The following is a 144,179-nucleotide window of genomic DNA, read 5'->3' as shown; positions in this document are numbered from 1 at the left end:
TTGTATAGCATTTTTCAGTTCGTTGTTAAATTTAATTCCGCGCCAAAATTTCTTTAATTCTTGATCAGTAAATAAATATATTTCATCGCTGTCCTGGAATTTGTATTTGGTTAATCTTTGTGGAGCAATATTAGGCTCAAAAACAGAAGGTCCTTTGACTCTAGTTATACCTGGTGTTAGTTCAACCCAGGAGTTATCATCTTCAATATCTAATTGAAATAAATTATCGTGTTTGTCTACACACGATCGTTCTTCGGCGCTAGTATACGTCTTTCTAGTAATTGGATCAACGAAATGTATTTTATTTAGATACATTAATGTAATTCTATTATAACATTTGTCCTTTATTTGTAATGTTGAAAAATATTGTGGGCAATGATTTAGCCATGCAACATTATCGTTTATTTCTAGGAACATTGAGCGATTATTTGTTAGTAAGAATCTAGCCATGCGTGAATTACTATGTGAATAGACTAGATTTGTTCTTTTGATTGCACGTTCTAACTCACAATCACTTTTTATCATTTGTAAATATAAAAGTTGTAGTCTTCTTATATTAGTATATTCGTAATAATCAAATTTCGTTCCCATATGGGCTTCATAATTTATTCCTGATTCCAAATCAACACTTGGTTCTCCATCTCTGTATGAAGTCCGTTTTAAAAGAAATTTGCCTTTTGTGCCATTTATATAAGTATTTTTTACAACACTTGAAATTGGTTTTTTTGCTTTTCCTGTATCCATATCGAATCCTCCTTCGTAATATATGTATAAAGAGCTATAAGGAGTAGGATTGACTATTTTGTTTGAGTCACAAATTGACTGTGGATTGTTATAAATCTGAAAAATGAAGGTATTTTGTGGCTCTTTAAATGGTTGCGCACGTCTAATAACAGCTTCTGTTGTTTCAGGCTCAGCTTCATATTCTCTTACTATATAATATTTTCTATCCATTTGTATCATTTTTACTGGAGCTGTGTGTAATTCTTCTATTATACAATTTTCTCTATGTTCCCATGTAAATGCATATGGATCAGTTGATCCACTATCACAGCCATTTTTGTTTAGGCTGCAAGGCAGGGGAATACTATAGTGGTTATTTACCGTTCCATCTTCTAAATTTACTAGTAATTTAATATCTTGCATATATGTCTCGTAAGTGTCGTGATAGATCCATCCTGTTTCTGTGCACTCATTACTGTATTTATCACTTATATCGCCATTATTTATTACTGTTTGTTTCTTTAAATTTTTTTTAAATGGAACTTTGTGAGTGTTAATAGTTGCAGAGCCTGTTTTCTGAGCTTCGAGACATTGCTCGGCAGTTAATTTAATATCGGAGCTAATAGTTGCTTGTGTAGCGGATAATTCACTATCGTCAAAGGTATCAGAATACCACTTTAGGCGTTGATGTGTAGCTTTACACATAGTGGCTTCTAATTTAGTATTATAATTGCGCTGCATAATAGTAGCGGTTGCCTCACTTATTTTAGTTTTTTCGGTCTCGATATCACACGGAGCTATTTTGTTTAATTAATACATTTTATTAGAATCCATCTTAGAGCAATCGAAGTGTCCTACTTTTGCTTTCTTTAGAGTATTTTTAAATTCGGAGTCTGCATTCGCTCCATTAATTGATAAGGTACTCTTATATTGAAAAGATAGAAATTTGCTAACAGTGAAGAAAGAAGAATTATAAATTTACTTACTTCAATTATTTCGTCCAACACTTCTGGATCGGGCTCGGGGAACTGAAAGCTGGTTAGCTCAACTGTTTGTTGCTCTGAATTCATCTTAATATTCAATTATGTTAGTGAAGGTATGAATGCTTGAAGGGATTTTATATTCGAAGTTGAATTTCAAGACGACGAATAGACTTGACGTGTCTTTCACTAGAAAAGTCTCTGTGGTTAAATCGGAAAAGAGGAAAGTAGCGTAAATAACGCTTAAATCGTTAGCAGGAAAAAAAGTGGATTTCAATTTGGCTAGTTTGCCGTTGATTCTTATAAACATTTAGTCGTTGATAGAGAGAGATGAAGAAGAAAGAATGATTTTTGGTGTTTTTGCTTCCCTATTTATACTGTTGAAAATGGGCTGTTCCATATGTCTCAAATATTCCCATTTTTAGTGACGGTTTCGTTCTTTGTTTTGGCTGGGAAGATTTTTCCATTTTTCATATCAGTTTGTGTAATTTCATTGGTTTTCATTTTTTTGGGAATATTTATCCCATTTTTCTATTCAAGTTTTCGTTTTTTATTGGTTTTCAGAATTGGAATTTTTATTCCTCTTTTATTTATAAATGCTAGGATTTGACTGGCTAATAATAAAATCATTTTGTTCTGTAAGAGTGTTTACGTGTACTAAATGTTTTATTTCTTTTTATCTTTTAAAGCGTCCCATGGAATAGGATCATTAAATAACTTTGTAGCAACTGCTTGTCTGCCTGACCTTCTGGGCTCAGTGGGGCATAACTTTTCATTTACTGATTTATTAGCTAGTGGAGTTGTAGGTTGTGTAGTAATGACTTGTGAACTACTCTGAAAATTAAAGGGACTTAAATCATGTGCTAATGATTGGGGGGAATGAGGTGTTTGTGGATAACTAAGAGGCCCTCTTGGATATGGAGTAGATGTATGCTGGGGCCCAAATGACTTACTAAGCGAAGTAACTTGTTGTTGTGTATTAAATAATGTTCGGAGTCCTAATGTGTCAATGCCGGAATCAATCGCAGGATTATTGCTACTACATCTAGTAGTAGTATTAGTAGAAGCAGTAGTAGTGGTTCTACTATTTGGGGATTGCGGTGGCGTTTCAACATTGTTGAATACTGGCTAAGGCATATAGTTAGTGCATATTAATACTAGGATGAGTAGTATTAAATTTGTCTATGTAATGCCTGTTATTGTTATCATAGAATTGTTCGGGTTCAGCATATACAGTAGTATAATCGGCAATAAGGGGTTGTATTTCTCTTTCTTTCGGAAAGTATTCTACTATATGATTTCTATGCACTACCCTTTTTTGTTGTGTCTCCTCTCCTTGTATTTCATATGTTGTATTAGTTATATGTTTTGTAACAGTGTATGGACCGGACCGAAGTGATCGTAGCTTCTTAGATATAAGTAGGCTTTTAGAATGACTCTCTAGTAGAACTTTGCTTCCAATACTGGTTGGTCGTCCGAGTTTAAATCTACTTCTATATTCGTGGGCATTATTTGTAACTTGACAACAAGGAGTATAAGTGTTACAATATATGTTCTTAAAATCTGTCTCACGTTGTAGTTCAGTATTCGATAATCTGTTTTGTAACAGATTATCTACCTTTCCCTTTTTACACGAATTTTTACAATGTGTATGTGACGGCATGTCTTGACAATATTGAGATATACAATTCTTCTTATTATCCCGCAGTAATCCTAGTTTAAGTGAAATAGGTATTTGTGGTTTTATTCCGAAAAAAATCTTGTACGGCGTATAACCAGTACTATAATTCAGTGCTGTATTATGCACAAATGCAAATCTGTCAACAAATTTTGCCCAATTGTTTCCAGTAGTGTTTAGAAAGTGCCTGAGATAGTTTGTAAGGTACTTATTTTGGATTTCTACTTTCCGGTTAGTCCAAGGGGAATATGCCGTTCGGGGCCTCAGTGTAATTCCAAGCTCAAAAGTCCAGTTTTCAAAATCACTACTCATAAAGGCAAAACCATTATCATGTACTATTTGTTGAGGTATTCCGAGGCTGGTTATAAATTTCTCCATTTGCTTTATAGTCTCGTCAGAATTAGCGGACTAAACAGCATATACTTGTACATATCTAGAGACAGAGTCTACAACTACAAGACAGTAGTGCTTGCTAATACTAGAAGGCCAAAAAGGTCCTTTGTGGTCGATATGTATAGTATGGAAGGGAGTTGTCTCCAATTCGCCCCATTGCTGTAAGGGTGCTTCGTTTAAATCATGTCTTTTACTTTTATTTTTTTGACAATCTAAGCAATCGTGGATTAACATTGTAAGCCATTTATACGTTCCAGGCCAATAAAAGAATCTGGATATATTATTTAAGGTACTAGCATCGCGACGGTGGCCACTCAAAGGGTTACTATGCGCTAGCTCGAAACACTTAAGAAAAAGTGAAATAGGAATACATATCTTTAGTTCGAACGAACCGTTCTCATTAGGTTTATTGTAATACAGTAGTTTATAACTCTCATCTAGTAGTAGTAACTTATATATACTTTTGTAAGCTTTTAGTGCTTTACACTGTCGAGTCAAATAGTAGTGTTCAGGTTCGTTGCCTGATTCTATCCATTTCCGTACTATATGTAATACAGGGTCTTTTCTTTGTTCTTGTAGTATAGTGTCAATGTCTAAATGTGCCTTTTTAGCAAATTCGGTGCCTTTTTAGCAAATTCGGTCGTTAGCAAATCGGAGCAATCTGATTTAACATTCTCGTTATGCAGTGCTGTTGAATCTATAATAGTATAATTCTTTTTACGCTCTTTGTAGATTTCCTTTGCCTTCTCTAGTGCATGTATCAATGTTGGATCAACTAAATTATCTATGACGTCACTAAATCCGTCGTCATTATATCCTGAGTTGTCCAATTCTACTAAATTACTTCTTCTTGTATTTCACTATATATATTATCCGGTTGTTTATTATCTGTGAGCTTAACTATTTGATTTAAATTTTTGCCAAATTTGAAATAGTCGGCTACATTATGTATAGCATTACAAGAATCTGTAAACCCTTCGGGTGCGTCTGATATACTAAAATCATTTTCTGATATATTAATTACTTTTCTTGTTCCACCTTGTACTTGTGCTAGTATAGGATAAGAATCGTTAGACGAGTTTGTTTTATCCTCTTTGTGCAACACAGAGTAAGAGACTGGCTTTAAATCCGAAGTGTAAAAATTGATATCTTTAGTTAATGTTTTATGTTCAATCTGAAATTTCTTTGCTTCCTCTATTGGGACTTGTCTACTCAGTAAATCGGGAAATGCCAAGTTCTTGCCTTCAGTGTATATAATTTTCAAGTTCTGAAATTTAGTTAGGACGACTTGATATTTAAAAAATCTGTGCGAAAATTGTCCGCGCCTAGACCATAAGAATAGTATTGGCCAGTGATCGCAAAAGAGATATATAGGAAATGGAGAGCCTTTTAAATAGAATTCGTACGTTTGTAGTGCGGATATTATTCCGCATAATTCTCTATGCTACGGGAACATTTTCTGTTCAGCTTTGTCGAATACTCTAGAGTTCGCTGATACAACTCTCTTTCTATCAGGGAATTGTTGTATAAGTATAAAACCAGTTCCTAAGTTAGACGAGTCAGCATGTATATGAAAGGGGTAGTTCGCATTTGGAATTGCTAAGGATATATCATGTGCGAATTTTTCTTCTAATATATTGAATACTTTCTCGTGTTCTTCTTCCCATTTGAAATTTACATCGCCTCTTGTTATATCGTACAAGGGCTTAGCATCTATATGGAAATTTACCACATAATTTGAGTAGAATCCCATTGCTCCTAATACGCTAAGGAGATCAGTTTTTGATTCCGGGTTCTTTAAATTTTTAATGTCGTCAATACGCGATATAACTGGAGAAAGTGTATTTTCTGATATAATGTGTCCGAGGAACTTTACTTTGCGTAAAAAGAACATTGTTTTATTCGGTGCGGATTTTTAGTTAGCCCTTTTTAATAGAGCATGATATTCCTTTATTATATTGAACATTTCTTCTTTAGTATTAGATTGTAGTAATGTGTCGTCAATATATGTGATAGCTTTCTTTTCTTTTATAAGAGGTCCGAATGCATAGCGCATTAATTTACTAAAGAAGTTGGGTAGTGGTTTTAATCCGTAGAAGCCGACTTGATAAGTATACTGTCTTCCTCCTATTATAAATCCTGTTAACTTTTGTGTCTCGGGAGTTAGTGGCACTTGATGATATGCACAAGAAAGATCGCTGCTTGTAAAATATGATCCATTTACTCGGGTTATTAGGACTTGTAGTGGTTCTAACGGCCAACTTGAGTTACTAGTGTCAGTAATAGAATTTAGGTAGCGAGCATCTATTACTAGTTTGACGTAATCCTTCTTGGGGAGGATTATGATTGGGTTAACGAACCAGCTATTCATATCGTCATGTTCATCTAGCTCTCTTATAATTCCTGCTTCTATTAATTCGTCCATCAGTAAATCGAGTTTATCCCTTAAATGAAAGGGTATTTTACTAGGCCTTTGCTTTTTGAATTCGGCATTCTTAGTTAGGGGTATATTAAATTGTTGCTTAGTACGGCCAATATCATATTTATGATGTGAATATACATCGTTGTCTTTAAGTAGTATATCTGCAAATCGGAGGAGTTCGTTCTCAGTTAAGTCGGCTTGTGTAAAATCGAATTTTTGTAAGAATTCCGTTTTATTGAAATGAGTATTTTGTCAAGCATGTACATTCGTAGTAAATTTATCTATTAATTCCCTTACTTGATAAACTGAGCGGAATGTTGGAAATTGTTCTTTTGATTTGGGTTGGCATATCCTTTTTGCCTCTTTAGAAAAGTCAGTTGTAATTTCCTCCTCGTTTTTACATTTTTCTACTAGTTGTCCTGCGGATAGCTCCATTATTTCGGCGATATACTCGTCAGTAAGAGGACGATTTTCTATATTATTTAATAATTGTAGTTCTTTGCCACTATTGTATACAAAAATAGTTATTCCTGTGTGCTTGAAATGTTCCTCTAAATCCTTAGCTATTCTTTTCCATAATCTGAGGTCTCCGCCACATGCTATCTTAGGCATAGCAACACATCCTATGCCGTCAAGCATAAGTGTCTTTTGTAGTTCGCAAAATACTGAACAAGTTCTACTTGCTTCGTATGGGGGAGAGTTATAATATTCCTTCATTACAAGGCTATATATCATTTGCTGACTATACTCATCTTGAAAATGTATTATTTCGTGGTCTGCCTCATTCTCCGATCCAACACTTTTAAAATATTGTAGAATATTTCTCTTTAAGTTGGGATATCTTTTAATAAGGGAGGCAGTAAATCCGTTGTCTTATACTAAGTCTCTAGATATAGTATGAATAATAGGCATATTGGCGTCGAATATTGAATGCTCGTCAAAGTTAATATTACTAATGCATTCAGCGGTTAGATCAGTGGATTCGGATATAGTAATTGTAGTTGTATTTAGCATAAAACAACTATCAAGCTCTTCGCATCTATTGATAACAGAATAAGTGAATTCGTTACAGTCGCGAATACTATATTTTTGTGCGTTGTTTGTAATGTCACATATAGTAAATCCAATTATCTCTTTATTTAGTGTAACTTGATGATTTTTGTGGTTTTCAATAAGTAGGGGAATATTTTTTTCTTTCTTAGTACAAATAGTATTTATAAAGCACAACTCGGTTTTTACTGTAGTCATATTAGGTACAAAAGAAGTGCCTTTCGGAAAGATATCTTGCTCACTACACTTATGTTTGTAAAGAAATGTAGACTTAGGTGGGATATATATAGGCTGATGTATTATCACTGCGTTCAATTTAGAGACATGGGGGTAGTTCTTTTCATTATTTAGCGAGCCATAACTAAGAACTCCTTTATCGCTAGTCTTCAGTTCTACTGCCGGAATATCAAAGTATAGTGCTTTAAGAAATGTATGACAAAAATCGACTCCCAATAAATTAGAATTTTTCTCCTCAGTAACCCATACTCTATGATTTGCTTTATATTTTCCGTCTTTATCAAAGTATGAGGTTAGTATAGTGTAGCCTATCATGCATATTTCAGAACCGTTATAAGTTCTTGTTTTATTGCCTGAAGTCTGGATGTTTATTTGTTGCCCCAATTGATTAAGCTCAATAAAGGTTGGGTAATTTATTATAGTGCATGTTGACCCTGGATCTATCATGAATTCTATTTCTAAGCCACTATGTTTTTTATTGTCTCCGTTAGCAAAGTGATATAAGTTCAAGAAAATTCGGGCTTTTGGATTTGATGTGCTATTCTTATTTTTCGGAGACCGTATTAGTTTAAAGGAAATAAATCAGAGATAGCGTCACAATAATCAACATTGTTTTCTTCTTGTTGAATACAACGAACATTGTTCTCACTTTGTGTATTATAAGACTTTGGGTCTTGTTGTAAAGTAGGCCTTATATTACTATGCGCTTGATTTCTATTGAATTGGCTGTTTTCACGCTCATAGAATTGTTTAGCAGCATATTCATTTTGCCGAAACAAATTTTTACGGGGAAATCTTTGGTCATATTGCATATTTTCATTAAATCTATTGCCGTACTTGTAGCTGTTTTGGTTATTATAGAAGGAGTTTGGGTTTTGAGCTCGATTGCTATAAGTATTATTTCTACTATTGTATTGATTATTATTCCAAGGGCCTCGTCTGTAGTTATTACTAAATGTAGGCTTGGTTTCTTTTTGCTCTAATAATTCCTTTCTAATCTTTTGCACCTCGTCGTCTAACTTCTTTTTGTTACATGTAGAAATAGAATGTCCGTGACTTCAAAAATATTCACAGAATCTAGTATTATCGGCTCGCCCCTTTATAATTGGGTCTCTATTAAAGTTGTTTGTACTTTGTATAGCACTAACTTCGTTGCTTTTTATTAAGCTTGTGAGTTCCTTAATTTGAGTCTCTAAGGATGATATTTTGTCTAATGGTTGTTTAGCCGGATTCTCATTAATAACTATACAAGTTAAATCTTGTGTAATTAGATGTTCTTTTAAATCATCCCAACTTTCGTTGGGTTTCTTGATAAGTCGTTCTTGGGCTTTTCGCTTTAGTGATGGGGGTTGTAGTCCCTTATAGCAAAATCAATATATTTTTGTTCTCTCTGTCTAGATTGTATTACAGCTTCTTGCGCTCTATTAGTATTAGCTACATTTGTTAAATCTTCTGGCCAACCTTTATCAACAGCGTTCTTGACTCTAAGAAAATAATTCTTTTTTAATTCACCTTCTTGTCTCGAAGCATTTTCTACTTCTAATCTATGCTTAAATTTATCACGACCGTCAGTAAATCTATCAAGAAAGTCGTCTTTAATATCATTTAAGACTTTAGTTTCGTCGACAGTATTAAACCATTCCAAGGCCGTATCGGTTAAAAGGGACCCAAATTGCGATCTCTGTCTATTTTCATAACTCTTTTTCTTATCAGGATCAGTAGGAACAACTCCTAACGAAAATTTTACGTTTTGATCATCAGAATTCCAAAAGTCAAGAGCACTCTGACTTGGATCGTTACCTGAAAATGTAGTTAAAGATACATTACTCTGAGAAATAGCAGCATCAGCCATTTTTGTTTAAAATGCTTCGACGTTGCCAAGTTTTATTTTATCTAAAATAAGTTAAGTATTTTTGTAAGAACCAGAGACGACTTTAGATAGTCTAAAGATTACGTCCTCATGGTACAATTTATTTTTATTTGAGAACTTAGAAATTTTTCTAAGTCTTTTGTTGAAGTCAGATAACTGAAGAAAGATAGAAAATTTTAGAAATAGCTGATACAATTTTAACATAGAATTTAAAACAGTGTTTAGTTCGACTTATTTAAGTCAGAACATAGAAATGAGACAACCTGGAAATTTTTCCTAAGTTTTTTTGTCTCGCAGCAGATTTCATTTAAGTTAAGGGTTAAAGTTAGAGTCTTTAGAACATAGAATTTACTAACCTTGAGTGAGCCTCACTGGTCGCACCAATTTATACTCGCCGCTTAAATGGGAGTATACAAAGAGGGTTTAGCTTTGATGTTCTAAAGATAAAAGAAATGGAATATAAAATTTTATTATAAGAACAGTTTGGGTGGTATAATACAAATAGAGATTTACGTAAAATTGATATCATATGTTAAAAATATTTAATAACCAACAACAACTGTTGGTAACTTAAACGGAAACTGTTTGACAACTGTTGAACAACTGTTTGATAACAACTATAAGACTGCACGATTGAAGAGCGAATATTAGCTAACTAACTGATTGATATAAAAATGTGCTTCCTATATATAGTCAGTAATATGGGAATTAATTTCCCATTTAAAAAGTGGGATAAAACTCCCCTTTTTTATTTTGGGACAAAAGTTCCCTTTTTATTTTTGGGATAAAAGTTCCCATTTTCAGTACATCACTGGACCTGAAATTTAGGATTTATTTTGCCTGAAGTACCCCGCATTGTGGGTATTAAAATAATTCTACGCATCAAGCGCAAGTTATTTTTATGTCCGTAAAACCAAAACGATATTCGAATAGCTTTTTACGGACATGATCAAACCCCGACTTAAAATTTAAGTATCGTTTTATAAGATCCTATACAGCTATACATGGAAATTAAGTCGGGGTGTAATCATCTTATTTCATTCCTAACACAAAGGTAATATGATTGAATGATTGAAGGGCGAATCAGAATGGTAACATGTTTGTGGTGGTCGCCGGCAGAGTCAAAATATTTAGAGTAAAACGCCAATAAATAAGAATCAAAAACTTAAAAATTTCATTTTCTCTTTTTGGTCGATTTTAAACACAATACTTGAACGGCAATAATTTAAGAAAATGCTTATGAAAAGCGTAACAAAGGTCTATGCGTGCCCCTGCCTCAGCCTCCCTTCCTACGTCGGTAAAAGGTTGCTGCCATTGAGTAGGCAAGTGGAGCGTAGCCCCGCCACACGGAATAGATAATCAGGCGCTAACAAATCATAAATATGCTATCATTTCTTACATTCGTTGTGTTTTAGTTTCAGCTAGTCAGATTATTTGAAGTATCAGGCTTAAGAATTCGGTTGCGATTTTCTTTTTCCTCATTTGACTCCGGGCATCTTTGGCTCTAATTTGTAGTGCCGTTGCCATTTGAATGATTTTCTTAATTTCAACAAATGATTAGATAACACAGGGTAAAAAATAATCAGGCTCTAAAAGGTGAAGCCAGCCTACTTAACACAGGTTTTTTGTCGAGAATTATCGAAAATATCAAAAATATCGAAAATCAACAGTCTGAGATGTGGGGAGTAATAGAAAAAGGACAGCTGAGAACAGTGTATTGCTAATGCACTGCATACTAAAAAGCCTAATTTTACTCCGCTGCGATTACGATAAAACACATATTAAAAAATAGCCGGATCACCTCAGAATTTGTGATATATATTTATATTTATGCATTAATTTATTTACACATATTTTAGTACATCTGACCGAATATACAACAATTGTATAACACACAAAAAACCGTTTTCTTTTTGAAAATAAGCTGGAAGATATATCTAGCAACCCACGGGTCTTATTCCCTGACGTACACCAAGCTTTCAGCTATGTTGCTTGCTATGGCCACATGGAGCACATCGCATAGAGCAATCTGTTTTTGTCAATTATCAACAATTTTTTGATTAAATCAATCTGCTTGCCTCTTGGTTCTGTCTTTCGAATATTTTTGACGCATAGTTTGCTATAATTTTCTTAACAGCGACCAAAGAAAATAACTTAATTTAGAAAATGATATCATACCTTAGAATAGCTTGAAGTGCAAGACGAACCAATGCTTTGTGGTCAGAAATTTAATTCGGAAATCTTACTCCAGAATTTTTCAATTTCATCTCATATTTTTATCATGATTTTTAAAATTGATTTTTTCCAATTTTAACTTTTCTAAGTAATGCTGCTTCTCAAAATAATATTTTCTGAGCAAAAAATTTCCAAAATTTTGTTTTGCGTCATTGCATATTATTGCCGTAAATGATTTCGTCGGCTCAGAGTATTTTTTCCAGCTTGCATCCCGAAAATGCTATCAATTGAATGTGTCCACATATTGTGTAATTTTAATTTTTCGACAAAAAATAGTGCCATGTTTCTTATTCCAGTGTTTCTGTTATTTTCTGGACACAGTGTTTTCAGTTGAACGCTTAACATCCAATACGTTAATTCAGCTATTGATAAAACATAACTCTTTGTCATGAATTTATCCATTGGAAAATTTTCTTAAGCGCAATTTTGACTGCATTCTAAAATAAGTTAAAATAAATTGACCTGAAAAAAACGCCTAATTTTCCTGAACAGTTCAGGAAGATTTGTCTGAATATTAAGGTTTTACTGCCTGAACTTTTACCTGAACTCACCTAAATTTTACCTGAAAAAATACATTAACTGTTCAGGTAAATTGTACAGTTTAAGTAATTATACTTGACTTGTACCTGAATTGTAGATGAGTACAATAAAAACTTTATTTTAGGTAATTGCACCCGAAATTTTTCAGATAAAAATTTACCTGAAATGTAGTTCAGGTATGTCTCAGGTGCCTGTACACCTAAAATTCACCTGAACTTCCAATTACCTGAACATGGTTTAGAGTGCACAGTGCTAGCAAAAATGAGTGATTATTGACAATGATGCCCTATCAAAACAGCAGCTATTGATAATGTTACCCTATCAAAACCAGTACTGCTCAATTTTTTTTCTTTTCTTATTTTTTGTTATTTTTTCGTGTTTCGCTAATGCCAACCACACACATAACCCAAAGCATAATTTCTCTGTTACGATAGGTGATGGTGGCTCTCGACTTTACTCTAAGTTGGACAAGCCCAGCAGCAACCACTGGTACTGTGCCAAAAAGTCAGACTGGTCTCTTTTCTGGGTGGAGTTCGACATCTTTGTGGTTCCATGGCCGCGAAACTGTTTCTTGGAAAACATTGAATTGGTGTTCAACCACACAGATAATACTACCTACAACCAACCAGGTAGTCTGTCTTTAAAAAGATAGAGTTCTATACTTGCCAAATGTGATATGATTACAGTTTACGTGGACCTGGAAACATTGCTGCACACGGCTCAAAATGTACTCTAGGGGGGGGGGGGGGTGTGAACAACAGTTACCATTTTGTGAACTGCGCTTGCAATATTTCGTGAGTGCTTTTCACATTATGAGAAAAGTGCTTACGTTTTCTGCTGTACCGATTTTGTTAAGTAGATTCTGTAGTTTTATATAATTAATGTTCACAATGAACACAATATGCACAAATTCGCTCTCCTCGCGTGTTGTCAAGTAGACTGTAAAGATCAGTTAAATGTATTTCCTACTGAAGATGTTAGAATTAGGAGGACTCGAACCCACTACAGAACCGCTAACAGGTCCGCTACATCAGAACTCCACTGAAGTAGTAACTTTAATCTGAGTTGCACTTTAAAAATGTTTAGGTAAATTTACCTGCAACGTCTGCAGGTAAGCAAAATTGCAGGTAACAACACCTACAAAATTACCTACAAAAATGATACGTGCCATTTACCTAGAATACGTTACCTAGAATTTACCTGCAAACTCAAAAAATATTACATTAGGTATGTAAATTTTGACGTAAAAAATATTCAAAAACTCTGATTGAAGTCTAGATAATATTCCTTAATGGATGACTAGAATGATACAAACTAAAGCGAAAACTAGAAAATTTCAGCAGAAATTATTATGCCCTCTTAGCTATAATACTTGCTGTCGTAAATCGTTTTTGGCATGCACTTCTCGAATTTCTATTTTTGCTTGCGTTGCTAAAATTGACTTAAAACATAGGGTGGGAAAATGATGTAGCAAATTGTTAAAACAGAACAGATATTTTCCTCGGTATTTTCACCCGCAGTTTTAAAAAGATAATTTTGCGATCGTCAAAATTTGTCTTATGCAGGTAAGTTTACCTAGAGTTTCATTTTTGCAGGTAAAATTCTAGGTAAATTTAAATGCAATCTACCTAGATTTCGAGGTCAATTTAAATGCAGTCTAACTAGATTTGAAGGTGAAAACGCCTAGAATTAGGTAAATTTACCTGCAAAAACACGCGCAAAGTGCTGGTAAATTAACCTAGAAATTTTTTTCACAGGTAAAATTATAAACGTTTTTATCTATAAATGCTAGATAGATTGCCTTTAAACTTACCTAGAATTTTACCTGCAAAAACGAAATTCTGGGTAAATTTACCTGCCATTTGTGCATGTTTTTTGTAGGTAAATCTACCTAAAAAAATTTTTGCAGGTATAATTCTAGGAGGGTATAACTACAAATTCTAGGTAGCTTGAAAGAGATTGTACCTAGAATTGCAGGTAATGTAACATGTTTTCAGGTAGATTCTAGGTGAGTTGCATTAAAGAACAATTTATTTGCAAATTCTATGTAAATTTACCTGCAATTTTTAATCAATTAACCTGCAATTTTGTCAGAGTCTATATGCGATCTCAGAAATCAAATTATTACTTCCGAGCTGAGATTATTGAGCTGTAACTGATTCACTTTTTCAGTATCATGAACACTTTTTTTCCGGTTTCGGCCCGAAATCTTACGAAACTGGAAACAAAAACCGGGAGCTAAAAGTTGTCCCACAAATCAAACATTGACAAACAGTAATCAGGAACTGAGTATAACACTCACTCTAACATTTCTGGTGTTGCGTAAAGTGAGAGCAAGCTAAAAATCAAACTCATTTTTTAGTCTCACACAAAAGAAAAAATTAAACCTAGCTTTCCCTTCATTTGGAGCTTTTCGTCAGCGTTAACTTTATGAATATTATTGTTTCGAACGCTTTTTTGGGGGAGAGAATATATGCTCAACTTTTTTCATTCAGCCAACTTTGGCCGATCAATCTGTTCATCAAACAGAGTTGTAAGTGCTATCATTTGAAAGACCTTACAGCGCAGATTATGAAAACGAAAAGAGTTTTTTCAATTTTGTTTTTTTAGGGCAGTTAGCAAAACTTAAAATTTTTTTGAACATTTGAATGATTTCCACTGTTTTTGTTGACGTTTTACGGAAGTTATGCGAATTTTTTTCACGATTTTTGCTATTAGTTGTTACATCTGATAACAGATGTTGTTACATCTGTTGTTACTTGTGTTGTTACATTTGTTGTTACATTTGTTGTTGCATTTGTGTCATTGTTTTTGCGTCCAAATTAGACGAGAAGAGGGTTGATGAAATGTTTGACTCAACCAATTTAGCTCAAATATTTGCGCTTTCAGCTTTTTTTCAAAGAAAATTTACGCCAAATATGCTTCTCTAGCCCCATCTGTTCAACTTTACCGGAAGTGGAGACTTTAAAATTGCTGATACATTTTTGAGTAAATCCAAATTGGATTTTTTTTGATTTCATTGATTTTTTTTCTAACTGAAAACAGTCGTTATGCGAAATGTAGACTATATTTATGATCTATTGAAACTTTTTTTTGCTCAATTTAACTATGTTATTCAAATTTGAAATAAATAATAGTAATTATTGGACACGAAGCAAAATAAATGCTACTTTATCGTGGTTTTTGACACTCAACAACTGTTCTCATTTAATTGGGCCGATGTCTTATTGTTTTTTTAAATTATTTTAGCATTGTTTTGATTAATTTCTTTGTTAATTACAAACCAGAATACTTTCTTACTGAAACGTATTTATTGATAGCACAATTTCACGAAAAATTGACAAAAATTGATCAAATATTATGTTTTCAGAGAAAGTTTCAAGATTTTTATGGCCCTGATTAAGTGCAAACCTTTCCATAAACGTTAACTAAACTCTTGTTTTCTTTTCCCCTTTTTTTGTTCCTTTTACAACCCTACGATTGAGTAGCACCGAGAAAAGATTCTGCAAATTTCTCTAAATGGTATAAGTTACCCTACATAATGCTCTCTGCTGATACTTAATGGCACTTAAGTCTTTGAATGCTATTTTTTGATGAAAATCTAATTTAGTTTTTGAAATTTGACAATTTTTTTGACTATTTCATCTTATAGGTTAATCTTAGTGAATATATTTTGCATCTTTTTTTAAAGAACCTTATTTTAACCTTGCTAGAATTTTCAATTTTTATTTTGTGTTCCTGTATTCGATACTAACAACTTTTATATTCTTTTGGGCTGTTGCCTATGTTTGAAAGTGTTTTTTGTTGCTTTATCAGATTATCGAATGAAAATTTTCATTGAATTTCCAATGAAAGCAATGGAACCTAAATAAATCTTTCAGCTGATAGCGTATGGTTTTAAATGCTTTGAAACATTTTCTGACAGAATGATCAAATTTTCAAATTTTGCAGCATTTGTTGTCCTTGCAGTTGTATCTCATATCCTAGTTTTTTAATTGTTTCAATGGCTTCTCCGGCTCGTTATGTTCTGATATAAATGATATAATTAATGATTTTATTTTACAGCTAATGGAGTTAATGATGAAATAAACAAACTCGTTCATCTTATAGCTTAATCTTAGTCAATGTATTTTGCATCTTTTTTAAAGAATTTTATTTTAATCTAGCTAGAAGTTTCCTTTTTTATTTTGTTTTCGTGTATTCGATACTAACAAATTTTATATGCTTTTGGGCTGTTGCATATGATTGAAAGTGTTTTTGTTGCGCTTTATCAGATCATCAAATGAAAAGTTTCATTGAATTTCCGATGAAATCAATGGAACATAAATAAATTTTTCAGCTAATAGCGTATGGTTTTAAATGCTTTGAAGCCGTTTTCTGGCAAAATATGATCGAATTTTGAATTTTTGCGGCATTTGTTGTCCTTGCTGTCGTATCTCATATCCTTGCTTTTGACATTTGTTAATGGCTTCTCGGCTCGTTATTTTCTCATATATAGGGATATAATTAATGATTTCATTTTATAGCTAATGGAATTAATGATGAAATAAACAGTTTTGAATGCTTTAAACAATTTCGTGGTTTTGCTTTTTGACATTTTGTAACTCAATCTCTTTAGTATCCCATTCATTTTTGGTGGTGCAAACAATAATGACTTAATTGTTTTGTGGTACAGCTGAGGTTGTTATTGCATTGACACTTGATACTTCTGAATGCTTTTGCACATTTTTGCGCAATCCCTTTAAAAGTAGAGCCCATTGATCTTCAGATGTAAACCAGTAAAATTTTCATCATAATCTTTTCAACTGATAGCTAATGGTTCCAATGGCTTCAACAGCTTGTTATAAAAAAGTTGCATTTTGTCTTATTTTCAGTTCAGCTTGTTTTATTGTTAATTTACAGTCTTGGGACTTAATTTTCCACTATGTTTCTATTATTATGATATTTTGTTTTTAATTAAAATCAGTGAATTTCCGAACTTCTATAGTTTATTTTATTGTTAAATTTTCAAATTTGTAGCCTAGTCCCAATATGCACAGGTCGACGGAAAAAACATCAAACTTTGCACTATTTTTTCATTTAAAATTTTTTTAGGCGCTACTGCTTTAACTTTTTGATAAAACTCTGGTGATTTCTAGACATTTGCACTTTTTTGGGTGTTTTTTCTTGACACATTACTACATTTATGATGGTTGCCCTTGAAGATAAAGTAGTTGAAGGAATTTAATGGTTTTAGTTAAAAAAAACAAATTTGCGGAAGTACTGTCGATATTTTATAACTGTACGGCATAATCTGGATAATGACAGGTCCATATGGTTTTCTATGGTGAAATAGATGGATTTTTTTTTGACATCTTCAATTGATAACTAAAACTTTTACTGATTTTGAAGTTAATTGTTATCAAATACATACATTTAAAATCAAAATGTGCCGTTTTGTCTTTTTTTGTCGACTTGTTACCTAGTCTCAGTAAATACCGATCCTTTATCTTTTCTCAAACAATATAAGTCATTGTTTTTCTGATGCAGTGTAGCGTTATATCTGGTGCCTCGTCGAACTCTACTTAGACTTTTCTCAGATTTCATTTGATTTCATTTTGACTTTGTCAATATCAATGGCAGGTCTCGAGGGCTCTCGAGGCGCCTTTATTCAATTCACTGTCTCACTAGAGTATAAATATCTCACTAAATAAGTATCTATCTAGTGTTAATATTTGAAAGCTGATGGCTGTTATGACTCTGCCCCATTTTTTAATTCTTGTGTGTGCCGGATTGTTACCGATTCTCCATAAGGAGAGGTCTCATCTGCTTCGGAGTGAAGTACAAGTTAATATTTTAGATAGGTTTTATCTGATGCGTTATTAACTATTTGAAAGTTTTTTTGTAGATATTGAGTTTGACCGTCATTAATGTTTTTGTTATTTATTTTGTTTTCTTTTTTTTGTTTCGTTAATGGCAAGAATAAATGGCTCTCCAAAACGACTTTTTTAGTTTCATTTTGTGGTGTGTGGTCAGAACTACTTTTTAAACTCACTCACCAATTATTTTTATACACCCATTTGAGCAATTATTAATAATATTAGAAATAGAAAGCAAAAAAATAAGGCTTGCAGCAATTAACTTTTGAATGCCTCAGATTTAAATGTTAAGTCCCGCCAAATTTTTTGATGGTGTTTTCATAGGTTTTTTGATAGTGTTTTCATAGGTGTTTTCATGTTTTTCAAAAGTGTTTTCACAGGCATTTTGGGTGAACCAGGGTTTTTCATCGCTATCATGCTGTTTTCCTTTTTTCATGGGCCGAGCAAAAACCTTTTCATAAACCTGTTCTTTGCCGGATTTTCGTTTTTTTAATTTGATTCCTGCTTATGTACACATGGAAACAAAACCGGTTCAAGACTAAACAGCATTGCACATGAGCAGTCCAACTTAGAAAATATCTATCAGGCCAAAAGTCGCCCAACGAGCACCAGAGTAGTACAACTATCAAGCCAAAAGGCTTTAGCATTTTTGCGATTCTCAAGATAAGGCAGTTATTGCAGCTGGACAATATTGCCAGTTGATTGAATTAAACTGGGTAGTTTAATTGTAGTGGTCTTCACCCATTAGCTATGATAAAACTTTTATTCATTTTCCCGTTTCAAATTTATAAATTATCGTTAAAAAATATATCATTTTTGATAAATTGATGGTTCTCGTGAATTGCAAAAGATGAAGGAGCAAGCATGCTGAATACATTAAAAGCAATAGTTAGCAGTAAAATTGCAAGTAAAATTTTTCTTGTCCAGGGGATGTTTTTTTTGTCTAGCCATGTGTGATTTAGTTCGAGGATGGTTGCTCTAGTTCCAGCCAAAGTCAAGGACATCACGCAAAGTCCAGACAAATTCTTTATCTACTAAAAATCATTCGAGGACAGTCTTTCCATGCCTTTAATCAGTTGAGGACGGTCATTTGATAATTCCAAGTCTGGACTAGGGATGCTTCAGAACAACAAGCCATTTGCAGGCTTTTGTTGTATCTCGCTTAACCTTAGGGATGTCACTTGGTAAAAGTGTCAGAGAGGAAAAATGCGGGGCGGGGGGGGGGGGCTGCAAACTTGCTGGAACTCCGTCCGTTCTCAGTGTCCTGCCTCATTCATAGCTTCAATGAACCGCGCACTTAGAGCCTACTGACTGAGGTAGTAAGAGAGCTGCACACTGAGCATTTTACTCAAAAACCTTCAAGCAAAAGTTTCTATTTGTTCGAGAGCAATTAATAAAAGTTATCTTTAGAAAAAAATAATTCTTCACATAATATAAACATAACATGCATGACTTTTAATTGCTTTAGTTAGGAAGAAAAACCTTAGTCAAATAATGAATTTTCGTTTTATTTTTGCCGTATTCAATCTAAATAGAATTAGTCCGTCCAAATAGAACGCAAACGAAAAGTGTGAAACAGGAAAAAAGGAGAAAAAAAGTTGTTAATATACATCCAGATGTGAGTTTTTAGGGTCAGGTTAGGTAATATGACGTATTATAAAGCACACTTGGCTTGAAAGTAAAGAGACTCTGATCAGCGGTAGTTCGGACTCTTTGCAGTTTTCAAATTCACTTTTTTTTAACAGGGCGCCGTTTTCGTAGCTATTCATGTTTCTTTTTTTTCAATCTATAACTTCAAATTTTCTCCAGGTGTGGAACTCAAGGTCGATGACCCTGGCAACGTAACTGGCATTATGTACCTGGACAATTATGGACTGTATGACTACTATGGAAAAATGATCAATCACTTCACTGACAAAGGATACAAGACTGGGAAGGACTTGATGGGTGAGTGAACAGATGGGTAAAACTGGTATAGTTTGTAATTTGTTCTTGACCACTTTTGTCAAAGAATGCCTGAAAGAAAATTTGAGCTCATTTTGACATTTTGTAAGATCAGATTTTAGAGGTTCAGAGTTTTTGCATGGTTGTGATTTAAGATAATTTCCATTTTAAAAAATATTCTTGTAAAATCTTTCGAGTTAAATTTCTGAACTTCTGTAAAATTTTGCAAACTTATGTTAAAAAACCATGTAAAAACATTATCCGATTTCAAGATGCATGAAGTTCATTAAATTCATTAAATTTCATTCGAAATTTCTTGTGTGACAAATATATAAAACAACGAGGCTAGCAAAATTTAGTCTTAAAAATAGTCTGATCAGAGTTTCTGCGATGGTTATAGTTACAGCATGTAATAACGACAAGGGAATTTAAAGTCTCCAAATTGATTTGACAGGTATCTCGTACGACTTTCGGAAATGTCCGAACGAGAACCAGGACATTCTGGATGCAATGAAGACACTTACAGAGGAGATGTTTTTCAACAACCAGAATAAGAGTGTTTACATTGTGTCTCACAGCATGGGCGGATTGTACACTAAGAGATTCCTAGAACGTTAGTCTGGCCAAAACTAGTTTTGGGTCACTGACCGGAGATTTGGTAGAAAAATCACGTCAGACTTGCGTTGAATAGCGACAAAAAATTGAACCGCAAAGCGCTCGCATCTTATAGCGGTGAATACGGTGAAAAGAGTTGAGTAATTTTTGTAAGTTTTGCTGTCCGTTCAGAGCGGTGATTTTTTCTACGCCGCAATTCCTATTAAAACTCACTGCATTCGTCCAACTTTGAACCCATGTCTCCTTCATCGGAGGACGTTCTGCTTTCATTGCTTTACCTGTTTGCAGTTTAAATGAGCATTACGCTATTGCATATAAACATAGAATTGCAGTCGTTAGCACTGAAGAAAAGATTCACAACTTGAGCAGTGAAATTAAAAATTTTGAAGCTATCATCAGAAGTAAGATTTACAAGCGTTTCACTTCTATACAATTTTCTTGATAAGGTGAATAGCTACTTGATATCCTGTCAAATTCTTAGTTTCAAGCAATCAGCAAATAGAAGCTTTGGCTGCCTAGCAAACTAAAAAGAACTAGGGTCCGTTCCAGTGGTGGGATTGGCTTAAGCTGGAAGAAAATTATGTTGCAGAACTTGCAATTGTGAATCTAGCTCGATTGCGAGGTAAACTTTGAGATCTAAGAAAAGCTAATGAATTTAAGCAGGAGTTAGATAACGTACACTGAATATCAATAGTGATTGTGTTAGCAGCATGCCTCTTGAAGGTCATCAAAATTAGCTGACTTCTACTGCCATAACAGCGCCAATCTTTTGATAAAAGATTTTACTAAGACTTTTTTGAAAAATATTAGAGTGGGTGCTACATCCCCAAGGACTTTTGGAACATGAGGAAACGTGAGAGATTTTACCGAGAGGAAGAGGCAACTTTGAAGAATTTCAGAATTTTTCTTACAAAAAGGCTGGGTAGAAAATGAATATTGCCATATCGACATTAAAAAAACAATAAAGTTTTATGCCTTTTTAATATTCTGGTTTGTTTCTTCAGAGCAACCTCAGTCGTGGAAAGACCAGTTTGTAGCTGGTTGGATCTCGATTGCGACTCCAATGTATGGTGCTTCCTCTTCATATGAAATGATGGCATCCGGATACAATTTCGATGTTCCCACTCTACCAGCAGAGCCATTGAAATACGCACAGAGGTATTTACTTATTGTATTTATTAATTTACAGGGTTTCTTTTTCCCATTATAGCCTCCCTACAGCTTAGTGGTCATATAACATTTAGCCCCCGCCCCTCAAATAATGGTAAACATACCATAATGCGTGAGGCTATAATTTAGTGTGTGTGTGTGTGTGTGTGTGTGTGTGTGCGTGTGTGTGTGTGTGTGTGTGTGTGTGTGTGTGTGTGTGTGCGTGTGTGTGCGTGTGTGTGTGTGTGTGTGTGTGTGTATGTGTGTGTGCGTGCGTGAGTGTGTGTGTGTGTGTGTGCGTGTGTGTGTGTGTGTGTGTGTGTGTGTGTGTGTGTGTGTGTGTGTGTGTGTGTGTGTGGGTGGGTGTGGAGAGGGGCTATAACGGGAAAGACACAATCTATTAATTAGAAATTTACCAACCAAATCTAATTTGAACTTTTTCAGCTCATTGTACCCCCCCCCCCCCGCGAAATTATAGACCACCATTATGGTATAATTACCATGCTTGGGTGGGGGAGTGGGCTATACGTTATCTGACCACTAAGCTAGGGGGGGGGGGCTATAATGGGAAAGACCCGATCAAAAATCTACGAAAGCATATTTGAACCGTTTCTATGTTAAGGCTTAACATCTCCCATTTAATCTAAATTGATTTACGAAGCAAATATATTGTGCATGTTTAGGTTATGTAACTCTGATGAAGTCACTGATAAAATCTCGCTGTAACATAGCACCGGGAAAGGGTTCGACATATAAGCCAGAATTTCGAGGTGACTTTAGCAGTAGTCACCTAACCTTGGTTAAATCAGGCACTGCATAGATTTGACATCTTAAAACTTTCGGGATCTTTCCCAGTAATTATGCAACCCCACTTTACAGAGCACGTGTCACTACATAGTAATTCATTACATAAAAAATGGCACGTGCGTCTGGGGGGCACAAACGGAAAAGACCCAACTTGCGCGTGCCTGCCAAAGTACAGCACCTTTGATGAAGGCTCTATTAGCTTGAGGATTTTCGAAAAACTTAAGTTAAATTTATGGGATCTTTTCCGTTTGTGACCCCAAGCTTAGTGGGTCATATTATTTGCAACCTCAAGAGCACGTGTCATATTTTTGCATAATGATTTACTATAGAATTACACGTGCTATGTAGTGGGTGGTAAAACGTAATGGGCTAACAGTACGTTTTGTACCCCTCAGTTACAGAGCACATGTCATTGCAATGTACGTCATTGTTTAGAAACATGACACGCGCTGCAGGTGCACTCGCTATAATATGCAATCACTAAGCTGGAAAATAATTGGGTCTTTCCCATTATAGCCTTCCAATGAAATTATAGCCCCTCAATATGGTATAAATAATATGATTGGGCGTTGGAGCTATAGATTATCCGACCACTAAGCTGGGGGCTATAATGGGAAAGAGCCAAATGTTTATTATAAAATGTCTGATCCGTTTGCGCCTTCCAGTACGTTATGTTCCCCCAAGATACAGAGAATGTGTTATTACATAGTAATTCATTATGTAAAAATATAGCACGGCATCTGGAGGTGTAAATAATATGCACCTATTAAGCTGGGGGGGCAGAAAAAGGGAAGAGATAAAAAATGTCTAAATAAACAGCGATGTTTTTAAATCCTAGTTATGTCACGAGAAAAGGAGGAACTATTCTGCTTCAGCTCCGTGATTTTTCTCATTGTCTACTTCTCAGAATTCGAGAAAAGCCAAATCGTGTAATTTTGAACTCTTATGTACGACTAATTTAGCTGTGAGAAAACGTAAGCATAATTCACACGAGTAAATTATGAAACTGATTACTTATGTCTGAGTGAACAACATGACGGGAAAAACTTTTTTGTGAGGTATTTATGAATAAATGAAAGTATAGTTCACAGAGTGGTAAGTGTTGGCCTCCGTCCCTGCAGAGCACTTATTGAGACGTGATCAACCATGTTGTCAAATAGACGTTAATATCTTACGCTCCTCAGCACAAGAGTTATTTTTTACATAGTCACGTGCTATATAACAACTCAAATTTATTAGTTGTGGCCATCAAAAACACAGAGACAGGGACCAGAGTAGATCCGAGACATATAATTGGCTTTTTGAGAGCACAGATTGAGGTTCTCGGTAAATATCGAAGCCATCCAGAAAAAAATTAGCAACGATGATACGTTAGCTCATATTAAAAATTCTGGGATCTTTTCCGTTTGTGCCCCCACAGCTTAGTGGGCGCATATTATTTGCACCCCCCCCCCCGGCGCACGTGCCATATTTTAACATAATGATTTACTATGTAATGGCACGTGCTCTGTAACTGGGGGGCACATAACGTACTGGGGGGCACAAACGGAAAAGATCCAAATTCTGATAGTTTATTTCTGCTCGTTTTCCACTTACTAATGATCAGTTAGGTCGTCGTCGTAAAAAACGTACTTTACATCAACCGTGTGTTTTTTATTGTCTGATCATTAACGGCTACTTCAACCCGAGACGCAATGCGACTAAATTTTCAAGTTACAAGATTTCGACTACAACATTTCAATTTACGAGAATTACGCTGCAGCAGACAAGATGGTACCGAAATGGGGCTTCTCGGTAAATTCCAGATCAATTACTTGGACTTTTAAGACTACAAAACACACTACAGTAGAGTAGTTTAGCTAAGACAAAATGGACCATACAATGTACCTTACTAAGCATAGAACGATCAGTTCATGCTCCATCAAATCTATAAAAATGCAGTTGGTTTTTATAATATGGCATAGCTGAAAAAAAGGCCTAGTTTCTGATGGAAACTTGCTTACCGTAAAACGGACCATATATGGCACATTACCAAACATCATAGTAAGAACATAGACAGTATTTTTAATGGCTTTCTTGGACTTTTTACGGGCCATTTTTAATGACTAGTAGGGTACCATATATGGACGGTTGTATGGTTAGCAAGATGGTACCAGATACAGACCGTTCTATGGTTAGCAGGGAACATAAATTGACTGCTAATGAACCGCTCTATGTTAAGTAAGGTGCCATATATGGTCAGATTTATGGTGAGGAATTTCGGTCATCCTTGGTTCTCACCTTAGATCGTACACGTCATCTGCTTGGATGTTGCCCAACCCCAATTTCTGGGACACCTCTGAGACCATGATCCAGACACCAACCAGAAACTACACAGTTCTGGACTATAAACAGTTCTTCAGTGACATCAACTACACTCTGGGCTACACTGTGTACGACCTCACACATAAAATTCTCAACTTCGAACCCCCTGAAGTGAACTTGTTCTGTATCTATGGAATTGGAATAGACACCGCTGATCAGTTCATGTGAGTTTCGGTTCTTTTCCTCATTTGATCTGTTTTTTGAAACATCCAATCTGTCTTCAAAATGGCAAACCATGAGTCGATATTTTATAAGAAATGCAAAAGTTGGCCCAAGTCGTAAAAGACTTAAAGATGTACATCGATGTCATTCAAGCTTTTTCTAGTTGGCAGCAATTTACTGATGGAGTGATGATGCGTGCATTGCTAGAGATGACGCGTGCATTGCAACAAACAAAAAAATGAAAACTCTTTTTCCTGAAGCTGAAGAAATATCATGAAGTAGATAACGCAAAGATTTCTTCAGTTTTCCACCTTTTTGTTTTTTTAAATTTACATTTCAATAGGAAACTCAACGCCAGGGTGAATCAGTAGTTAGGGGTGCAACTACCGTGAATATGGGCTTGTACTGCATCCTAAATTCTTTCTTATGCATATTCTTCAAGGCTTCCTGCATCTCTCTAGTCAAGATTACCCTGTACAATTTGACCTTATATTAGGCTCAATTTAAATACGGTTGTTCTCTCTCAACGCTCTGACAAGTGGCAATAAATTAAACTTAACTCTACGGCTAGTCTAAAAATTATACGATATTTCAGTTACGATGACAGCTTCCCAGACAATGTGCCAGTGTCTGTTGTGAACGCTGACGGTGACGGATCTGTCGTCTTCAAATCAGCCAGTGGCTGTGGAAAATTCATCCAGTCACGACCCATAGTTGAGAAAAGTTTCTCAAAAGTGAACCATAATGGATTGCTAACAGATGACGATGTCATTTCATACGTCGACAAAATTGTGTTTACAATGTGAAAAAAAATTCAAAGTTTAAAAATTTATTACAATAACATTGCGATACTTTTATAATTTTCCCAGCATTATTCAGATGATAAGTACAGATATATTCTGCTCGTAATTGTGATTATAGGGTAAACTTCTCTAAATTTATAAACAAATGTTCCGATTTAAAACCTATTATTGATAATACACAAATGCATATCAGCAAATCACTCCTTTTTTAGATCCGCTCAGATTTGAGAAAAAAATTTTCTCAGAGTTTTTTTTAGCATTTATCGACATACAGTGGAAAAAGAACTGTTCAGTTTCCACAACTTATGCTTTGATTCCCCTAAGGATTCGATACAGTTGTTCACCACAAAGCATAATTTAAAAAGTAAAATGACAGATTAGTTTCTAAAAATTGTAACGGCTGCTCTCCTACCAAAGACAAGGAAAAAGTTACACCACCCAGTTCGTTTCAGCGGTTTCAAATCTGTCCGGATATTACGTCTTTGCAGTTAAATTATGTTAACTGTATTGTCCGATATAAAGTAGATTACCGTTGCATTACTTGATTCTCAATTAGTCCCAATAACCAATCCTTCAGCTTTGCTGTTGTTTCTCGCTCAGATTAACAAAATATTTCAAATTGAAACAACCAAATTTTTTATTAATTTTTGCAACTCAACTTATAAAAATGTAGGAATTCCAGTTCCCACAAAATATAGCCCCATAATTTGGCTGTAACTTTGCAAAATTTCAGCCTGCTAGAGTTACCAGTTGTTAAACGGGAGGTCTCACAGAACAACAGTGTTAATAACCAAAGATTTTGTTCTTAATTGGCTTTGATAGTGCCAATATTGAAACTATCTCTGGCTTCGCTAAAGTAAGTAGACGAAACTGACTTTAAATCGCCTACATAAGAACTTTGCTCAACTTTACCACCCAATTTTACAAACTCATGAGAGTACAAAATAAGAAGTTTCGGAATGGACGGAATAGAACACTAATTACGTTGAACTAGTTTGCAATTTTTTTTGAAGTTTCATTAAGTTAGACAAAAATAATTATCTAATGACAAAATAATTGGATTTGAGTTTGCAGAATGCAGAGCAAACAGAGAGTTTTGAGGACTTTTTCAGCAATTGAAGAGGAAATACAGTTTCACTATCCTCTGCTGGATAATTGGAATTGTATAAAGCACTCTAGAGGAAGCTGTCATATAGACTTTAGCAAGCGCAGCAAAATCATTTCAAACCGTCGTAAGAATGAGAAGATAACAAAGCATTGTTACAGTACAATGTAGAGAATTAAAGAGGGATCTGATTAATAGTTCAAGATGGTGATCGGGATTGAATGATACAAAATGCTTTAAACTAAATATATCCGTTATCAATGAGAATAATTAAGATACGATAGCAGCTTGATTGATAAGCTGACCCTGACATATTTATGGTCGCCAGCTGGCCAGAAATGATCGGCAAAACTGAAACTCTTAAAATAGTTTATATCCAGAGATAACACAACAAAACATGACCAACTGTAATGTCGGGCGAACTGCTCTCAAACGGCCGGCGAGCGGTTGTTTTTGGTAGTCTCCAACTGAGGCTTATGTATGCTAGCATTAGTGGGGAACGGGGGTTCAAACCGACAGGTGGACAAAGGGAGAGTTGAGGGCGATAATGGGGGGGACTGAGAGAGTCAAAGTTTTAAGATTAAGAACCAACCTTCAGACCATGAAGTTGTCTACTCAACAGCTTTGGTAATTTGTAGTAAGGCCGAGCAAAGCTTAGGGCTCTAAGAGCATTTAATGTCCTCCATGAGCTAACTGTTATAGCGTTTATGAGGACAAAAAGTCTATTGAATTAGAGGAAACATCAGTCAAGCGAAAAACCTAATACAAAACCACAGGATTAATATAATTGCTACGAACTTTCTTTGAGAGTGTAAGATTCTGAACTTTATTAGGCAGCCTATCACGGGAAAACAATAGCGCCTAGATCTCACAATTCGAAAGGTTTAAGTTTGGTGGTTCGTCTTCTTCTTAACAACAATAGATTTCCCGTGTTATGCTCTTGGCTGTTCAAAAGTGTCGATGGTAAAAACACTTAAATTAAATAACTGTAACACTAATTACAATAACTCAATAGGCATCAGGTAACATGCGCTGCGACAATCAAAATAACTACTACTATAACTAATTCTAACACAAGCAACCACAAGCTTGGAACAATAACTAACTAAGTTATTTCTCAATCCAACTCTACAGTAATACCGATTGCCGCTTATACTCAAACGCAATCAAAACAGCTGGAATTATCCCTCAGCTAATAACAGACTGATGAACCACAGTCTAACAACAACAATAAGTCCGAGCTTCTCGCTCAATAGGCAAACTCTGCCCAATAACTGTAACTAATCCGAGCCGCTTGCTCAATCAAATACCGCAAGTTCCAGAGCCTCTCGCTCACTTGCAACAACAATCGGTGCTCAATAATGTAACCGAATTGCAAAGACGACTCAGAGCTTCTCGCTCAATCAAATCAGGCAAAACTTAGCCAAATAACTCTAATTCTATAACAGCGACTATTCAGAGCCTCTCGCTCAATCGCTCCGGCAAAGTTAACGCAACGACGCTTAATAACGATTAACAAGAGCCTCTCGCTCAATAATACCGGCAAACTATGCCAAACAATCGAATATTAACTCGTTCACGGTTTGCAACTTCTGCGCTGCGCTTATAGTGTAAGCCGCTTATATACTGAGCCGAGCAAACAGTTTGTTTACTCAAACCAAATAACCGTCATTACTGCACAAGGTTTTCAGCCTTCTATACCACGGTTGGCTACTTCGTTTACATTCCGTAATACCACTGCCGTAATAAGGTGACGTGTTAAATACCAAACTTACTTATTAGATATCAGTCAAGATGGCCGCCAAATTTACATATATGCGAATTCCAGATTTTTCCGTTCTTACGTGCGATTTGTTTACATAGGGGGGTTCCTAGGGTACCGTCCGCACGTCCGCTTGTCCGCTATAGGGTTACGGTCCGGTCGCGTCATACGTCCGTAACAAGCAAAAAGTTCAAAATGGCCGACAAGTCGACTTATACTTAGTTACCTACTAAATATGTGTTTCCGGGTCTTTTGTTTACTTAGGGCGGTTTGTGGGGTATGGTTCGTATTCGGCCTAATCAAGCGTAGGCTCAGGGCCTTATTGCACCCTAGTATGACTAGAGTTCATGAAACTCAAAAATCAGCATTTTCGGATTTTCCCCAAAATTATCACTTTTTCCCCTCATAAGTGTTAATAGCTCCGGACTGGGTAAAGCTGGCACTACCAATCCTGGTTTGTAAATAGCTTAGGGGTGCCCTAAGGTGATGGTGACCCCAGCTTGGTTCAGCCATATCGGCTTCAAAAAATCGGGGGGGGGGTGTACAGATTTTCGGTCCCAACTTGTAAAAATTTTCAGATTTGGCCAAAATTACGAATTTTGTAAAACTCTATTTTCTTTCAGTTATAACGGATGTCAGTGACTACTAACGGTTTTTTGTTGCCACAAGCTACTCGCGGATTACCGCAAGCTAGTATTCAGTATAGAACGCAATTTCATATAAATCCCCGTAAAATGCATTGAGGTCAGTAATACGCTATAATCGGTTTATGAACTTCAGCTACGTAGCAGTGGCTTTTTATATGCTCTTATTGGACCTCATGAGAGCTAGGATACCTACATATAAATTACGCAAGAGATTGAAAGAGATGGTTTAACCTCTTTACAGAGACTTTCATGGTAACAGTTCAATGATGACATTTATTATGATTCCACACTTTGTGATAACAGTACATATGATAGCAGCAAGCGCCAAAGTTCTGCTAACTCTCAATCAGTGCACCACAGATCCCAAATCTTTAATAGAATACCCGAAAATTCTGAGAGTTCAAGGTAACCGCTCTAACAAAATTACTTCACTTTCCGTTTCTCGTTAAAGTCATTACTGAACCTAATCTACTTGGTAGCTTGTTCCCAAGACAGAGCTGAATGTTCTCTTAAGGGTTGTCTGGTGTTCGCAGCTGTTATATTGTCTCTAGTTGCATTACTTAATTGTTCGTTCGACTTAAAGAAATATTTCACACCTAAAATTCTGATAGTTCTGGTTTTAGGCCATTGGTTACGATTTTACAGAGAGCAATTAAAAACTATGAGCCAATGAGCATCAAATACTTACAACTACTTATAATTGTCTACAAAAATCCAATATTTTTATCAATTAAATTAAACTGCGTCTGTTAAGTTTGAATGAAATTCTGAACGCTCATTCAAAATTGAGGTGGTTGAATACACTGTGTTCTGAAAAAAAATCGAACTAAACATTCTTCTCACTAAAAGTGCTTCTGATGTGCACGACTGGGCTATGGCAGATCATAACATAACGTTTGTTTCAATTGATTTCGGGCACTTCTGCTGAATAGGAAAGTCCACAAAAATGATTAAAATGGTGCTTTTTAACTGCTACCATCAAGTTTTTTTTGCTTCTCACAAAACAATTCATGGCCCGCATTTTGACAACAAAATTTGAAGCTAATTGAAGTACGTTCGATTGAAAGTAGCAAACTGTTCTTGATTTTCTGTGGTTTACATTTTCAGGGCAGTTTGTCGTAAGATTTCAAAGAGAATCTAGCTTCCGAAATAGAATTCGCCCCACATCATTCATTGTCTGTTCAGCAGTTGGATTATGGTTCTTTGGTCCGACCTTTCCAGCTCATGGGCTTCATGTGGCACAGAATTAGTGCAATATACAGGTCGGATGTCCCTGTCAACGCCGAAAGGAAGCGCCTCTTCTGTAACGCAGAAGTTCTTGACATCAATGGTGATCATGCCATTGCGTGTCACGATCGAGGAGACGCAATTGCAAAACAAGACTGGGTTCGAGATACAATAGCAATTACCTGCTCATCTGCGAATCTCACGAGTAGTGGAAAAAAGAAAACCTCATTCCAGAAAGCCAATCGCGCCCCGGAGACATCTTTGTCCCGACTTGTAGAGCGGGGAAATCTGCTGCATTTGATGTAACTATTACTCCGTCTCTGCAATCCAAATCTCATTAAAGCAGCTACAAAGGCAGGATACGCAATTGATGCAGGTGAACCAAATACTTACTCCACGACGTTAACTGCGCAAAGATGGGAATCACAATTGTTCCCCTTGCAATCGAATTTTTTGGCGGAAAACCTGCAACTACAAAAAAATAAGCATTTGGCTGTGTTAAGTAACAACTGTTCTTTCCAAACGCTGGGGTTGCTAAGCTTTCTCTAATTTTATGGAATTCTAGTCAATCAACACTCTTCGGGGATCAGCGGCAAAGTTTATGGCACGTGCTCCCTATTTGACTTTTGAAGGGGCTCCCTATTTCGATTTTTGGGTGCTCGCACGATCGGACGCGAGATTGCTTGATCAATTACAGTTACAATCTTTTGTCGACAGTTATGATCAAGCGGTCTGCTTCTGTGATTTTGGCTCTCTCATTTTGACCAGATTTAATTTCTGGTCCAGAAAAAGAAGAGTCCAGTTTTGACGAGCCGCCGAAACGATTGCAGCAAAAGGAAGCCTTATTAACGTGGAGTTCGACCATTTTTATTCTTACATGACTAAAGTGGGGAGAATAAAAACAAAATTTTAGAAGAAAATTGGAAAACGTTGATGAAATTTGATTCATAAACTGTTGATCTGTTGTATTGATAACCACCGCTATGTTAACAAAGTTAATTGTCAATTAAATTTTAGTCACTGAACTATTTAAAAAGTCCTTTTCCGCAAGGCCAGTTGACTAAAATTAACCATAATTTTCCTTTGTATTAGTACTGTTGTCTCCGAATTTGAATTCAGGATTCTGAAAAGGAAAACGAAACGCTTTCGATGCAATGCAGTGACTGACTACTCGAAAGCATATTGCCTCCAAATTACGAATTTCTAGGGATTCGCCCTATACCGCAAAATCAGCCATTTACGGCCAGTATAACAATAAGTGTCTTCGACTTAAAGCTCAAATTGTTCATTTAACTTATCTTTCCAAACAAAAAAAATGTAATTTTGTACTCCAAACCGTTTATAGAAAAACTGCACATGAACGGGTTTAGAATTCAGCTTTTTAAAAAATTGACATAGCTCGATGACATCTCAAATGTGCAATCACTGCACGAACACCTAGATAAACCTCACAACAGGAGCGCTGGACAAAACATTGTTGTAGTTGCAAATCGAAAACGACTGACGCAAAATTAAAAAAAAGCCCAATATTTTATGGATTCTTTTCAAGTACACGCTAATTGAATTAGCAATTTTCTGGAAGAATGAAGTCTGCGAGGAGCTAATAGCCATGTTTAACTTACCACGTGAATTTAGTTTTCTTCATCTGTTGTTGCCAATTGAATTTCCTTCAAGAAACACTTCTAATTTCGTTGATCCCTCGTTTTCCCTTATCAGCTACGTTAATAGGCTTTACTTTTTAGTGGGCGCTCGTTGAAACTCTCAAAACCAGATACAAAGGAGAATAAATTCTTCCAGCATTCATTGAGACACTTGAAAACTGATCTCTGGCGTATCCCATACATATCTCCCTTTTTAACTGCTATTATAGTATAGACAGTTATAATTTTGTATAAACTTGTGTATGTCTACGAAAACAAGTTAATTCTAAAACTGAATTCATAAACGTTAATTCGTGTTAGAGGGAATAAAAGAACGGTCTGTACAAACATACAAAATTTACAACATTATCAATTGGACAGAATTGAGAAATCGACCGAAATTGACAATGATCATTAGAAGCGGTAGAGATTGTTGTTAGTCTAAAACAGTAACACATCTAAGTCTTCTGCACTGGGTATAAAATGAGACTGGGTTCTCTTTCCGGGTAAAAGATTAAAATCCACGGTGAGGGGGATGATTTTACGTTCATAGTTGAAACAAGCGAGCGAGCGAATCATGCTATATTGATCTCGAATTTGTTCAGAGTCTATAATGAGCTCAAATTTGTTCAAAAAATTTGTCTCAAATTTGAACAAATCAAGCTTCAACTTGCAAAAGCGCGTTGTGTTTCAGTGAAATTTTAATGAACGAGGCCATATTACAAAAAAAACGATTTTCCAAACAAAAATTTCTCTCAAAGAGTGAATAAATCAAATCCCTACCCCAGGTTTTGAGAATGTTTCCAAAAATGGCTTTTAATCAATGAACCCAAACAAGAGACCACCAGATCTTAAAATCAATCAATCATTTATTTAGCACATCCTAAAGGCAACTAAAATTTCAATTAACCACAGTCTTAACCAATTCTTTAGATTCATTGGACAACTTTCGCCCACGATCTTTAGCCGGATTTTGGAACATTTTCTGAGCATTTTGAGCAATTTTCAATTTGCTAAGTTCAGCATAAATCATTTCTTCTTTTATATCATGCTTGTTTGGTTGAAGGAACAGACTTAACATAACTAGTAAGAGCAATTTTGGGACAATTTTGGCATATTCACATGTTTAACTTAGCATTCAAATTGGTTAAAACGGTTTATTTATCATCTAGTCAAATATTGACTAACAATAAATGAGCACAGTTCTTTCAAAAGTCAGACAGTTCGTATTGTTCTTCAAATATGTGTAAACAACATTTTGCCCTCCCCCTTTTTGTACAATGAAACTAACTTATAGCATTATAGAATCATTTTGAAACTATGATCGAAGGGTTGGTCGGGTTAATTTTATTAGGGTAGCACTTTAATTTTGCGAGTTTCTCGAATAAATTCTAGTAACTAAATCATGACATTTGAACACGGTCGTAAATCAGTCCTGAGTTTAATGCGGAGAACTGTTAACATAAACCGACAGCATGCAAAGCCAATGTCAAATGATTTCCAATTAGACACAAATTTGGTCAAATTTTTTTCGATCAGACTTGTCCATATTGTACATAATCAATGTATTTTATTGCATGAGTTCGACTTTACAAAACGTCGGTTTAACTGAACATTTACCACCATCAAGGCTAGCAGAGAAAAGCAATTCGGGTGAATTGGAGGCAAATAATCTTAGATCGGAAGACGAGCAAACGTTAAAGGCAAGAATTCTTAACAGAATTGATACCCACAAAGTCATTAAGCTTAATAAGATAGCATCATCTAATTTCTCTCACAATTGTCTAGTAACTATACTAATTTCACATTGAGTTAGAGGGCAAAAATTTGAACAAATTTCAGCTGAGTTCATTTGCGTTTAAATGCGTATAGACTGAATCAGCCATGCTTTGAGATAGACGTTTCAACTGCCTAGCAGCAACATCAGCACTGTTTATACTCTCCAGTAACTTGGACGAGTTTCCTTTATAAACTCGCATCTTAGTCCCTGCATTTGTCTCGTATTTGCGAGAGCTGTTTCGCCTTGGCAAGCTATCGGCGCTTCTGGCTATTTGATGCTCTTCTGTGTCTATAAAGGCTGCAGCGTCTGCCGATTTGTAATAAAACCTGAAATGAAAACTTTCGTTCATTTAGGCATTTTGCATCACAACAGCTACATGATCCAATGTTTCAAAAACTTAAACTCATCTTTTGATATCTATATTCACTATTCGGCTCGAAACTAGCAGTCGGCATTGAAGGCATCTTTTTTTTATCGTAGTGCTGGATAACCATTTGTCGCTTTCTTTGACGCAGAAATTGATATTACATTTGTCTTCACAATCCAAATTCCTTGTACAGTATATTTTTTTCGATTTCAATGTTTTCGATTGTTTAAATGAACTGACAAAAAGGTCGATTGATTTTGATTTCAAATTTGTTTGTCGGATATTAAGCCTCCAAAAATAAAAAACCGACTAACATCTGATATAAAAAAGACGCACGTTCACAATAATTGCTTCAAACATCGTTCTCTAGCCATTAAACACAAAACAGGCTAATGGGAACGCAGAGACAAATCTTGTAATCGAATAGTCAAATTAGAATTAATGGTTGACAACTGTGGCAATTAGCACAAAAATCAGCCCCTATTTATTGCCCCAAATTACCGCACTTTTACATTCATGGTGATCACCTTAATTTATAACTTACTTGACTTCTTATGACATCCGATCTTAACTAGCTATCTACTCTGATAATTTACTTCTCCAAAAGATCAAGGGTCAACATATCACACATAACAATATGAAAAGTTGGGGACAAATCTGATATAAACAGCACGTGTTAGCTCCTTGTTGCATTCACTCATTTCATAAATAACAAAGATGTAAATCAGCACGTGGATTGAGGTACGTATATCTTTTCATACTTTAAACAATTAACATTATACTTTCAATACTCCTCCTATCATGTTAAGTGTTTGTTCCGAGAAGGACATCACGAAAAAGTGATACTTTGGTCCCTCGCAATACTTTTGTGAGTGTGTCTGCCGGCATGCGATCGGTAGGTAAGCAGTATAGCTCTAATAGTCGACTTTCGACTAAATTCAGAACGAAGTGCAATTTAAATGCAAAGTGCTTTGTCTCCGTGATTCATCGAATTTTTACTAAGAGCAATACACGCTTGATTATCTACAAAGATGTTTACTGGCTGCTGGATTTCTAAATCTAATTCTCGTAATATATTTACTAATGTACTGCTTCCTTGCTTGCCTCGACTACGGCGTTAAGCTCAGGTTCGGCTGTTGAAGTAGATACACTCTTTTGCAACTTGCTAGCCCAACTGATTGCACCTGAACTATTGTTAAGTTTAAAACAAAAACCACTAGTACTTCTTCTATTGTCTATATTACCTGCCCAATCTGAGTCTGAAAATCCCGTCAACTCCAGTTTCTCACTTTCTATAAACCATCTTCTCTGACTTCATCCCTTTAAGGTAACGTAAACGCCCTTTTGCAGCGTTCCAATGTCGCCTTCCGGGATTTTGAACAAAAGAACTTAATAAATTAGTTGCGTGCGCAATATCTGGTCTACTTGTTAATGCCAGATAGTTCAAGCATCCCACTATACCCCTATAGTCACATGATTGCATTTCTCTATGCTCAATGCTGCCTATTTCTGGTGAATCTAATTTCGACAGTTTCAGGCTAACATCTAATGGTGTTTCCAGTATCTTCTATTCGCTCATGTTAAACTTCTCTAGCAATTTTTCTACATAGGCTTCTTGACTCAGCTTTATTTCGTTTTCTGTTCGCTCAATTTTTATATTCAAGAAGCAACTAAGATCTCCATAACTGCTAATTTGAAATTGCTCACAAAAGTCTTCCTGCAATCCTAATATCACCATATCATCTACCCAAAGACACGATTCCCTCTATGCCATTTTCACTTTTCTTTATAAAAAGGCACTCATCTTGAACAGCCGGTGTGAAACCTAATTGGCTGAGAAAATTTTTGATTTTTAAGTACCAATTTCTACCGGACTGTTTTAATCCATATAAACTATTCTTCAACTTACAAATCAAAGGATTTCCTTGATTGTCAAATTTTTCGAACCCTTCAGGCTGTTGCATGAAGATTTCTTCTTCGATGTCAGCGTTTAAGTATGCTGTTTTGATATCCATTTGTTTCAACTCGGTGTTTTTATATACTGCGTAACTTATCAGTACTCGAATTGTTGAGAGGCGTGTTGTTGGTGAGTATGTTTCGTTGTAATGCCGACCTGGAACTTGGCTGAATCCTTTTGCTACGAATCCTGCCTTATACCTTGTTACCTCCCCGCTAGGAGCAAACTTAAGAGCAAAGTGCCAGCGGCAACCAATGGGTTTATTTCCTTTGTTCTCCACCAGTTCCCAAACTTTATTTTCCACTAATGAGTTGTATTCCAATTTCATTGCCTCGTACCAGTTTTTATCCCTAATTGCTTCATCAATGGACTTAGGTAGTAATTCGTTGTTCACAATTTCAAGAAAGGCTACCGGATATAAATCTCTATCACCATCTGACTGATGCTTGCTGACTATCTCCTTCATTTCTTTGACTTCAATAAACATTTCGTTTTCGTTGAAAGTTACATTCCGAGATTTTCTAACCTTAAAGACCCGTTTGTCATTTGGAATACCTACCAGATAAGTCTTACTATTGTCTGAAGACCACAAAAATATTCCTTTTTGAGTTCTATCAATCTTACCTCGAAATCTTTTTTCAACATGAACAAAAGCTGAACAACCAAACACTGGTAGATTCTAAGTTAGGTTTCTTCTTGTACATTGCCTCAAAAGGTGTCTTCTGAATATCTGAATGGAAACAAAAGTTTTTGATCTCACTTGCCATATTAAGTGCATATGGCCAATACTCTTTTTCTAAACCTGACTGCTCTAAAAGACATCTACCCATTGGGGTGATTGTCCCCCAATTCCTCTCAAACTTTCCGTTTTCTTGTGGCCTTTACGGTGCCGAGAACTCAAGTATAACACCTTTTTGTCTACATAAATGTTTTATGTCATTTGAGACATATTCCCCTGCACCGTCGCAAACTAAGGTACCTGGTTGTCCTATGTCTGCAAAGAACTGTTCAACTTTATCAATGGCCTCGTCCCTTGACCTCAAAAAAATGTTTCTGATATCTGCCAAAACTATCCACGAACCCTATTGCATACCTGTGGCCATCGACCGCTTCCGATTGGATTGGCCCTAAAATGTCAGTATGGACAATTTCTAAGGCTTCACTGGCTCTTGTTGCTGAGTCTTTTGGTACTGGAAGTTTCTTTGATTTATTTATCTGGCATATTTCACAGTTTGTTAAGTTGTGCTCGCTTAGTTTTAGTCCTACTGCGTGATCCTTTAGTTTATAAATGTCCTCAACATTATTATGGCCCAAGCGCTTATGCCACAAACTAAGGGGATCTCCGTTTGCTAAATTGCACTGCTCTGAGGTTACTTCGTAATCAATGTTCTTCCAGACAAACTGACTATCTCTTTCCTCTAAAGGGAAAATTGTCCCCTTCTTAGTTCGTATTTCTAAAGTCCTACTAAAGAAGACCTCATAGCCTGTTGCTCTAAGTTTTGACACTGATACCATGTTTCGTGTATTGTTGGGAACATTTAACGCATTACTTAATCTTATTTTTCGCTCTGAACCATTGGAATCCAAAACTCCGATTTCAACTGTTCCTTTCCCACTAATTAAACTTTTACTGCTGTTTGCATTAGTGATGGTACCAGAATACTTTGTCTATATCTATGAATAAACTTTCATCTTTAATCATATGACTGGTAGCACCTGAGTCCAAAATTAGCTCATTTGTAAGGTTGTCTTCTGACGTTTGAAAGAAGGAAAATATCTCTTCTTCTTCTAAATTCTGCTCCTCAACTTAATTTTGCGAGCCTCTCTGATTGGTTCTCCTGCTTTGTTTTAAAAACTTTTTCTCTGGTTTCTGTTGCTTTCTACAAAACTTAGCAATATCTCCGTGCTCACCACACTTAAAACATCTCATTGGGGAAGTTTTGGTTTGTTCATGAGTCGTTTTCTTAAGCCTACATTCTTTTGCGATATGTCACATTTTCTGGCAGTTGAAGCATTTCCGTTCCTTATTAAAGAAAACGCTCTGTTTTTGTTTTCACATTTTCATTATCGAAGTTTATCAGGTCTCGCTTAAATTCCTAAAGAGTTTTCTCATCTTTGCTGGAGTGTTGTGAAGTTTTCATAATCCTTCGGAAGCCCTTTTAGAATTATTGAAACAATCATTTTTCACCAATCCCTTCATTCACTACTGTTAAGTTGTACTGCATATCATCTGCTCTGGTGAGATAATCTACTATACACTCACTTGAAGTCTTTTTAAGGCTCGTTAATTGTGCTATCAATTTACGTAGCTGAGTTCTCTCGAAACTTTTGAAGCGTTTACACAATACGTCCCAAGCTCTAGTGCCATCACCCTTGTGTGGTCTAAGAAATAAAACTGATGTTGTCTAAAGCCTGAACTAACTCGTACCACAAAGTCTTCTTTTTTCTAATTCTTCCCTCCCCTTTTCTATAGCTTGCCTGCGTTGCTCCTCCGAAGAATTATTTCTAACAAATTGCATATAATCTAGATAGGTGGCTTCTCCACTAAGAACTTTACCAAGTTTTAAAGAGTGCATACGAGCCTCAAACTGTTCAGCAAAATACAAGAAATCATCCTCACGCCCGCTGAATACCAATCTTTCTGATTTTGAGCTCATTGTTAGGCCTTCCTTACTTTCGTTTAATTTGCGTTCGGCTTAAACTAACTCGTTAACTTTAATTCTTCCCTACTGAACCAAAGACTTATGCTGCCCTAAAAACTCTGTCCTTTGTTTTTACTAAGCTTGTACTGCTCTAGGTAAAAATTCTTTCGTAAAAAGGGTAGGGCTGTGAAAAAAAACTCGTTCGGACTTAGATCAAAACTCCTTTCCTTTCTCCAGCGTTTGTGAATCTGTTGCCTGTTGGTGGCTTTGTTATAGGACGACGAAGCGGTAAGTCGTTATGTTTGTGTATCAAAAACATGCTTTATAGCACCAGGTTAGCACTTGTTGTATTATGGTAGCACTTGTTACATAAACAAAAAAACACTCAGCAAAAAAGTTTGGTCGACTAAATTAATCTAGAAGTTGATGTTCTGTTCGAGTTCTGTAGTATCCTTGACAAAATCGAAAGCAGGAAATTGACATTGAGCCAGGGTTTTTCTGCAGCGATTAAGCACGATGAGGATACCAACACCCTACGAGGATAAAGTACTCGAACCCTAATCGTAGTCCTATTTAAGAAATGTTTTACCACCAACTTTTGTGTCTTTCGACCCAAACTTGTATCTTACAGAAGCACCGCACACACAATTGAAAATGAAACAAATGTTTAAGCTGAGCTGTTCTCAGCTATACTGAGCAATCCTGCTTTCCCCGACAGCTCTGTTATACAATTGAACCTCCGCGCTCCTCACTGATCCCCCACAACAGCTCCACTCACTCTTACTTCACAAGCAGAATCCACTGCTTAGCTACACACACTTATCACACCACGATTGAAGTCCCCCAACCAGGTACACAAGCTCTCGACTTCACAGATGAAGTCCCCCAACCAGCTACACAAGCTGCTCACTTCACAAATGAAGTCCCCCAACCAGTTACACAAGCTTTCAACTCCACAACCGAAGTCCCCCAACCAGCTACACAAGCTTCTCACTCTTGCTCCTTCTGGTCCCACTTGTCCACTTCTTGACTACAAGGCTTGTTTCTCCTTGTCTTCCTCCCCCAGTGATTTCAGCGACCCTCTTTTATAGCAAAGAGGCACAGCAAAACGCTTTTTTACGAGGGGGTTTGATTACTTAACTTAGAAAAGCTCTGGACCCATAACTTGTCGGCTAATGGGAACGCAGAGACAAATCTTGTAATCGAATAGTTAAATTAGAATTAATGGTTGACAACTGTAACAATTAGCACAAAAATCAGCCCCTAATTATTACCCCAAATTACCGCACTTTTACATTCATGGTGATCACCTTTAATTTATAACTTCCTTGACTTCTTATGACATCCGATCTTAACTAGCTATCTACTCTGATAATTTTCTTCTCCAAAAGATCAAGGGTCAACATATCACACATAACAATATGAAAAGTTGGGGACAAATCTGATATAAATAGCACGTGTTAGCTCCTTGTTGCATTTCATCGTGTTAGCTCCTTGTTGCATTTCCTCATTTCATAAATAAATAAGGAGTAAACCAGCACGTGGATTGAGGTACGTATATCTTTTCATACTTTAAACAATTAACATTATACTTTCAATACTCTAGCCATTAAACATAAAACAGGTAGGGCAATTTGTTTCAAGGGCTGTAGCTTAGACAAACTTCTCAAGAGCGCAAAAGCATCAGTCCGGGGTGCGGTTCGAGCCCGCAAACTCTGATGACCTCGCCTTTCAGCCTTCACTACTAGACTATTAGGCCGTCCTCTATCAATCGACAATCGCTTTTACTTTAGCAGCAAACTTTACTTAGGAGTGTGCAATTGAGATCACAAAAATGGAGAAGCGTGAAAAATTCACTTGAGAAGTCAAAGAATGTTCGGGAACAAAAGCTCAAAAACAGAATTCAAGCGTGAGAAAGTCACCCGGGATGTGAAAGCGTTGGACAAAGATCTATCAAGCTAAAATTCGCAAAAAAACCAACGGGACTGATCTAATTGCTATATATTTGGTATGAGTGCAGTTAATAACAATTCTGAAAACTTAACTCTTCGGTGCGGCTCTTTGCTCAAACAAAAATCTAAAATATCTAAAAACTGATCAGCATGCAGAAAGATTAGCAGAAAATAGCTGCCATAGCTTCATAGACTTGAGGTCTCAAAACACGAATACAAGGAATGAGACCTAAAAAAAATGAAAGTTTTTAAGCTGCGCCCAAACACCTTTAATTAAGTTAAGATAAAACCTCAATTGACCTCAACCTCCTCTAATTGAAGTTCGCAAAAATCAATTTGGGAGACGAAAAATCATTTGAGTCACGAAAAAAGTCACGTGTAATAAAAAAAAGTTATTTAAGCGAATGAACAGAAAACTCGCTTCAATGAGTGAGAAAATTAGCTCACGAAAACAATTCATTTAGAAAATTGCATGAATGAACAAACAAAATCCAGTTTTGAAGTGACTGAGACGTCAAGGTGGTAACCACAGTCTTGATGAAATAAAAAAAAACAAGAGAAGGCCAATAACAGCATCCCACAGCTATCGCTATTCCAGCTATTAAAAAGTATTAATCTTTCACTCGGATTCGAAATAAACTTTCTCATAGGAGTTAGAATGCAATTGTCCTAACCAATGCATTTTTAGAATTGCCGTTCTTGTCGCGCCGCATAGGTTGCACCTAGCCCCGTAATAAACATAGCCGGCAAGTTTCCGGAAAGTAGCCGCGCTTGACGCACTTCCGGATTGAAACAGAAATTAAAGATAAAAAACAGAGATAAAATTGAGACTTTTTTTGCCTAAATTTCAAAAAGTGTTCTAATTTGGTGGTGTTCTAAAAGTAGTGCTCTAAAAGTAATTCCAAAACTATACGTAGTTCAGCTTGCAAACTGAAAGCTATTGAGCTTACTACTACTGTCAGCTAGCGATGGCTCTAATAGACTTTGATAACCCAATGCACTATGACCTTATAACCTCGATTTTTCGGTTTATCCCGTTTTTGATTTTGCTCTTTTGACATTTACTGCAATGCGTAACTCAATACGTGAAAGAATTGAAATCCAATCAGTTAAACAGTGAGTGAGGTAAGTCACGAGTCAAACGTGAAAACAAAAAATGTGACCTAGAGGTGAAGCGAATTTTAAAAAGGAACTTGAAAAAATGTCTAAAGGCTATTAAAAAAGTTGCTCGATAGGTTGGAACATTTCCTGCGAAGCCAATACCTTTTGTTTTAACGAGATGTTAAAATGATGGATATATTGAGCATTTTTACCGACGCCTGCAGAATCAAGAAGTGTTGCACATGAGTTGTAAAACCGATTTGCAACCGATATCAAAATTAAATTTTTAGTTGAATCTGTATCTTTTTAAACGTTCTACAGGTATCAACGAAACCAGTTTTGAAGAGGAAGAACCTTTTCGCAATTGCTGTAATACTTTTTGGAAATTTAAATTTTATCGATAAAAGTATAGAAAGTTGCAACTGGTTAGATAAAGTTACATGAAGTAATCATTTTTACTGTAATGACAATCATCATCAATTCAAAATTTGTGGAACCAAACAACTCATGTTTATAGCGAAATTTGAATTTACACTTCATAGACTTTGAAAAATTAAAAATTCAAACAATTTATGACAAATAGTGTAAAAGCCATAAAAACATTATCCGCGCAATGAGGGATTCAAGGAATAGCAGCTAGTCGCGATTAGCATACATGCATTCCATTTTAATCCAACTCAAGAGAAAAACAGTAAAAATACGTCAATTGCCGCACGTGAAAACTGATTTTGAACAACCGAAAATTTGTTATTAAGGACCTCCATCATTCGTGCACTATTGTGCCTACTACGCAACCTGCATGTAAATAAGGTCGTCTCCTATTTATCTACTCCATAACAAAAATGAGTCCACCAATCAAGCTGAAAGGGGCTGCTAATTCCCTGTCCTTTTCGGTCTCTTCGTTTATATTTAATCAAACATAGCCGGCAGATTGCCGAAAAACAGCCGCGATAGACGTTTGTGGCCTTCCATGAATTGAAACAACTTAAGAAACAAGATAGGCAGATTGACCAAAATTCCTTTATTAGACCTCTAGATTTTTTAGGTTAGATACGTACTGTCAATTTTATGACACATACAGTCTATAAGGAAAAGGCCCTAAAAGAGCTTTCTCAAAATTGATATTCGAAATCAAAAACTCAAGACTAATACTCAAGAATTAGGGCATAAAAGTTTGGCACCACTTAGATGCACACTATTGATCTTTAACTAGTTAATGTTCGTAAAAATTAAGTTCCATAAGTGAAATCAGAAATCATTTTTCTTTAGTGAGATAAGTCATGCAATTTACCTAAAAGCAGAAATGACGTCACGGTAAGACGAAACAAGGACCTAAAAGCAGAAATGACGTCACGATAAGACGAACCAAAAATCTGTTAGACGAAGTAAAAAAATTTAGGAGCGCAATAATAGCCGCCTGGAATTGCTGACGCGGCTATTAATAATACATCTTACCGAATTGGGTTCCCTGTAGCCACGTGATCAACAGTTTGCACAAATTGAGGCTGAGCAATATTCGTAGCTAGGAGTGCACCAGGAGCTGTAGCCAACCCAGCTGGCTGTTGATACATCCACAGCCCCGCTGTTGGCGATGGTTGTTGTACCACAGTCGCTGGAGTAACCAACTGATGAACAGCAGCAGGTTGTTGAATTACAGGCACACCTAACAAACAACCCGAAATTGGGTTAATGTTACAGGACGCAGAGAAGAGCAAACTTGAGTAACCTTAGGTAACCAGCAATTAAATCAAGGAGTAAACATTTACAATTTTGGAATTTATATCTGGTACCACAAAACCTATGTTCTGTACATCTGAAATTGTGGCCATTTTTGTAGAACAAGATCGCGAAGAAATGAATTCCATCAAAAGTAAACAATTCAAGTAACTCCCATTGAGCGTTGACAACTGTCCCATTCAGTCGGTTAGTTTTGCAGATAACAGAAAATGTGATAAATCTGCAGAGAACTCAAGCAGATTTAGACAACAGAAAACTTTTCAAACAGGCAAAGAAATGGATTTGAAACTGAAAATGACCAACCTACTCCCACAACGGGTAAAAAGGCAGTAGCAGTTGCAGTGGTTGTTGTTTGTTGTTGATAAAGTTGGTTAGTGGATAGAAGAGTAGCAGCAGTAGTAGCAGGGTGCAAAACAGTAGAGTAACGAGTGCTTCTGCCTTTGACTGAAACACCCAGACACACATGTCAGAAGAGACAAACAAAGTTAAGAAATTAGAAGAAAAAATAGCAAAACAACCTACTAATGTCCAACGAATTGCTGTCAAGCAACCATCGGGGGCTCAGCTCTATTGAAGCCGCCTGTGCCCGGATACAGACGAAGAGGGGGGGGGGGGGGTGGGTGGTTGGAGCCTGCTTTTGGGGTTTAGGGCGGCAATATTGTTAAATTGACAATAAGGTTCTTCAACTGATGCTAAAAGAGCTTATTATTGACCATAAAATTAATTAAGCTTATTATTAATTAATAAAAATTAAAGAAATATTCAACCGTTTGGCCTAGTGTCCACTTTACTTTAGCAGTAAACTGCTTCCAAATCAGTTCTGCTGCTTAAAATTGAGAGAAATTTAGAGCTCCCGAGGGCGGAAAATTCAATCTAAAATTTAAATCGGTCAAGCGAAAATTTTGCATGACACGCAAGACTACAATATTTGCTGTAAAGTTTCTTCGATCGCATTTATTTTGATGAACAAACCGACGGCATTTTCGAAAAAGTTGCAGCAGTAAAAAAATTGTCCATATTTCAACTAAGGTCACTAAAAGCTAGTGACATCTCTTATTTCCTGCTACAATTTTTACTGGCAAGACTAGTTTCAGAAAACTTTGTGAGCTGTTTCGGGTACAAATATGAGAGTAGCAGCTTTCGTTGCATCAAACAAAAATTCTCTGGAGTCAAAAAATTGAAAAACAAAAACGTTTCTTAATCGTTCTATACACAAGTAGTTCTTCTATTCTGTTTTTGAATGACGCTTAATATACCAACTCATTAATTTTAAAGCCCAATGAAACACCCAAAAAACTAAAACGCACGGTAAAAAAGTATACCGTGATATTACAGAAATTAAAAGAAGAAAAATTAACTTTTTTCCCCTAAAAATTTCTTTAATTGAGTTATTCGTTTCACAATGACAGCAAAAAAATCCATTTACTCTTTTTCAGTGTGTGAAATTAGCAGTCAATTGTAACTACTATAGCAGCCTTACTGCATACTTACTGCGATCATAATACGACTTCTGGCGTTCTTGTTCGACATCCATATACTCTCGCATCAACTGGTGCGTTTCCTGTAGTTTCTGTTTCATCGTGAAAACATAGTCACTTGGTGTTGCATATATTGTGGTCTGTGGTGTGCTATAGATGCAGTCTATAGGTAGCGACAGTGGAAAACCCAGTACCACAAACGCTGGGCTGTATCTTGTTACACTATGAATTGATGATCGATATGCCATCATCGCTAAAGGTAGAAAATTAGTCCACTCGTGTTGGTATTGTCCTATATATTTGGAGAGGCATTCTTCTATTGTTCGATTTGTTCGTTTAATCATCGCGTTCCCTTGTGGGTGGTAGGATGTGGTTGATATCCTCTGAATTCCTAGGTCAGTGCAAAGACTACGAAACAATTTAGACAAAGTTTGACCCTTGGTCACTGTGTAGGTTGACTGGACAGCCGAATCTTACTATCCAGTGTTCAACTAACGCTTTTGCCACAGTTTTTGCCTCCTGATTGGGTAACGCTACGGCTTCGTACCACTTACTGAATTGATCACCGATAAGCAAAATGTACTTGTTTCCCTGAGACTCGGGAAGTGGACCCATGATATCGAGAGATACTTGCCAAAATGGATGACTAGGTTTCCATTTTGTGAGTGAATGCCGATGTTTCTGCTTAGTGCCTTTCCTTTTTAGGCAAACGTCACAGCTTTCTATCCAGTTTCTTACGTCCCTTCTCATGCACGGCCAATAAAACCTTTCGCAAGCTCTTTTGTAGGTTTTCTCTATACCAAAGTGTCCTGCGCTAGGCGAATCATGCAACAGCTCAAGAACGTTTGACACTCTACCCCAGGGTACCAGCATTTGGTAAACAGTTTCAAAGTTAGGTTCTGTTTGGTGTTTTCGATACAAAATCCCTTCTATGAAAAAAAGATTTTTATATGAACCCAGTATTTCCATAACTCCTTTGAAGCTCCGTTTCTCATTTGCCGTGGTTCGGGTCTTTTTTTGTTTATGACCCATGAATATACTTCTTTGAGTATATTGTCACTTTGCTGCGAATCTCGCAGTTTTACTCTGTAGTTTGTGTAACTGCCAACCTCGACTACTATATTCGGTAGCGTCTTGCTCTACCTCTAGCGCAATAGCGTTAACGAAAGCTGTTTGTTCCTCATCTTCTGTGTTTATGCGCGAAAGACAGTCAGCGTGTGGGATTCTCTTTCCTGCTCTATGCTTGATGTCAAAATTAAATTGCCCAAGTTTCTCTATCCATCTTGCGACCATACCGTCTGGTTCTTTAAAACTATAGATCCACACGAGAGCCCTGTGGTCCGCTATAATTAAAAAATGCTGACCAAGTAAATAGTTTTTAAAATAATGGGTAAAATGACCTATTGCGAATGATTCCCGCTTAGTTGCTGAGTAGTTTGGTTGACTTTTACTCAAAGTTTTGCTAGCATTAGCAATAACTTTATCTTCAGTTCCTTGTTTTTGTGTAAGAATTGCTCCAATGCCTGTCAACGATGCATCGGTAGTTAATGTATATTGATCCCTATCGTTTGGATATCCTAAAACTGGGGCTTCCAAAAGCTTTTTCTTCAACTCTGCTACCGCACTTGTGCACTCTGCATTCAAATTTATTTGGTTTATTTAGTAACCTGTAAAGAGGTTCGGCTGTTTTTCCGAAACCCGGAATGAAATTTCGATAATAACCCACAAGGCCCAGAAAAGCCCTCACGTCTTTTAGGGATGATGGTTCTTTCATTTTTTCTACCGCTCTTACTTTCTCTGGGTCGACCTTGACACCACTCTCAGATATAATATGTCCTAAAAAGCTGCGCCTTTTGGAAGAAATTGCATTTTGATCCTTTAATCTTTAATCCATTCTCCGATAAACGTTGGAAAACCAGCTCTAACCGTTTAAGATGTTCTTCGAAATTTCTTCCGAAAACGATAACGTCGTCTAGATAAACTAAAGCTACTAAAAGAGACCAGCAAAAATTAATTCTATTAGGTTTTGAAAAGCTCCTGGTACAGAAGCTAGTCCCATAGGGAGCCTTTTCCACTTATATAGGCCCAAAGGTGTTATAAAAACTGTTATATTTTGACTCTCCTCTTCCAGCGCCATTTGAAAGTATCCCGACGGAAGATCAATGTTTGAGAAGTACATGTTTCCCTCCAGTGAATCAATAACCTCATTAATTCGTGGTAAAGGCCAGCATGTTTTCTCTATTTGTTTGTTTAGACCACGGTAGTCTACAACTAAGCGGTAGGTTCCGTCTTTTTTTTTGGTACCAGTAATGATGGTGCTGCCCAATCAGAGTGTGTTGGTTCGACTAAGTCATCTCGTTCCAAGTCTTCAACAATTTTCTTCATGGCTTTTCTTTTCTCAAAGCTCATGCTGCCGTATGTACGTCTGAATGGCACAGCATCCTTTTTTAATTTTATTTTATGATAAATTCGGTCGCAAAATCCCATATCATTTGAGTTTCGCGAAAATATCACTTCATATTTTGTGCAAAGTCACCTCACTTTTGTCATTTCCCCACAAGACAAACTCATTGAACTTGAGTTCACGTGTTTCTCAAAATCAAATTCATCCCCATGCTTTTTATTATTGTCAGGGTTATTTTGTTGTACTCTTGAAACTTTTTCAATGTTTTCCGCACATGCGATTCTCGAATTTCTGTAAACTTTCTTTGGTCCTAATGAAGGGTTCAGAACGCGAACCCATACAACATCATCAACGATGTCATTCAGCGATCTCGCTATTAATAAGTGTGATTTGTCTTCAAACTCTCTCATGGGTTCGACTATAATTTCTGTTTGCTGTGTTATGTTACCTTCTTCATCGATAATTTCGCATTTAATGAAACCCTCGCAGCGACGAGGTAATTCGTGATCCTCAGCAGCAATTAAAAACAGATTCTTATTACTTCGTTGGGATGGGGACAATTGTAATGTTTTCCCAATTGCCCCGCAAAAAACTTCGTTCTTTCTGAGACTTACAATACAGTCAAAATTGTACAAGAATTCCATGCCTAATAAACAAGGCGTTATCTCAATTCTGGTCACTAGAAATTTAACTGTTATTTCACATGTAAATTTCTGAAGTTGAACTTGAATATCTGCTGACCCCATTATAGGCATTTTCCCGTTGTTGGCAGCTATTATATTTTTATTGCACATTCTGGTCTGGCTCGGTTCCCCCAATTGCTTGTAGAGTGTGTCGCTTATAATATTAACACTACTTCCACTATCAATTAAGGCCATTTTCAATTTGTCTTTTATCATTATTTTTGCAAACAACGCCTCCACTGGGCTGTTTCCGCCACGCAAGGTTTTTACGTAGCCGGCTGAAAATGAAGCCCTGCCATTTCCAGCTAGTTCTCGTTTAAATACGGACAATTTCGTTTGAAGTGATTTGGGCTCCCACATTCGAAACAATTTTTGCATTCCCTAGATGCATGGTTTCGCTGACCGCAACGGCGACATTTTTTTTTCTCGAAACTCACCGCTGCCTTCGACTTCTCGGCACGACTCTCGTGCGATTGATCTCGGCTTCTGTTCCCACCTCCCGGTGTTAGCGAACGCGCTCTACTTTCGTAATTGTTTCGTATATGCTCAGCGCTGCTTCTGGTATAGCAATTAGTACTTCTATTTCTATCTCCGTTCTCTCTTGAACTTCGCTCACTACTGCGCAGAAACTCTTTAGGCCGCGCTCCTTGCGATGAAAACTTTTGATTCTCTTGCCTATTAGGTTGATTAGTCTGCAGTGTTCGCACTAAATCGTTAATCGAATTAACTAGTTGTGTGTTTTCATTCGACTGGATGGCAGAAACCCGCGGCTCATTATCCTCCTCCTCAATTCTCGTGACCGCTTCAATGTGTAGTGCTCTAAAGCTTTGTCTAAAGTCATATCCGCGTCACCCAAGTTCTTTCTCAGGTCAAGTCGCACCTGACTATTTTCTATGCCTTCGAGGAATCCCCTCAAAATGAGATGTTCTCTTATCTCATTAGAATCCTGAGGGTATGCTTTCAAGGCTAAAGTTTGCAAATCACCGAGAAAATCTGTTAATTTTTCACCGGGCTGCTGGACTCTTTTAGCTAGCCTCCCCCAGAACACTACTGGTTTCTCATTATAATGTTGTCTGAAAGCCTTTACGGTCTCGTCATAACTCTTTCTAGTGTCCTCCGAAAGTGTACGATAGAAATCAATAGCCGACTTTTGTAACCTTAACGCAAAATAATGCGGCCGTTCCTCAATTTCGGTCTCGGCGCCGTTTACTGTTTCTTTTCTTTGCCACTTTTGAAGTTGTGACAAGAGCTCAAAGTGTGTAACATAACTTTCAAAATCATTTGACCCAGTAGACGGCTCCGGTAACAGCGTTTTTGAGGAGTGCCGCGCCATCCTTATTTTATTTAAAAGCTGTTGTTATTCAAGATATTTCACTAATTCTGTTCGAAACTCGAACTATTTTTCCGACACTCTAATTAACAGCTTTTAAATATGATTGAAACTCTAATTCCCTCTTCAATAAATGCAAAAAAACTCGAGGTTTAATGCTTGAGTTTAAGTCAAACTAAAATACTGATGTTTCTGAACGCTATTTTATTATCAAAAAAACATGTACGCCCTGATTTATGATATTCGAATTTTAGGGAGTACTCACTTGAAAGTTCCAAGATGGCAGTTGTTCTTGTCGAATCCCGACAGCAGTCCAGAATTCCTCTTCCGAGTCGTGATGTTAAGACGTCGAACTCGAGTTTAAAAGTTGGTTTTCAAACAAAAAAAAAGATTTCTCTTGGAAATTAGTACAACGCTCAATATTATTGGGTGGTGATTTTCTATTTACTTTTAATCTCTGTCGCCACTATAGCAGCCGCCCGTGCGCAATATGTATTATCTTTTGTAATTGAGCGTGGTACTTGTCTAAAACACAAGGATTGAAGTTCAATTAATAAGTAGATAAAAGCAGAAGAGAATGGTTTCAAATAAATGAAGATCTAATTGAGTGATTAACTCTGAAGGTAGGTTTATTGTTCAATGAATGAGTTTTATCCTCAGTTTTGTCCGTACCCAATATCGGTTCTATCACCGTGAATTAACCAAGTAAATACTGATATGTCACAATTGTTAGTATTGCTCGAAGCCCGAGCTTTGTCTATTTCAATCTGTCGACACCTATCAAGATTGTGTCAGTCATTATTCAAGTAATAAATTAAAATTTAAACTAAATCTTTGCCCTTGAAACCCAAGGTTTTTAGTACACCTTTTTTTACATACGTGTGACACTCACACTACTTCGTGAGAGTAAATTTAGAAATTCTTTCGATTAAAAATTCAAACTTTTCTGAATTCTTTTGAATAATCATCAGGAATAATCAAGAGAAAAGCATAACCGACTAAAAGTAGGAAGAATTGCTCTCGAACGACTAGAGGGAGCTCTAATCAATTGCAGCCTGCTTCAGTCGGGTTAAAAAGTCAAGGGCTTAAAAGTCACTCGAAAACTCAAAACGGTCAAGCAAAAATTTTGCATAAAAAAGACGCACACGTTTACAATAATTTCTTCTCTAGGAGAGCAATTAAAAAAAGAAAATTGACTTTTTTCTCGCAAGAAGCAATTTTTTGTTGTCGTTCAGCTCTCAATATCCCAAATTCGTGCAACTCGCGATACTGACAATTTTTCCATTTCAGATGAAATCTGGGATGTGAGCTTCACGTACCGGCAAAAACTGACAAAAATTAATTTTCCTATAAATTTGTTTTATCTTTCTAATTAATGGGAGATGCATTAACAATTTTCAAATACTACCTCCGTTGTAAGTCTACAAAAACAGACCATAATTTGTAGACAAAATAGCTTGTAACAGAAGCCAGAGAATTCATCACAAGGTGAACGAACTATTTGAATTCAACCTAAAAGAGTAATTAAGAGCCCGTGAAAAATTTTAAAGAGTTAATTATTATCTTTTGATCACATGGTTTTTTAAAAAGGTACAAAAAATTTCATTTTTTGTTTTCAATCAAAACTGTAACGTAGCCAACAAATTATCACGAAATAGCCGCCGTTGACCCCTTTGACGTACATCGGGACTAAAGCAGGAAAAGAAAGAATAGGAGACAGAGATTGACAGAAGTTTTCAATTGTCAAAAATTTTCCTGGTTGGGTGCGCAGTTTCAATTACCTTCAAGAAATATAATTTATTCAATTTCTAAACTAAAGGCCATTTAGCTTAAAACTAATTTCAGCTAGCAATTGCTCAAATGAAATTTGATTACCTAATGCACTATGACACCGACCAAGATTTATCAGTTATTCCTACGTTTCTTTTGATTTTTCTACTTCAACCTTGCCCGTATTGACTATATTGCGTAATTCAATGAGTGAATCTATAAAAAAGTCTTTTCAGTAGAAAGAGGAGTTAGGTAATTCAGAAATAAAACTGTGAAAATTGTGACTTAGGTAAACCGAAAAACGAAAATAAGGCCAAAAGGATTTAAAAAACATAAGATGAATTCGGGAAACGACTTTAAGATCCTTCTCTGCGCACAAAATTATCTTTTCAATGAACTGGTATTTACTAAAGCGACAAATAAACCATTATAAAATGAGTTAAAAACAGAAAAATCATTTTCAAACCAACTGAACAAAAAATTAGAAACAAAACTGACTAAAGTCGAGCGAATTGCTCTCAAACGATCGGAGCGCTGTTGGCTTTGTCAGTAGCTGGCCACGGTTTAGTGAGGCTATCTTAAGCTTAATTGAAGGGGACTTGAGGTGAGCGCAGCGATGCGGCCTGACGGGGGTGGGCAACACAAGGGTGAGGGAGGGGTCTTTGGCTTCAAGTGGCCCTTACAACCTGAACGATATGTGCAGTGGTGGCGTGAAGTGAAGGGCTGATGAAGGTTTCTGTGAATTCCATACTTAAAGACTAGTGGGCTGAAAGGCTTTAAGAAAATTTAATGCACACTGGGCGCTACCTGTTTATCCCGTTTTTGAGGACGAAAAGTCAAATGGGTCAGACCAAAAATCGGTCAAGCAAAAAATGGCATACAAAAAAACCAACTGTACTAATATAATTACTACAAACTTCGTTTGAGAGCAATTAAAAAGTCAATTACTCTGTTGTACACCTAACAAAATTATTTTCCTATGTATTTGAAACCATCAATTCATTCACACAAAAATAGGCGAGCACTTCCAAGCTCACCAATTTTAAAAGAAAAATCGAAAAACTACAAGAAATGAGTCGCTTCATTTTCCAAAGAAAAAAATTCCAAGACAGTTGCTCTTAAATAACCTTCATTTAGAGTGACACACATCCATTGGACCTTATCTCTTTGAATTAAAGTAAATAAAAGTCAATTTCAAAGTGAGGAAGTCATTGTTGAGAGTGAGGTAAGTCACGTGTGACCAAAAACTCAATCACGCGAATGAACAGAAAAACAAGCTCCAATAAGAGTGAAAAATGACGTCACACGCACTTCAGTTAAAATTGCATGAACAAATGAACAAAGAGCAGAATTGAAGTGGTTGTGGCGTCATATGGACGTAACAAAAATCTTGACGACGAAATAAAAAAAAACAAGAGACGGCCAATAATAATAGCCCCAGCTATCGCTGCGCGGCAATTAAAAACTTAAAACTATCTGAACACAAAATTATTACAGACTTTTGATTAATATATTGAATATGACAAAACACTATAAATCTTTATAATAATTCAGTACCCCCCTCCACCCGTCCATACTCTTTTCGTTCTCCTGTTTTCCTTCCAATTTTAAATAACTCTCCTTTTTCGACATGCGATACAATTTGCAAATGATTTTCTTTTTTCCACTACGATGCGTAAACAAAAAGTGAAAATTTGACTGAAGAAACAAAAAAGCCGGCCTCATATATGTATTCCCCCATTTTTGAAAAAAAGGTTGGAACAAGAAGAAACAATAACTATGAAACCTCAAAGATTTGGTCAACAATTTGTCCCAAGCATAAATTTTGGCATATTAAATGATGATGCCTGACCATGACTATAACACAACCACATTAACTTAAAACAATCAGCCAGCAAAGCATAATTCTAAATTTCTAAATTACCACTGTAGAGTCTCAACTACCAAGTTTTAATTGTGGAATCTCCTATAAGGATTTTTTCTCGAAAAATGCTCAAAAAATTTTTTCGGTCAATTTATCTCAGTTCTCAAAACAAATTAATTTTGGCTGGAAAATACCTAAAGAATCTACTGCTGATTTTTCTCAAGGGTGCTTAACTTGAAATTGCTTAATGAAGGCAAAATTTGTTTGTAATCTGTTTATGATTTATGAAATCAAAACCTGAAAAAAACCCTACCAACTAACGTGGGACAAATTTCACCAGTCGGCAAATAATTGTCGAGGGCAAAGAGTTGGCTTTGGTAGTAGGTAGCTTATCAGTAATAAGGAGGTTAGCCTAACTGGATGGATCCAGAGGCGGGGACATAAACTTCTCAGAATCAAAAAAAATCATACGTAATTAGCAGTTTTGCTGAAAACCATAATTACAGACTGGTAGAGCTCCAAGAGCTTTGAAAAGTCAATCAATGACATCGAGTATTATCAGTTTATTTCGTTTTCAGGGCGAAAAGTCGAAGCGTCACAAGAAAAACAGTCAAACAAAAGAGCATTAAAGTGCATTAAAAAGACCAACAAGAACCAATTAGCGGCTAATACTTCATTTAAGAGCAATTAACGATAATAATATCAGTAAATGTTAAAAATGACCCTTAAAAGCAAACAAGTTACTTCGAGAGAAATAATCAAAAGAAATTAAGAAACTGTTGCCTCAACTGACGGCCTATAATTTCCGCTTATCATTGATTCTAAAAAATCAATAGGAAAAGGTTGGAATATTTGACAAAGACAATAAGCATTGCAGCTTCAAATGTTCTAATGAAGACTGAATAATTGCTATGAACTTCGTTAATCAATTGAGATTTGTTGAGAAGATTTTTCCAGGCCATTTCAAAAACAGGTTATTGATTTCTAAAAATCTTTGGAAAATTGAAACTGTTTTGTCTGCTCCAATCATAGAATAAGCATAAACAACGGTAACTTTAAACAAATTTCTAGCTAGCAAAATCAGATAAACTGATTTTTCTTCAAAATCAACCAAGAACAAATGACAGCATTGTTTAACGGAGACTAGGAGACGATAGATAAAACTTTAAACCAAAAAAAAAGAATTTATTTCTTGGACATGATTGAATATATGCAGCCATTGGATATATTTATCATGACACAAGTGGACTTGCACGGAATCTTGCTGATTCTCTATTGCAGCAATCCCCATATTTAACTCAGAAACATTAACATTTTCAATTTTACTACATTTCAAACATATAATTTACTAGCTCTTGGTTGTTAATAAGGTAAGAATCCTTTAACTTATGGTATATATTTTTTAATTCATCACGCGTACTTTTTTCTACGTTTCCAGGTAGCAGATTTAATTCCCTGAGCTTATTATACAGTTTAGCAGCACGATATTTGATCGAAAATTTCAAGTTTTCTCTTGCAGCAAGGTATATTGAGTAATCTTAGCTCGGATTGCCTCGTATTCCTCCTTTTTTTTTTACTAAATTGAAACATTTCGTTACAATAATTCTCAGAATGAAAATTGCAAATCGATTTAAGAACAAATTTAAGGAGCTCGTAAATATGTAGCTCGTAGACTGAGAGAAATCCATGTTTCAGAAACAAATCACTGCAACTGTCTGATTTTCGTCGAAAGGATATAAACTTTAACACCTTTTTCTGCAACATAAACAATGGTAGTAAAGAAGAGTAGCTGCAGCAGCCATATACAAGAACGCCATATTGAATAATGGGAATCACGTTGCTCGAATAATAGCTTATAAGTTGCAATCTAGGAACAAAATGTCTCATTTTAGATACAATTCCACATTGCTTGCTTAGTTTTTTCTTTACAAGCTCAATATGGCTTATAAAGGAAAGCTTTGCATCAATTCTAACACCAACATACTTGCACATAGAGTGAGTTTGGACAACTTGATCATCAAACAGATATTCACTTGAATCTATTTTGGAACCAGCAACCAGCATTTTCATTAAGATAGTCTTTTCAAGGTTAAGTACCAGTTTATTTGATTTCAACCAGTTATTTATCTTCGCAAGTTCGAGTCTAATTTCAGCACGGCTGTTTCCTATGGATGTAATATTAGTGTCGTCAGCAAACAGCAGGACATTAAGATTACAATTTTGAGGGAGATCGTTAATATATATTAGAAAGAGTAGAGGTCCCAGAATTGAACCTTGTGGTACCCCACAGTTTGAAATTTCCCAATCAGATGACACATTGTTTAAAAAAACTCTTTGTCTCCTATTTGTTAAATACGATTCAAACCACATTAAGCATTTCCCCCTGATACCATATCTTACCAGTTTTTTTAGCAGTAGATTATGATTTATAATATCGAAAGCTTTCTTCAAGTCCAAAAAGAACGAATTAATAGCGTTCTCTTTTCCAGAATGACGAATTTTTTCGGTAAGTTCTACGAGCGCATCAATCGTGCTATGCTTGTCTCGAAAACCGAATTGATACTTTGAGAGAATTCCTAGTTTTTCGAAATAGCCATATACTCTATTAAAAAGTACTTTCTCAAAAATTTTGCTCCAAATTATGAGTAGTGAAATTGGGCGATAGTTATTTTCCTCCAATTTTGAGCCATCTTTAAATAAAGGAACGATCTTGGCTGTTTTCAGGCTGTCTGGAAAAAGGCCTTCGTTGAATGACCGGTTAATCAAATTTGTAATTACATTTAAGGTGGCTGGCATTGAGGCTTTTACAATACTGTTACATATTAGGTCATCTCCCGAGGACGACTTATTTTGTAAGCTTCGGTAAAACGGATTCAACTTCACGCTTTGTTGTTGGGAAAAAGAACATGGAGTGAACGCAATTTGGGATATCAACATCATGTGCGGCAGTAAAATGATTGCTAAGTCCTTCACCAACGTTTGCAAAGAATTTATTAAAGACATCTGCATCGTTTTTTATTGATGGGAGCTTATAATTTTGTCTACAAGTGTTCAAAAGCGGGGGATCATTAAACGTTTTGGATTTTCCGTTGATGTCATTCAGAAGTTTGTACGTTCTCCTCGAGTCTGTTTGGCAAGCTTGAAACTTATTTTGATAGTACTGCTTTTTTGATTTTTTGTATTCTTTTTCAAAAGTCAAACGCCACTTTTTAAATTCTTGAAGCTTGGCTTGGTTATGGCAGTCTTTCTTCCACTTTCTATGTGCTTGGTTCCGTTTTGACCTGATTTTAAGCAAAGATTTATTGAGCCATTTTGGCAGCAGATTTTTCTTGGGTGGGAAATTGCAGATTGGGGCAAATCTATCAGTGACTTTAAGAAAAGTTTCATTAAAAACATTGAAAGCTTCTGAGCAAGTTGTAGCACTCAGCAATTTTCCACTGCACTCCGATATTTCCACCCGGAGAGTTTCTACGTAGTTTTCTACAGTGCTCGGATTTTTCAGAAAAGCTGTGTTTCGAAACGTAGTTTTACCTTCAGGTTCCAAACAAAGTCCGCATGTTAGAATAATTGGATCGTGGTCTGAAAAAGTTTGATTTTTTAGAATTTCACAGTTTAACAGATTAATATTTTGATACACGAAATGATCGAGACAAGTGGAACTGGTATCCGTTTCCCTGGTTGCTGATTTTGCAAAAATTTCAACCATTAGATGATATACAATTCAGATAGTTTTTTGACAAAGCATTCTCTTGTAATGTATCAATGTTAAAATCACCACATATGATTAAAGGAAATGAAGGGGATTGGTTGGCTTCTAGAAAAGTATTAAGATTAACAACAAATTTCATTTTGTTTTCCTAGGTTTGTTATAAATCACAGCAAGATTTAGTTTTGCCCCAGAGAATTCTATTTCAGCAAAGACAGACTCTTCAAAGTTTATTGATTTTTCTTTCAGAATTTTGCATGAACTTGTGGTTTGAATCATTACACCACCTCCCCTGGATGTTCTACTCTTCTGGATATGGGATCTAAAACCCGGTAACAGATATTGTTTTATTTCATCATCGTCACACAACCAGGTTTCAGTTAGGCAGATAATGTGAGGCAGCTTATCTAAGCTAAAAATAAGAGATTCAAGATCTAGTAGGTGTTTTTTTAATGATCTTACATTGAGATGAAAAATTATTAAATCTTTCCTTTGCGTGTTAATTTCAGTTTCGTTAAATACCTCTTCTTTCTTTTTACGTTTCACGAAAGGGCTGATTCGTCCGTTCTGTATCTGGATTTTGAGGTGGCTTGAAGCACTGTTGGATGTTGATTAAAGAATAATTGAGGAACAAACCACCTTCAAATAAGTTGTTGATTCTGTACATCTTTCCGTTCATCCACCTGTAGTGTATGACCCCATCACGTATGAACGATGACGAGATCCGTTCGTCACCTTTCATTAATTTGAGAAAATTAAGCCTGGGTTTACTTGCATCTTCAAGTATTGTAACATTGTAGAAAGAGGGGCTTTCTTCTAAGGCACGTTTGTTTTTGAGAACTTCGATTTTCTTGAAGCGTCTAGTAAATTTTACAATGATTGGTCTGTTCTTGTATCGAGAAGGAAGTCGATGAGCAATTGATATGTCAGTAGCATCAACGTTAACATTTAGGTCAGCTGTTACATCCAAGAACGCTTGCGCTGTTTGAGCATTAGTCTCCGTGTTTCCACTTTCATCGATTGTTTCAGAAAGTCCAAAAACTTTAACATTATCACGACGATTGTACGTTTCTAGAAGCTCTGTTTGAGAGAGCATCTTGAGATCTGTCACAGTGTCCTCCGAGTTGGTGGTTGTTCCAATTTCAGTGATAAACCTCGCAAGCTTTTCGTCAGTTTTACGGTGGATATCAGTGGTCATCTCTGAGATTTTGGAAGCTATCATTCTCTCGCTGGTCTGTGTCAGCATTGTTTCCAGTTCGGCAATCCTTTCATCTATTACTCTTCGCCACACTGTTTTACTTTCTTCAACGAATTTTTGAAACTTCTCTTCAACTATTTCGTTAACTGTCGTCTTTAAGTCAGTTTTTAGTTTGTCTATGAGGCTAGGAAAAATATCGTTGATTGCTTCTTTGATCCCTTCTTGGATTGTATTTTGTAGCTCTTGCTTCTCTTCTGTTTCTCCTGCTGGACTTAGTGCCAAGAGCGGCCTCTTCTGACTTGGAGTGGGTTTACTTTCTTGTTGAATGCTTGCCAATGGTGTGAGTCCAAAAACTTCAATTGTGGAACCTCTTTCTGTAGCTCTTCAGATGCACTGTTACTGACACCATTCAGCGGACTGCTGTCTGGATTGGAATCGGACATGATAAAGGAGGAATAAACGGTTTTATTTTGAGAAAAAAAAATCGGTTGGAGTTTAGAATTCTGCTGCAAAGTTACTACTTAGTTTTTTTTATATATATATAATTTATAGTTTAACAAAGCTGAAGCTCGATTTCAACAATAAGGTAAAATGAGACTTCTAATTAAGCTTAGTCCTATGATTTTAATTAAGCTTAGTCCTATGAAAAAAAAGTCTTTCAACTCAGGTGGCTCCCCGGACTGCCTCAAGCCCGCTGGATTCAGAGACGGCTAGAGATCCTCCCAAGCTGAAAGAAAAGAAAACGTGTACCGTAAGCTTACAAGTATACAACTGGCCTTTGACCAAGAGCTAGTTAACAATAAGACAAAACAATAAATAAAGAGATGTTAATTTAAAAATTCCACGATTAATCTTGGCAAGTTTTTTTGGGCTTCTTTTTCTTGTTCTTTTTCGCTTTGTTTTTCCTTGGTCTGCTCTTGCGTTTTCGAGTTTTCGATCTATTTTCAAGGTCAACTTGTGCAAATTTGCTTTTTCTCGCAGTATGATATTAATAAAATTAAGTTCAATCGAAACGTGAGGATGGACTTCAGCTAGCTGGTTTTCATATCATTTCTGTTTCTGTTTGAATTTCGGTAGCAAATGTCTCCTTCCGTTAATAACTCGCCCAACTTTTAAGTTACACAATTCGTCAAAAATGTCTGGAGTTCCTTTTCTTTGCAAATAAACAATACCTACTACATTGCAATCAAATCTTTTCAGAGCATGAAATAATTCTTCTTTACTCAAAGCAGTGTTGCTATTTGAGTGGTGAGGTGTGATTGAATTACTAATCACGTCATGCCAAATAACCACATCTGACCTGTGCTGGAGAATACCTCTATCTAACAGTAGTTGAACATTTTTTAGTTTGTCTCGGGAGTTATGATTGAAGCTCAGTGATTTCCTTGCGAAAGCTTGATTTTCCCCAATGCAGCCTGGTGACTTCTGTAGAGCTCTCAATAGACAACTGGCTCCGAGCAAGAGAACCATTTATTGTAACATTCACAAGTATCTGAAAGACAGTCTCGTGATAAACTTAAGAGTTAGCAAGGCTATTTAATAAGTTTATCACAACAATTAGGCTAAACCAAAATGTTTCTCGAACAACTGAAATAAATTTTGACAATTATCAACAATATTACGCTGCTCAAAGGTGATTATTTAGCTGCAATTTGCGCAACAAAAAAAGTTTATACTATAATAAAATCTCCCAGCCCTATTTCTCACGGAGAGTTGGAACAAAAACTAAGACGTTATCTTTTTTGAAATTGGTTTCTGTTCTATCTGCGCAGAAACCATACAATGGATAGAAATTTCTATAGAAGTAGAGACTCTTATGACAGGAGGAAATTATAATGTACACACAGTGCGCATGGTTTCTTTAATAATATCTGGCAAGAGCGATTCTAAGTTGTTTGCAATACCTCACACCATGACAAATTTAGAGCATTTAAAATCTCGTTAAGAGAGCTTCACAAAAGGAAATACCGCACATCGGATCATTAATTTTGCATCTCAATTTTTCTTTGCTCGCTTTGAGATATAAAATTTACATATTGTCACACGAACTGTGTTTGATATAGAACACATACGTTCAGAGTGAAGCTCTCTTACATTATAGCAGATAACAGGTGCTGTTAAAAATTCATTAATTGAACCGTCAATCAATAACCTTGTATGGCATAGAGAAAAGTATGAATTGTAACAGTGAGCAGTCAAAATTAAAGTGCGACTCAAATATCAAATTTGTTAATGACAAAAACAAAAATGATGATTTTTGTTTCAATAAATTAATAAGTAAAAGACACGAAAGTTAATCAGAATATATAGGTGACTTACAGCAGTAAGTTAATTTTAGAAACAACTGAAAGTTTGAAAATTATTCTATTATACCTATACAACATGAACAATTTTTTAGTATTTATTTATGATTGGACAGGTAATTAGAAATGTGGTTATTGATTGTCAATTGCGTAGTTTCAATCTTATCTTTTAATTCCACAACGTCGAAACAGTAAATGTCGCGTACAAGTATTCCTAACTTTCATGAAACTTAACAGCTATGAAAAATTACGAATAGTTTAAACAATATGTTGATCATCGGCTCAGTATTGATTCGTTCGAGCGCATTTCTGACACAATGACATTGTTGACATCATGAGTACTAGAGCCGAATTCAGCATTAAGAGTCGTTACGAACAAATGGTTGATGATATTTATTAACTACGGTTGTAAAATATGATTGGAGGATACGACAATATTTAGAACTTTCACTAAATCCCCATCTGGACTCACAAACATTAAAAACATCGATGTTGAGAACAGACCAAGTTTGAAAAGAAATAAATTTTAGGAAACATTCACAAAAAACCACGTCAGCTTAATGAGAGCATAGTGCATACAAATACCTGCGTTCATGTGTCGCAATAAAGGAACCGTATAATAAATGTACTGTTTTTTTCACATAAAAACACGAAATGACGGTGGCATAAACTAATATGTTAAGGCGAATTAAAATTTTCATAGAAAATCATACCGTCAGAAGTATGTACTCCGATTGGTTCAAAGTCAACATTGCTCGGAATTCTGTCACGTCTTATATCACGAGGTATGTCTGTCTCTACAGCCACATTGCGAACACGACCCGAAGATCTTCGATTGGGTCTGTGTCGGTACAGAGAATCATACGCAGAATCCAAATCACTGCTGAACACGTTCGTTCCTGAAATCAAACGATTTTTAACTCACATCAAAGTAACATAACCAACTTTCGTCGTAAGAAATCCTCTGAAACGACTGCAATGGTACGTTTTTAGTTCAGCTAGCTTAGCTAACGATAAGGCAGGCTAGCCTCACTGTGTACAACGATAAGAGGGGTGGGGTATGTAGTAATACCTACCCTTACAAATCCAATGGATTACCCCACTTATATGAAAGATAGAAAAAGATGGCTCTTGCCAGCCTGTGCGTAGCACAGTATGTTCCAACATAACGCTCAGGGTTACCAAAACAGCCATTAATTTCTATCATAAAACTCTTGGGAATAGACGAAAGCAGTTTATGTGCACTGTACTGCTTGAACCAAAGAATGCCGAACATTCTTTCGCACATTCTAGAAAGATAATGTAGTACAATATGAAAGACACAGACACACATAAGCTATACAAGCACACATACACAAACACACACACAAACACGCACGCACACACATTAAACAAACATAGCCCGCAGATTGCCGGAAAATAGCCGCGATAGACGCTTGTGGTCTCCCATGAGTTAAATCAACCAAAGAAATAAGATAGACAGAGCTACCACCAGTCCTTTAATAGACCACTAGAAGTTCTGGGTTAGATTCGGACTGTCAATTTTATGACACATACGGTCTATAAGGAAAAAGCCCTAAAAGAGCTTTTTCCGAAATTGATATTCGAAATCAAAAACTCAAGACCGATACAGAAGAACTAGGGCATAAAGGTTTGGCACTACTTAGATGCGCACTATTAATCTTTAACTAATAAATGTTCTTAAAATTTAAAGTTCCATAATTGAGATAAGAAGTCCGTTCTTTTAGTTAGGTAAGTCACGCAATTGACCTAAAAGCAGAAATGACGTCAAGCACACAAATTTTAACTGCAAAGCAGCTGAAAGTCACTGAACTCATTTGAAAAGTCAATTCCAAGAAGTCAGGTCGAAAGAATCATCGATGGAGACGAATTAAAAAACATAGCCGGTAGAATACCGGAAACGACTCGAATCGTCGTGCATTATAATCTCTAACCTAGCCTTATCGAAATCAGAACACCAAAATAGACAAGAGAAAAAAAGTAGCCCAACAAACCACATTAAAGTGTTTTAAAAATTCCGTCAATTTTTAGGTGCCGGGGAACTAGGTGGGGTTGATGGGTAGATAGGTTGGGGAGGTGGGTAGTGCTGGGGTAGTTGGGGGGGGGGGTTAGGTGGGGGTAGTTTGGGTGGTCGGGGTAGGTGGGGGAGGTAGGTTGGGGCGCGGGGCAGATAGGTGGTGGGGGGGGGGTAGGTAGGTGGGTGGGTATATAGATTGGGGAGGTGGGTAGTGCTGGGGTAGTTGGGGGTGGGGGTAGCTAGAAGGGAGGGGGTAGGTGGGGGGTAAGTTGGGGGGGGGGGGGTGCGGGGTCGTTGGGGGGGGGGGGGAGGGAGGTAGGTGTTGGGGGGTAGGTAGGTGTTGGGGGGGGGGTAGATAGGTTTTTTTTTGGGGGGGGGGTTGTGCGGTGTAGTTTAGATAATTAGGGGTGACTTATATAGGAACAAAAAAACTGAAAATGACCTCTTCACATTGAACATTGCCGGCAGTTCCTAATTACTATACATTACAAACAAAGCTACTGTTAAAGTCCAATGTACGAAAACAGAAGTCAACAATCAAAAACGGAGGTGAATGCTCGAACAGAATGAAGTCAAAATTCAAGTCATGAACAAACTTGCTTTCTGCTAAAAAAAACCTGTAGAATCTCAATACTCCTCTTCGAGTCGTAAAAAACCACGATTCTTTAAAATCGCTTCGCGGCTATTAAAGAAAATCGCCAAACACAAACCCGAACATCATGAACAAACTTGCTTTCTGCTAAAAAAAACCTGTAGAATCTCAATACTCCTCTTCGAGTCGTAAAAAACCACGATCTTTAAAATCGCTTCGCGGCTATTAAAGAAAATCGCCAAACACAAACCCGAACATCAAAAAAAATATTTAAAACGTTTCTTTTTGGCAACTGATCTTTACTCAAGGTTCGTCCCGTTAAATTACGTCTTCGTCGAATTTTTCTAAAGAAAAAATAGGTGTGGACAAGTTGAGGCAATTGGATCGGTAACTGAAATTTTGACATAAAATTTTGAAATGAAACGTTTTGAAGTAAGTCGGAAAAATGGATCATTCTGGATGTCTCAGGAGCATAATGAAAATATCAAAGTTTTCAAACCTAGCAGATGTATTACCAGCCAGATTTGAAAAACAAAATTTTCGTTTTGGAAAAAATTAAAGCCTCAATTTGTAACTAATGAATTGTAATTTTTCTATTTTACACGTTGTCGGAAAATTTTTTGGATCTGTATATATTTGTTTCTAACATTGAAAAGAACTAACGGTATCAGACATAGTCTCTTTTTTAGATATGCATACCACACACATACACCCACTTAAGCACACACAGACAAATAAAACCCCGACACAAATTTTCTTTTCGGCAACTGATCTTCACCAATGGTTGATTTCGTTCATTTAGGTCTTGTCTGTTTTATCGTAAACCTAAGTATGGACTTCTTGGGGGCAATTATACCGTTAATTGTAAAATTTACAAAAAAATTTAAAATGGACTTTCCTGAAATTTTTTCCAAAATTTTGGTCATTTGATGTTTCATGAGCACCAAGGGCCAAATCCATTTTTTTCAATCTCGCAGAGGCGCAACCAACTAGACTAAATAAAGACAGTTGCTGTTTTGAATCTATTTAAAATCATTTTTTGTAGCAAAATTTAAGTAACTTTTCTAATTTTTGAGATTTCTGACATTTTTTTGCATTCTACTTGTGATTATCAAGTACTATCAACTAAGGGAACGTTAAAGGCGTCTCATAAAAGCTCTTATTTAGTAGCGTTGTGGAGAAATGGTTAACGGTAAATTCAATATTTTGGCCTTTTCACTTTTCGTAGAATTTTAAATAAATAGAAAAAGTTAATGGTTTTCATGTGACTGAAAAAATTTCTTCAGTTTTCAAACAAACTCATGCGTTTTCATGTGAAGAATTTGATACCAATAAATTCTTTAGTTTTAACTTCCCTCAGACCTGAAAAAGATCAGTTCAAAGAGCAACTTCATTACACAGAAGTGACAAATAATGTTCTAATTTAAACAATTGCATCGTTTTTCAAACTGTATATCCATAAACTCTGTAACTCTCGAGTCCTTCTGAATTGCATTCTAGTAGAGAAGGTTATTTCGAACGATCGGCTCTGACAACATAAGGATTACAAACGAAGAAAAAATAAGAAAACATTTCCGTTTTTGCTTTTCAATAATGAGTTTGGTTGATTAATGGTGATTCTATGAAGCCGTTTTTTTACGTCTCCGCGGTTTTGGAAGTACTGAAATAGTTAGTTCTGATGAAATTGGAAGATTTTTTAGCAAAACATTTTTAGAATTAAGAAGAAATACATTTTCCAGCTTTTAGTTTTACGTCTTTGAAGTTGATTTTTGGCTATTTTGAGAGCTCCAAATTGCCGAAATCTTATATTTTCCAAAGAATTTGTTCAATATAGAAAAACATTAGTTGATACAGTAGTTTTTAATCAGCACAAAACTACTACCTGAGATGCAGAAAAGCTACTACCTTAGTCCAAAATCAAGCACCGCCCAGACCTCTACAGTGGACATTTTTCAAAAACTTTCAAGAAAGGATAGAGCTCCTAGAATTAGAACTTCTTAAATATTCCGCCACTTTTATTGCAAAAAAAATGTATAGCTAACAAACATGTTATATACTTCATATACAGATGCATTCTTTAATTCTCACAATCTATAGTCATAGCTAAGGTAAAGGTATATGCATTAAAACTCCATAAAGTACTATTGTCCAGTGTTTCATACGAAGGACCTAGTTTGCAGGAAACATTGAGCTTTCCTTACAACAGTACCGGTGATGATACTAGCGTCCGATAATACTAATATATACATCTCTTTATGTATGCTATAACTTAACTACACCAACACAGCCTACAGATTGCCGGAATAGCTGCGAAAGAATAGACCTGCGTGCCATATAATAGAGATAGAAACAGATCGATCTAAATTGAGAAAAACGACGCCGCTCTAGAAACTAGGTAAAAACATTCAGCAATAAATTAAGAAAGCTTGTTAAAATTCATTCCGCAGAAGCCCCAAAATTCATTTTATTGAGTGAGGTAAGTCACGTATGATCAAAATCTAATCACACAAATAACCTAAAAACTTGTGCTAGAACGAGTGACAAATGACGTCACGCAAATGTCGTTAGTGAGAGGAAGAGGTCAATCAAAAAATTTGACTTTTTCAGCTGTGCAGTGTGAACAAATGTAAAACGAAAAAGAGCGTCAGACGACGGAACAAAAAACATAGCAGGACAAGTCCTGACGTACAATTCAAAGAAATTTCATTGATTAAACATAAAATAGACCCAGAACGGACTCTGACTGAATTGGGAAAAACCCTTTCTAAAAAAGTCAGATAAAAAATTTTAAAATTTGATATAAAAAAACAGAAAATCAATTTCCAAATGCCGCATGTTAAAAAAAGACTAACGAGAAATGAAAATTTGGTTCAAACAAAAAATAAGGCCTAAAATAAACTATGAATAGATTGGGAAAACGATTTAGAAAAAAAATCCAATCCAAAAAAATTGAAAAAAACAGTAAAAATCAAAGTGAAATTGCCTGCCGCATATGAACAAAAAACCGCTAGCGAGAAAGGGAATTTTTGTTCAAACACTGTACTCTCACTCTACTTTAAAATTCGAGCAGAAAATTTCAGGCCGCAAAACCACTCGCTTTTAACTCCATTTCCTGCTTCGCCGTGACCAAAATCACTACTCCGAATTGACTTCAAAATCTTGAAAATGTGTGAGCAGATCATAAAAAGAACTTAGCAGGACAATACCTGACTAGACCTAGAACGAACTATGAGTGAATTGGGAAAACGCTTTAGGAAAAAATCCGATCAAAAAAAAATTGAAAAAAAAACAGTAAAAATCAAAGTGAAATTTCCGCATGTGAACAAAAAAACCACTAGCGAGAATGCGTATTTTTGTTCAAACACCGTTTTCTCACTCTACTTTAAAATTAGAGCAAAAAAAGTTCACGCCGCAAAACCACTCGCTTTTTCGCTCCACTTCCTGTTTCGGCGTGACCAAAATCAGTACCCCAATTTGACTTCAAAATTCATGAAAATGTGCGAACAGATCTTTAAAAAAAGACAGCGCCCCAACACAATTCAAATTCTTTGTAAAAATTGTAAAAAAAACCAAGAGCACCGCAATAAAGCTCCGCTCAGCTCACAGCTTCGCAGCTATGAAATTCTTCAATTAATTATACCACTGAATGAATTATTAATTGGAATGAACTTCTTTGTTAAAGATTACCTCTAGATTTTGTCGGGTTTCGATCGCTGCCAGATCTCTTGTTAGCTATCGCCCTTTCTCGTTTTGACTCCAATATTGTTATATTACCAATATCTTCTGAATCTGAACTTGAGGTTACAACTGGTGGCGTTTTTGCTATAGTTTCTGTTTGCATCTTCTTAGACCTTGTCGGTCTCGACGGTAATGGTTCAAATGTTGTATTAACTGATGACGTTTTCCTTTCTGTCGGTTTCACAAACGACAATCTACGGCTACATGAATGATCAACGCTCGAGTTCAGCGCATTTCGCGAATCTGAGCGTCTTAGTGAGTTATTTTCCATATTGGGTTGGACAGTTATGTAACCATTTTGATGGTTAAGGTAACTTGAATCTTTTCTAAGCGATTCATTACCATTTTCATGGGTAGCGAGAAAAGAACCCGGTCTAGAATGCCCATCACTTTTCTCCAAATGTCTGGAATCCCGAACCGATTTATCATTTCTAGGAGTAGACGATACCAATGAATCTCTTTTTGTTCTCTGTTTAGCTTGTTCAATATCAGCTTTGATTTCCAAAATTTCACGTTCAATTTCGTCAATTTTAGACTGATTATGGAGCGAATTTTCTAAAGCAGTTTCTGATTTCGAGAACTTACTACCACTAGCAACTGGGCTTTGCTTCTCGGTCACTGGCTCAACTAATCCCCTCCGGCTAAAAGGCAAGTGTTTTCTGGCACTCGAAATGCGTCTAGGAACACTGGAAGACGGTTTAGAACCTGTTTTTAATGGAAGGTTATCTTCTGTTGAAGAACTAATGTAAGATTTAAAGGCACTTGAACGAGGAGATGCAAATTTTGTAGATAAATTCCTCGGATTCTGATACGGACCTCGAGGCATATCTGAATCACCAACTGCAGCGTCTGCTTTATGTTCGGTAGTTGTTTGGGAGTTTTTATTAGTTGCAGAAACTCTCGCCTGTATTCCTGCTGCGACCATGGCGGGTTTAGGAGTACTTGATGACTTCGGTTTATTTTGAGTGTTCGTTTTCAGAGGTCTTCGCTTGATGCTTCCTACACTGGAATCAGGACTCTCAAGTCCTAAGGATTCTAATTCATCACCGTCATTGTTTTTACCAGATTCAGAACCTGATTCTGCTTTTAGGGTCAAACTTGAATCCTTTATACCAGTTACTTTTGGTTCTAAGATATGTTCTGGTTGCTTTCGGTCAAGAACCGAGGAATTCTTCGAACGTCGTAAACTTCCAGCAGCCGTAGCCGGAGTTTGGCCTCTAGATGAAGAGTAACTAGTTTCGCTGGTCACATTGCCAAAATGCGAAGGACCTGAGCCAACAAACCCACTGTCATTATCTTCAGTTGCCGCTAAAATAGCACCTAGTCTGTCCTTTCTTCTCAAAGATCCGTTAGAATCTCCAAGTCCTCCGTCAATGCTGTATGTTTTCTGAATTGGACGGTCACTAAAATGAGTTCTTCCTTTAATTACTCGTTGCTCAGGAATAATTACCGGTGCGTTGCCACTTCTGATTTGGTCATCGCCCGGTCTTGGATACCCAGAACCCGTTAAATTTTGGGAATAAAAATTGGGATCTAGTTTAGGTATACTGGATCTACGCTTTGGAAGTCCTGACCGTTGTGATACTTGGTTAACATGCTTTCGTTCCAAAGACCCCGAGTTCACATTTCCGTTGGGAAGGTTGCCTTCGGCTCTCAGACTTTCGACCTGAGTACCTGCCAAGAGAGCGGGCGTATTTCGAGTTGACGCCAGGTTTTGCTGGTCAATACTACCAGCGACCATTGACGAATCGTGGGTCGAAATCGGCTTAAAAACTGATCCAAGATTCTCAACATTGCCGTAGTAAGCATTTTCATTGGCATCGAAATCCTCAGTAAAGTTTTGATTTGGCCATTCGGGTGCGTTATGAAGATTCGGTTCATTGTTCATATTCGAAGCTCCTATAAATTCTTCGTCTTCAATCGGCGCCGGAGCCAGCCTTGGCTGAACCTGACCAACTCCAGCGTCTTCTAAGACCCTCTTCAGATCTGCAACGTTCATATTAGCCGACGTTGCAACTTTCGCCCACTGCTCGCCATTTAACTGCAACTGAGCTGGGGCTTGCAATGGTTCAACTGCAAGATTTTGTTGACTATTTCGAAGTTTCTCCATTTCGTACATAACTTTCAATTGTTCCACCTCTTGGGCTAATCTCGTAACCTCTTGAGATTGCTCCATTAGAGGCGCGTTCATTCCCATTTCTATGTTTTGCGGTTGAATTTGATTCAAACTATTTCGACTTCTCGCTAATTCCTGCTCTTCTTTAACAAGTCTTAGCTGTTCCTGTTCAATTTTTTGTAACTGTTGCTCTTTTTGCGCCTCAATTTCGTCAAAAAGATGTTCTGCTTCGCTGGTCAAGAACTCCGTTTGAAATAACTGCTGATCCATCATCTCTTTGACCTCAGGTGCAATTAGTCCGCCCATTTCCGCATTTAAGTTATCGTAATCTGATTTCAGCTGAGCTGCCTCACGTTTTATCCGTTGTAAGAAGCTCTTATGCTGACTTGCATGCATATTACCATCCCTGATCAGTCCGCAGAATGTTTGCAAAGACGAATTTATCCTTTGTGCTTCCCCTGAGAGCTCGTTGTACCTGGAAGAAAAACTGACAATGCTAGTTCATGATGTCATATTAATATATTCAGGTATATTAAGACCAACTTAGGACTTTGGTGTGTCTGCAGTATAATTGAATCTCGAGTTAAATAGTAATTCAACAATATACATGAAAAAACTCTCTGGAGTTACTAAAGGGGCCATTTAGATCACACGACATCCGAAGTCGAAGGCGAAAAGTCGATCGAAAAGCCAAATTGGTCAACCAAAAATTTAGCATAAAAAGACAATAATTGCCACATCATTTGTTTAACAGGAAATAATGATCAAACCGATTGTCAAAGTGTATGTGATATACAAAATACGGCCGAAGATTATTGCCAAAAAAACAGATAGACCGAATAATCTTCTCTCATAAATTCAACATTTTTAAAACATGGCCGACTAACATCGGGCTAGCAAACGACCGACGACCCGGGTCAACCTCTAAGAACCACCCCTTCACACGACAAGTATAAGTCTCCAAAACAGTTTCCGTGAATCGCATATTTGTAGACTAGCGAGCTGAAAGGCTCTAAGAGCACTTAATTCCCGCTGGGAGGTACCTGTTTAGCCCGTTTTTGAGGAAGAAAAGTCAAATAGTTCATACAAAAAATTGCAAAAAAACAGCCAGCAGATAGCCGGAAAATAGCCAAAATAGACGGTTGTGGCCTTCCATGAACTGAAACAACTAAAAAAAATAAGATAGACAGCTTGACCACCAGTCCTTTAATAGACACATAAATTTTTTGGTTAGATTTTGCACTGTCACTTTTATGAGACACATACGCTATACAAGGAAAAATCCCTATTGGAGCTTTTTCAAAATAAATATTCGAGATCAAAAACTCAAGACTAATACTCAAGAATTAGGGCATATACGTTTGGCACTACTTAGATGCACACTATTGACATTCAACTAGTAAATGTTCATAAAATTCCATAAGTGAGTTCAGAAGTCATTCTGTTGAGTGAGGTAAGTCACGCAATTGACCTAAAAGCAGAAACGACGTCACGCATGCAAAATTTAACTGCAAAGCAGTACAAGTCACTGAAGTCATTGAAAAAGTTAATCCGAAGAAGTCAGATCGCAAGAATCATCGATGAGACGACGCATTAAAAGAAAACATACCAGGACAAGACCTGAAAAACAATTCAATAAATTGTATAATTTGTGACCTGACAATCACTTACTACGCTTCAAAAGGCAAATGAGAGATTTTAGTAAACACACTAAGCAATAAAACAACACAAGAACAACAAAAACAAGCAAGACCAAAAAATCAACTGTTATTTTTTGAAAAGACAGGCTCGACATCAAAAACAACTGATACGAACTCATAATGCCAACTATATTCCTCTATTTCTCATTAGCAACCTTTCATTATATGTCGATTAGTCCTCCCACTAATAATTTTAAATGATAAGACAAAAATAAACAAAAAACGCAAAACTCGCTGAAAATTTTTGACTTAGTATAAAAGTCAAAGAACACAACAACTACTGGAGGATACAACTAAATCAATTAATTGAGTCCTCAATCACCACCGCTGAGACCTGTCATCAATGAGATTAAGTGATAAGACAGCAATAAGTACAACAAATACTAGCAAAAGTAAAAAAAAAATCAAATTTTTAAAAACAACCGTATGAGTCACAGAAAGCAATAATTATGAATGGAGATGACGAGCTTTTCAGCAACCAAACAGATCAGCAACCAAAGAGAAAACTTTTCAGCAACCAAAGAGATCTGTCAAGAATGAGGCTGAGTTAAGACGACAAATTTGAAGAGAAAAACTCGCAAAACTGAAAAAATTCAATAATTATTATGGAAAACAATAAGTGTCAAAGTCACAGAAAGCACTAGATTTGAACAACAACGATTAAATCAATAAACACGTCCCCTAATGGCATCATCAGTGATATGTCCCCAATTATAAGATTTCAAAAAGTAAAATAAATACTTGCAGAACTCAAAATTTCACTCAAAACTCTTGAGAAAAAGTAGCGTCGAAGTCATGAAAACCACTAGCTATTAATTCGAGCAATTAATTAAGTTCGTTTGAGCTTCCATAGCAACCAATCAGAGCTCTCACTGATGATACTAAGAGATAGGACATCCGAATTTTTTTTAAAGAAGGGGGCAAAATCTAAAATTCACTAATATTTCATGACAAATAGTGGCAGTCATAAAAAGTTTTAGCTGCCCCTTAATGAATTCAAGCAAAGGCAAATAGGCACAATTAGAACACAAAGGTACCGTCTTAAAGGCACTAAAGAAGAGGAAACTCTGAAAACAGAAGTCAAATTGACACCTGGAAAAAATGCATTTCAAAAACCGCTAAATTGTTCATACACCAATTTCTCACTCCACTTAAAAGGTATTTTGAAAACAGGCACGCCCCAAACTCACTCCAATTTTTCGCTCCCTTTACTATTTCAGTGCGACCAAAATCACCGCTATATTTTGACTTCTCACTGACGTGAAAAAGCCGAAAAACGAATTGATCTTCAAAAAAAAGACAGCGCACCAACAAATTCTTTGAATTGTAAAAAACCACGATGTCCCCTCCCCAATAATAGCACCCCAATACAATTCAAATTTTTTGAATTGTAGAAACTCACGATGTCCCAATAATAGCCGCTCTCGCTTCGCGGCTATTAAAAAGACCGACAGGACTAATATAAGTGCTCAAAGCAAAATAAATACCTGGGATTGACTTCCGGATTTCTGTCTTGTTTCTCGTTGGGATCAATGACTCCAGCCCTGCCAGGTTTTGGCATTTCAAATTTGTTCGGTTGTTTCACAGGATTCACAGTTGTTCCCTTGCCTGGCAATGCGTCCGGATGGTTAACATCCAACCCAACATGAGCCATTACCTTCAACTGGTCGAGGCAGTCTTTGGTAATTGCCAATTCGTAGTTCAAATCATTCACCTGGTAAAAGGCAAATGCAACTAATGCAAAGTAATTTAAATTCAAGTACGTGTGTACATATTTCACACCACGCCGATCATGTCAAATTTATGTTTTAGGTAAGCCATGATGATGATGATGAAAACACATTAAATTGCTTTCCAAAAGAGACGTACGTTGAATACGGTAATTTATTCATATGAAACTTTGGAAACTATATAGGACAAAATCTGATAAAGTGTTAGGGTGTGTTGGTCGCCTGAAAACTATGTTGATATCTCACTAACGTAACTATTTACCGAGATTGAAAATTGAACCAACATGATTTGAATAAAAATGTATTCGGTGATTTTTGTCGTGTTTTGGATCATGACCATCTGTCAAGACGTCCTTCGATTTTGTGAGAAGTTTGCGACATAAAAGAACCAAAGTTATCAAAATCTAAGATACCAATGCAACCTATACGATCTCACAATTTTTGTACAGGATGTCTTTGATTAATCTATTCCGCTTAATCTAATAAATAAATACTTTGGTTTTTTTTGTCTTACCCTAGCTTGATATGCATCGTTCTCCTCCTGCAGTTTATTTGTATGGTGTTTTTCTTTTCTGAGCTGGTCAAACAGTTGTCTCTTCGAGTAATCCTCATTTAAAGACATTTCACCTAAACAATAAAAGCCATAACCGACTAAACGTCGGAAGAATTGCTCTTGAACGACTAGTGGGAGCTCTAATCAATTGCAGCCTGCTTCAGTCGGGGGGGGGGGGGGAGGGGTAGCCTAAATGGGACTAAGAAGTTCTATAGTGGGCTTCAAATAACCATATTAGAGGTTAACATATACCACTATTAAGATTTAAAGTTAAAAAATGACACCAGTTTCGGCGCACTTTTTATTTGACGTTTAGTATTAAATTGCCGCCAATTGAGTTCAGCTGCTTGAAATTGTGATTGAGAGAGAATTTTAGATCACGCGAAATGCAAAAAGTCAAGGGCGTCAAAACCGTCAAGCGAAAATTTTGCATAAAAAAAAGACACACACGTTTACAATAATTGCTATGAACTGCGTTCAAGAGCAATTAACCATAATTCAGTATAACTCACGATTTCACCTATTTTAATCTCAACTAACCTTTTAGCCCATAGCAAAAACTGATTAGAGTGGAAACATAATGACATACCTTGCAGGCTGCCGGAAAATAGCCGTCATTGATTCCCACGACCCCGGTTTGTGCCAAAAATTTGTAGTATTTTGATTGCTTCTGGTTTTTAGAAACTCATGTTTCTAATGAGAGGGTTCAGGGATTAGTATCACTTCCAATAAACATTAGATCTGGTTACTAAGACAAATAAGAACAAAGTTGAAATACAGGGCATCTATAAATGGGCTTTATGGGTTTTCGTTCTATTTTTGATTTAATTTTTCGATATTCACTCTGCTGATATTAGATTGCATAACTGAGCAACCACTGTTCAAAAGCACTTTAGCAGAATGCGCCATGAATGAAACCAGCCAGAAAAGTAGTAAATAGGAGACAGTAGCAGAAAAAGATTATGGCGGCTATTTTTGTGATTGAAACGGGCACAAACACTTACAAAATGAAATTGAGAACTTGCCATTCACATAACAGAATTGTTCTATATGACTGTCTACTTTTAGTTAAATTCGAAAAATATGCCGGATTCAACCAAATTGATGTCAAACAATTTCTCTGCCAACACCAATGAGAAGTTGCTCAAATGAGATGTGACAACATTTCAGATCTTGCATAGCGAAAATCTTAATTGGGTTCATTGAAGAAACGGCAAAAGTTACAGCAAATTTTTATTGGCAGGGGACAGATACGCTTCTTTGTTTAACCGCAGATAAGATTAAAAAACAAGATCACAAATAAACCAAATTTTAAGATTTTTCATTACCGGCTACGACTTAAGTTGAACTAGAACCTATCTAGGAGTGGAAATTATTAGGGTGGAATATCCTCCGCAGACGATACTTTTTGACAGTAAAAAAATAAATTGAGAAAGAGTTTAGTCGTGCGACCAAAAAGTACGCACACAAATGAACGAACTCGGTAGCGATGTTGAACAAAAACTATCAACAAAAACTAAAAGTCAGGCAATCAAAGAAAACGGCCGAAAAATAAACTTAACATCAAAGTCTTAAACTGACCAACAGCAAGATGAGAATAACCAATCATATTAATGATGAACAACATACCTGAAGTGACAGAATACAGAAAAGAGTTGGAAAAAAGTTATTTCGAGATTTGAGAACAATTTTGGTTGCGACAACTTTTGATGACGCAGAGGTTCGAACCCCAACCCCCCGTTAGAACTGGATGCATTAACACTTAGCTACAAGTCCCTTATTCTTCCTTATATATTACAACCAACTTTGCTCTAGCAACAGTCTTAAATTCTGAATGCGAGCAATTTAGTTCACGCAAAAAGGAAGAAATCATGCGTGACAAAATGACTGAGAACGTGAATTGACAAAATGGTCTAGAACAAAATTTAAAACGAAAAAGAGCGTCAGACGACGAAACAAAAAACATAACCGGTAGAATATCGGAAACGACTGGAATCGTCGTGCATTATAGTCTCTAACCTTACCTTACCGAAATTAGAATATCAAAATAGACAAGAGAAAAAAGTACAAAAGTAGCCCAACAAACCACATTAAAGAGTTTTAAAAATGCTTACAATTTTTTAGGTGCGGGGGGAGCTAGGTGGGGTGGGTGGGTAGATAGGTTGGGGAGGTGGGTAGTGCTGGGGTAGTTGAGGGGGGTTAGGTGGGGGGTAGCTAAGTGAAGGGAGGGAGTAGGGGTTTGTGCGGCGTAGTTTAGATAATTAGGGGTGACTTATATAGGAACAAAAAAACTCAAAATGACCTCTTCACATTGAACATTACCGGCAGTTCCTAATTACTATACATTACAAACGAAGCTACTGTTAAAGTCCAATGTTCTAAAACAGAAGTCAACAATCACAAACGGAGGTAAATGCTCAAACAGAAGTCAAAATTCAAGTCAAGAACAAACTTGCTTTCTGCTAAAAAAACATAGCCGGTAGAATACCGGAAACGAATCGAATCGTCGTGCAAAATAACCTCTACTCTAACTTGGACAAAATCAGAATATCGAAAAAACACTAGAAATAACGAAAATAGTAGACTAACATAAAAAGCGTAAAAATTTTCAGTTCAGGGGTGTGGGTAGGTGGGGGCAGGTAGGTGGTGGTGGGGTGTATGTAGGTGGGGTGGGGGTAGGTACGTTGCGGGGGGCAGGTAGGTACGGGGTAGGTAGTTAAATGGGATCAAATTTTCTCAAATTGACCTCTTCAGCTTGAATTACAGACTGTTACCAATTGCTATGCATTACAAACTAAGCTATTGTTAAAGTCCAATGTTCGCAATCAGAAGTCAACAATGAAAAACGGAGGTAAAAGCTCGAATAGAAAGAAGTCAAAATTCAAGTCATGAACAAACTTGCTTTCTGTCAAAAAAAACCTGTAGAATATCAATACTCCTCTTCGAGTGGTAACAACCTGTAGAATCTCAATACTCCTATCCGATTAGTAAAAACCAAGAACACCGCAATATAGCTCCGCTCAGCTAATAGCTTCGCAGCCATAACACTTATTAGCATTAGACCTTATTATTCGGAAAGAATTAAAACAAAGTTTATAACACGTGCATCTAAACCGCGCTGGGATTTAAAGGTTTATCCCATCTGAATTTTGATTTCGTTTTTCGGCATTGACAGCGTTTATTTAATACTTCAAAAGATAGTTGCACGAAAAAATTGTTCAACATACTAAACATCAACAGCTATATGATAATCGGCTGAACAAGAGGAAGCCGGAGAAGGCTCTGAAAACAGCGGAATAAATTCATCTACACCATAAATATACCCCCCAAGATTCGGGACACCGCGTATTTAAGAGACGAGTAAATCTAAGAGAAAACCGACCGTGAAATTAATGGTTTTGGGCTGTACTAGTTTACCCGAAAAAAAATTGCTTCAGGAACTAATAAGATTCAGATAAAGTTACATACAAACTTTGCCTGAGAGCATTAACAACATTACACCTAATTACCCAAAAAGCCCACGCACGATAAACCCATGCAAATGATATGAAAATTTGTTGCATTAATTTTGAACACTAGCAAAATTTACCTTCAGAATCAGACGCCCGAGTGAGAAAATTTGGCGGTGATGCAATCTTGGACGTTATCCCAACACCCCTATTATTTGCTGCTTGCCCAGCACCAGAAGAATATCTTCCTGTATTTTTACTCCTCGGGGGACCTTTCGGTAAGGAGCTTCTATCTGTTGTTGGTGCAACATCACTTTCGTAAACCACGGGCATACTAGTACCATGGGTGTCTGTACTCACAAACGAGCTTTGCCGCAAAAAATCGTCCATTAACTCCGACATAAACGAAGACTGTCGTAGATTCTTAGAATGAAGATTAATTTCCTCTCCAGCATCCGAATCTAAAGTATCACGACGTCCAAAAACCGAGCTCGGTGTTCGGAGCTGTCCCAACTTTGGAATCGATTCGCGTTTTTGGCCAGAGGCCGAATCCCTGTTTGAGAATGGGTGAGAGAAATCAGTAATTCCCTGACTAGTATTATCGTCGAAATTAGTCTCGTCGTAATTATCCATGGATTGCTCAAATCCTGTCAAATTGTTATCGTCAATGAAATTATCACCAGCACCATTATTAACAGTGATATTTGGCCTCACGTTTGGACCCGCAAATTGGTTAGAATATTTCTGTTTTTGGCTCTGATTTAGAGCTCGATCCTTATTTTGAGGAAAGACATTTTGCTGTGTTTGTTTTGGTTGTTGTTGTCGTTGCTGAACCTGTGGTAGATTTGGGGCGGGTTGAAATGTGAACTGCAAAGCATTGTGTTCCTCATTCAAATCTTCCTCTGCAAATAAAGAACGGAAAGATTAAATGAAAATTGATCGACCCCGCTTATAACCAGCTTGTCAAAGGGTTAAAAGTATCAAGTAAAATTGTACCACACAGATGCGCTGAATCAGAACAAAAACATACTGTTTACTACTGTTTTTTTAAAATCAGGTGAAGATCATTTTTTTTTCTGAAAAAATATTCTGATCGGACTATATACTGATATGATCATACTATGAATCTGAGTAAATACAGACTCAAATTTGCTATGATTCAGTACTGAAATACTATAGGTGTAAGCATAACAAAAAACAGGAGTTATGAAATATTGAGGTTATGTTCTCAGTTCAGACAGAAGAGCTCAAGATTTGTAGCTAGAATATAAGATTACAGCTCTTTATTTGAATGAGTTAAGACATGCATACACAGCTTGACAAGACCTTATCTTGAGATCTTTCGGTATTTCGCTGAGCTGCAAAGGTTTATTTATAACAAAGGTCAAAAGGCGAACATTGCAATACTCAACTGAACGCAAGTTCATGTTTTAAAATACCAGCAAAGTTACATAAGGGACCATAATCAGATACAATTTACTGTCTCTTACGAGAGACCAAACACATGATTTTAATTACGATTATAACCATTTTACACAGTGAAAAACTCAAAAATGATTTCAATTAATTGCAAGGATACTTACTGGGGATATGCTACTCTTTTTACATAGCAACGTTTGATATAAAAACACACATAATTTATTAGTGGGGGCATAAACACACATGGGGGGTGCAGAAAAGATCTGCTATTATTTAGGGCATCTAAAAACTAGGTCTTTCCCATTACAGCCCCCCATTATGGTATATTCACCATGATTGGGGTGCTATAGGTTATGTGACCACTAAACTGGGTGGGGGGGGGGGGGGCTATTATGGGGAAAACCCTAAAAATTTAGCGTCAAAATTTGTAAAGAACTAACTGTAGAAGTGGTTGCCACCACACAATCTTACCCATGAAATCTTCGGAAGCAGAGCTGATCTCGTCTAAAGTGTCTTGTCTAAATCTGGCCGATTGTGGCAAAGTGGTAACACTTTCATCTCCAGTAGTCACCTCCCCTCCCAGGTTGTTGTTCGGATCAGCTGCGCCAACCCTAATTCCTAATCACAAGTTATGTAATAAAAACATCATTAACGACCGTTTCTTTGTGCCACCATATCCAAATGAAGTCTGACCAATTGCCCCGAAATGGAAGTGGGTTATCTTCGTTACTAACAAACCCAAAAACCATCAAATAATAGTTCAGAAATACTTTTCCATGTACGAATTGACACGTTTACCCGGCAGAAGGTAGACGAGGCTAAGCCGAATTGAAGCGAAGCTCCAGATTAATCAACGAAGCATTACGCATACACACTAAGAATAAGTGGGGGGTTTCTACCGTTATTGCAGCCCTAGCCCACCCCACCTCCTCCCCCCAGCTTAATGGCCATCCCCCCCCCCCCAATTAACGTAAAATTCTATAATGGAGGATGTGAGTTGGCGAGGTGCAGGTATAAGTTGGAATGGCTCAAAAGCAGTTCTCTTTGTTTTTAGACCTCTTATCCATATCAGCAAAACGGAGTGACTTCGCATTTATCCATATCTCCCAATACGAGAAAAAGCACTGAAGACAACAAGTTCACCAGAGCATTTGAAACACTGCATTGATCCGCAACAAGAGGAGAAATAGATAAACAGTTAGCAGTAAAAATGCAACCCATTGTAGAGCAAATTTTGGTTACACTTTTAGTAGTAAACTGCCGCGCCACACTTTAGCGGCGTAAATTCTGAATACAAGCAATTTAGATCACGCAAGATCCCAAACATGACTCAGAGTCAACAAAAAAGTCAAACGAGGACAAAATGGTTAAGCAAAAGTTTAGCATTAGAAACAAGTTTACGAAAATTTTATTGAACCTAGTACCATCGCAATTAAAACCCTCAAATCATTGCCTCTAGACAAAAATCTTCAATTACATTTGCGCATTACAGTGCACAACATTATTGGAATGCGGATCGAGTCTACTAACCTCGTGGACTCGAAAACCTATGTATTGATTTTTCATTGTACAGCATAGAACAAATTTCTAGACTAAAACAGAAAATTGAATACGACTTTTGTTGCAAGTCAAATGTAAAATTTCGACAGCAACTGATAGGACATCTTCAATTTAAAGGAAAACAGAAATACAGTTATCGCAAAATTTGAAAATACCGAAAAAGTAACATTTGTTAGAAACTAATCATTTTCAGTTGGGAATGTGGGTAGGCGTGGGTGGGGGGTAGGTATGTTGTGGGGATGGGGGTTAATTGGTAGGTGGTTGCTCTGTAGCTTAGATAGGTAGGAGGTACTTATGAGATCAAAAGTTCTCAAAAAGACCTTTTCGCCCTGAATATTACACCAGCAGTTACTAGGTACTTTAGGAGTCAACGCTCAAAAACAGTGGTAAATGATCGAAAAAAGAAGTCAAAATTGAAGTCATAAACAAACTTACTTCAACTAAAAAAAGCCGGTAAAATACCAGAAACGACTCGAAGAGTCGTGCAAAAAAAAACTAACCCAAGCTCAAGCTGTTTCAGAAATATCAAAAAGAAAAAACCAAGCAACATATAGTTAGAATCAACTAATTTTAGTTAAGAATGTGATTAGGTGTGTATGAGTGTGTGGGGGTTAAATAGGGGGTGAAGGGGAGTTAGGCAGGGTTTTTTAATAGGTATTTGCGATCAAAATTTTCAACATTGCCTTTTCACATTGAATATTACCAGCAGTTCCTAATTACTATACATTACAAACTAAGGTATCGTTAAATGTTCGAAAACAGACGTCAATTTTCAAACATAACCGACAGATTACCGGAAAATAGCCACCGTTGATTCCGATAACCAAGATTGCGATTGAAAAAGGAGAACAAAATAATGAAAAAAAAATAAGCATGATTGGGATTGAACGAATAGAAGACATTGAAAAAGATTTTTGTACAAAAACATTTTTTAAGTCCGATTTATTTTGATGGCATTTCGTAGTTGAACATAACGTACTTCTGTTTCTTAGAGAGAGGCTACAGGGGCTACTATTAATACCAATAAGCATTAGAGATGGTAACTAAGACTTATAGGAACGACGTTCAAATAGCGGGCATCTAAAATTGGGCTTTATGGGTTTATCCCGTTTCAACTTCTGACTTCAATTTTTTATACTGACTCTGTTCATTTTGAATTGCTTTGCTGAGCAACTGATGCTCAAAATCACTTTTAGCAGAATGAGAGAAGAGAGAAACTAGCCTAGAGAAGTCAAATAGATATCACGCAAAATGTTGAAAAAGCGGCAAAATGAGGTAAAGCGAAACATTTTTTTATTCAACGAAGTAAAAAAAAAGGAGCGCTATAATAGCCGGCTGAGAAGATGAGGGCGGCTATTAAAAACAGTAAAAAACGTGAAATTGCCACGAGTGAACAAAAAACCACTAGCGAGAAAGCGAATTTTTGTTCAAATACCGTTTTCTCACTCTACACAAAAATTAGAGCAAAAAAATTCATACCGCAAAACCACTCGCTTTTTGGCTCCACTTCCTGTTTCGGCGTGACCAAAATCACTACTCCAATTTGACTTCAAAAATCATGAAAATGTGTGAACAGATCTTAAAAAGACAGCGCTCCAATACAATTCAAATTCTTTGAATTGTAAAAAAATAGGAGCGCTATTATAGCCAGCTGAGAGGCTGAGGCGGCTATTAAAACAGGTAAGCGATTGTAAAGAAAAAAAAATTCAGGTAATGAACAAACTAAAATTGCTTCAACTTAAAAAACATCCTGTAATACCAATACTCCTCTTCGAGTCGTAAAAACCCGCAGAGCATCCATCTTCCTCTTAGAGTCGTGAAAAAGACCTCAGAACTAATATAATTGCTATTAACTTTGTTTGAGAGTTATAAACACATTAACACAGTAAATTAATACCGCTCAGCCTAAAAAAAATAATTTTCTCAACAAAAAATTTTGTAGGTTAGACAAAAAATCTCAAGAAGACCAAGAGGATCCAAATAATTGCTACAAACTTTGACTTTGTTTTTTATCTAGGATGAATCTGAAAAAGATCGACAAACTTTTCGTAAATAAGCGCTCCGATAATCTGAAGCCGAATCAAATTAACATGATCAAACGATCGGGCACTCACTCTCATGATAGATAATCATCTACTAATACACACTGAGGCCCACGCAAATTGAAACAAACTGGCTAGCGTCAGACGACTTGCTGTCACAAGACAGAAAGATTCTAGATCTATTGTAGCCTGCTTCAACCAGGGGGCAGAAACTTCACCAAGGGATTCAAAAGGATGATATTGAACAATTTCAGCGCACATTTAGTTTGACTTTTGGCAATAAACTGTCGCTGATTGAATTAAGCTGCTTAAACTTGAAAATGAGAGAGAAATTTTGATCACTCAAAACTTAGTGGGAAAAGTTAATCGAAAATCATGTGATGCTAAAAAACTTTCGGCCTCAATAATTGCTTCAATCTTCTTTCGAAAACAATTAATCAAAATCAAACCTTTTTGCCCTGGGCTCTCATTGGCGCCCTGTTGCCCTACACCTCCATTGATACTGATATTATCATGCGTTGGAAACGACAACTCTTCGTCTTCCTCGTTGAACTCATCTGTCTCAGTCTGATAGGCCATGTCTTCCATCTCGCCAACTTCGACTCCCCCCTCGTACAGGTTAGTCTCCGCTAAAATAGGACTTAATAAGGAAATGTCCACATTCGAGTATGCAGTAATAGTATTCGAAAAATATTGCAAATAAGGAACAACTAAAATTCAAAAGTTGAAATTCTCCACATCAGTACTCGACACGATGTTAAACTAAAATGGAATGAAGTCAAATTTTATCCAAATTATTGAGAAGTACCATTAAATCCCATCTCGACAGCATTTTGATTGCTTCCCTCGTCAGCAGCATTGCTTTTAGCGGCACCGTACTGCGGAGGAATGAAATCCTGCTCTACACTTGTGAAATCATCCAAGCTGTCAAATTCGCTACCTTGTTTCCCAGTGAATGCAAATGAACGTCCTAAAATCAACGGACTGTGTTAAGCATTCATACGAAAAGAACAAAGATTTCTGTCCTTTACAATTTTTTTACTAACTTATCAAGGGTTTTAATTTGGAACCAAATTGCACTCTTAATGATTGACACTTCCAACTACTACTAACCATTCCATGCTTGTGTAATCAAACAAAATTTGGGACCTGGTCAATAATCCTTTGAATCGATAACAAGGTGGGACTGGGCAGAATTTTTAAAATTTAAAAAAAAATGTCGGAAGAATTGCTCTTGAACGACAGGCGAGGAAATTTAATTCAGGGGCTGTAGCCTAGATCAATTTTTCTTTATGGGTGCAAAAAACCTGTCCCCCGCCGGCATTCGAACCACTGCCCTCCCGAACCCACAGCCACAAGCACTATCCACTGCGCTACAGAACAGTTACCTCTCCAATTCTGCAACTGATTTTATATTAGCTAGCTTTACTTCAGAGCAATAGAGATCACTCAAAAATGAAGAACGAGAGCGTGAAAAAATCATTTGAGAAGTCAAGAAATCTTCTAGAAAAGCGCAAAAATGTCAAGCGAAAAACTTGCATAAAAGACACACATGTTTACAATAATCCTATATATTAAACGCGTGAGCTCTAAAGTGGAACAAAATTTTGCATGTTTAAGGGCCCTCTCGAAGCGCATGCCTTCCTTTTCTAGACATGAGAAGGCTCCACCGCCCCTTTTTTGAGAAAACTTCTTACGACGCTGAGTCGTTTTATGTTCGTGTGGGTTTGTGGGATGAAAAACGCTAATCTATATTAAAGGCGTGAGCTCTAAGTGGGACAAAACTTTTGCATGTTTAAGGGGCCTCTCGAAGCGCACGCTTCGGAGCCGCATTGAGCAGCATCGTTAAGCGAACATTTTGAGAGAGGTCAATGACTTAAAAGGCTCAAAGTACATGGATGAGAACCGAACCTGGGACAAAAGACTGTTAGTCGGGTGCAGTTAGCACGAGGCCAAGAGGGCTTGAAATTATGCTTGCCCAGAGGGAGGTTTTAGTGTCCTGGGTACTGCGTGTTTTTTATTTGCTCACGAATTAAATTGAAGTTCTTATTGTAAACATGTGCTTTTCTGCAAAATTTAGCTTTACAGGTTCTGCGGTATTCTAGAACACTCTTAGCATTCGACTAAGTTCATTACGCTTTACTTTTTCATTTTGTGTGATCTCAAAAGCTCTCAATCTGAAATATGTTTATTGATACGAATAAAGCGATTGTGAGAAACGGTGATATGAAGTCGTTATAGCGCAGTTGGAAAGATGGAGAACTGCTATTCTGAGGGTGGAAGGTTCGAAACCGTGTCGGGAACCCTTCCTTTTCTAGACATGAAAATTTCTAATCAACTCCTTGCCGCCCCTTTTTTCGAGGAAACTTCTTACGACGCTGAGTCGATTTATGTTCCTGTGGGTTTGTGGGATGAAAAACGCTAATCTATATTAAACGCGTGAGCTCTAAGTGGGACAGAATTTTTGAATGTTTAAGGGGCCTCTCGAAGCGCATGCTTAGGAGCCGCATTGAGCAGCATGGTTAAGCGAACATTTTGAGAGAGGTCAATCACCTTAAAGGCGTAAAGTACATGGATGAGAACTAAACCTGGGACAAAAGACTGTTAGTAAGGTGCAGTTAGCACGAGGCTAAGAGGGCTTGAAATTATACTCGCCAAGAGGGAGGTTTTACTGTCCTGGGTACTGCGTGTTTTTTATTTGCTCACGAATTAAGTTTGAAGTTCTTATCGTAAACGTGTGTTTTTCTGCAAAGTTTTAGCTTTACAGTTTCTGCGGTATTCTAGAACACTCTTAGCATTCGACTAACCTCTTTACGCTTTGCCTTTTGATTTTTGTGTGATCTCAAAAGCTCTCAATCTGAAATATGTTTATTGATACGAAAAAAGCGATTGTGAGAAACGAGGGTATGAAGTCGTTATAGCGCAGTTGGAAAGATGGAGAACTGCTATTCTGAGGGTGGAAGGTTCGAACCCGTGTCAAGAACCCTTCCTTTTCTAGACATGAAAATTTCTAATCAACTCCACTGCCCCTTTTTTTTCGAGGAAACTTCTTACGACGCTGAGTCGTTTTATGTTCGTGTGGGTTTGTGGGATGAAAAACGCTAATCTATATTAAAGGCGTGAGCTCTAAGTGGGACAAAACTTTTGCATGTTTAAGGGGCCTCTCGAAGCGCACGCTTCGGAGCCGCATTGAGCAGCATCGTTAAGCGAACATTTTGAGAGAGGTCAATGACTTAAAAGGCTCAAAGTACATGGATGAGAACCGAACCTGGGACAAAAGACTGTTAGTCGGGTGCAGTTAGCACGAGGCCAAGAGGGCTTGAAATTATGCTTGCCCAGAGGGAGGTTTTAGTGTCCTGGGTACTGCGTGTTTTTTATTTGCTCACGAATTAAATTGAAGTTCTTATTGTAAACATGTGCTTTTCTGCAAAATTTAGCTTTACAGGTTCTGCGGTATTCTAGAACACTCTTAGCATTCGACTAAGTTCATTACGCTTTACTTTTTCATTTTGTGTGATCTCAAAAGCTCTCAATCTGAAATATGTTTATTGATACGAATAAAGCGATTGTGAGAAACGGTGATATGAAGTCGTTATAGCGCAGTTGGAAAGATGGAGAACTGCTATTCTGAGGGTGGAAGGTTCGAAACCGTGTCGGGAACCCTTCCTTTTCTAGACATGAAAATTTCTAATCAACTCCTTGCCGCCCCTTTTTTCGAGGAAACTTCTTACGACGCTGAGTCGATTTATGTTCCTGTGGGTTTGTGGGATGAAAAACGCTAATCTATATTAAACGCGTGAGCTCTAAGTGGGACAGAATTTTTGAATGTTTAAGGGGCCTCTCGAAGCGCATGCTTAGGAGCCGCATTGAGCAGCATGGTTAAGCGAACATTTTGAGAGAGGTCAATCACCTTAAAGGCGTAAAGTACATGGATGAGAACTAAACCTGGGACAAAAGACTGTTAGTAAGGTGCAGTTAGCACGAGGCTAAGAGGGCATGAAATTATACTCGCCAAGAGGGAGGTTTTACTGTCCTGGGTACTGCGTGTTTTTTATTTGCTCACGAATTAAGTTTGAAGTTCTTATCGTAAACGTGTGTTTTTCTGCAAAGTTTTAGCTTTACAGTTTCTGCGGTATTCTAGAACACTCTTAGCATTCGACTAACCTCTTTACGCTTTGCCTTTTGATTTTTGTGTGATCTCAAAAGCTCTCAATCTGAAATATGTTTATTGATACGAAAAAAGCGATTGTGAGAAACGAGGGTATGAAGTCGTTATAGCGCAGTTGGAAAGATGGAGAACTGCTATTCTGAGGGTGGAAGGTTCGAACCCGTGTCAAGAACCCTTCCTTTTCTAGACATGAAAATTTCTAATCAACTCCACTGCCCCTTTTTTTTCGAGGAAACTTCTTAAGACGCTGAGTCGTTTTATGTTCGTGTGGGTTTGTGGGATGAAAAACGCTAATCTATATTAAAGGCGTGAGCTCTAAGTGGGACAAAACTTTTGCATGTTTAAGGGGCCTCTCGAAGCGCACGCTTCGGAGCCGCATTGAGCAGCATCGTTAAGCGAACATTTTGAGAGAGGTCAATGACTTAAAAGGCTCAAAGTACATGGATGAGAACCGAACCTGGGACAAAAGACTGTTAGTCGGGTGCAGTTAGCACGAGGCCAAGAGGGCTTGAAATTATGCTTGCCCAGAGGGAGGTTTTAGTGTCCTGGGTACTGCGTGTTTTTTATTTGCTCACGAATTAAATTGAAGTTCTTATTGTAAACATGTGCTTTTCTGCAAAATTTAGCTTTACAGGTTCTGCGGTATTCTAGAACACTCTTAGCATTCGACTAAGTTCATTACGCTTTACTTTTTCATTTTGTGTGAACTCAAAAGCTCTCAATCTGAAATATGTTTATTGATACGAATAAAGCGATTGTGAGAAACGGTGATATGAAGTCGTTATAGCGCAGTTGGAAAGATGGAGAACTGCTATTCTGAGGGTGGAAGGTTCGAAACCGTGTCGGGAACCCTTCCTTTTCTAGACATGAAAATTTCTAATCAACTCCTTGCCGCCCCTTTTTTCGAGGAAACTTCTTACGACGCTGAGTCGATTTATGTTCCTGTGGGTTTGTGGGATGAAAAACGCTAATCTATATTAAACGCGTGAGCTCTAAGTGGGACAGAATTTTTGAATGTTTAAGGGGCCTCTCGAAGCGCATGCTTAGGAGCCGCATTGAGCAGCATGGTTAAGCCAACATTTTGAGAGAGGTCAATCACTTAAAGGCGTAAAGTACATGGATGAGAACTAAACCTGGGACAAAAGACTGTTAGTAAGGTGCAGTTAGCACGAGGCTAAGAGGGCTTGAAATTATACTCGCCAAGAGGGAGGTTTTACTGTCCTGGGTACTGCGTGTTTTTTATTTGCTCACGAATTAAGTTTGAAGTTCTTATCGTAAACGTGTGTTTTTCTGCAAAGTTTTAGCTTTACAGTTTCTGCGGTATTCTAGAACACTCTTAGCATTCGACTAACCTCTTTACGCTTTGCCTTTTGATTTTTGTGTGATCTCAAAAGCTCTCAATCTGAAATATGTTTATTGATACGAAAAAAGCGATTGTGAGAAACGAGGGTATGAAGTCGTTATAGCGCAGTTGGAAAGATGGAGAACTGCTATTCTGAGGGTGGAAGGTTCGAACCCGTGTCAAGAACCCTTCCTTTTCTAGACATGAAAATTTCTAATCAACTCCACTGCCCCTTTTTTTTCGAGGAAACTTCTTACGACGCTGAGTCGTTTTATGTTCCTGTGGGTTTGTGGGATGAAAAACGCTAATCTATATTAAACGCGTGAGCTCTAAGTGCGACAAAAATTTTTGCATGTTTAAGGGGGCTCTCGAAGCGCATGCTTAGGAGCCGTATTGAGCAGCATGGTTATGCGAACATTTTGAGAGAGGTCAATCACCTTAAAGGCTCAAAGTACATGGATGAGAACCGAACATGGGACAAAAGACTGTTAGTCAGGTACAGTTAGCACGAGGCTAAGAGGGCTTGAAATTATGCTCGCCCAAAAGGAGGTTTTAATGTCCTGGGTACTGCGTGTTTTATTTGCCCACGAATTAAATTGAAGTTCTTATTGTAAACGTGTGTTTTTCTGCAAAGTTTTATCTTTACAGGTTTTGCGGTATTCTAGAAACTCTTAGCAGTCGACTAAAATCTTTACGCTTTACTTCTTGATTTTTGTGTGATCTCAAAAGCTCTCAATCTGAAATATGTTTATTGATAAGAAAAAGCGATTGTGAGAAACGGTGGTATGAAGTCGTTATAGAGCAGTTGGAAAGATGGAGAACTGCTATTCTGAGGGTGGAAGGTTCGAACCCGTGTCAAGAACCCTTCCTTTTCTAGACATGAAAATTTCTAATCAACTCTACTGCCCCTTTTTTCGAGGAAACTTCTTACGACGCTGAGTCGTTTTATGTTTCTGTGGGTTTGTGGGATGAAAAACGCTAATCTATATTCAACACGTGAGCTCTAAGTGGGACAAAATTTTTTGCATGTTTAAGGGGGCTCTCGAAGCGCATGCTTAGGAGCCGTATTGAGCAGCATGGTTAAGCGAACATTTTGAGAGAGGTCAATCACATAAAGGCTCAAAGTACATGGATGAGAACCGAACCTGGGACAAAAGACTGTTAGTCAGGTACAGTTAGCACGAGGCTAAGAGGGCTTGAAATTATGCTCGCCCAGAGGGGTTTTAATGTCCTGGGTACTGCGTGTTTTATTTGCTCACGAATAAAATTGAAGTTCTTATTGTAAACGTGTGTTTTTCTGCAAAGTTTTAGCTTTACAGGTTTTGCTGTATTCTAGAACACTCTTAGCAGTCGACTAAGTTCTTTACGCTTTACTTCTTGATTTTTGTGTGATCTCAAAAGCTCTCAATCTGAAATATGTTTATTGATACGAAAAAAAGCGATTGTGAGAAACGGTGGTATGAAGTCGTTATAGAGCAGTTGGAAAGATGGAGAACTGCTATTCTGAGGGTCGAAGGTTCGAACCCGTGTCGGGAACCCTTCCTTTTCTAGACATGAAAATTTCTAATCAACTCCTTGCCGCCCCTTTTTTTCGAGGAAACTTCTTACGACGCTGAGTCGATTTATGTTCCTGTGGGTTTGTGGGATGAAAAACGCTAATCTAAATTAAACGCGTGAGCTCTAAGTGGGACAAAACTTTTGCCTGTTTAAGGAACCTCTCGAAGCGCATGCTTAGGAGCCGCTTTGAGCAGTATGGTTAAGCGAGCCTTTTGCGAGAGGTCAATCACCTTAAAGGCTCAAAGTACATGGATGAGAACCGAACCCGGGACAAGAAACTGTTAGTCAGGTGCAGTAAGCACGAGGCTGAGAGGGCTTGAAATTATGCTCGCCCAGAGGGAGGTTTTGTCCTGGGTACTGCGTGTTTTATTTGCTCACGAATTAAATTGAAGTTCTTATTGTAAACGTGTTTTTTTTCTGCAAAATTTTAGCTTTACAGGTTCTGCGGTATTCTAGAACACTCTTAGCATTCGACTGAGTTCTTTACGCTTTACTTTTTGATTTTTGTGTGATCTCAAAAGCTCTCAATCTGAAATATGTTTATTGATACGAAAAAAAGCGATTGTGAGAAACGGTGGTATGAAGTCGTTATAGAGCAGTTGGAAAGATGGACAACTGCTATTCTGAGGGTGGAAGGTTCGAACCCGTGTCGGGAACCCTTCTTTTTCTAGACATGAAAATTTCTAATCAACTCCACCCCCCCTTTTTTTCGATGAAACTTCTTACGACGCTGAGTCGTTTTATGTTCCTGTAGGTTTGTGGGATGAAAAACAATAATCTATATTAAACGCGTGAGCTCTAAGTTGGACAAAATTTTTTGCATGTTTAAGGGTGCTCTCGAAGCGCATGCTTAGGAGCCGTATTGAGCAGCATGGTTGAGCGAACATTTTGAGAAAGGTCAATCACCTTAAAGGCTCAAAGTACATGGATGAGAACCGAACCTGGGACAAAAGACTGTTAGTCAGGTACAGTTAGCACGAGGCTAAGAGGGCTTGAAATTATGCTCGCCCAGAGGGAGGTTTTAATGTCCTGGGTACTGCGTGTTTTATTTGCTCACGAATTAAATTGAAGTTCTTATTGTAAACGTGTGTTTTTCTGCAAAGCTTTATCTTTACAGATTCTAAGGTATTCTAGAACACTCTTAGCAGTCGACTAAGTTCTTTACGCTTTACTTCTTGATTTTTATGTGATCTCAAAAGCTCTCAATCTGAAATATGTTTATTGATAAGAAAAAAGCGATTGTGAGAAACGGTGATATGAAGTCGTTATAGAGCAGTTGGAAAGATGGAGAACTGCTATTCTGAGGGTGGAAGGTTCGAACCCGTGTCAAGAACCCTTCCTTTTCTAGACATGAAAATTTCTAATCAACTCCACTGCCCCTTTTTTTCGAGGAAACTTCTTACGACGCTGAGTTGTTTTATGTTCCTGTGGGTTTGTGGGATGAAAAACGCTAATCTATATTAAACGCATGAGCTCTAAGTGGGACAAAATTTTTTGCATGTTTAAGGGGGCTCTCGAAGCGCATGCTTAGGAGCTGTATTGAGCAGCATGGTTAAGCGAACATTTTGAGAGAGGTCAATCACATTAAAGGCTCAAAGTACATGGATGAGAACCGAACCTGGGACAAGACTGTTAGTCAGGTACAGTTAGCACGAGGCTAAGAGGGCTTGACATTATGCTCGCCCAGAGGGAGGTTTTAATGTCCTGGGTACTGCGTGTTTTATTTGCTCACGAATTAAATTGAAGTTCTTATTGTAAACGTGTGTTTTTCTGCAAAGTTTTAGCTTTAAAGGTTCTGCGGTATTCTAGAACACTCTTAGCAGTCGACTAAGTTCTTTAGGCTTTACTTCTTGATTTTTGTGTGATCTCAAAAGCTCTCAATCTGAAAAATGTTTATTGATACGAAAAAAAGCGATTGTGAGAAACGGTGGTATGAAGTCGTTATAGAGCATTTGGAAAGATGGAGAACTGCTATTCTGAGGGTGGAAGGTTCGAACCCGTGTCGGGAACCCTTCCTTTTCTAGACATGAAAATTTCTAATCAACTCCTTGCCGCCCCTTTTTTCGAGGAAACTTCTTACGACGCTGAGTCGATTTATGTTCCTGTGGGTGGGATGAAAAACGCTAATCTAAATTAAACGCGTGAGCTCTAAGTGGGACAAAACTTTTGCCTGTTTAAGGGGCCTCTCGAAGCGCATGCTTAGGAGCCGCATTGAGCAGTATGGTTAAGCGAACATTTTGAGAGAGGTCAATCACCTTAAAGGCTCAAAGTACATGGATGAGAACCGAACCTGGGACAAGAAACTGTTAGTCAGGTGCGATTAGCACGAGGCTGAGAGGGCTTGAAATTATGCTCGCCCAGAGGGAGGTTTTAATGTCCTGGGTAATGCGTGTTTTATTTGCTCACGAATTAAATTGAAGTTCTTATTGTAAACGTGGTTTTTTCTGCAAAGTTTTAGCTTTACAGGTTCTGCGTTATTCTAGAACACTCTTAGCTTTCGACTGAGTTCTTTACGCTTTACTTTTTGATTTTTGTGTGATCTCAAAAGCTCTCAATCTGAAATATGTTTATTGATACGAAAAAAAGCGATTGTGAGGAACGGTGGTATGAAGTCGTTATATAGCAGTGGGAAAAATGGAGAACTGCTATTCTGAGGTTGGAAGGTTCGAACCCGTGTCGGGAACCCTCCTTTTTCTAGACATAAAAATTTCTAATCAACTCCACCGCCTCTTTTTCTCGATGAAACTTCTTACGACGCTGAGTCGTTTTATGTTCCTGTGGGTTTGTGGGATGAAAAACGCTTATTTATATTAAACGCGTGAGCTCTAAGTGGGACAAAATTTTTTGCATGTTTAAGGGGGCTCTCGAAGCGCATGCTTAGGAGCCGTATTGAGCAGCATGGTTAAGCGAACATTTTGAGAGAGGTCAATCACCTTAAAGGCTCAAAGTACATGGATGAGAACCGAACCTGGGACAAAAGACTGTTAGTCAGGTACAGTTAAGCACGAGGCTAAGAGGGCTTGAAATTAATCTCGCCCAGAGGGAGGTTTTAATGTCCTGGGTACTGCGTGTTTTATTTGCTCACGAATTAAATTGAAGTTCTTATTGCAAACGTGTTTTTTTTCTGCAAAGTTTTAGCTTTACAGGGTCTAGGGGTATTCTAGAACACTTAGCATTCGACTGAGTTCTTTACGCTTTACTTTTTCATTTTTGTGTGATCTCAAAAGCTCTCAATCTGAAATATGTTTATTGATACGAAAAAAAGCGAATGTGAGGAACGGTGGTATGAAGTCGTTATACAGCAGTGGGAAAAATGGAGAACTGCTATTCTGAGGGTGGAAGGTTCGAAACCGTGTCGGGAGCCCTTCCTTTTCTAGACATAAAAATTTCTAATCAACTCCATGCCGCCGGTTTTTCGAGGAAACTTCTTACGACGCTGAGTCGTTTTATGTTCCTGTGGGTTTGTGGGATGAAAAACGCTAATCTATATTATACGCGTGAGCTCTAAGTGGGACAAAACATTTGCCTGTTTAAGGGGCCTCTCGAAGCGCATGCTTAGGAGCCGCATTGAGCAGTATGGTTAAGCGAACATTTTGAGAGAGGTCAATCACCTTAAAGGCTCAAAGTACATGGATGAGAACCGAACCTGGGACAAGAAACTGTTAGTCAGGTGCAGTTAGCACGAGGCTGAGAGGGCTCGAAATTATGCTCGCCCAGAGGGAGGTTTTAGTGTCCTCGGTACTGCATGTTTTTTATTTGCTCACGAATTAAATTGAAGTTCTTATTTTAAACGTGTGTTTTTCTGCAAAAATTTAGCTTTACAGGTTCTGCGGTATTCTAGAACACTCTTAGCAGTCGACTAATTTCTTTACGCTTTACTTCTTAATTTTTGTGTGATCTCAAAAGCTCTCAATCTGAAACATGTTTATTGATACGAAAAAAAGCGAATGTGAGGAACGGTGGTATGAAGTCGTTATACAGCAGTGGGAAAAATGGAGAACTGCTATTCTGAGGGTGGAAGGTTCGAAACCGTGTCGGGAGCCCTTCCTTTTCTAGACATAAAAATTTCTAATCAACTCCATGCCGCCGGTTTTTCGAGGAAACTTTTTAAGACGCTGAGTCGTTTTATGTTCCTGTGGGTTTGTGGGATGGAAAACGCTAATCTATATTAAACGCGTGAGCTTTAAGTGGGACAAAACTTTTGCCTGTTTAAGGGGCCTCTCGAAGCGCATGCTTAGGAGCCGCATTGAGCAGTATGGTTAAGCGAACATTTTGAGAGAGGTCAATCACCTTAAAGGCTCAAAGTACATGGATGAGAACCGAACCTGGGACAAGAAACTGTTAGTCAGGTGCAGTTAGCACGAGGCTGAGAGGGCTCGAAATTATGCTCGCCCAGAGGGAGGTTTTAGTGTCCTCGGTACTGCATGTTTTTTATTTGCTCACGAATTAAATTGAAGTTCTTATTGTAAACGTGTGTTTTTCTGCAAAAATTTAGCTTTACAGGTTCTGCGGTATTCTAGAACACTCTTAGCAGTCGACTAATTTCTTTACGCTTTACTTCTTGATTTTTGTGTGATCTCAAAAGCTCTCAATCTGAAACATGTTTATTGATACGAAAAAAAGCGATTGTGAGAAACGGTGGTATGAAGTCGTTATAGAGCAGTTGGAAAGATGGAGAACTGCTATTTTGAGGGTGGAAGGTTCGAACCCGTGTCGGGAACCCTTCCTTTTCTAGACATGAAAATTTCTAATCAACTCCACCGCCCCTTTTTTTCGATGAAACTTCTTACGACGCTGAGTCGTTTTATGTTCCTGTGGGTTTGTGGGATGAAAAACGCTAATCTATATTAAACGCGTGAGCTCTAAGTGGGACAAAACTTTTGCATGCTTAAGGGGCCTCTCGAAGCGCACGCTTCGGAGCCGCATTGAGCAGCATCGTTAAGCGAACATTTTGAGAGAGGTCAATGACTTAAAAGGCTCAAAGTACATGGATGAGAACCGAACCTGGGTCAGAAGAATGTTAGTCAGGTGCAGTTAGCACGAGGCTAAGAGGGCTTGAAATTATACTCGCCAAGAGGGAGGTTTTACTGTCCTGGGTACTGCGTGTTTTTTATTTGCTCACGAATTAAATTGAAGTTCTTATCGTAAACGTGTGTTTTTCTGCAAAGTTTTAGCTTTACAGGTTCTGCGGTATTCTAGAACACTCTTAGCAGTCGACTAATTTCTTTACGCTTTACTTCTTGATTGTTGTGTGATCTCAAAAGCTCTCAATCTGAAACATGTTTATTGATACGAAAAAAAGCGATTGTGAGAAACGGTGGTATGAAGTCGTTATAGCGCAGTTGGAAAGATGGAGAACTGCTATTCTGAGGGTGGAAGGTTCGAAACCGTGTCGGGAGCCCTCCTTTTCTAGACATGAAAATTTCTAATCAACTCCAACGCCCCTTTTTTTCGATGAAACTTTTTACGACGCTGAGTCGTTTTATGTTCCTGTGGGTTTGTGGGATGGAAAACGCTAATCTATATTAAACGCGTGAGCTTTAAGTGGGACAAAACTTTTGCATGCTTAAGGGGCCTCTCGAAGCGCATGCTTAGGAGCCGCATTGAGCAGCATGGTTAAGCGAACATTTTGAGAGAGGTAAATCACCTTAAAGGCTCAAAGTACATGGATGAGAACCGAACCTGGGACAAAAGACTGTTAGTCAGGTGCAGTTACCACGAGGCTAAGAGGGCATGAAATTATGCTCGGCCAAAGGGAGGTTTTACTGTCCTGGGTACTACGTGTTTTTTAATTGCACACGAAGTAAGTTTGAAGTTCTTCTTGTAAACGTGTGTTTTTCTGCGAAATTTTAGCTTTACAGGTTATGCGGTATTCTAGAACACTCTTGGCATTCGACTAAATTTTGCACGCTTTGATTTTGATTTTTGTGTGATCTCAAAACATCTCAATCTGAAATGTTTATTGATACGAAAAAAAGCGATTGTGAGAAACGGTGGTATGAAGTCGTTATAGAGCAGTTGGAAAGATGGAAAACTGCTATTCTGAGGGTGGAAGGTTCGAACCCGTGTCGGATAACCTCCTTTTTGTGCAAATGAAGATTTCTAATCAACACCATGCGACACGAGTTGGTTTATTTTTCCTTCCGTGTGTGTGTTTGGGGGATGAAAAATGGCAATTGTTTTCTCTTTGTAGCAATTCTTCTTTCTATTCGCTTGGTCTTTTCCTTGTTTTTTTTTATTTCAAGCCTTTGAACGATCGTTTTTCGTGAACCACTTGGATTTTCCAGTTAGTATTGTTGCCGCTAAACGAATTTTAGAGCAATCATTTTTCTCTCTCTCTCTCTCTCTGTTTCTGTCTCTCGCTCTGTGTGTGTTTCGTCCTCTCTTTCTTCTCTTTCCTCCGTTCTGTTTCTCTCTCATTCTCTCCCTATCTCTATTTTCCGTTTCTGTTTTTCTCTCTCTCCCTTTGTTTACTTCTCTATTTTTTTCTTCTCAAATTTAATGATCAAGAAAACCAGTTGAGCAAATAGTCACTCCACGAAACGGGAGGCAAAAACAGAATACACCAAGAGATTCAAACAGACTGAATTGGAAAAATCACACATTTTTCTCTGTCCTCCATAGGATAACCACAGGTTGAGTTTTATTTCATAGCTGTTGATTTGCGGTTCTATTGCCATTGTCCATAAAATCACTATGAGACTAAGTTTTGAGCAGTTTTAGTCGTAGTGTCTAATCTTCCTTTATTATATTAAACATCAGTCGCAATTGAGCACAATCGTTAACATTGCTCCTATCGTAACATGTTTTAGGGGTCCTTAATCATGCAAACTAGCGCATAATCAATGCGTTTTGAGACGCGCTTTGCCATCCTATTCAAGCTCCTATTATGCACATTTTTTGCGCTCATTAAGCATGTGGTATAGCAAAAACAAGCGGGTCACAAACGCCCTTGTCCAGAAATTTGCTGTAGAAAGAGCAAAGGACAAGTGCAATACGCATAGTTAGCGTAATTGGTGAGACCTATGGCTGTTAAGCGAAGGATATGGGTTCGAGCCCGAGTCGGTGCGAAACAGAAACTTTAATTTTTTTAAACCTCTTATTCGTGTAAATGATTTTCTTGTTATGGTTTTGCGGGCCTGCCAGTTGCTATGAACTTCGTTCAAGAGCAATTAATAATTTCTGGTGGTCATATTCTACCAAGGGAAAAAGAAACAGTTGCACGATAACAAGTTCAAAGACAATACCTCGAGTTTGTTCAAAGCTCTCGTTTGTCCCGTCAACGTCTGAAAATTGCCCATATCCAGCACTGCTCCCTCCAGTCCATTCCTGGTCGTCAACGCCAAAACTCTGATCAGATACGGGCTGAGAATCCTATAACACGCTAGATTATCTTTTTCTTGCCTACAGTGCATTAAGTTCTCCTTTCAGAGACAAAATAGAGTTTTGCCGTTTTTTTCACTATTCATTCCAACATTAAAAACGAAATCAGTTCAGTAATAGAATAGGCGTCTATAGTCTAAATTGAACCCGACTGCCATTCAAATGCTGTACCATAACCGTTTATAGACGGAGAGTTTCCGGGCTCTCAAGTCTACGAAAGAGACAGAATAAAGTGCTTCAAGACCTCTACAGCCCGTTCAACATATTACCTGTTGTTAGCTTTTCGCACAGCTGCAAACAAAACAATACAAAATTTTCTAATTACTGAATATTACTTTACAATACAGAATAAGACTTACGTTTAGATTGATTCTAAGCGTAAGTTTGCTCTTTCCTATTATACTCCCCATTATGGCATATGACCACTAAGCTGGGGGAGGGGATATAATGGGAAAGACCCCTTCTTTGACTTAATATAACACAAGAAACGGTTACACACTTGATTAATACCGCGACCAATTGTCAACGATAACTGTCACAATCAATTTTCGAAGACCACTAGGGGGATGGTATACTTCAAAACTTTTCACAAGATCGGGGGCTATAATGGGAACAATCCAAGAGCTGTTAACCAAAAGTAGTACCTCGAAATTCGAGGACTCCTCTTCTATAACATCTTGTTCGTTGTAGAGCGAGGGAGTGTAGCCAAAATTAGTCGGATAGTCGTTCTTTATTGTATCATGAGAGCTCATCAGTCAGTGTTTTACCAGGTCAATTTTTACCACGACATCAATATTTTTTGGGGTGGGAACACCGAATCTGAAACTAATAAAGGGCTATTAATTTTAAGTTGAGACCAATGAAAATTCTTGATTCTTTATGATACAGACTGAGACTTTTATACAGTTCTTATTCGGTTTTTCGCTATCTTTCTATAATGTCCTAATTGTTGTGATAAACTTATTAAATAGTTTCATATCATGAAATGGGACTGTATTATATGCAAAAAGAATATTCACCACAACTCCTACAGTGTCCCCTGTCAAAAATGCAAGGAATATGCCCATATCAAATGTGCAGACGTCTCGAAAACAGCCAAAAACGTGGAGTGGATCTGTTTATACTGTTTTAGGCCCGCGATTCCCCGAGTGAGCCCAGACTCTGCTTCGCTTGTTGGTCCTGGTGACCTTCAGGAGCAAGCTGGCTGTGAGAGGGGCCGGGAACCGGGCCAAGCCATAGCGGGAGACGTACGCCCAAATTTTCAAAACCCAGTGAACCCCCAAAGCCAACAAACACCAGAACAAAGTTTTTGGGCAGCGCTAGAAAAACCAGAAGACCTGCTTCCTATCTACCAAGAAATCGTTCACTGGAAGCCAAGCTTCATGAGAATCAACAAATGCAAAGCAGGCAACTCTTTTACCAACGCACTAAACGACGCCCTTAAACCTCTTGCAGACCAATCAGCAAATGCCCCCTTCTCATTGCTCGCTGCCATGATCATGCCCCACCTACTGCTCTGCCGGACCAAGAAGGCCGACGACAACTCTGCCAATAAAACGCTAAGCCGACGTCTCGACCTTTGGTTTAGTGGAAAACTGACGGAACTTTTCCATGAGGCAGGAGCATTGCAAAAACGAAAGCCAGCAGCCAAACAAAAAGTAAGTGAGCCCAAACCAATCAAACGTTTCATGATGAAAGAAGGAAAAGTCTCAGGCGCGATGCGAGTGGTGGCCGGCGAAAAAGGAGGAGTCCTTCCGTTGAAACACAAGATTGGAGACAGCGATGTTTTGAGTATTCTTCTTTCAAAGCACCCACCTGCATCCTCGTTGAACGAACAGTGTCTTGTTACAGGACAACAACCCCTTGCTTACCACCCAGCAGTCTTCGAAATAATCGATGCAGCATTGGTTGAAAAAGCTGTCCTGCGCACTAACGGAGCACATGGTCCGTCCGGCTTAGACTCAGCGCAATGGAGAAGGATTTTGACCTGTTTCGAAAAGAACTCTGACAACCTTAAGAACACAGTCGCAGCTATTGCCAAACGAATCGCGACCCAAAAACTCGAATCAGAAACCCTGATGCCATACAACAGCTGCCGACTTATTCCTCTGGACAAAAACCCTGGAGTTAGACCGATAGGAATTGGTGAAGTAATTCGGAGGATAGTCGGAAGATGTATCGCCAAAAGAGTGGATGCAGAACTACGCTCAATAGGCGGAAACGACCAGCTTTGCATGGGTCAGACCGCGGGAATCGAGTACTCTATTCACTCCATGCGAACCGAATTTGAGAAAGACTCCTGTGAAGCTCTGCTACTTATAGATGCAACGAATGCCTTCAACAACCTGAACAGAGCAACAGCGCTTGAAAACATAAGGAGAATCTGCCCTTCTATCTACTGCGCCCTAAACAACTCCTACCAAACCCCCAGCAATCTGTACGTCGACAAGCAGACCCTTCTTTCCCAGGAAGGATGTACACAAGGGGATCCCTTGGCAAGGCTAATGTATGGCATTGCGTCAAGGCCGCTGATAGACAGAATGAACATGGAATCAGTTTCGCAAAAATGGCACGCTGACGATGGCACTGCAGCGGGAACAATTGAAAAACTCCTGTTGTTCTTCAAGCAGCTGAACAAAATTGGTGAAGGATTTGGATACTTTGTCAACGCCCCCAAATGCCAGCTAATTGTCAAGCCTCACACCATTGAAAAAGCGAAACATATTTTCAATAACACAAACGTACAAATCGTTGACGGTGCACGAGTTCTCGGCTCTGTAATAGGGTCTGAAGCAGCCTGCCAGAAGTTTGTTCAAGAGCAATCAGAAACAACAAAAACTTCTGAAGAACCTAAGCGAGTTTGCCAAATCGTCACCGCAAGCAGCCTATCACTGTTTTTCCCGAGGCGCTCAAAGTAAATTGACATTCTTGCTACGTACAACCCCAAAAGCTGATACCATCCTAGCTGACTCAGAGAACATCATACGTAGAAGCCTAATACCGAATATCACCGACCAGGACTCCCCCGATGATGGTATGAGATCCCTGTTAAGTCTACCTGTAAAGAATGGCGGGATGGCAATCAGAGCTCCTGACGATTTAGTCCCCGCGTATGACCAATCGAAACTTCTCAGCAGCCCACTAGATCATTTTGACTTAACAACAGCGACACTACATCAAGAGGGAATCAAAACAGACATACGAAGACAAAAACAAACCCAAAACAAACAGAAGTCAGAAGAAATTCTTGCAAACATGACCGAAGATCTCAAATATTCAGTACAACTAGCCAGTCAGAAAGGCGCGTCTACATGGTTGAATGCACTGCCAGTAGAACGACATGACCTTTGGTTAACCAAAACCGAGTTCAGAGACGCCCTATGCATTCGATATGGCTGGCAATTCAAAAATATTCCCGAGAAGTGTGCGTGTGGCTCGAAGTTTCTTGTATCCCATGCCCTTCACTGCCCTAAGGGAGGATATCTAATAACCAGGCATAATGAAGTAAGAGATCTCTTCGCCGAGCTTATGCGAAAAACTTGTTACGATATCGAAGTTGAACCTCACCTGCAGCCTCTCAGCAATGAGAGCCTAAAACCCGCAACCTGCAAGGACGAGGAAGCACGATTAGATATCTCAGCTAAAGGCCTATGGGGTTCTCGCTTTGAGAAATCATACTATGATCTTAAAGTCTTCAACCCGTTTGCTCCAACAAACAGACGTATTGGAATCAAAGAGCTACAAGTTCCACGAAACGACGGAGAAAACCAAATACCTGGACAGAATTGTTGAAGTTGAGCATAGCTCTTTTATCCCTCTGATCTTCTCGACCACAAGAGGAAGCGGCCCCGGCTCCACAATAGTTATAAAACGACTTGCATCAAGAATTGCTGAAGGGACGAAAGACACGTATCCTAACGTCATAAATTTCATCAGAACATCCCTGAGCTTCTCCCTACTTAGAAGCACAATCCTTTGTATAAGAGGCCACAGAGGACAACGCTCTTACAAGGAGGAGTCTTCACCCTGTGCATTTAATGCCGAAGTCAACCCATAAATCTGTACATATAAACCTAATTTGAAACCTAACGTGAACTTACATGTATACTGTTTCATACCAAACTTTGACCTCCAGAAACTGACTGGTAATTTATTCATTTCATTAGCAGACGTGGTGCTCATTTTTCATTCCAACAGCACACAGTGCACTTTGAATTTTCGTCTTTACGATCAGTTGCTTTGATTTTGCTCTTTTTGTTTGACCTCGAATGATGTTAGCACCGTTCTGTTATTGTTGACCTTTATTGAATTCAAGTTATTTCTCATAATGTCGACACAATGCTGTATATTTATTGTTATGAATATAAGGATAGACTGATGGATCCCAAGCCCGCATCGTTTACTCTCTCCTTGTGCCTCCACCAGGGATTTGGAAAAATTAATTGCAATTAATTGGCTAGACAAGGGGAGCGAGCAATCAATTAATTTAATTGGCAAAACATAAAAATCATTATTGCAATAACTGCAATTATTGATCAATTAATTTTGAAGTTCTATCAATTATTTTTTTTCAGATTTGAAAACAATTTTGCCTTGATTTACTCAAAAATGTACGCAAATGGTTATATTATCTGAATTAATAGATACTCTCGGCACGTGTAGCAGTCACAAGCTATTCTCCTAAAACCATTCAGCAAAATATTTCCAAATGACAGGAAATATCCGGAGAATAGACGGTTTATCTAGAAATTTTTACAAAAACAGTATATTTTCCAGACTTTCTTGCTGGCGATCACTAGCTGGCGATATAACCATTTCAAAATTGATATTCTTTAAAATTTCGACAACCTCTCCACTGTCGAATCAGATCCTACCCGCGTAAACAAAATTCTAAATAGTTATACCGAACAAGCCATATTAATACAAAAAGCTAGTGTTATCAACACCAATACACACTCCAATCATCATGCAGTGCTATGTAAACCTGCGAAGCAAATGATAGACAAAATCAAAAGAGCCCATCGAGTAATATCAAAGCGAAATCGGGACCACTTCGGTTTTGTACTAGACAGAAGACACTTGTTTAGAACTGTAATAGTTGAAGCGGGACGCTATCAATGCTAAATTGTACAATTCAAAGTATAAATCACAACAAAATTACGTTAAAAGTTGTTGCAAAATTACACTGAGGTTTTAAAACATTAAACAAGTCGAAACTCACGCTACCAAAGACATTCAGAATTATTCACGCTATCAGGAATTTGATTTTTGTAGTGCTTTATTAACAATTTTTTGAACACACTGTTGCTAGTTTTGAATTCTGAGTTGAATCGGTAGTGAATTCTGAGTTAACTTGGTAGTTTTTGACTTAGCATGGAAAAAGTTGTCTAGAAAAGAAGTTGATCTGTGTTCATGGAAAATTATTTATCTTTTGAGTACGTTCGTTGATGGCATATTTTGATCATTTTTCGCGACTGATACATTTTCTGAGATAAAAATAGAAAGTTGATCAATTCTCAGTTCAATCCCGCTCACTTTTTTATTCTTAAGCCGTGACAATTTGCAATTTGAGCGGAAGAACACCTTTTAAGATCCAAGTTCAGCTGATTTTCTAGAGAAGTCATCATATGTTTTCTAATGTGGTGATTAAAGAGACGGGAATAAATGAGATGTGGCAAGCCGATTGAATGAAGTAAAGTTTCTAAGCCTGATGTAGGGATCTGAGTTCAAATTGAGTGTATAGTTTTTACCTCCGTAGCCATCTTCTTTAATGTTTGTTTAAGATGATTCATGAAACTGAGACTGCTATCAATTGGTAGTCCTAAAAAGGTACATTCATTAATCTTTCTGATTAGTTTGTCATCTACTAAAAACTAAGCTTTTTTAAGGTTCTGGGTATCCCTATCGAAGTCGTTTTTTAGTTTTCTATTAGGAAATTATTAGATAAATTAAATGCCTTTCAGAGTTCCAGAAGTAGAGTTTGGAAAATATTGTTTGAGTCAAAACTTTTACAAACTGATTCAATGAAAAATAACATAGCATGGGCTGTCGAAAAAATTTTTCGAAAACCAAGTTGAAGTGGATTCGTAAGTTCAAAATTTTGTACGTGATTCTTTTTTATTGACGTAAGATTCGCTCAATTTTTTTTTAAAAAAACTTGTGATTGGCATTGGGCGATAGTTGTTTGCATCCATGGGTCACTTTTTTGATAGAGCTGATTTCTGCTTTTTTAACGAAGTCTGGAAAATATTTCGTTTAATGCATTTCTTAAGAATGCAAGTAAGATTGCGTACAATTAATGTTTACTATCTTTCCTAGCCCAGGCGGGATCCCTACAAGTATCTTATGGCGTGTCGAAACTCAACTCCCCGACAACATCATGAACTTTTTTTCTGTAAAAAACTGAAAACTGAACTGCTGGAAAGTTTGCTTCAGTTCTTTTCGAAGTTATATCGTTTTACATTCTTGTCCCTAAAAAATTAGCTAGGTTAGAAAAAAAGTATAATAAACACTCCGCTACTTCAAATTTGTTAGTTAGAAAGTCTTTAAACGAATTTTGCAGCGCAGTAGCAGTATTGAAATTCTTGTGATTCCCGCTAATTGAAATTTTGAAGTTCCAGTTTTTTCTTCCAGTGTCCAGAGATTCAAAACAATGCTTTAATGTTCTGTAATTTTTTTTACATTTATTAGGTTTGATAAAGATTGCCGTTTCTTGATGTAAAAATCCCAATTGGAAGACGTTTTGTATTTTTGGTATAATTAAGTGCATTTTCTTTTCTTATCAATTCTGTTTCACAATCCTCGTCAAACCATTCATTTTTCAGCATGTTCTTGTGTTTGCAATTTCGAATATTTTTTAACAATTTTTAGGTTGAGTTTCGAGTGCTTTGCTAGTAATTGATTTCAATATATTAAACGTTACGAGAACCCCTTTGCATTGATTAATGAAGTGCCACGGGGAAAAGGACAGGGTTTTTAACGAATTCATTCGCATTGTACTATTTCTTTTCGAAACAGTCTATAATTTTTGCGTTGCATTTTATCAACTTGATATCAGTTACAACAAGAGATGCTATATGATCTGATTTGAATGTCGTATCAAAAGTATATTGCCTGTTTTCTTCTATACTTCCGGTCAAAATCTAATTAATGTGATTCTGAATTTTCTCCTAGTCTTGTGGGTTCATTTACGTCAACAATTTGTAGACAGGTGTTATGATGCTTTCTAAATTGTTTTTCTCACTTTTTTCAACAATTTAGCTTAAAGTCATCCAGTACATGCAGAGTATTGCCTTGTCCAAAAGTGCAGTCTAAGTTTTATGACAGTTCGCCTAGAGTTTTTTTAATGTTATTTTGATTGTTTCTACGTTATGTTAAACAGCTTTTCCTTAGAAAATTTTTTTAAAAAACAACATTCAACCTAAACTGATTCGAAAAGTTTTTCGTCAAACATCCTTAAATCAGGTTTTTCTTTAGCGGCTAGTATCTTTGTACAAATAAAGCGACAAGTTCACTTTTTTAACTTTGTAAAAGCGGTCTTTTTGGAGTAGAGGAAAAGTATAGTTTATTACGTTCCAAAGCTTAGAGCAATCTTTTTTAATTAACCAGATTTCACTCAATCCACTAATTATGTTTTTTTTCAATATTCTGGAGGAGATATTTCAATGATTTTTTTCCAAACAATACTTTGCCGTTTAAAGTACTGAGATAAAAATTCTGACACATTTTCTGAGATAAAAATAGAAAGTTGATCAATTCTCAGTTCAATCCCGCTCACTTTTTTATTCTTAAGCCGTGACAATTTGCAATTTGAGCGGAAGAACACCTTTTAAGATCCAAGTTCAGCTGATTTTCTAGAGAAGTCATCATATGTTTTCTAATGTGGTGATTAAAGAGAGCGGAATAAATGAGATGTGACAAGCCAATTGAATGAAGTAAAGTTTCTAAGCCTGATGTAGGGATCTGAGTTCAAATTGAGTGTATTGTTTTTACCTCCGTAGCCATCTTCTTTAATGTTTGTTCAAGATGATTCATGAAACTGAGACCGCTATCAATTGGTAGTCCTAAAAAGGTACATTCATTAATCTTTCTGATTAGTTTGTCATCTACTAAAAACTAAGCATTTTCAAGGTTCTGGGTATCCCTATCGAAGTCGTTTTTTAGTTTTCTATTAGGAAATTATTAGATAAATTAAATGCCTTTCAGAGTTCCAGAAGTAGAGTTTGGAAAATATTGTTTGAGTCAAAACTTTTACAAACTGATTCAATGAAAAATAACATAGCATGGGCTGTCGAAAAAATTTTTGGGTCACTTTTTTGTAGATAGAGCTGATTTCTGCTTTTTTAACGAAGTCTGGAAAATATTTTGTTTAATATATTTGTTAAGAATGCAAGTAAGATTGCGTACAGTTAATGTTTACTATCTTTCCTAGCCCAGGCGGGATCCCTACAAGTATCTAATGGCGTGTCGAAACTCAACTTCCTGACAACACCATGAACTTTTTTCTGTAACAAACTGAAAACTGAACTGCTGGAATGTTTGCCTCAGTTCTTTTCGAAGTTATATCGTTTTACATTCTTGTCCCTAAAAAAATTAGCAAGGTTAGAAAAAAGTATAATAAACACTCCGCTACTTCAAATTTGTTAGTTAGAAAGTCTTTTAACGAATTTGCAGTATTGAAATTATTATGATTCCCGCTAATTGAAATTTTGAAGTTCCAGGTTTTTCATCCAGTGTCCAGAGATTCAAAACAATGCTTTAATGTTCTGTATTTTTTTCCTTGTTTATTAGGTTTGATAAAGATTGCCGTTTCTTGATGTAAAAATCCCAATTGGAAGACGTTTTGTATTTCTGGTATGTTTTAAGTGCATTTTCTTTTCTTATTAATTCTGTTTTACAATTCTCGTCAAACCATTAATTTTTCAGCATGTTCTTGTGTTTGCAATTTCGAATACTTTTAGAAAATTTTTAGCTTGAGTTTCGAGTGCTTTGCTAGTAATTAATTTCAATATATTAAACGTTACGAGAACCCCTTTGCATTGATAAATGAAGTGCCACGGGGAAAAGGACAGGGTTTTTAACGAATTCATGCGCATTGTACTATTTCTTTTCGAAACAGTCTATAATTTTTGCGTTGCATTTTATCAACTTGATGTCAGTTACAACAAGAGATGCTATATGATCTGATTTGAATGTCGTATCAAAAGTATATTGCCTGTTTTCTTTTATACTTTCGGTCAAAATCTAATTAATGTGAGTCTGAATGTTCTCCAGGTCTTGTGGGTTCATTTACGTCAACAATTTGTAGACAGGTGTAATGATGTAAATTGTTTTTCTCACTTTTTCAACAATTTAGCTTAAAGTCATCCAGTACATGCAGAGTATTGCCTTGTCCAAAAGTGCAGTCTAAGTTTTATGACAGTTCGCCTACAGTTTTTTTAAAGTTATTTTGATTGTTTCTACGTTAAGTTAAACACCTTTTCCTTAGAATCTTTTTTAAAAAACAACATTCAACCTAAACTGACTCGAACAGTTTTTCGTCAAACATCCTTAAATCAGGTTTTTCTTTTGCGGCTTGTATCTTTGTAAAAATAAAGCGACAAGTTCACATTTTTATTTTTGTAAAAGTGGTCTTTTTGGAATAGTGCAAAAGTATAGTTTATTACGTTCCAAAACTTAGAGCAATCTTTTTCAGTTAACCAGGTTTCACTAAATCCACTAATTATGTTTTTCTCAATATTCTGGAGGAGATTTTTCGATGAATTTTTTTCCTAACAATACTTTGCCGTTTAACGTGGAAAATTTTAATGTTTAATGAAAATTTTTTTTTGTTATTGCTAGAATAGATTCATAAGAAATTGTCGTTCCTCGATTTGACTACACGTCACCGCATAGCAAAAAAATTGCACTAAATTCTGTCTGGGTCAATTAGGATTAATTCCAGGTAACCGTGACACTACATTCTTAAACAATTTAATTATGGCATTGCAGTTATGGTAATATATAAGATCATCAAGCATGTTGCTAAGAGAAGGAAGATCTTATCCAAAAAGTACGTTATTAGACATATAATTTTTTAAAAAAATGAAATAATTGATGAGTTTTTGAATTGATCTGCGTATGTTGTCGGTTGTCCGCTGGATGTTGCAGCTGATCCGCTTGATGTTGCAGTTCGGTTCTTAATTGGATATCGGATGATGACTTTTATGAAATTACCTGAAAAAACCTCACCTGAAAAATTCGGAACACTATCAGTTCTTAACATTTCACTCGGGGTTGTCGCGTTTTTCAAATATTATGTCAAATTCGTAACAGTTCTTCATAGATAATTTTTTTTTGTTCAGGTAGCAGGAGACTGTTTTTATTTTCATCAGACAGGATGGTAAAAGCGTCCAAACTTAGCAACATGCTCAAAAGTTTAAAGGCTAAATTAACATCAAAATTAACTGAAGGATCTCTAGAGTGATTGCTCTTGTTGTGTGCAAATACTTACAATGCCAATGTAAATTTTATAAACAAAATTGATGACACGAAGGAAGCCAAGGGATCTCCCATTGAAACACTGCAAAGAATCTTTGACGTCAAACCAGAAGTTAAATAACTACTAAAAATACAAAAAAAGGTGGCAAAAATAGCAACAACTGGCTAAAAAAACAGTTTTACTTCTACCCAAAAAGGAACCAGGATCTGGCTGAGAGAAATATAAGCAGGAATAACACAAAAATAACAAAATTCGCTTGAATAAGAATTACAAGAAGACTCGAAGAATTATTGGCCGCCCATCAATTATGCAAGATCTTATGAACTTCCTGAAATGACTGGACTACAGGTTTGCCATGCACAAGAGGTGCCTCAAGCCTATATGGGACCATGCGACGAAAACAGAAAACAAGTACAGGGTCTGATGAATTACTTTTTTGGATTTGGATAAAAAATGTACACTTTTTTCCCGAGCTGGTGTGGCATAATAGAGAAAAATTCACTTGAAAAGCTGCGTGCCTGCAATAATGAAGATTGCTCGCATTATTCCTGTTCCAAAAATGCGCAATCTAGAGGCCTTGGGTAACTACCGGGTGATATCAGTCACCATTGTTATATCTCTATTTATCGAGAAAGTCGTGCTCGAAAACATTATCTCTGACAATTACAAACTCTGGTTGCCAAAAAGTCAGCACGGGTTTTGAAAAAAACACGACCACAATTGCACTCCTGCATATATTACATCATATTGCTGATTGTTCGGATTTAGGCGTTTCCTATCCAGATTGGTCTTCAACGGCTTTGACCAAGTTATTGATAGAGATTAAAAGAAAGAAATGCCAATTAGTCTAATTTTAAATTTGAAAACGAAAATGTTTGTCTTTTATCTTTCGCAACTTCTCGCTATTTCTTTTTTCATTTTTGAAATTTTGAGGGACTGCTTTCCGACAAAAACGTGATTTTTCATTTTTTGGCAAATGTTGTTCGCTATAATTTTTCCCAAGAGACCCATTCGCTTGTCAGAATAAAACTTAGATACCAGCTTCCGACTGCGGTATTTGTTGCTCCTGTTCAATTTCGGTTTTCGTTGCCTAGTGTGCTATGCCCCCATTGTGATCAATTTTAAGTGTCGCTGTATTGGTCAATGACTCGCCAATTAAAAGCCATTGACGAACAACGGCAGTCGCTAACGTGCTGCCAGACCGGTTCATCAAGTTTCGGGTGCCTGTACATCCTCATGGTAATATGGCGGCAAGTCTGACCCACATAGGTCGATTCACATCTGCTTCAAAAATTTTTTAAATCACGTGAGATTTTAGATTATTATTGAAACTCAAGCGAACCAAGCAAAATTTCATTTTCCTAATGTTAAAATAATAGATAACCAAGATACTTTCTGTATTTTTTCAATTTAACGCTTAAATTGCCTCTGTCTTTCATAAAGAACTGCGGATTTCCTCGACAAGTTTTTCGCCAATTGTATACTTTTTTGGTATTTGAGGCTTTCTGTTTTCCTACCACGAGAGTTTTCAGGGCTTCGTTTACAATTTTTGGAGTCCAATTTACAGGGTTCTGGTTTTTCAACCATATATCCTGACTTGTTTTAAGGGTTTCGTCAAACCTTTTCCAATTGCTCGTGGAACGAAAAAGCATATTTACAGTGCCTAGCACTATAATTTTCTTGTTTCAATTAGGCAAAACTACAAAAGTTAAGAATTGTAGAGGTGGCAAAATGCTTTTGGCACCATTTGCTTGAAGATTTAATTTCCACGAAAATGCATACACATAAATTCGTGTCAAGGAAAATCATTTTGCCGTTAACCTCTATATTCTCTACTGTAAACCGATGGTTTTTTTATAATGCTTTTGCTTGTTCGGGCAGGGCATCGATCGTTGATTTCGCTATACAAAGAATATTGTCATAATATTGCGCAAAAAACGTTTGCTCTAACTTAAGCTCTGTTTAGGGTAATTTGTTGCAGTGACTACAGAACCATAGATTACCCCATTGTTTTGTATTCTTCATTGATAATTATCTGGCACTTCGCATGAAAACAATTTCCGCATAGTTCATATTCAACTCCTTCACTCTCATGGGGATCTGTCTTCAAGACTGCTTCAGAAATACAATTCTTCTCTTCGAACGATCTAATTTATCTTCGTTCGATTTCGTCCAAATCCTTGCCAATATGTCCAAAGATGCGACCATTGCTAAACGGTCTACTTGGAAGTACCATTTATTGTTGCGGTTGCATGGATATTCATCAAATCCAAATTTAAGAAGTTGATCTTTCTATATCTGGAGCGTGGTCACTTGAATGGAGGCAAATTAGAGCTATTCCTATCGCTTCCGAAACAGGCATATTCGTGTGAAAACGTTTTATGTCTAACGAAACTATTGGTTCGTTGTCATCAAGCACAATCAGCTCAAGTTCCTTACGTGCATCATGTGTGGATGTTTCCCTGTTTGATCGGGGTATTTTTTTCAAAGTTGGCGGAAGAAACTTGTTCAAAATGTGGTAACTATTCCCAGGAATCGACAAAACCGGTCTGAGTGGCGTATCTATTTTGTGCACTTTTGATAAACCATACAGAAAAGCAGGTTGTGCTCCTCTTGTTCGGAGTCTGTAGTACATTCTTTCACTTATCAACTCCTGTTTCATCATTTCTAGCGGGGTGCTCTTTTATTTCTTTTTCAAAGTTTTTAGTCCTATCCTTTAAAGTTAGCTTTCCTTCTTCCTTACGCAAAAACTATTCCCTTTTTGCCGCTGAAAGTTTGTTCTCCTTTAGGTGTTTATCTAACTTAAATAGTTAAACAGGCCAAGGTCTGTAGGTGTGTCACTGATTTTTTGGCACAACATTTGGTTGCACACTCGATTTCGCAGTTTTTCACCGGAAGTTCTGTTTTCGCGTAGTGATTGGAGAATCTTATCAACATTCGCCAGAAAAGGAATCTCTTTGAACTGTCCTTGACTGGATAATTTGGGCCTTAAGAGAGTTGATAAAAACGGGCAATTCCATTCCAACGAGTGTTCTATTTTCAAAGTTGTTTTCCACGAAGCGGTCTATCTTTTCTCTGAGAAAGTTTTTCCAGCTTCGAAATCATTTTCAATTTTCGGTCTGCCATAATGGATTGATGTTTTGTGCTTATATTGAAAGCAATTGGTAACAACGATAAAAGATCGATGTTTTCGACTAGTTTTACGTCGCTATTTTCGACCCTCCGCTTAGCCTTTTCAGCGTTTTCAGAACCCAGCAGTCGCTTATCGCAAAATCCTGCAAATAATGATTCCCATAGTCATTCGGTAGATAATCAATTGCGTTACCACGTTCCTGAAATAAAGATAAATTTACACGGGAGGCGATGAAATTAAACAAGAGTCACAGAAATTAAATAAAGGGATCCTCAGGGCTTTGTTTTGTGAGTAGATTGGTTCAATATTGCGACGGCTGACTTGAAAGTAGAGCAAATTGAAAGCACCCAAATGAATAAATTTGCAGACGGTGCGATCTTTTATATTACCGTTCGAAATGGCTTCGATAATCACGGAAAAGTCTTCGAAAGAATTAAACTTAAGTCTGGACATATATCGACTTTCGGTCTGGCACGTCAACCTGGGTTTGATGGAGTGAATTGCAAAGTGTACTGAATGAGGCTAAAACCAAAATAATAATTCAGTTTGACAGCAAGTTCACTTTTGTCTTTAGTCCTAGTGAAGTAGACAGAATTAAGATTTTGGGCGTAATTATGGACAAGAAGATGAACTTCCAGGAGCAAATGGAAGGAGCTCTTGAGACAATCTCTTCCAACGTTTATTTGATAAAAGGAATGAAACATATTGGCATGATGAAAATTGACTGGTCCTATGTTTAAAACTCACACGTGAAAAGTCAAAAGGAATATGTTGTGGCTATTTTGGCAGACAAAAACACTGGAAGTCTTCAGAAAATTGACAAAGCTTAAAATGAAGCTGTTAGAATGGGTATCATTGACGATTTCGAAAGGATTGTAAATGTAACTTGGCGAACGGATAAAGAGCTTTTGAAAAAGCCTCTGAATTATGACATATTCTTTTTGAGTTAACGAAAGACTATACAGTCCATCCTACTCGGCAGAAAAATTGCAACAGCGGCTGCGGCACCGAAAGCTAAAATTTGAAACAACTGAAAATCTTCGCCTACCGAATTTTAAGAAAAAATAAGACATAAATTTATTTCCTGTTGTGTATTTCCTGTTGCGAACGGATAAAGAGGTTTCGAAAAAGCCTCTGAATTATGAAATATTCTTTTTGAGTTAACGAAAGACTACAGTCCATCCTACTCGGCAGAAAAATTGCAACAGCGGCTGCGGCACCGAAGGCTAAAATTTGAAACAACTGTGAAAATCTTCGCCTACCGAATTTTAAGAAAAAATAAGACACAAATTTATTTCCTGTTGCGTTTGTATTTCGAACTAATTTAATTCTTCTTCTTCTTCTACTACTTATTAAAATATTCGTATTTTCAGTTCTAACGCCATTTTGATTACAGTAACGCGTTTTCAAGTTTTCTGGTGTTTCCAAACTTATTTTCTTTTAGATCAAAATAGTTTAGTAGACGAAATATGGACAAAGGTTGCAGATATTGCATCATAAGTTGATTCCGGAAGGTCATTGCCGTGAAAAAGTAGCCACCTGTGCGCAATATATTATACCTTTAATGAATTAAACGTGATACTTGTTGGAACACAAAGAACAATTTGGACTAAATAGTTAGGCAGAAGATGAAAATGCAATTAGAATGTTCATTTGAGCGGTTCGCTGGGATGGAAGGATTGGTGTTCAATGATTGAATGATAGCTTTACGTTGCTCCGTACCAAATATTGATTTTATAACCGTGATAATTTAACCCAGTCAATAGTGATATGTCAAGCTTGTCAATATTTCCCGAAGCCCGAGCTTTGTTTTTATCAAATGTCTATTGCATTATCATGACACCTATCAACTTTGTGTCAGCCATAAAAGAGAGAACAAATTTGGGTCTGAAATATATCTTTGGCCTTGAGATGCACAGTTTCTAATTGTTTTTTGTTTTAAAATTGAAAAATTTTAGTGAGCGCTTTCAATGTTCAAAAAATTGTCGGCTCCTTTTTGTCCAAAAATATACTAGGTTTCTCAAGCTGCACCGTTGAACGAAATCTGTTATGGGTGATTGATGAATAATTCTTCATCTCCACCAGCATCAGGATGCGTCAATAAGCTGATTTTGCAAAAAAAGTTTTTTATTTGGTCCTTGTTGGTGGAACTCTTCACCAACAAGCTCTTGTACAGTGTATCAGGCTGATTTCTTGGTGGCCTTAGTTTTGGCATTGTCAATTGTAAACAAAATTCGTTGTCTATCAATAACGGTGGTTTTTTCCGCCACTTCTTCACCAAGAACTGGCTGAAATTTTTCCGTTGAAGAAGCTCTGATCGCAAGCGTTCTTTCTTATTGTCGAATTTTTGGCTGCTTCGCTCCTTTCAACTGCATTTCATTGAAACTCAGCCTCCTCTTGTTTTAATGAGCCAATAATTTTCTCATATTCCACTGGGTATACTCCCGGTAATATCGGACAAAATTTTCCACATCTCTGGCATATAGTAAACATACTCACCAATCTATGAATTCTTGGTGCCTGCGTTAATGAAAAAAGATAACCAATTTTGCTTTCATATTTTTTTCAAAAATTGCATTTTTTTCCGATCTTGAACTTAAGATGTTCTCTCTTTTCCTCTCTTCTTTTTTTCTTGGGACGTTCTTTTGTTTGGTCTTGAACTCAACCGATTGTTAAATTTTTTGGTCTTGAATTTAACTTTATTGCTTTTGGTTTTTAACTGAAGACATTTCCACTTTATTCTTTCTATTATTTTTTGCCTTTAACAGAACATTTTTTGCTCTTCATTTAGACATTTTTCCAAATTTTGGTTTTGAACTTTGGACTGTTTTTTTTGCGGCTATGCATTCAAACGTATTCTAGTTTTTTCCCTCTAAATGTTTGCTCTTGATCAAAAATAGTTTTGACATTTCCAGACATACTTGTTGGTCTTGAACTTAAGACGTTTGTTTTTTTTATATATCAATTTCGAGACAATTTCAATTCTTCAATTAAAAATTCAATTACTGGACTCTTTGAGTTGAACCATTTTTTTGATTGCATTTTTTTCTGGTCTTGAACTTAAGATGTTTTCTCTTTTCCTCTCTTCTCTTTTTCTTGGGACGTTCTTTTGTTTGGTCTTCAACTCAACCAATTGTTAAATTTTTTGGTCTTGAATTCAACTTTATTGCTTTTGGTTTTGAACTCAAGACAATTCCACTTTTTTCTTTCTTTTATTTTTTTGTCTTTAACAGAACACTTTTTGCTCTTCAATAAGACATTTTTCCAAATTCTGGTTTTGAACTTTGGACTGTTTTTGGCGGCTACGCATTCAAAAGTATTCTTGTTTTTTCCCTCTAAATGTTTGCTTTTGATCAAAATTAATATTGACATTACCAGACATATTTGTTGGTCTTGGACTTCAGACGTTTCTTTTTTTGATATCAATTTCGAGACCATTTCAATTCTTCAATTAAATCTTCAATTACTGAAATTTTTGTGTTGAACAATTTTTTTGATCTCGGGAATCGCTAACTAATTTGAGTATTTGAGTAATTAATTGTTTCTACATACGTGTTACTGCTCTGTTGAAAAGATTAGGAAACAGTTTTTGCCAAGAATTTCCAATGAAGACTAATGCCTAATAGTTGAAAACTTTAGAAAAACTTTGCATAATCAGAAATATTAAGTAGATTATTAAGACTGACAGAGCAATATATTTAGTTTTTACCCAATAGTAAAAGCTTTCGGTCTGTAGGTTACACTAAATTAACAATTCGATCACAAAGAAAACGTTTTTGTTGGAACTGGTCGTTCCTGTATGAAAAATTTTCATGACTGTGTTTCGCATCTGAATTTCAGAATGTTTCTCAACTGAGAATTTTTCCACTGTGATTTTTTCTGAGCAGATTGGATACTTTAAAGTTCGTGGTTGAAAAAAAGAGACTACAATGCAGTTTTCGATCAGAACTTTTCACATCGATACTCGACGGCAGTTAGCGCATTTTTTAATATTCGTCAGTTTCTCTATTTTGTAGGAAACTTCCGTGCTCTAATTTAATGACATTTGGATACAACCAGTTACATGTAATGATTTTACAAAAGGAGTTGTCCAAATATCAGTTAGAAAAAAAACTCTTAACCTGTATTAAGCCAGGAAAACCCTCTGTGCAAAAAGGGAGCTTATTAACAATTATGAACGCACAAAACGGATGCTGCTCTTTCAACATGAGTTCCTGGTTTGAAAAGTGTTACTGAACGGCTCACAACGATGTTGTTTATTTCAAACATTGTTTGAATTTCAAATCGTTGAACCTAACATTGAAGCTTTCAGAGATTCACCACAAAACGTTTGCTCTCTTTGACTAGGGCAAAGCCAAAATTGTCAATGACGCTTGACAAAATGCATTTCTATGGTAAACTTAAAATTGCATAAAAAATTTCTGGAGCTGCATTTATTTTTAGCAGTTTCACCCAAATTGTTACAACGTAATTTTTTGCACTGATCGCCAAACTTCCTGTGAAAATTTTTCCTGGAGGTGAACCGTACTCATCAGGTCCATCAAACAAAACGTTTTCAAGTTTACACTTTTCATGAAGCTTTGGCTATTCTCCCCGACATACTTTGTATCATTTGCTACATAATTTTTTTTTTCAAAAAAACCAAGTAAGCAAGTTTTTCGTTTTGACAAAAAGATATATTGATTTCAATAATTTCTTGAATTTTCTTCGACAAAAAACATGCGCTTTTTGGGGCAGACACGTTGTATACTGCCAAAAACATGCACAGTTTTAATTTTTATCTCTGGCTGGTCCGCAGTATATAATAAACTACTGTCTTCCATTTTTTTGGTATTCGATATCTGTTATCAAAGTTTAAACTTTGCTCCAGATAATATTTTTGTTTTTTAAACATTGTTGTTAAAATCGTTTCCGTATAACTTAGAGCACACAGAAGAGAAAGCAAAAACGGCTAGTATTTCCGAATACAAACGTAGTGATATTCCATAAGACAACGCGTCGAATCCAATATTTCTTTCTTAATTTTCATGCAACAAAACTATTATGTGTTTCATCACTCCTAAAGTACTCTTCACTTCGTTCAGTAAATTAAATTCCGGCCATCTTAGGTACTTACTTTCTTCGACTAGTATAGCTCTGAGCCATTTTTCTTGCCTTCGCTTTAATTTTTTCGTTTTTTTTTAGAAACGTCGGTTTTTCTAAAACGCTTTTTGGTGAATATTCTGTGCTTTTGGAAATTGTAATTGTGCTACTTTTTTTCATTTTTCTCTCCAAGCTTCCAAGAGGTGTCAATTAGTTCCTAATCAAACTTGTTTGCTCTACCTTGCACTTGAGGAGATCTCTGCTCTGATTCTATATTAGCTTCCTTCTCAAAAAATATCATTCGTATCATTTGGTGGATTGAAAGCGTTCTCATTTAACGGCTTCTCATATGGTATAAAAAAAATTAATTATCTGTGAATGAATCTATCTCAATTATATCTTTGATATTTTTGTTGCTATTGATATTTGTGTCGTATTCTTCTCCTTTTTTATTTCGCCTTAAGCTCAGACGTAGGTGAATTTTTTTTTATAACACTCAACATGAAACTTAAAAATTTTCTTCAACTTTTATTTTTCACCTTGAATGTCAAAAGGTTTACAATTACGAGAATGGTGTATGGGACCTAAAAAAATGAAATAGAATTTCGTCTCTCTCCATTTCATACTGTGGGATTGAAGACACTAACTCTTATTCACCTATTTTATAGCTCGGTCAAAACCCTCTTCAATCATCATATGTGTTTTGGCGTTACTTTTCTATATCCATCAAATTTCTCATCAACCGATGCGTCTCTTGTAGTTTTTGTTTCCTTGTGAAAACACAGTCCTTTTGACGTTTCATATATTGTAGTCCGTGGTGTGCCATAAGAGCAGTCTAGAGGCAGTGACAGTGGAAACCCATGACAACATGCGCTGCCATAGCCTTCTGTCCAATTTCTTAAGTCTTTTCTCATAAACAGCCATCATATTTTTTTACGAGCCCTATGTATTTTTTCCTATCCCAATAGTATTTTTGGGTATTTTTGATATCAAATCCCTTCTATCAGGCCAAGGTGGTTCAACTGAACCCAGTTTCTCCGTGATTCTAACTGGCCTTCTAAATAATTGTTCCCTGTTTTGGCACTGTCATACCCCGTTGTTTTTTTCATGGGAGGATTTTCCTCAAAACCTGGACTCTAATATCACATACTTTACATGGTGGTGAATCCGTTGGTTAACGTGAAAAGCTTTGATCTTAGATAATTTCAGTCGTAGTTTCAAGTAGAAACAGTTTGTACTCTAACAAAGCCGTCATTAAGCAAATCATCATTTCTGCCGTCATCTCGCATTTTGGTTTTCCAGGCAAATTTGTGACAAACATAGTTAAAAAATTGATATCAATCATTATTATACCACCTGTTGATGCAATATAAACGTGTAAAATCAATGCCAAATCAGCTTAACAGAGTTTATTTTATAACAGAAATGTTTTAAAAAATGGAAATCAAAACTCGTGCTCAACATTTAAAAAAGATTTTCAAGTTTTTAAGACCCACATTGTGAATCACATCACAGTTTGGGTTTCAAAAAATTTGGTTAACAGATCTCAGAGCTTGAATTCAGGCTATATTGTGATTTTTTTGAATATAGCAACAATGCCTGTAGATTAACTATAAGTTTTGGATGTTGAATTTATTTAAGATCACATCACAGTTAATTTAACAATTTAGCTCTGTAGAATCAACGCTAAAACGTCAAAGGTGGAACCGTTTAGGCTAGACTCAAACATACGTAACATCTACAATGTAAAACTCCAGACTTTTGTACTACTTTTTCTTAGAAACGACTTCAATATAGGCATGATTTCCGCAGAAGAACACCAAAATTCTGTAATATTTATAAAACGCCATTATTGTAAGATCTGCGCTTAGGAACAGTATATAAGTGTCAAAATGAGGTTAATAACTGAAACAGTTCAGCAAAATCTACGCTATGAGACATCAACTTTTAACTAACTCAAAGACTGAATCAAAAGACTGTTTTTAGAAGCTATGCAATCAAAACTATAATTTTTTTCTCTCTAATTAATATCTCTTGATCAAGATTTTTATTGACATTTTAAGACATTATTGTTGGTGTTAAACTCATTTTTTGATGTTGAACTCTCTTTTTGATCTAAAACTCCAATTCCAATATTTCCAATTCCTATACTATTTTTTGAACACTGGACTCTTTGTCCTTAACCGTCTTCTCAACCGTCTTCTAATTAATTTGAGTAATTGTTCTTACATACGTGTTCATGCTCTGTTGAAAAGATTACAAAACAGTTTTTGCCAAGAAATTCCAATGAAGACTAATGCTTAATAGAAGAAAACTTTAGGAAAAATTTGCATAAACAGAAATATCAAGTAGACTATTAAGACTGACAAACAATATTCTTAGCTTTTAACCAAGTGTAAGAGCTTTCGGTCTTTAGGTTACACTCAATTGGTATGATTACAAGGAAAGCTTTTTGGTTGGTTTTGGTTTTGTCAGTTTGAAAAATTTTCATAACTTAAATGTTGCAACAAATTTTTTGAGCAAATTGTTTTTTTAAAGTCAGTCGTTGAAAAAATCTACAATGCAGGCTTTGGTCAGTTGCTGCAGTTTATGATATCCCTAAGTGTTTTTCGATAATATAGAAAAATTTTGTCCGAATCTTGGTTACAACGGGTTACTTTTAGGGATTGTACAATTACATTCTGAAAGTTTTGAGAGATGTCCAATCATCTGATAGAAGAAAAATTCTTACACTGTATGCAGCCAGGAACCAGTTTTGCGCAAAAAGGGAGCTTAGTAAATTTTGCTACAGTTGTTTCACGTTCATAAACGTATAAAACGGATGCTGCTCTTTCAACTTGAGTTACTGGCTGGAAAAGCATTACTGAACGGTTCACAGCGGTGTTGTATATTTCGAACATTTTTTGAGTTTCAGTTAGTTCTTTCAGTTAGTTTTAATTAGAATCTGAAATTGATGCTTTCAAAAATTTACGCCAAAATTTTTGCTCTCATTTATTAAGGCGATGTCAAAGTTGTCAATGACGCTTGAAAAAATCATTTCCATGGTAACCTTAAAATTAACAGGATCCGTTTTTGACCGTTTATAGATTAAAAAACACCCGGCGTCTTATTACAATATCTAGTTGTCAACATTGCTTTAGTTTTTCTTCCAAAATTTTATTCGTTTTTCATTTTTGTTCAGGTGCAAAACTTTTCCGCTGAAAAAGTTTTTTCCTTTTGCTTCCAACACTTTTTGCGCGATCATCTTTTTTAAAGCGTTTAATGTTTTGTCATTTGAGCTGGCCTCAAATTTCCAAAATAAACACACTATATTATCTCCGCAGTTTTTGGTTCTGATTAAATCAGTTTTTGAAAAACCTAAAAGATTTTGAAGCTGTATTTTTTATCAGCAGTTTTCTCCCAAATTGTTCCAACGCAAAATTTTTGCACTGATTGCCAAACTTCCTGTGAATTTTTCCTGAAGATGAAACGTTCTCTTCAGGTCCAGCATAAAATCGTTTTCAAGTTTTTTTTCATGAAGCTCTGGCTATGCTCCTCGAAAAATTTTGTCTCACCTGCTACTTTAGTTTTTTCTCAAAAAACCAAGTAGGCAAACTTTTTGTTTTGACAAAAAGTATAATGATTTCAATAATATCTTGAGTCTTCTTTGACAAAAAGACTTGACCTTTTTAGCGCAGACACGTTATAAACCGCCAAAAACATGCACAGTTTTCTTTAAATCTCTGTCTGATCCTCAGTATATAATAAACTACTATCTTCCATTGTTTTTGACACTCGAAATTTGTTATCAAAGTTTAAACTTTGCTCCAGACAAAAATTTTGTTTATGAAACATTGTTGTTAAAATCGTATCCGTATTAATTAGAGCAAACCGATGAGGCAGCAAAAACGGCTAGTATTGCCAAATACAATCTTAGTGATATTCCATAAGACAACGTGCCGAATCCAATATTTCCATCTGGTTTTTCATGAAAATAAATTATCACGTGTTTCATTATTCCTAAAGTAATTTTCACTTCGCGTAGTAAATTATTTTTCTTATCATCCCAGGTACTTATTTTATTCGGCTAGTAGAACTCGTAGTCATTTTTGTTGCCTTTGCATTAATTTTTTCGTTTTTCTCAGAAACGTTTGCTTTTCTTAAATGCTTCTTGCTGACTTTTCTCTAATTTTGGACAATGTATTTCTGCTGCTTTCTTTTCAATTTGTTACTTCAGGCCTCGAAGAGGCCTCATTTCGTTCCTCATCAAACTTGTTTGCTCTTCCTTGCACTTGAGGAGATCCCTGCTCTGATTCCAGATTAGCTTCTTTCTCAAAAATGTCATTTGCACCATTTGGTGGATTGTTAGCGTTCTCATTTAATGGCTTCTTCTACGGCATAAAAAAATTGTCACTATCTTTGAATGAATCTATCTCAGTTAAATCTTTGATATTTTTGTCGCTATTGATATTTGTGTCATATTTTTCTCGTTTTTTTTGTTTCGCCTTAGGCTCAGGCGTAGGTAAATTTTTCTTAAACTTTTAATAACTTTCTTAAACTTTTATTTTCCACTTTGACTTTCAAAAGGTTTACAATTTCGAGAATGGTGTATGAGAATGAAAAAATGAAAAAATATTTCGTCTCTTCCTTTCATACTGTCGGGCTGAAGACACTAACATTTATTCACCTATTTTATAGCTCGGTCCACACCTTCTTCAATCATCATAAGTCTTCTGGCGTTACTTTTGTACATCCATAAATTCTCTCATCAACCGATACGTCTCTTGTAGTTTTTGTTTCATTGTGAAAACACAGTCCTTTGACGTTTCAAATATTGTAGTCCGTGGTGTGTCATAAAAGCAGTCTATAGGCAGTGACAGGGGAAACCCATGACCACATGCGCTGTCATAGCCTTCTGTCTGTCCAATTTCTAAAGTGTTTTCTCATAAACAGCCATCATAATTTTTCACAAGCCCTATTTATTTTTTCCTGTCCCAATATGACCTGGACAAAAGAATCTAGCGACATTTAACTACATTGGACACTCTCTCCCATGGTACTAATTTTTGAGAAACAGTTTCAAATTTAAGTTCTGTTTCGTGTTTTTGAAACCAATTCCCTTCTATCAGGCAAAGGTTTTTCAACTGAACCCAGTTTTTCCGTGATTCTAACTGACTTTCGAAATGATTGTTCCCTGTTTTGATACTGTCATATCCCGTAGCTTTTTTCAAGGGAGGTTTTCCTCAAGAACTGAACTCTAATATAACGTACTTTACATTGTGGTGAATGCGTTAGTTAACGTGAAAACCGTCGATCTTGGATAATGTCAGTCCTAATTTCAAGTAGAGACAATTTTGACTTCAACAAAGCCGTCACAAAGCAATTCATCAATTCTGCCGTCTTCTCGCATTTTCGTTTTCCAGGCAAACTTGTGACAAACACAAGTAAATAAATTTGATATCAATTAGTAATAATCAGCCTTTTGATGCAATATATCCACAGAGCGATGCATAATACGTAAAATCATTGTCAAGTCAGGTTAACTGCAGTCCAATAGAGTAAATTTCGTAACAGAAATGTTTAAAAAAATTGAAACGAAAACTTTTGCCCATCAATTTTTTTAAAAAGATTTTCAAGTTTTTGAGACCCCAAAGCAAATCACCTCACAGTTTGGCTTTCAAAAACTTTGGTTAACAGATCTCTGAGCTTGAATTCAGGCTATGTTCTGATTTTTTTTAGTATAGGTTCAATGCTTTTCATTACGGTTAATTATAAGATTTGTTTGTTGAAATTAATTATCATCACATCACGGTTAAATTAACAACTAAACTATGTAGGATCAACGCTAGTGGAACCGTTTAGGCTAGACTCAAACATACGTAACATCTACAATGGAAAACTCCAAACTTTTGTACTACTTTTTCTTAGAAACGGCTTCAGTATAGACATGATTTCCGCAGAAGAACACCAAAATTCTGTAATATTTATAAAACGCCATTATTGTAAGATCTGCGCTTAGGAACAGTAATTAAATGTCAAATTGAGGTCCATAACTGAAACATTTCAGCAAAATCTACCCTATGAAACACCAACTTTTAACTAATTTGGTTTTGAACTCAAGACTATTTTTAGGAGCTATGCACTCAAAACCATTCCTATTTTTCTTCTCTCTAATTAATTGGTCTTGATCAAGATTTGTATTGAAATCTTAAGACAATATTGTTGGTGTTGAAATCAAAACGTTTCTCGTTTTGATCTAAAACTCGCAATATTTGCAATTCCTCAATTATTTTTTTTAACACTGGATTTTTTGTCCTTAACCGTCTTCTATTGATCGCGGCGTTCTCTAATTAATTTGAGTAGTTTTGATTATGCAACAGTTGTTGAGATTAATGTTGTTGAGATTAAGCAGCAGGTTTTGCCAAGAGCTTCCAATGAAGACTAAAGCTATATAGATGAAAGCATCAGGAAAAGTTTTGCAACAAGAGAATTTTCAGGTAGACTGTCAAGACTGACAAAGCAATATTCTTAGAATTTAACCAAGTGTAAGAGCTTTCAGTTTTTAGGTTACACTAAATTGATAAGAACGCAAAGAACTTTTTTTGATTGGAATTGGCTGTGTCATTATGAAAAATTTTTTAGACTGTTTTTCGCATCCGAATTACAGAATGTTTCTCGACTTGGAATAATTTCACTTTTGCGACAAATTTTTTGAGCAGATTGATTTTTTTAAAAGCTTTTTAACTTTTGAGACAATAGTTGCACATTCATGAACGCATAAAACGGATGCTGTTCTTTCAAGTGGAGTTCCTGGATTGTAAAGCGTTTTTGAACGGCTCACAAAGGTGTTTTGTATTTCGAACATTGTTTGAACTTCCAATTATTGAACCTGAAATTGAAGCTTTCAAAATTTCAAGAAGAAATTTTTGCTCTCATTGACTAGAGCGATGTCAAAGTTGTCAAGGACGCTTGAAAAAAGCTTTTAGATGGTAACCTTAAAATTAACCGGTTCCGTTTTTGACTTTGTTTTGAGTAAAAAGACACCTGGCGTTTGGTTACTTTTAATTACTGTTCACATTGCTTTAGTTTGTCTTCAGAAATTTCATTCGTTTTTCATATTTGTTCAAGTGCAAAACTTTTCAGCTGAATATGGTTGTTGCTTTGCTTCAAAATCTTTTCGCACGATCAACTTTTTTAGAGTGTTTAAGAATTTGTCTTTTGAGCTGGCCTTGATTTTCAAAAATTAAACTCACTAAGTTATCTCCGAAATTGGTGGTTTTAAGTAAAACAGTTTTTGAGAAGCCTAAAAAAATTTTGAAGCTGTGTATGTTTTCAGCAGTTTCCCCAAAATTGTTCCAACGTACTTTTTTGCACTGATTGTCAAACTTCCGGTGAATTTTTTTCTGGAGGTGAAACGTACTCTCCAGTTCCAGCATACAAAGAGTTTTCAGGTTGATATTTTTTCATGAAGCTTTTGCTATGCTCCTCGACATATTTTGTCTCATTTAATACCTCAAATTTTTCAAAAAAAACAGGTAGGCAAACTCTTTTCTCAAAAGCGTTTTTCCTTTATTTGTCCAATCAGTTTTGGCCGATCGATCTATTCATCGTAGAGAGTTATGAGTGGTATCATCATTAGAAAGCCTGTCCAGCGTAGAATACAGATTTAGAGAGCTTCTTTGTTTTTATTTTTGATATTTAGTTAACATGATTTAAAGTTTTTTGAATATTTGACTGAAATATTTGACTGATTGACTGTTTTTGTTCAAATATTTTTTTAATTAAAAATTTTCGTCAATTTTGCTAGAGTGGTGTTGAAGTTGTAAAAACAGTTGGTGTCAGCTTTAAAGATGTGGAAGGATTGCCGAACAATCTGATTCAAATTTGGCTTGATTTTTTCTATAAACAGTTGGTTTTAGATTTAAAGATGTAGAAGTATTGCCGAACAGTCTGATTCAAATTTGGCGTAATTTCCCTTTTTAAATTCAACCCTTTTTCAACAAAATTGGAACCCAATAAACCGCTTTACCTCACTTTGTATAACATTGCCTTGAATACAGCAAAAAAGCTGGCATAGTCTTTGAACTTGTGGTAACTTCGAAAAATTACTTTTGCGCAAGCCTCCTGTGAGAGTGTTCTGAAGACAAAATTTTGCCGGTTTTGCCAAGTTAAAAATGAACTTTTGAGCTTTTCAAATTCCAAAGTGATTTTAAACATTATATTGCAGCTTAGTCTCAGCAAAAACCGAGCATGTGTTCTCTGTTGAACAAGCAGATTTCTGTTTTTTATAAATTTTCTTGGCTTCGACACTACGGGTTTTAAACAAATTTTGTTGATTTGTGGATATTTTAAATTTTGATAGGTCTTATTTTGTATCTTGTCGCAGTATGACATTAATGAGAGGTGTTATATCACCATTTTTGTGCTCAGATAAAGCCAAATTGCAAAAACCTAGTTTTTTTATTGAACAGATTATGGTTTCAACGGTTTCTACAATGTTTTCTCGAAAAACTTATTTGAATTTCGGCTTTTGTCTTTATTTGACGTTAATTGGTAATGACTGGCCCTAATATCTTGCTCTTGCTCTGGACGCATTAATTGTACTATTTGGATATTTCCGTGGGCAGCTAATGGTTTTCATGGCTTTAAAATAAAATAATTTTTAATTTACAACGTAAATTATATCTTTGCTCTTCTGTTATTTTTTGTCGGTTTTTAGTATCAAAAACTAGTATCATTCCACAAATTATGTTCTCGATTGCATGCGCTTGGAATTAGACCAATTTTTAGTTTTCTTTCTGAAACGATTATCAATTTAAATGTGTCGACACTGTTTTTTCGCAGAACTCAATTAGGTTTTTTTTATTTATGTCCTCTGTAGAGTCATATGGCATTTTCTGAATAATGACAATTCCCAATCGCTTCCTATTAATAAAGGGCAAAATCTTAAAATCTGGATAATGACAGGTCTCAATCGTTTTGTGTGAGAGCATAATTGGCTTAGTTAGAGATTTCGGTTGTTAACTAATGGTTTTGATAACTTCGAAACTGTTTTCAAAAACGTTTTTGTTTCTTATTTTCCATCCACCTATTATCTATTTGCATCAATAAAGTGTCACAAATCACATCATTGGTGTTGAAAAGAGACGCAGTTGAAGGCATCTAATAATGGTTTTAACGACTTTTTATACAACGTTTTTTTGCTACACTATTTAGTTTCGCAACATTAAGTTTTTTTCGGTATCTTTTTTTAAAGTCGTAAATTATATTTTGGAAAATGATGTCACCGGACAGTGACGTCTGGCTTATGAAGTCTTAGTGGCTCCCTATGGAGTTTTAATTGATCCCATATATTGTATTCAGTTGTTAGTAATCGTTTTCATGACTTTGAAAAGTTTCTTTTTTTAAAAAAACTTGTTCCATAACTTGACACTTTTTCTTTTTTCTAGTTGTTACTCAGTATGAATTAGGGACAACTCCAATATCTTTTTTAATGCAGTACAATTTAATTTGGTTAGTTTATGGCTTATCTGATGTTTTTTGGTCTTTGTTAGTAATTATTTTTTGAAATTGTTATAAATGGATGTCAAATTGCTTGTAAATAATGCTTGTGGTTTATATTTGATTTTGCCGTTTGTCTGGATTTGCAGCCTTATTAGTGCAGATCTCAGCGGCACTCTGATGTGGTACTATTTAACTCGTTTAGTGGTTTGAATTTTTAAAATTTTCAATATTACTGCATCAATTTTTTAAATTAAAATGTGAGGTTATTTTTTCCTCATTTGGTAGGCAATTAAGTCAAAAATGTGGTTCAGCTGGATAATTTTTTTAATTGCATTAATTGTATAATTTATATCACAATCTTTTATTTATACTTTTGGGGGCATTAGTTTCTTATAGCTGCACTTTAATGATCAATCCATGTTTGGATGAATGTTTGGACGATACCGATTCTTTCGTACGTTTAATAACGACAAAAACGACGATACCGACGAAAAAATCATAAGGGCTTTCGTTGTTTTTGGCTAAAAAAACGACGATACCGACGATTTCTTACGTTTTCTAACTGAATATTTCTCAACTAGGGTAATATTGTTACGGGGTTTCAAATAAATATGCAATTAGTGCAACTAACGGAAACCTGAGCTACGAACGGAAACCATCACTGAGATCTCTGAGCCAAACTTCCCAAATGCATAAGCTCCAAATCTATCCGGGACTTATGATTATTTGCAAAAAAGATACCACTTGAGGCTGCGGTTCGCATAGATGAAATATATCAATAAGTAGAAAGTCTCGCGCGCTCAGAGTGTCCTTTTACCTTTTACATAAACTAATACTACAAACCGTGAACCTCCAGACAGACAAAAAATATTTAATTTTTTTTAATATTTAAAAAACGAATAGCAGTTTGAAGATTTTGCCCCAATCAAATTAATTTCAAACAACGTGAAACATTGGACAGAATACTTGATGAGAGTTGTAATTGCTAATAGGACAAAGTTGAAAGTGAAAAGAATTTCGCCTTCAACAAACATTATCTAGGAGAGTCTAAAAGAGGCGGACATAAGCGAAAACTACAATAAAACGGATTTGGAATAGATCTGAATGTCGGAATGCATGGAATTAAGGTGACATTTGACAGGAAGGCGCCCAGATGGTCCACTATCCGAAGAGTCGCTCGATAGACTAGCTGGATATGCTCTCAGCGCGGGCATAATCTTTTTTACCTCAAAGATATAACTGGAACAAGAATATAAAATGCTTCTGTCTGTTGAAATTGCACTGGGCAGCCCGGAGTGATTGAAAGAGCTGATATTGTACATCTGATTGCAAGAGCAGAAAACAGAAATATGATGGCAATATTTTATCTCTGAGTTTTTTTCATTCAACGAAAGGGTTTTATGTTTGCTCAAACTCGATTCTCCTATAGTTTCACGGCCGGCATCGGAGCCGTCTAAATGTTCCCGGAAAATCTGATGCAGTAAAATTCGCGGTCACCGATGATGAGTTTATGTGAAACGTAGAGAGCTCTCCGAAGCCAGTTAACGAAGCAGGCAGAACATTCCTCCTTTTGGGCCCCATCTGGGCAGTCATTTGGGCCCCATTTACTATAGCTCTCAAAGCTCTGAAGAAAACGATCTCGGTCATCTTGTTGATTTCGGTGAATTTTTCCAATTACTTGTAGAAAAATGTAAAGCAAAAGAAGTAGGCTATCCCGGGTTGAATTTTTTTTGATTTCATACAAGGATCATACATGATTTCATACTGTCTATAGTTGATTTCTTAGTACGATCTTTGTATTAAACCCATGAAATCATATTTGATCTTTTTATGATTACCAAGAAATCACATATGATCCTATTTTGATTACCTAGCATCATACATCTATTTTCCTATGTTTTTTACTATTTTTGTTTTTTTTCTTTCATTTTTATTCGGTAAGATATCATCTATGTGATTCCCCGGCATCACTCTGTGATCCGGCAATCGACTCTAAAGTACAATATGATTTGCAAAATTGGGCAATAAACAAAAGGGTTAGTGCGAATAGATAATTAACGTTTTTATATTGAGTGAAGTCATTTTATACACATAAATTCTTCTTTTATAAGAAATGTTCAAACAAATTTATTGCATATTACCTCAATCATATATGACCTAGTATGATTACTAGGAAACATATATGACCTAGTATGATTACTAGGAATCATATATGACGTAAGACAAAATCAAAGAAAGTTCTATGATCGGTGACCCGGGATCATGGTCTCATAAATTTTAGCCGACAAAATTTCGTGTGATTTTTAAAAGAGGCACTTAAAGCATTTTTGACGCTCGGAAAAAACAGATGAGATCCTATGCACCATTTGAACTGGCTTCATACTACAAATTGAATGCAAGAATGCATTTAGCTAAAAAAAGAACAGCTTGCCAATATTTTTCATTTTAGGAGAATATTTTTCAACAATGAGCTGAGAGCTCGATTATATCACCTAGGCGAATGTTTGTTTAATTAAGGAATATGCAGGTGGAAGAAACAAGGAAGCTTCGATATCTGATTTTTGAATTGAATTTGCTCGATAGTATTGAGTAGATGTTGGAATGTTGACGCACAATGTGAAGAACAATGACCAGGATTCTTTGAAGATAAAAAGAGAATTTTGGAATAGAATATCTGTAATCTCCAAAATGATAATCATCATTATTCAATTCATCACATCCCCAGTGATTCTGGAATTTTTATCGTGCAAGATCTGATAAGATGTTGATCCAAAATCTTTGTTGTGTAAGGTCTTATCTGGTCTCACACGATAAAAAAATTCTGCCCTACGTGAACTTTCATCGTGTAAGATCTGATTAGATACTTATCAAATTTTATAAGATAATAATTCAATTTAGCTGAATTGTTATGTTACAAAATTTGATAAGTTTCTTATCAGATCTTATACGATAAAAGTTTACGTACGTTTGAATTTTTATCGTTTAAGTACCTATAAGACCATTTTGTAAGAAGTTTGTAAGATCTTACACAATAAAATTTCTCAAATGTCTGGGGATAATAGAACAATAACATTTAAGAAGCGCACTTACTTGTTGTACAACCCTTCAGCCTTTAAAAAGTCTCCACTGAAAGTTAAATATTGATTTTAAATTTTGGTTAAAAAGATCAAACTTTAATAATATTTGGTGGAGGGGATCACAGATAGTGCTTTCAACAGAAAAAACGAGTTACAGTTTTTTTGTGTTATGTTTCGTGAGTCAAGATCTCGACCCTGGTTCAAGCTTTGCGCGAAAAATGGGCAAAAATATGTTTGGTACCGTTTAGTTCTACTACTGTGTGCGATCTTTTTGGACCAGTTACGTAAACTCAAAGTATAAAAAAAACAATTTAATAAACAGTTTTACTTTTTCTGAGTTGTACAACATTTGCGATTTTTATTACGTAAATTTACACAGGAAAATAAATGAAATGTCCCAATTATTTACAATCTTTTCCCCGTTCGGTAGAGTCCTCGGCCTAGGTGCGTATAAGTTTCCAATCAATTATGAAATAATTTGTTCATAAGTTTATTTGTTCAATGTTTTCGTTCCTTGGGTATGCAAGTTTGCATTTTTGCGTAGAATTCACGCACATCAGGTATGATATAATTTTTCTTGTATCCGTCATCTTTCTCTTGTTTTAGTCTCCTGCAAATATCGCAATGAAGTTCATCTTGTGCTTCGTATAAATCATGAACAGTGTAGTATTGTCTCCATTTATGGTACTCCATGAAAGCAGTCCAATTCCCCCTCAGATATTGTAAATAATCGCTCAGTTCTTTTCCGCTTTTGAAGTCGTTCAAGAATATGAAGGAACCTGTATTGATAAGTAAATTAGTACCAGACCAAAGTGTGACGCAAAACTTAATTATGGCATTTTTACGGTAATATCATAGGTAATATTATAGTTAATGAAACAATAAATTAATCACGGCGAAACTGATTGTCCGCTGACTCTTAAAAGGGTGACTTAAAATTCATTCAAACGTTTTTCTCTAAGTACGCCGACAAGTTGAATGTATTATATTGTTCGTAACTATTACATGAGATCAAATTTTTGTCAAAGAGTCTTTCTCCCGTCTCAGATTTAGACAATGCATGACTAAAGTTAAATATTGAATGGTATAGAAATATTTATATCCCCCTTGAATAGATCAATCATTTTTCTTGTGAAAAAAACTATTTGATTGCTTTCGAACTTATGTGTTCAAATTAATGTTTTTAGAGTATTTCTTGAAGACATTATTTCCCTAAAAGCAGAGATTTCCGAAAGTTTAGAAGACAACTTTTCATTCATTTTCACAACCTTCAAAGTTTTCCACGTATTTTTGCTGTCTGTTTTGAAAATATATAGCTGTGAATGACAAAATACAACTACACAAACTCAATAGGACCTGTTTTTTTCCTGTTTTTTTTCATGACCAAACACAATTAACACCAAGTACTTTAGCACTAATTAAAACTGATGTGTTTTATTTGCCTGCTGTGAAGAAAAAGATTTACTAATTTTTCCATGATTATTAGGGAAAAAAACTTTAGAGACGAAATAAAAAATCAACTCAATGAGCTCAAACCGTGATTTGCATATGTCAACCTATTTTTTTCCTAAGTTTTTTGTGCGTCGTAAAAAAATACAAACACAGGATGATGTCAATTTTATAATGAAATGACATGGATTTGGATATTGTATGTGGTTAAAAAGCAATCTCTGTTGTCAAATTTGCACGAGCAGTGTACGTTTTGGAGTTCTGTCAACATAGCTAACTTCCTCCAATCAACAGTTGAGATTTGATATGCAACAGAAAAGTCAGAACATAAAGGAACATGAAAAACTACCAGAAGACAAGCTGATCGAAACTTAAATTTTTCGACTGTTGAATCGAAATGAGTTGTTTATTGTCGCAATATCACCTGAGCATTAAAACACTGTGTATTCTTAACGTGGAAATTTTCTAATTTATCTAATTTTTGCAATCTGAAATTGTGATTGGAAGTTTTGAGGTACATAAAATTGAAGAGCCTGAATTGACGTTTAGTTTTGCTGATATTTTTGATCAAGGTTGAAAGCAAAGGTTTAACAGGAATCCAAATTTAACCCGGCCATTGGAGTCTCAATAGAGGTGAAAGGTAAAGAATTGAAGTCAACTTGAAACTTCAGAATTTCACAAAGCAAGATATATTATGTTTGCTCGAAAAAAACTTAACAATTATTAAACAATGAAACTCTCCATAGACAAAAAATTATAGAGCTTAATTTGTTCAAAAATAATTTTCCAATATCTGTTTCTTTTTAGCTTAATAGTAAGATTTGCATTTTGTTAAAATTTGCAGGATTCGTAATTAGGCGACGCAATTACTTTTTCAACAAAGCAGAACGAATAGTTATTTGTAATAATTGAGCTTTGAGTAATGTTATGCCATTCTTATATTCATCATATATACATCAGATAGTAAAGTTCATAGATCTGTTCACGGATCTGAGTGCCATAATAATTCAGTACTGAAGCATGGAATTTTCATTATGGTTTTTTCCATGACCAGAGTTCTGATCATGGCACTTATTAGCCATTTAATGATAAAATTCAGAGTCCAATTCTGAACTTAGCATGTACATAGCGAACTTCTATTCTGCATTTACCATGAACATTACAGCCAGTAAGGGATGATCCGTTACAGTGAAATATGGACACTCTTAGAACGTAAACTATGCCTTACTTAAAACATTGTGGAGGTCGAGCTGAAGGCGTTGCGCAAAGAAGACCTGGTTCGAATGCAAGATGCAAAACCTTTGGTCAACAACAATAATCTATCTGATTAGTTTTTGAAAGCACTACAAAAATGAGGGCATTTTGCGGTCTGGTGCGTCACAAAAATTAAAAATTACCTCTTCACCTCTACCTTGAACTTGAAAAAGGTTCTCAAAAATAGATGAAGTCCGTTAGAAAAGACCAGTTCTTTGTCCTCTAGTGGTTATCCAAAAGAATTTTATTTCGGAAGCATCTTCACAACTCCACGGGAACAAAATGAAGTTGATGGCAAAAAATGTAAACCGTAAATAATTCTTTAAGCCATTGGATTGTAATGCTACTTCGAGCCAGAAGGAAACACAGCCAATAAACTACAATCACTGCTTGGCAGCTTTTGGTATTTACAATATTTTAAATGCTCAGTTATTGAAAAACATTGTTCTGAATTTATCCTCTTACTCAAATATCTTTTTACTCGCATCCCACATTCTCAGGGGGAAACAGATGTTGAAACATCAGGAAACTGAAGCTAAGTTTCAAACACTTGAGTGTTTGTAACATTGAAAGCTTCAACTTAGTGGAATTTAGCATTATTCTGGGTCAAAATGCTTACTAGCTATAATGACCGTGTCCGGACAAAACAGTCCCAGACAAAACAGTCCCAGACAAAATAGTCCTAAATTGCAAAATAGTCCCAGACAAAACAGTCCCAGACAAAACAGTCCCAAAAAGCAGACAAAACAGTCCCAGACAAAATAGTCCCAAATTTTTACAGATTTTGACTCAACGCATTAATTAACGAAAGTTAATTCAACGATTAAGCTAATCCGAATCAAATTATCGACATATTAAAAGTGGACGCAAAACTAGTTGTTGAGCTCAATGACAGGTTTGGTTTTAATTGTGCAGCATATAAATGAGTTCCTCACGATGTTTGGCGTCATAATTCTGACGCAAATTGTTAATATGGAATTCATTCAGACAAACAAAAAATCGGAATTGCTCGTCTTTGAAGGCTATGGCTATATAAGGCACCGACAACTTACAGATGGCGCATCCTCTTGGCGCTGCTGTATTACAAAATGCAATGGCAGAGTCAGGCTACGCAATGACCAAATCGAAGTTATCACAGCCCATAGCCATTTACCTGATCCAGCAGATATTGAAAAGAGGAAATTCCGCTCAGCGTTGAAAGACAGAGCAGCAATGGCTGACGAGACTCCCCGCCAGACAATATTTGCCGCCCAAAAAGACATCAACAGAGAAACAGCAGCCAACATTCCAGCTTACCACTCAAACCAAAGGACAGTTAACAGAACGCGCCAACAAAATCGTCCACAAATGAGTGAGCCCTCGTCGCTGAGAGGATTTGAGATTCCCGAGTTATTACAAATGGCACATAGTGGTGAGAAATTCATGTATTACGATTCAGGGCCCCAAGATGAAAAAAGGATTATTGTTTTTGCAACTCTGCCAGCCATTGACTTGCTCGAGCAATCGGAGGACTGGTTCTGCGATGGGACATTCTCAACTGCTCCAAACGTCTTTTTTCAGGTCTACACAATTCACGCTTTGGTTGATGGCGTCAACTTGCCTCTCGTGTATGCTCTTCTTCCTGATAAAAAAGAAGAGAGCTATCGAAAACTACTCTGTTCTCTTCCGGAAACATCAACAAAACGAGTAACAATCGATTTTGAAATTGCAGTTCGGAACGCATTCCTTCAGTGGAATGAAAACATTCAAATTCAATTTTGTTTCTTTCACCTTGGCCAGAACGTGTGGAGACTTCACTGCCCAAACTGATTGAGAAATTCAAGGATGAACAAAAAAATGCAGAAATAATGGTAGAGAAGATAACAGCTGGCCAGCAAGTAAAGAGGCCAAAGAAAGCAAATTACGCAAAAATTGATGCAAATTTACAAGAACTTGTTCATAAGTACCAGCATCAGAATATGATTGACTTCTTGAGAGGCTGCAGTTATAATATCAAACTCTAACAGTTGTTGTTTTCTCATTGTGATCCTTTATTTTCTGTGATTCAATTCATTCATTTTCTACCAAAATTTTTTAAGTTTAAAAGTAACGCTAGAAGCGATCTGATTATTGCAAAATGTCGATCATGAACTAGCTTTTCATTTTCCCTTCTCTCACGACAACCCATGCCCGGGCTCTCCCGATTTTAACACTTTTCCCAGTTTTTCCCAATTTTCGATCTTATTTAACCTCAATTTTTGATTTTTGCGAAAATATTTTTCCCCACTCGGGCTCGAACCAGCGACCTCCGAATGTGAGCCCAGAGCACTAACTACTGCGCCACGGTGATTTTGATTTTCCGACTTCAAAGCTTTCTTTGAAGATCAAAGCTGCACTTTCTTTTTGATCTGAATTACGAGCGCTTTGAGCGGGACTGTTTTGTCTGGGACTGTTTTGTCTGTTTTCTTCGGACTATTTTGTCTGGGACTGTTTTGTCTGGGACTATTTTGCAATTTAGGACTCTTTTGTCTGGGACTGTTCTGTCTGGGACTGTTTTGTCTGTTCACCATAATGACAATTAAAATACGAGAAAGGAATTTCGAATGACTCTTTGGCAACCCTTATAGTATTAGGGTGGAAAGTCAGTGAAGCCGAGACCAGTTGCGAATCAAAATTTGGTGTTGCCTTTATATTTACATTGAATAGATTTCTGCATTTTGTTACATGAAACTTTCTGATCTAAAAATTGAAAACACTTAACATTTTAAATTGACTAAGGTCAACACACACTCTTCTGACATTTTCTTGTAATATCATAAATTTGGAGTTTTTTGTTCAATTGCGCAGAAGAGTATTTTGGACTAAAACTCCGTTTTCTAAATCTCTGTTTCTCTGCTTGACTGCCATGTCCGAATTTCTTGTTCTCTCAATAACAACAAGGCGAAATACAAGAACGCTATAAAGTGCCGTGAAACTTAGTTTCTGCGACAAAGTCAGCCCTCATTTTATGCCAATTTGGTGTGTATTTTTCAAGGAACTAACGTTTTTTTTAGCTTATTATCTACACACTGACGGAACTGGGCTTAGGTTTATTTTGATTTTCTGCCTTTCAAGAATTTTTGCTCGATGCTGTTTATTCAGGATCTCTTCAACCACTTGTGCTCTTTTTGGTATATCGCGTCTTTGTTCCTAAATCCTGCCTGCCCAAAAATAAATTAGTACTAGTCAGTCTAGCTGGCAGGAAGTGAATTTCCTTTTTGGAACTTTTTGGAATGGAGGGATTAACACACTAAAAGCAAAGCTTGACGATTGATGATAAAAACTATCGGAACTGTTTCCTGAATTGTGCGCAAAAATGAAACATCTTAGGTTTATTGCATCGTATCAGACTGTAAAATTTTATCAAATAAGCTCATATTTGTGTACTAATAGTTTTTTTGGAACAAAAAGACTTAGTTGCATGAAAACTGAATTTTTCAGCTAATTAGTATTCACTTTTGTAGATTCATTAGATTTGTAAATATTAAAACAACAAATTCTGAAGTTCTTTCGTCGGACAAATATTGTCATGCCATAGTTAATACTCAACAACGCAGATTTAAGAATGAAAATGAATGCAATGAGTAAATTAGAATTAAAATGAATCAAATGGTCATCTAACTTTTTGTCCCATATTTAGCATGAAGTGTTTTTGCACAAGTTTTCGCAAGGCATAAGAGAAATTTAAAACACACTTTTTTTTACTCTAACAAGCTACATAAAACTCCACACATACACACAGAAACAAATATATATATATATATATATATATATATATATATATATATATATATATATATATGCAATATTTGGATGAATTTGTAAGATGATAAACAAATTACTGATATTAATTACCTTTGATCTACTCCAGAAAACTCCAAGCTGACTAAAACTGTAAGAACATGCAGAAAATTGTTAATTATGAAAAAATCAGAAGGAGGGATATAAAACAAGACGAAATTTTTGTACTTCTTCGTCTTCATTACCCGGGTCGGCCTCATAATTGAAAAAGTTACGAAGAGGGCTAAAAAAACAAATAATGTGTTTCAAAAAATTAGTACGCAACAGCGTTAAAATATAGTATTTTTGGTTTTTTGTGGAATTGCTGTTATCATAGAACATCCTTCCATGAAAAAGTTTTAACCCTACCAACTTCGTAGAATTGTTTTCCAATGACATCAATGATCCATAAAAAGAACGTTCTAAGATTACAACTTTTGGTTAACCCGGGTATAGCAGACAAAATTGGCAGACTAATCAGACGTATGTTGAAGACATGGGAGTGATAGTAATCAAACAAATTTTTTCTGTATCTGGGTTTCTCCAATTATTACAATTAGATAAACTTGTTAGATGTTAAAAAAGTATCAATGTGAAAAATCGTTGGCACTCCGGGTTGACCAATCTTACGTAACATAAAAAGTACAATGTATGGAACATCAAAACAACGAAAATCTATTTATGTTCATGCTATGGGTTGGTAGTAAGCATCATATATTGAACTTTCTATGGCACGTAAGTTTCCCTATGAACATCGAATACAAAGGGTTTTTGATTGGCTTTGATGAACCATATTTGTTTCCTCCCGTGGTAAATAAACCCACGTTTAGGTGCGCTAAACTAGACCGCTCTGATCAGACCAGTTTCCAGACTTTGCCCTCTTATCAGATTATTGTGCCACCCAAAGCCCTCTGATCAGATCATAGTGCGACCCAAGAAATTGTGCGACCCAAAAGACCTGTGATCAGACGATCGTGCGACCCAAATATTTCGTGCGAATCTGGTGTGACCCAAAATTTTGTGCGACTTTAGTGCGACTTTAGTGCGACTAACGCTCCCTCTGATCAGAACATTCCTGAATAGATGTTATAATCCGTTGTTAATTGTTTAAATTATTCCATTCAAACCTATACGTTACTCGACTTAAAATTTAATAATTTAGTATATCTTGTTAAGGTTTGGGAATAACTAATTGATAAAAGTATAAACAGAAATTCATTTTGAAGTACCTGCAACTTTTCTTTCGAGAAATCAAAAACAGTGATAAAAAACTGCAGTCCAATAAATATGGTCGGTTTATGCTCTCTGGTTAGATTTAGGGGCAAATTATGTCCAGACTTTGGTCTCTGATCCGATCGTACTGCGACCATTGTCCAGACTTTCGTGCGACCTATGATCAGGCTATAGTGCGACTTTTCCCTCTGATCAGTCCGTAGTGCGACCATTGTCCAGACCATTTCCCAGACTTCGCGCTCTGATCAGAACGTAGTGCGACTCAAGCGTTTCCCAGGCCATGCATTTTGGGTTGCACCTCGCCACTAGTGTGCGAACCAAATGGTCTGATCAGAGCAGTCTAGGGTCGCGCACCTAAACCTGGGAAGTACCATACCTGGTACTTTTCATGTTACCTGAGTACCTTTTTATGGCCTTTTGTGTTAATCAAGATACCATCGAAACGAAATTTACCTATTTGACGTTCCATGACCTATCGATTGACAAAAATGACTATGACTACCGAGTGTGCAGAAATTATCCAGGAAATCTATTAAACAGAAAGATTTGTATAAAAGGAATGAAAAAATAGATCTGATTACCTGGCAAGCGTTTTTCGTAGCTCTTTTTGAATCCATTGACGATTGGAATTGCGTAACTGATGAGAGGGTTGCTGAACTTCTCTGTCACATAATCTGTACAGTTTGCGTTTTCAAATGACAAGTAAAAGAGACAGTTTTCAATGTTCATTCGAGCTCCTGTCATATAAGTGCCTGTAGTTTGGAACTTTCTGAGATAAGTGATGGGCTTTTGATAAATTTAACATAAGTTTAAACATAGGCGACCATTTGTCAATAAATTTTAGGGAAAACGTCGCTGATATATACTCTTTTAACTATAGTTAAACATAATACACCAATGGCAATTTAATCATGTGACGAAACTTTGACAGACGGAATGACCTGAAAAATTGTGAACAAGTCTTTTTCATCCTGAATATTTTGCACGCCTGCTATAGAACGATATAGAACGTCTTCGGCATGTCTTTGTTTCTTCTGTATATTCGGTTTTGAAGCATAGCAAACTGTCCGTATGTTTGTATGTTAGGTTTCTTAGGTGCGTATTTTTGGTTTTAAACGTAATATAAATGTCGGTATAGAAGGTCTCTTAGATTTGCTATGTTCCTTCTCATAGATTAGGTATGTTTGGTTTCACACGTAAGAAACCGTTGGCATGATCGGCTTATAACATACGGTATTCTGTTGAAAGTTTGGCTGTAGTTGAAAAATTCATTCACTTCGATCCAGGCCCCTATTTTTGAAAAAATGATATTCGCTCATCTGCAACTAATGACAAATGAGATTCTGACTTTTTTCTACTGAAGCTAAAACAAAACTTTTTAGTATTTTGGTGTCCCCCTATATAGGGGAACTTGCATACCAAGTTCGGTTTCATTCGATTAATTCCTTGACTCGACTGAAATCCAGTATTTTACCTCTATCTCGTATCTACTTAATCAAAGCAGAGACAGAAAATACCAGCAATTACCTTACGTTTCAAACCAAAAAAACCAAACACACCGAACAAACTGAACACAGCGACTAATTTTTACGCGGAAAACAGAACATGCCGAACAATTCTTACGTCAATGTTTTTGCGCTTCTGGACAAAGTGGATCAATTTTTTTTAAAAAAATCACAGGAGGAACTGGTATGTAGGGTGAAACAATTGATATATTTAGAGGAGATTACAAATGATAAAAATGAGCAAGATTCAGCTCGGATAATTTTATGCAACCAGATGGCCGATGTTTCTTGGAGAGAAATAACTCATAATCTGGGGAATTATTTTAGGAGTGGAGATTAAAAATTGCCCTCATCACCTCAATGATTCTCTTATCTTACCCAAATGTATTTCATTGTCAAAATCATCTAATTGGTTTTCTTAGCGTTTTATTATCTGAGATAATTCTGTGCGCAGTAAAGCAGAATCTACCAAGTTGTAACGCAGAGATAAGTTCGTCGGGCTGTGCTTCTTGTGCCATCGCTTTGCATCTGCGTCTCGTGAGACTTGCTATGAAACTATCAAAAGTGAACGTGGGATTAAATCAAAGTTGGAGATCACAATGTTTGAAAAATGGATACTTTACCCACTGCAAAATTGACCTATGCTAAAATAACCTATTAACCCTATTTGATCTTTTGGTTCAATAATACCATTACAAATTGGTAGTTATAGTTCAATTACTATAGTAATTTTCTTTCGGTTTGTAATCAACAGTTCTTTGATATTCCTACATTGTGAGGCACCTGAAAACGGATCAACTGATGATCTAATGGTGTTCTCTTTTTTCTGTTGAACTTCATTGTACATATTTTTGTGTACAGTAAATAAACTTCTTTTGTGTTGCTCGATAACAGAAAATGAACAAAAAATTATTATTAATATATTATTAGTCAGTATTTGAAGCGTGCTTTATCATAATTAAGCTGTTATTTGATCTCAAGTGCAGTTGTGATAGTTTAGCATAGGTGACATTATACTCAATGCCACAATACCAATGTTCCAAAATAGCTATTGCAATCATATCTTTAGTCTATTTCCATTAATCCTTTATAAAAATCTGATTAAAAATAAGCAGTCGTTATTACAAGCGTGTTTTATCATACTTAAACATAATCCCATGTTAGGTTGTGTAGTTTACGATCAATTCCCACGAGCCAATGAGGCACGGCCATCGACTGCAAAGCAAGGCCAAAAGAACTAATCTTATATTTAAAAACGATAGATATAGTTCACTGCGCTCGAAATTATCTCACTTATATTTTTTATGCTAAAGAGTCCGCCAGGTAATAAATGACCACCTTGCAGAACGTCGCTTTCACAACGTAGCCAATTAGACGCCGAACTCAATTCACTGTTCGCCCTCCAGAGGGCGCAACCCACAGCGAGTGTGAGGAGGTCGCAATCAAGGTCGACAAAACAGAAGCCGAAAATGGCATCCTGGTTAATTGGTGGGGGAGTTCCAGTGGTGGCACCAATGGTGGGGAAAACATCCAGAGAGGGAGTAGGGCCCTTATTCTTAGTGGCAAAAACGTAACTCTAAATTTATAGTTGTACCTATTTGTATAATAGACACAAGATTTTAACCGCAACATGCATTTTATGTAAATATTAACTAGATGAGTTTTCAATCTTCTGATTCTTCCCTTAGTCAAGCTAATAGTGCTTCAATAAGGTATATTTCTCTTGCTATCTGTATTGGAGGTTTTGCAACATTTATTTCAGTCCGAAACTGCGTCTTTTTTTTAAAATCCTACTTCGTCTATTTTTCTGCCCTACAGGTATAATGGCATTGAGTATAATGTTATGTATTTTCTGAAAATTTGGGAAGTCGTTTTTGAGAGTCAAACCATAAAAATTCTCCATCACATCAACATCACCATCGTTACTCCGCCTTCATCTTACCCAATTTAACCCGCTAAAACCAATTGCCATCCACTCTTACCTCTTTTTTTGGGGGGAGGGATTGGAGGGGTGGACAGGGAGAAGTACCTCCTCTAAAAGTCATCCTTCGTATTTTTGGGAATTAAATATCCTTCCCGGTGAACCCTTGTCACAGTTGTCAAATAAAAAACAACTTAAAAGCTGCCCCTTGATTGACAAATCACCCCAGTCGGGTTCGGATATTATTGTAAGATCTTGCAAGAATCTTGCAAGATTGTGGACAATCTAATCTACAAGATTATCATCGTCTTGGAAGATTTTGTAAGATTTAAATCCTTTTGCAAGATTCTCGCAAGATCATGCAAAAATAACATCCAGTCTTGTTCAGGGTGAACCATCTCAGAAAGATCCAACGGCACCCGGAGTTTTGCCGTGATATTCCACATGTTCATCCATCCCCTTCATGCACTTTGATCCCGCATCTCCGAAAAGCTGCAGTTTATCCGGCAAATGTCTGGCTAGATCCTTTGCAGGTGTGACTCTATCTGTATAAGTCGATCCACAGTTACTTACAGACCAGCAGACCAAATTTTTCTTCTGGGCAAAATGCGATTTCACGTCGTTCTCAACTTCAGCTAGTGGCTTTTTCTGCTTCCTCTTCTTAACTAGGAAAAGGTCAAACTGAAATGTGACGTCATCTCCACTGGTGGCTGTCCAGTTGAAGAGATAATACATTTCCTAAAATGGAAGAAATATTGCTGAACTTTAGAGGCTACTGTGACATTGATGGTACACATTCATCTGGTAACATTTGATCAATTTTATCTCTTTAATTCCACAAAACGTATTTCAATGACAGTAAAAAGGGCCTTAGAGTGTGGGATAAAGGCCACAAAAGAATTACAATTATAATAATTTGTAATTATACATTCATTCTATGTCTTCATTCTATGTCGCCCATTCCATAAATCAGCGCAAAAATATTAACTAAAAGTACGGCAAGGACTAAATTTCTAGTTCTCTCAAGGTTACAGGATTATTAGTCGTAGTTATGCTTCATTTCTGTTCAAAACTGGACTGGATTCCAGTTTTCCCTTAGGACAACTTATGCCTAAAATCAGGCAAATACTTCATGCCCGTATATTTTAGAATGCCAATGTAGATTTCGCTTGGGCAAGCATTCAAAATTCGTCACTTCAATTAGTATGAGTGCGGGTACGTTTCGTTTGGCAATTAACTGTTTTAGCTGTACGCAATCTCGTTTCAGATCGAGTGAATCATTTAAAGACTATCGTTATTATTTCGCATTGATTTCACACCCAAATGGTTGCGGATGTTTCAAGAAAGCAAAGTTCTCAATTGTTTCCAAAATATAGTCCATGTTTCGTTTTTTTTTTCACGAGAAAACAGTGACATGATGTTTATATTGTTTTCAATATTAGCTATACAATTAAGACCTAAAGATGAACGAGACAATATTTTGTTCCTCACTTTTGCAATTCAATTGCGAATAATTAGCCAGCTCATTCGATTGGTCAAAAAAGCTAATGTCTGAGGTTCCCTCGAGCGTTCTCTGCAATCTGTATTTTTCATGATAAATTAACACACCTTCGTTATCGTTCATCTGGTTAGCAAAAAACCCCACTTTTATCGATCGCTTTCATGTCTGCGTTTCTTTCATCGGGAGCACTTAGATTGGATTTCAATTACAAAAAAGAATTTTTATTCATCTTGTTGAAATACGCTACATCTCTTAAATTTTTCGGATAAAAAAGACATAATAAGAGGTGTGACAAATTTTATAGCAAATTTTACGAACCAAAAATTTGTTTAAACTCACCTGACTCTCGAGCATAATGAAGCAGTCAAATGGACTCAGTGAGACAAATTTGTTCTCTTGGGTTGTAGATTAAAACAAGAAGCATGCGGGTTCATTGTAGCCCAACTATGTTGTCCAAAACGCAAAAGCTGTTATTTGTTGTTAACAGAAAAGGTTGCTATTAAGGAAGTCTTTCTTTGATAATAGCGGTCGAAAAATTTTGCAATCAATATTGTCATACGGCAATGGATACCCTTCACATATCCATGTCCGTATTTAGTTCAATTGCGTTATTTAGTTCCATTTGAAGGGCAAGTGCTGTTCTTATTTCAGTTGACTTTACTTCCTCCTATTTTATTTTTAGTAAAGTATTGTCTGTTCATACTGTCTATGCAGGAAATTCATTTGTTCATACTATAAACAAATCTTAAAGTTACTTCCTTGTTCGTGATCGAGCAGAACAAACCTTATTTCTTAATTTGTAATCATTTTAAATTTCAGTCTCCCATTTGCAGCGCTAGAATTCAGTTTAATTTAAATCTTGCAAAACGCTTCTCAATTAAGCTCAGTAATTTCGACAAGTGCCATTCGCACCGCGATTGACCATTCTAGATATTAATAACTCAGATATAAAAAATTGGCTCGCCACTTGCGGCGCAATTGGCCACTTCGATCTGTAATAAAGTATTCGCAACTCAATTGGATCCACTCATCGCAATTGAGCATAACATGGCGCAGCCAGCAGCGGACTCTAAGAAGACACCACTTCACATAGAGGCATTTTGGGAAAAGCCGAAAGCAACACCTCCTCTGACGTGGGACAAATGGACACAACAGTGGAAACTGGCTCTACTAGCTAAAGAGGGAATCCAATTAGACAATCTGTTAAACGATCCTCCATCAACAGTAACCTACCCGCCTGAACCAACTTATGAAGAACCAGTAGAAAACCATACACAAGCGACGGAAAGAGATCGGAAAGTCCGTAATCAACAATTGAAGTTGAACTGTCAAAATCGTTGTAAAAAGGTTGAGGAGATTGGGATTTTGTGTGGAGATAAGCCGTGCGGAATTTGCGAGCAAAATACGATATCGTTGTTGTATTTGGGTATTGGAACGGAGGGACGACGAATTTTCAGGAGTGAACACCCCCACTTCCAAATAGAGAAACAACCTTTCAAAGAATTGTGGCAGGCAATGGAGGATTCTTTCACGAAAGTTCGTAACATAACTTACGATCGTTTTGTTTTCTATTCCTGTAAGCAACAAAAAGGAGAGTCTGTTGAAAGTTTCTATGGTCGTCTCATAGAACTAGCGGAAAATTGTACCTTAGGTAGTGAAGAAAATACCTTGATTCGCGATGCATTCATATTGAATATGATTGATCATGAGACTCAAAAAGAACTGTTGAAAGAAACAGTCGAGCCATCCAAAACGTTGGCACAAACTCTGTGAATTCAATCAACAGTCACCAAATACGCAATCGCAACGAGAATGCTCAACAAACCAAGCGAGATTTCACGCGATACGCAACTGTACCTCAGAATTTTCAATACACAAGCACTTGTATGAATTGTGGCCTTCGTTGGAGTCATAACCATAAGCAGATTTGCCCCGCGAATGGTAAGAAATGCAATAATTGTTGCATTATTGGCCATTTCGCAAGAAAATGTCGCAAACCGAAAAAGTCACAGGGACAAATACAGAAAGTCCAACAAACGAACGTCAATCAAATTGACCAGTCTCCCGAAAAGAGTGATGATGAAGAATCTGCTAGTTACATAACAAGCTACCAACAAGTGTAACAACTGTATGATCAGTTGTATGACTCAAACTACGATAGCGATTCGGATGATTACGTGGCGGTGATTTCGTCTGACTTGGTACATCAACTGGAACCACTAAATGTAGAGGTACAACTGGGAGAAATTAGAGCGCTCGCAATGGTTGACTCTGGAAGTGCAGTTAGCATCCTAACAGAAGTTTTGGCAGACCAAATCATCCGAACCACAAAATCTGCTAAGTGGACGGACACGAAAGAAAGAAGGAACTTGAAAACTTTTTCAAACGAACCCATAAAAGTTCTTGGGCATTTGGAAACTACAGTAACCTACAATCAGTGGAAAGATAGGGCAGCAATGTTGACTTTGGTAGAAGATGGGCACAGAAACATAATCGGGAGGGATCTTTTCACAACCATGGGACTTGCGGTGGTACAACAACAACCAGAAAATGTAAAAGCGTTAACAACATTAATACTTCTACATGTAAAATTAAAGAGACAATCGGAACGCAATTTCCTCATTTAGCATCAAGAAATGGTTTGTCCAAAACTCATGTAGCGAAATCAAAGTTTCATCAAAAGTTTAGAGCAAAGCATCAAAAAGATCGACGTGTTCTGATAAATCTACAGCCTAGAGTGTCGGAGGAATTAGAGAGATTACAGACTGAAGGTCTTATCGAAAAATTTTCTAGTTGCTCTGACGAACATTTCATCTCTCCAATCGTTATCACAGTAAAAAAGATCAATCAATAAAACTCGCATTAGATTCCAAAGTACTAAATAAAGCAATACATAAAAATAAATATCAAATGCCCAATATTGATATGCTAATTGATACAATATCACAGCACCGTACCAACACACAAAATGGTCAACAAGCATATTTCACCACATTAGATTTAAATTATGAATATAGCCAATTAAAATTACACCATGACACAAAAAAAACACTGTAAGTTTAACATCATCTGTGGAGAATCTACTGGTACATATAGATTCAAAACTGGGTTTTATGGTCTTACAGATATGCCGGCAGAATTTCAGAGAGCTATGGACTATACATTTATAGGTCTACAAAGCACGTATTGTTTTTTGGACGATATCATAATCGTCAGTACCGGCACTGAAGCAGACCATTTGGCATACGTTTTCAAATGTTTAAAAAAGCTAGATGAGGATAATCTAAGAATTAACCTTCAGAAATGTCATTTCGCAAAAACCGAAATTGAATGGCTAGGCTAAAAATTTACACAAACTGGAATTTTACCCCTAGAAAGTAAAACTGCAGCAATTTTAACAATACCACCACCAACAACACTCAAACGCCTTAGATCATTCTTAGGGTCAGTACACTATATTGGTAAATTCATACCACATCTTGCACAATTATGTCACCCATTTCGACCACTTCTCAAAAAATCATTGAAGTTTATCTGGACAGAAGAAAACACAAAACATTTTAACCTGATCAAAGAAAAAATTGCCAATAGCACAGAAAATAGCCACTATAATCCAAAACTTGATGTTCGAGTCAAATGTGATGCCTCCCGTTCCTGATTGGGAGCACCATTGGAGCAAAATACACAAGACGGTTGGAAACCAATAGCATTCGCGTCACGATTTCTCAATTCAACAGAGGAACGCGTCAGGGGAACGTGTCAATGAATTAGAGTTATTGGGAATAGTTTGGTCAATTGACTATTTTAAATACTATTTGTATGGGAAAAATTTTACAGTAGTAACAGACCATAGAGCTCTACTGTCCATACTCAAGAAGCATAGATCAAACAAATCGTATAACAGCCGACTATCACGATGGATAGACAGACTACTTCCGTACAATTTCACAATAGAACATATGCCAGGTGCAAAAATGGGTTTCGTTGACTATATCTCAAGGAATCCATATGCGAGAGCAAAAAAGATATCTACATATGACGAACACTTTGTTGTAGCAACAATATCAAAAATCCGTGATTCCATGAAAAATCTCGTTAAAAACAAACAAAACGCAACTGAAAAATTTAATAGCATATTAGAGTCAAATTTGCCTTCACACAAGTTAAAACGGCCCTTCGCGCCGCAACTTCCTACATTACTGACTACTAATTCACATATCCGCAATAAAGCATTTGCATCACAATCATTCCCTTTACAACCGAAAACACCATTTGCGACGCAATTAACACTTACTAACCCTAAAATTAATCAGCATTTTAAACATCCATTTGCATCGCAAATGCCACTTAAAGTTACAAAATTACAATTTGCACCAAATAACTGTAAAGTTAA

The 144,179-nt window shown here is 36.6% G+C and overlaps 3 protein-coding genes across 7 annotated transcripts in view; 1 reads left to right on the top strand and 2 right to left on the bottom strand.

Annotated features, from left to right (window-relative positions):
* LOC142351246 (phosphatidylcholine-sterol acyltransferase-like) overlaps positions 1-26,027 on the top strand; it is a 28,997-nt gene extending 2,970 nt beyond the window's left edge. Inside the window, exons 2-7 of the mRNA XM_075403391.1 lie at positions 12,563-12,757; positions 19,796-19,933; positions 20,385-20,543; positions 21,550-21,703; positions 24,787-25,029; positions 25,623-26,027. Of these exons, the coding sequence (XP_075259506.1) occupies positions 12,563-12,757; positions 19,796-19,933; positions 20,385-20,543; positions 21,550-21,703; positions 24,787-25,029; positions 25,623-25,833 (1,100 nt within the window). The 3' untranslated portion in view covers positions 25,834-26,027. The remainder of the gene's footprint in view (positions 1-12,562; positions 12,758-19,795; positions 19,934-20,384; positions 20,544-21,549; positions 21,704-24,786; positions 25,030-25,622) is intronic.
* A 7,290-nt stretch (positions 26,028-33,317) lies between these two features.
* On the bottom strand, positions 33,318-96,737 carry LOC142350744 (uncharacterized). 2 transcript variants are annotated; one of them, XM_075402695.1, is made up of 13 exons: positions 96,515-96,737; positions 95,735-95,861; positions 82,229-82,390; positions 81,870-82,049; positions 78,290-78,436; positions 76,540-77,301; positions 72,912-73,024; positions 72,155-72,381; positions 66,801-69,442; positions 61,197-61,382; positions 44,051-44,191; positions 43,466-43,673; positions 33,318-34,317 (listed from the first exon to the last, which is right to left on the bottom strand). In XM_075402695.1, the coding sequence occupies exons 1-13, from the start codon at positions 96,620-96,622 to the stop codon at positions 34,050-34,052; spliced, it is 5,271 nt and encodes a 1,756-aa protein (XP_075258810.1). In that variant the 5' UTR covers positions 96,623-96,737; the 3' UTR covers positions 33,318-34,049. The 2 variants fall into 2 exon arrangements, with proteins under 2 accessions (XP_075258810.1, XP_075258811.1); XM_075402696.1 differs by lacking the exon at positions 44,051-44,191.
* A 30,695-nt stretch (positions 96,738-127,432) lies between these two features.
* LOC142351068 (4-galactosyl-N-acetylglucosaminide 3-alpha-L-fucosyltransferase 9-like) overlaps positions 127,433-144,179 on the bottom strand; it is a 31,328-nt gene continuing 14,581 nt past the window's right edge. For all 4 annotated transcript variants that reach the window (XM_075403148.1, XM_075403147.1, XM_075403149.1 and 1 more), the window contains exons 4-6: positions 138,705-139,023; positions 135,441-135,611; positions 127,433-127,904 (exon numbers count right to left, since the gene is read on the bottom strand). In XM_075403148.1, the coding sequence (XP_075259263.1) occupies positions 127,624-127,904; positions 135,441-135,611; positions 138,705-139,023 (771 nt within the window). In that variant the 3' untranslated portion in view covers positions 127,433-127,623. The remainder of the gene's footprint in view (positions 127,905-135,440; positions 135,612-138,704; positions 139,024-144,179) is intronic.

This window comes from Convolutriloba macropyga, chromosome 12, assembly GCF_964194025.1.
Source record: "Convolutriloba macropyga chromosome 12, txConMacr16.3, whole genome shotgun sequence".
Taxonomy (NCBI): domain Eukaryota; kingdom Metazoa; phylum Xenacoelomorpha; order Acoela; family Convolutidae; genus Convolutriloba; species Convolutriloba macropyga.
Note: the sequence above shows the minus strand (reverse complement) of the source record. Positions and strands in the feature narration are given on the sequence as shown.

Excerpts from the sequence above, each read along its gene's own strand:
- LOC142350744 (XM_075402695.1), bottom strand. The coding sequence starts at position 96,622 with ATGAGCTCTCATGATACAATAAAGAACGACTATCCGACTAATTTTGGC. Across the intron at positions 95,862-96,514 it reads AGGAGTCCTCGAATTTCGAG|GATTCTCAGCCCGTATCTGA; the intron begins GTACTACTTTTG and ends AGCGTGTTATAG. Across the intron at positions 77,302-78,289 it reads TGCTTCCGAAGATTTCATGG|AGGAAGATTTGAATGAGGAA; the intron begins GTAAGATTGTGT and ends CTTTATTTGCAG.